Source organism: Lineus longissimus, unplaced genomic scaffold, assembly GCF_910592395.1.
Source record: "Lineus longissimus unplaced genomic scaffold, tnLinLong1.2, whole genome shotgun sequence".
Taxonomy (NCBI): domain Eukaryota; kingdom Metazoa; phylum Nemertea; class Pilidiophora; order Heteronemertea; family Lineidae; genus Lineus; species Lineus longissimus.
The window spans coordinates 74179-218357 of NW_027020281.1; the positions used below are offsets into that span (position 1 = coordinate 74179).

At 45.7% G+C, this 144179-nt stretch overlaps 3 protein-coding genes across 3 annotated transcripts; all 3 read left to right on the forward strand.

Moving 5' to 3' along the window:
* The first annotated feature begins 8959 nt into the window (after positions 1-8959).
* Positions 8960-90309, forward strand: LOC135503564 (uncharacterized). Its single transcript, XM_064797168.1, has 30 exons — positions 8960-9295; positions 41759-41882; positions 53533-53698; positions 55911-56112; positions 60472-60529; positions 61516-61686; positions 62782-62823; positions 66038-66154; positions 66528-66617; positions 67586-67843; positions 68286-68396; positions 69390-69647; positions 70090-70200; positions 72189-72404; positions 72943-73146; positions 73759-73974; positions 74570-74773; positions 77627-77830; positions 78248-78451; positions 80604-80762; positions 81166-81423; positions 84933-85043; positions 85385-85477; positions 86006-86073; positions 86627-86708; positions 87016-87086; positions 88112-88273; positions 88877-88928; positions 89122-90176; positions 90286-90309. The coding sequence occupies exons 2-30, from the start codon at positions 41762-41764 to the stop codon at positions 90307-90309; spliced, it is 5088 nt and encodes a 1695-aa protein (XP_064653238.1). The 5' UTR covers positions 8960-9295; positions 41759-41761.
* LOC135503563 (uncharacterized) lies at positions 33110-34743 on the forward strand. The gene is made up of 2 exons (XM_064797167.1): positions 33110-34175; positions 34406-34743. Exons 1-2 carry the CDS (start codon positions 33110-33112, stop codon positions 34741-34743), a joined length of 1404 nt encoding a protein of 467 aa, XP_064653237.1.
* LOC135503559 (uncharacterized) lies at positions 90286-96645 on the forward strand. The gene is made up of 6 exons (XM_064797162.1): positions 90286-91242; positions 91457-92780; positions 93343-93514; positions 94835-94927; positions 95143-95338; positions 95681-96645. Exons 1-6 carry the CDS (start codon positions 90309-90311, stop codon positions 96316-96318), a joined length of 3357 nt encoding a protein of 1118 aa, XP_064653232.1. The 5' UTR covers positions 90286-90308; the 3' UTR covers positions 96319-96645.
* The last annotated feature ends 47534 nt before the right edge of the window (positions 96646-144179 follow it).

Here is a 144179-nt window from a genome sequence, read left to right on the forward strand (position 1 = left end):
TGTTGAAAAACAAGTTTTTGTAATGCATTTCTTTTACCTTCCCCCTCTCTACATCCTGTGAAAATGCCAACCTCTTCAAAATTCAGTTTCCTCAGCATTCAGTGTTCAGATCCAACTTATAACCACCCTGTTCAGAAATGATGCTGTAAAGAACCCCAAAAAAAATGCAGTAGGCCTGGGGCAGCAATTGATATTCATGGCTTTTAACCACTGATTAGCCAAAGGCTTTTCTCTCCCAACAAAGCAGGAACTCAAATCAACCAATCACATATCAGATTAAGTACAATGTACTATTTCGGTGAAATTCACATTGAAAAGTCCTTTTCACTTTACAATAATTTGATATTTTCATAATTTCAGAGGCCATTTTGAGAAGACCACATGCCATCATTACACACGCCACACTCTTGGTGACCCCCTCCAGACCACACAGAGTAATGCAGATTTCCCATGACATTAGAGAGAGAGGTTAAGATTTTGATCTTAGAAAGAGAACGAGGTGGCATTTTGATGACCTATATCACGTCGCCTACTGTCAGAAATGCAACAGTGTGTCGTTGATCTGTGGTACGCCTAAAAACGACCATACAAAACAATCAACTTGACTCGATGACTTCAACCAGAAGAAAAACAAGAGGCCCAAGGGCCTGGCGCTCAGCTGAGTTAATATCATTAATATCTTCCCGGTGTTTAGTTCATTATGCATGAAAATGGCATGCTCCATGGTATTTGATATCCTTTTGCGTTCACTACGGTACCAATGTTTTTGGTTGACATAATTATGCCACTGTTCATTCCTCAATCCTGACCATAATTCGGGTGAAATCATCGTATGAAAATATTTACCGAAACATGAAGTTTATGCCATGAATGAGGATACTCATTGTCATAGCCTCGTTTACAAGTACGAAGTATTTTCCCGCGAATATTCAAAACTGCTTGGCTCCTTGCCAGTTAAATAACATGTGACTATACACAAAATAGAAAACTTTGATGGAAATTGTAAATCATTTTTTTATCTATCAGGGGAAACAAGCTGATGATGATCAAATAAATCATTCATGAGAAATCGTTTTGTTGCTGAAGCTTGCATGACGAAGTTAATGCTAAACCTTTTCTTGTGCTCTACTGCGCCACCGTAGTTTTCTATTTAGACCAGCGATGACGTCATTTCTGGTGATGCCCTACGTTGTCCAATGAGCGCTTTTTAAAATGTGCCATTTGGTATTGTACAGTATGCAATGTATTTTTTCAGCGCTGCCAGTTGCCGAAGAGAATGCCGTAGCTCCCTCAATTTCCAATCAATTTTTATGGGAGTGACATTATTGTATTGCTCAGAATGTCTACTTTTTACTCATGAAAGAATCGTAGAACTAAAACATAATAGGCGAACAGAATCATGCCGATTCACTGCACATACTGTGGGAATTCTCCACTTCAAAATACATCGGCGATGTCATCGCGAACAGAGCATGCACTTCCGATATCGTTTTCACAGAAATGTCGCCAAATATTCAAGAACTAATTTCTGAATTTAGTCCCTAAAGACCTTATGACTACCACTGAAACGAACTAGTGATAATATCGCCTACCAGACTACTTTTTAAGCAGAAAATTGGGTACTTGAGTGTCATTGAGCTCCAAGATTATTGCACATAGCGTAAACAACATGCCGCCATTTTGTCTCCGCTTCGGTATTTCGTACGCCGCTTATAATGCACCTTCTCAATTAAAACCAACATAATAAGGCCTTACATCGTTGATTGAATAGGAACACCACACAAAACACAATAAAGTGGGGGTACAATCGATTACGAAGCTGAAGTGAACAGTGATTTATTCCTGGAGCTACTGCTTTTGTTGTGTAGCTGCCATGTTTTGAGAACTGGCAAATAGGAGACTTCATTGATGGCTGACGTCATCGGGCGGCAATTTGAATCGGCAGAAATAATTAAAAGGCAGGTAGCGCCCTCTCCTGTTAAAATTTTGAACTTTTTCTCAATAAAATAGATTTTCAAGAATTTTATCTTAATATTAGAGCATATTTCGACTAATTCTGCTGCTCCTAGGCCGATATAGGCCAGTTTCCTTAATGCACTCTCGCTCGCAGGAAGTAGGTCGAATGGCGACAAATTTTGTTTTGAAAGTAGAGTTTGACCAGAAGTATCCAGAAATGCAAAATTGAAGTCTCTAGGTCTTACGGTTACAAAATGTGCACCATGGGTTTAACGGACGGATGGATGGATGGATGGATGGATGGATGGACAGACGGACGCCACTGAACAACTTATTTGACAAGCTCGGCTGACTTAGTCAGCTGAGCTAAAAATCACCTCGTTTTCGTATCAAACTCTTAACCTCTCTATTGACTTCAGTCTTCTTCCTGATTTGGATAAATGAAATGGCCAGGGCCATTGTGCTCACCTCATGTGGAGGAAAGATGGATAAAGAGCATGGTATTGTGTCATGTAGTGTTAGGTTTGATGTAGGTCCAAGCAATTACAATTTCCCCAAAATGGCCAATTTACAGTACATTCGACCTCTGTGACCTTGAAAAGTAGGTCAAATCAAAGAAGACCCGGGTGACACATTGAATGGTTGTTAGAATTAGATGTACCTATGATATAAAATTGGTGCCAATCGGGCAAGTCATTACTAGGAATAATGGCATTTTGAAGAATTTAGGATTTGGCCCCCTCCCTGGAGGCCAAACGGCAAATCAGATCGGACCAAACTTCGGTACCTGAGATCACCTGACCAAGGGGTCCATGTGTACTTAATTTGTGATCAATAGTCATTGCAGTTAAGAAACGTGCCATAGTTACGGCCTGACGGCGAATTTATGCCATTTGACCTCTGTGACCTTGACAAGAAGGTCAAATTAAAAACCTGTGTGACATATACTGTATGGTGGTTAGATGTACCCATGATATCAAATTGGTGGCAATCGGGCAAGAGGTTAAGGAATAATCACATTTTTAAGGTTTTTGGATTTTGCCCCCTGGTGGTCAAGTGGTGAATCATATTGGACCAAACTTTGGTCCCTGAGATCACCTGACTAAGGGGTAAATGTGTACCAAATTTGGTATCAATAGTCATTGCAGTTTAGAAACGTGCCATCGTTACATCCTAACGCCCAATTTACACCATTTGACCTCTGTGACCTTGAAAAGGAGGTCAAATCAAAAACCTGGAGGATATATGATGCACCTTTGCTAGAAGTACCTACCATATTTTTTTCAAAATTTCCCGACTACTATTAAGGGAGATATTGCATATGTTCACTTTTAACGTTTGGCCCCCTGGTGGCCAAACCATGAAACGAATCGGACCGAAACTTGGTCTCCAAGGTGTCATTACATAAGGGTACATAATAATAATAATATATAATAATAATAATATAATAATAATAATAATATAATAATAATAATAATAATAATAATAATAATCATAATTATCATCATCATCATCGTCATCGTCATCGTCATCATCATCGTCATCGTCATCGTTATCGTCATGATCATCGTCATCGTCATCGTCATCGTCATCGTTATCGTCATGATGATCATCATCATCGTCATGATCATCGTCATCATCATCATCATCGTCATCGTCAACGTTATCGTCATGATCATCATCATCGTCATAATCATCATCATCGTCATCGTCATCGTCATCGTCATCGTCATCGTCATCGTTATCGTCATGATCATCGTCATCGTCATCGTCATCGTCATCGTTATCGTCATGATGATCATCATCATCGTCATGATCATCGTCATCGTCATCGTCATCGTCATCGTTATCGTCATCGCCATCGCCATCGCCATCGCCATCGCCATCGTCAACGTCATCGTCATCGTCATCGTCATCGTTATCGTCATGATCATCATCATTGTCATGATCATCGTCATCGTCATCGTCATCGCCATCGTCATCGTCATCGTCATCGTCATTGTCATCGTCATGATCATGATCATCGACATCGTCATCGTCATCGTCATCGTCATCGTCATCAACATCGCCATCGTCATCGTCATCGTCATCGTCATCGTCATCATCATCGTCATCGTCATCGTCAACGTTATCGTCATGATCATCATCATCGTCATAATCATCATCATCGTCATAATCATCATCATCGTCATCGTCATCGTCATCGTTATCGTCATGATCATCGTCATCGTCATCGTCATCGTCATCGTTATCGTCATGATGATCATCATCATCGTCATGATCATCGTCATCGTCATCGTCATCGTCATCGTTATCGTCATCGTCATCGCCATCGCCATCGCCATCGCCATCATCATCATCATCGTCATGATCATCATCATCGACATCGTCATCGTCATCGTCATCGTCATCGTCATCGTCATCGTCATCGTCATCGCCATCGCCATCGTCATCATCATCGTCATCGTTGTCGTCATCGTCATCGTCATCATCATCATCATCGTCATCGTCATCGTCAACGTTATCGTCATGATCATCATCATCGTCATAATCATCATCATCGTCATCATCATCGTCATCATCGTCATAATCATCATCATCGTAATCATAATCATAATAATAATAATAATAATAATAATACTTCAAACCAACAAAATTAAAGGAGAACAACTGGGGTTGACTACCCAGAAGTTCCAGACAAGATCAGGGAGTATTCTGTCCCCTGAGTTGTGCCCCATTATCGGTTTTCAGCGACTCTGGATATCCATAACGGGTGAATATCGGTTCCAAGCACTCGATCATTTTTGCTGAGGTTATTGTCTTTACAATGTCTATTTCAAAGAACCGGCTGTAGTAATCCACTATTGCCACAATGTACTCCCCATCAGGCATTGGACCTAGTAAGTCTAAGGCGGTATCTTGCCAAGCTGAACTTGGCAGATCAAAGCGCTTTAGAGGTTCTGGTTTTTCAGCTCGTCCGACTAGCTGACACCCATGACACGTGCGACATTTTCTATCTGCGTCACGATCAATGCCGGGGCACCATACTTTGGACCTGAGTCTCTCCTTAGTTTTCACAATACCCTGATGGCCTTCGTGTCCTAAATCTACAGTTTGTTTCCTCAATGATTCAGGGATAACAAGTCTCCAGCCACGCAGAACGAGCTTACCAACGACACACAGTTCATTCCTAACCGGTTTAAACTCAGCTGGACAATTCTCCCAGTGACCTGATTCAACACAATCACGGACAACTGAAAGTTTTTCATCAGCGGCGGATTCGCGCTCAATATCACGAATTTTTGAGGGCTATAGGAGTTAGCCTCCTGCGCAATGAAACGCACAAATTGTTCTGCTTCATCAGTCTGTTCAAGCTTAGACTCAGCAATGAGTCTGGACAGCGCATCAGCCACCATCTGTTTTCCAGGGATGTGCTTTATGGTGAAATCATAAGACTGGAGTCTCAGAACCCATCTTTCTACTCTAGCACAAGGTTTGGATTTTGGCGCATAAATGTACAGGAGCGGTTTGTGATCGGTGGCGATTTCAAAGTGTATACCATACACATAAGCATGAAATCTTTCGCATGACCACACAATCCCTAAAGCTTCCTTCTCCGTTTGTGAATATCGGCGCTCCACTTGAGATAGGCTTCGACTGGCATAACTGATGACCCTTTTCACACCGTTCTGTTTTTGGACTAGCATCGCGCCTAATCCAACAGGGCTAGCATCAACGATTATCTCAGTCTCTGCATCTTTTTGGAAGTAAGCCAAACAGTCCGTGTTGCTTAACGCTTCCTTTAGCTGTTTGATCGATTTCTCCTGTTTAGGACCCCACACAAACTTTTCGTCCTGTCTCGTTAAACACCGTAAGGGCTCTGCAATCGTTGCCAAGTTCTTTATGAACCTACCACTGAAGTTGACCATACCCATGAAGCTGCGAACTTCTGACGCGGTCTGCGGTCTGCGGGCTTCTACAACAGCCTTAACGCGTTCGGCGGTTGGCGCAATCCCATGTTCACTGAAAATGAGTCCCATGAACTCTAATTCAGCCATTTTGAGTTTGATTTTCTCCTCGTTAAGCGTTAAACCCTTTTCAGCCAGTTTCTTTAACACTTTAAAACAGTCTCCGATCGTGTTCTTCCGTATCGCGACCATGTACAACTAGGTCATCATGGATGTTTTCGCACCCCTCACATTCTGCTACAACTTGTTGAATGATGTGCTGGAATTTTTCAGGAGCCCAACTAATCCCAAACATCAAACGCTTATATCGAAATAAACCAACGTGTGTACAAAATGTTGTGATTTCACGCGACTTTTCATCTAGCTCAATTTGGTGAAAAGCGGATTTCAAGTCTAGTTTACTAAACACACGACTACCGTTCATCCTGTCTAAAATCTCGACAGTTGGAATTGGGTGACGCTCACGAATAATACTTTGTTCGCCTGCCTCATATCAACACATAACCTGATGTCATCACCTTTTTTTGGAATAATCACCACCGGACTAACCCAAGGAGTTGGACCCTCAACTGACTCGACTATATCATCTTTGGCAAGTGACTTTAATTTCTTTTCAAGCTTTCCACGCGTACTGAACGGAAATCTACGTGTTGACTGAGCAACTGGTTTTACATTTGGGTCAATGTGGATGGTTGCCTGGTAATCTTTCAGTTTACCGATTCCATTAAAACACTCTGGAAATGCCTTCTTGATTTCGGCAATCCCCATTGACGTTGAACTGTTAGTGTTACCCTGATTACATTGCTCAGTTTGAATCATGTTGACATTTGGACCAACTTTCAAAACATGTAACTTTTCAGCAGTATCTTTACCTAAAAGTGGTCGACCCGCGCAATCGATCACAGTAAAGTCAGCATTCACTTCATGATCTGCTATTTTCACATCTGCTGAGAAAGTCCCTAATGTTGACAATGGATCTTTTGTACCATACGGATACAATCTTTTACTCGACTTATCAGAAATACACGTAACCCTTTGCTTTTTCATGTATCTCCAAGTATCACGATCCACGATGTTAGCAGTTGATCCCGAATCGATCAGCATTCTAACGTTGACTCCACCGATGTCTGCATCGACCATACCACTATTCAGGCTGCAACCTTTCCTCCCTATCAAGAATGCGTACTCGTCATCTTCATTTGAAGCGTTGACCTGGTTAACTTTTCCTTGTTTCGAATCTCTGCCCTTCTTCGTCGGATTAGCTTTTCCCTGTTTCGGATCTCTGCCCTTCTTCATCCATCCTTGTTTCGTCTTACAAACGCTGGAAAAGTGTCCAACTAGATTGCACTTGTTGCACGTGGCGCTCTTTGCCGGACATGACGGGTCCTTACTGAGGTGTCCATCACGTCGTCCACAACGGTAACAAGCTAATGTCTTTTTCTCTTTTACGTCACAGGCATTTTTCACACGATTGACTTCACCGGACACCGACTTGGCTTCAATTTCCTTCATTTGCAAATCGACAGCTTCCATTGCTCTAGCTAATTCTAAAACTCTGTCTAGTGTCAGTTCAGTCCCTTTTTGTAAGAGTTTCCTACGTAGACCTGATGATTTACATGCGTCGACAACTTGATCTCGGATTTGTTCGTTTTTCGCCCCCTCATCCCCGAATTCGCAATTTAGGGCTTGCTTTTTCAGTCGTGAGACAAACTGGGCAACCGTTTCATCCTCCTGTTTTAACTGTCGAAACACATGTCTCTCGTAAGCTACATTCAACCTCGGCAAGAAATACCTATCCAGTTTTCGAATGGCAGCTTTGTACACGTCATCCTCTTCACCTTCAAACCCAGCGACAAATGGCACAGTTGGCACCGTCTCGTACAGATCTTGTACCTCCATACCAGCAGAGTGTAACAGAAGTGCCTTCTTCTGAGCAGCCAGGGTGACACCTTTTCCCACAGCATAGTACTCAAATGCTTTCTTCCAACGTTTCCACCGGGGCCCTACATTGGCCAATTCACCAGTGCAGTCCAATTTAGGAAGTGGGGCCACTTCTAACGCTACCGCCATTTTCTGCTTTTAGGCTTAGGTTTGCAAAAATTAACACATCTATGGGTTCACTAGATACTCGTCGCCATATTTGTACTGTATTAGCTACCGGTGACGTTAGGATTAACTTGATATTAACGGATTAAAACAGAATTGAATCCAACAATCTATCAGTCTTTATTTTCATGTTCCGCTAACTACACAAGAACCACGGGTCTCAATACACAGGGTGTTACACAAAACACTACAGGCGGGGCCATATTCTGATTCAAGAATCCATGTTCAACTTTGCACAAATTTTTCAAATTATTTATATCGAATCATTATTAGCCTCATCGGTCTAGTCATTCGGCGGACTTGGGCTGAAAAATTGCTTGGCATACCTACCGAGGGCCTCCGTACCCCCATCGAAGTGGGGCCATGCTCTAATTCATCTTTGCACAAATGTTTCTAAATTATTCATACTGAATAACTATTATGCATCAGTCTAGTCATTCGGTCGACTTGGGGTGTAAAATTGCTTGGCGTACCTATCGGAGGCCTCCGTAATCCCATGGATGCGGGGCCATGCTCCGATTCAACAATGCATGTTCTACTTTGCACAAATTTTTAAAATCATTCATTCCGAATCATTATTAGCCTCAGCAGCCTAGTCATTCGGTGGACTCGGGGTGAAAAACTGCTTGGCGTACCTATCGAGGGCCTCTGTACCCCCATGGACGCGGGGCCATGCTCCGATTCAACAATGCATGTTCAACTTTGCACAAACTTTTCAAATTATTCATTCTGAATCATTATTAGCCTAATCTGTTCTATTATCAGCTTCCTAGCTACATTGCACACTACTGCCATCTACCAACAAGCAGATGACTTATTGTCCTTAAGATAATGTCACCTCTGATCTAGTTGTTTACAAGACCATATAAGGAATAGGCCTATATCTGCATCTTCTTAACCTACTTAGGGTTGCTTCAATTCCACCAGAGCCAAGCAATGTTGTAGCCGTCTCATCTCTACATTAAAACCACCTGAACCAGAATACCTATCGATCTTATTCTTATTCCAATGGACCACACGGATAAAACATGGTGTCAGAGTACTTTTGGTGCTATTTAAAGTGACTTTCACATAAGGATGTATGAGGATTTATAAACTTTTGTCATCACCCTCTGGAAAAAGACTTGACTCTTGCTGAGAACAATAGATTCCAACATGGCTGCCATGAAAAGGGGTGGATCCTGGAAAAAAAGTTAATTTTAATCCGAATTCAGCAAATGGAATAGGAAAACGATAGTACGAACGGAAATAACTATAACATTCCGGTAAGATTACTAAGTTTTACTCCTGAACTCTGAACTGCAAAGTGGCAAAAGTTCCCTTGGACTAACCACGTACATATGCACATTGTGGATAGGCTGTATCCGTCATGACGACCACAGAGCCAACTCCGACAACCACTATAACAACGTACGTTGTAGCTGGGAGCGAGCTATCAGGGATTAAACCACCATCCCGATTCAAAGACTTTATTACGCATTAGTGACAAGGAATATAAGATCATAAATATGAACTGCTAATAACCGAGAGACAACGAAACTTAAAGTTTAAAAAATCACATGCTTCATTTTAGTATATTTCTTTTTAGTAAAGCTTAAAAATTGAACACTCGCCAAGATCAGGAAATTATCCTTGTAAATGTCACATGCAACTGCATCGAAATTGGACTATGCAATTATAATAGACATGCAATATATATGACATGATAGAGTTAGTGGAATAGTTTAGAGTGCAACTATATAACTGGTTCTTTGACTTCTGGACTGTCAAACCTCTTTTTTTTCTGATAAGGGGGATGTTCTATTATCAGCTTCCTAGCTACATTGCACACTACAGTACTGCCATCTACCAACAAGCAGATGACTTATTGTCCTTAAGATAATGTCACCTCTGATCTAGTTGTTTACAAGACCATATAAGGAATAGGCCTATATCTGCATCTTCTTAACATACTTAGGGTTGCTTCAATTCCACCAGAGCCAAGCAATGTTGTAGCCGTCTCATCTCTACATTAAAACCACCTGAACCAGAATACCTATCGATCGTATTCTTATTCCAATGGACCACACGGATAAAACATAATAGGCCTAGACATTCGGTGGAATTGGGGTGAAAAATTGCTTGGCGTACCTATCGAAGGCCTCTGTACCTCATGGATGTGGGGCCATGCTCCGATTCAACAATGCATGCATGATGTTCAACTTTGCAGAAATATTTCAAATTGCATGTATTTTGACCGAATCATTATAAGCCACATGGCGTAGTCATTTGGTGAAGTCGAGGCGAAAAATTGCTTGGTGTACCTATTGGTGTACCTAGTGGGGCCATGCTCTAATTCAACTTTGCACAAATGTTTCTAAATTATTCATACCGAATAACTATTAGCCTTCCATCAGTCTAGTGATTCGGTCGACTTGGGGTGTAAAATTGCTTGGCGTACCTATCAGAGGCCTCTGTAACCCCATGGAAGCGGGGCCATGCTCCGATTCAACAATGCATGTTCTACTTTGCACAGATTTTTAAAATTATTCATTCCGAATCAATATTAGCCTCCTCGGCCTAGTTATTCGTTGGAATTGGGGTGAAAAATTGCTTGGCGTACCTATCGAAGACCTCTGTACCTCTTGGACGTGGGGCCATGCTCCGATTCAACAATGCATGTTCAACTTTGCAGAAATATTTCAAATTGCATGTATCTAGACGGTAACCGGAAAAACGCCGACCGACCGACCGACCGACCGACCGACCGACCGACTGACCGACTGACCTGCGAACCTACCGTCATATGCAGTATCCCTTTCGCTTTCTATAGCACATGTATCTGTGTAGTGCCCAGCGCAATGGACGTGATGGAGTCCGACGTGTCTGACAGCAGCATCTCCAGTCAATTATACCGGGAAAACGAGCCCACGCGGTAAGGAACTGATAACGATACTCTGAAGATATGCTTTGTCTACATGGTCGGTGGATATAAAAACATGATTTGGGCCTAATCTATGCACTGTAGTTTTTCTACTCGAGTGTCTCGACCGATGCAATGCATGAACTGCAACGCGCAATATGCATTTGTTGTCATTTGAACAGCGCACGTGCGCTTGTTTACAATTTCATTTCACATGACCTGCTGCTGTCAGACATGTCGGACTCCATCACGTCCATTGCGATGGGCACTACACAGATACATGTGCTATAGAAAGCGAAAGGGATACTGCATATGACGGTAGGTTCGCTGGTCAGTCGGTCAATCGGTCGGTCGGTCGGTCGGTCGGTCGGCGTTTTTCCGGTTACCTATCTAGACCGAATCATTATAAGCCCCATGGCGTAGTCATTTGGTGAAGTCGAGGCGAAAAATTGCTTGGTGTACCTATCAAAGGCCTCCGTACGCCATGGAGGCGGGGCCATATTCTGATTCAATAATCAATGTTCAACTTTGCACAAATTTTTCAAATTTATTTATTTATTTTTACCCCATCGCAGTCCTGAGACTGGACCCTTTCGTCTGAAGCCCCCCCCCCCCCCCCCCCCGTCTGAGCAAAACTGTCAAGATTGGTATCAAAAGTCTTGGTACCGGTACCCTTTTGACCCGTAAACAGGGCTTCGAGATTGTGCTTTCTGGAATTTAAGCCTTTTCTATTCTATTCTACAGTGCGTACACTATGGGTCCCAAGAGGGTTAAATAAAAGAGCACAGTGTCACTAGGCCTACACCATCAGCCTACATCCCTGGAACAGAGTTCCCTCCATGTACACTGCCCATTGCTTTTGGCTGTGCACGGGCAACGCATAGATGCATGACAATGGTGTCAGTAACAAATATGTGGCAGTGATTTAATGGCTTCGTGACCTGACGGCACTTGAAGTTTATTCCACCCAGATGGCACAAATAATCATCATGTTTATATTTAACTCATTCAAAAAGAGACAACTCAGACCTTGAATGAATCCCATTCCTGGAGGTCCGGGCTAAACAAACTTCTCTGCCAATTTTTAGCTCAGCTGACAAAGTCAGAGCGTGTAGAATGACAGGTGTATGGGCGGTTATTACCGCAAATAAAGACAAACCAAAGCAAAGACACTTGTGTAGCATATCAAGGACACGTAGATTGATACTCCTATGTGTGCCACATCAAAGACATCTGGACCATACACCACATCAAAGATAACGATGCGAAGTCAACAGGCGGCGCCACCGTCTTGGGAAAAGTAAAAACGATTTCGACAACTATAGGTTTTTGTTGATATAAGCGACTATTTTTATTTTTATAATCATTTTTTTCTCGCAGTGAATTTTTTATTAATTGATTCAACTTCAATAAGTTAATGAGAAGAAAAATAAATATCTCGACTTGAAAAAAAAATTTAATTTCAAATTTTTTTCTTGACTTGAAAAAAAATATCTTGACCAGAAAAAAATCATTTCGACTAGAAAAAAAATCATTTCGACTTTTTGAAGCAAACGGCTTGCCATAGGAGAGAGGTGGCAAATAACAACAACGTCAACAGGCATACGGCCGCCAGCAATCTACAGTGGCGCCGCCTGTTGACTTCGCATCGTTATCTTTGATGTGGTGTATGGTCCAGATGTCTTTGATGTTGTACACACAGGAGTATCAATCTACGTGTCCTTGATATGCTACACAAGTGTCTTTGCTTTGGTTTGTCTTTATTTGCGGTAATAACCGCCCATACAAGTGGTTCAGAGTGGCGTCTGTTCGTGTGTCAACACCCCTGGGCAAAATGTAACCACAAACCCTAGCACATGACCAAAGTGCTAGACTTAGTGCCCCAAATTTTCTGAACCTGGGAAAGTTGAATTTTCCGCCATTTGACCTCCGAGAAATCAGTAGGGTTCCAAATTAATATGCAGTCCCCAGACCTCAAATGATTCCAAACTGCCACTCAAAGGAAATGATTGTATTATAAGATTATACAAAAAATACCACATGATGGAGCCAGCTGCTTGTAAAAATATAAGCCCATTTGAATTTACTGCCTCCATACCATCACTTCCTGTACTTTTCGTGCAGATTAGACAATCTTCAAAAGTGAGCATCAGATAGCTTTTTTCCCCTTTTTTTTCATATGGTCCTACTGCCATGCCAAGGCCTAGGGACAGAAGTCCCCTGGGGGGGGGGGCACTGCTGAGGCTTCACTCTATAGGCCTTTCTACCATCGGGTAACAACCATCACTGAGATTGATCTGCCCATTGGTTATAACTAAAGCTAAGAATTATGTACTGGAACCCTCCCCTGACTTCCCTTCCCATCCCTCACCATTTCTCTCAATCTTTCACTCTGTGCTCCACCTCCACCCCCTCCATCACTCCTCAGATCTTAGGACTGCACATTTCTCCTCTTTCCTCCTTACTGAGCATCCCCCCCTTCTCCTTCATTCCTGCCCTCTCACTTTATTGACTTCACCTTCCCCTTCTGCTCCCCTCCACATCACATGCACTCCTGCCTACACTTCGAGGCCCAAGCAATCCTCTCAGCCATCCTACCCCTGCTTCATGTCCCTCTTCATCAATCCACAGGTCTCAGTGCAACAAGCCCTAACTCCCCCTTCCCCTTCAGCATCCCAATTACTCCTGAGATCTCCATCCCCTCAACTCTTGCCTCGAATCACTCTTATCCTCTAAGTACCCCCCCCCCCTCCGTCCTCAGAAGTCGTGTACCGCACAATGAAGGAGTCATCTCAGAAGCATAGGCCCTACCAGTTAGCCTTTGATTGCTGAAGATGGAACTGAGGGTTTATCACGGAAGTAGTCTAGAGAGACTAGAGAAATTGATGTGTTAGCTCCGCAGGGGAGGAAATGTAGGGGTCATGACATAAGTGCTCCTGATGGATCAAATTCTAAGCAGCAGAGTGTCAGCTGAGCGCCAGGCCCTTGGGCTTCTTGTTCTTTCGTAATCTCTATGAAAGCAGTGAAGCCAGTAATATTGTGTGTGTACATTATTAATTATGATTGATTGTATTTGTTTCATTAGCACCACCCATCTCTTTGCACGCTAGGGGCCCATGTACATTCCATTAGAAAGATCCTGGTTCCCCTGACTCTCATCTTTTCCTCTTCTGACTATATTTGCACCTGGTTTATTGTAATCACTCCCTAAAAAGTTTTGTACAACTTTATGGAACAATAAACTTTTTCTGAATCTGAATCTGAATCATTGAGTCATGTCAGTCACTCCGGCTGCTCCGGGGGGGGGGGGGGTCACTTCCTATAAGTTGTGTAGCACATCACCGTACCAAAAATCGCGGGTAAGCGGGGGGGGGGGGGGGGGGGCTGGGGGGTTCGAGCCGCATCAGCGGGACCCGCGCGGGTGCCAAGATAAGCCCTCTATTTCACACCAGACCCCGCAGAAAGCCCACGGGAATCCTTCCAAAAACCCTCACTAGCACTTTAGCCCTTTCTTTGCAACAGTTGTGGCCGAAATACCTTGCAAAAAGCACGAAGAAACGCCGTCTTTTGATGGTGCCCGACCTAGATTTCATCATGCACGGAGCATTTTCGCGCCACAGTTGGTCGGCATGCTGGCAATTTTGTCCTCCGTTCGGGAGGGGTGGGGATTTGCATTTTTATGAAAGTTGCACAGCTATAGGCCTACCCGAGAATTCCTCGGGAGAGTACCCATACGCATCCACTTGTCCATTTAAGAGAATGGCTACGACCAAATCAAAGCCACAGCTCTACCCGACCAATTATTTTAGCATCCTAAACAACCTGGGCACGTTATTGATCGACGAAGTGGACCCTCCAAGAATTTGCAGGTTCCCAGGATGGAGATGCAAACCTGAGAGCTATTCGCGTAGGCTACTCTCCTGCGGCATATTAGGGTAAGGGGTGGGGATTGAAAAGTAGCCTACCCCGCCAAAAGGGGTGGGGATCAAAAGTTGCTGTTACCCGCTGTAAGGGGCTTAATGATGTGGAGTACTGTCATGTGCTACACACCTTTCCGGGGGGGGGGGGGGGGGGGGGGCGCTCATGTCTCAGATATGAGCTCGCTGGTTTGGGGCTCGACTGCATGTAGCATACATAGGCCTAGTCTACGTCGCATAGAGCAACATGTTTTTTTTTCTCTGTAAACAGATAAGGTGACTAGAAATTTCACAGCTCTTAAAGGAGCACTGTATTCGATGCAGAAAACTCTCAATTGATTATTAAAACCCTTACGTTCCCAACCGCGCTTTTTGGCGCGGTGGCCCCCCCCCCCCCCCCTCCCGGAAAATGGTCCAAAAGGTCGAAATTTAGCATATAAATCGGTTTTTCGCGCCCAATTGTCTCTAAAAATCGCCGGCCGGCGATTTTTACCCACCCCTGCTTTTATTCTCACGGAAATGGGGCATTTTTTCGGGGCCTAAAAGCACTTCTTTTTTCATTGGCTCTCATTGACTTTTAGCCAAGAAAACACAGTTTCCAATGCTGTGTGATCACTGGATTTTATCTGGAATTTAGAATGCCTGCATTCCACTGCTAAACACCTAGGCCTAGACCTAATTTTGATATTTATCGCCCCAAATTTCATGAATAACCTTCAGGAATCTCGGTTGCTGTCATATCACCTTGACGGCAACCATTTGGACTACAACTGGACCAAACCTCACTCGATTTGATCGAAGCACGAATGAACGTGCCAAGGTTACGTCAACCTAGTATGATGCCCAACAAAAAGGAAGCAATGTCAGACCATTTTCAAAGTATTTTGGACCTTTAAGGACTGCCCTACCTTGGGCCCCCATTTATGCATTGAGACAGCGCTAGCTAAATATAGCACTGTTATGAACGCAGTGTATACATGCATCGATTGGGGTACTGTATGGGGCAGGCAGCGTGTGTGGAGAGCACATTAATATCGTAAAGGCCTACATTTCTCCTTTAATGACAGAGTGTGACCTAGGAGCGTTTTTGGCTCACCTGTGGTGAGCCTTTACCATGACGCAGTGTCCGTCGTCGTCCGTCGTCCGTCGTCCGTCGTCGTTAGACATGGGTGGCACGTTTTGTAACCGCTGAAGCTATTGAACTCAAACTTGGTACACAAGTACCCCTAGGTGACCGCTACTCAGAGACCAAATCCCTGCCTTATATGTTTCATGGTTTGGCCACCAGGGGGCCAAAGGTCAAAAATGAAAAAATGCGTTTTCTCCCTTATTACTGGTCCAAAAAATTTGAAAAAAATATGGTAGGTGCTTCTACTAATAGTACATCACATAGTCATCATCGTGACAGTCGGTTGTGACCCTGACCATTGATTGTGATTGTGACGAATCGTCTTCCTGATCAACGGTCATCATTGTGGACAGTCGGTTGTGACCCTGACCATTGATTGTGATCCGGGACCAATCGTCTTCCTGATCTGAATCTGCAGTAAAACCGAATAAAAGTGGTGTTTAGCGATGCTGATTATCGACCTGATCACCCTAATTATCGACCTGGGATGATCACTGTCAGTCGGGCCGTCATGTGTATTCGTCTGCTATAAATAGTTCTCATGTAATCAGACAAAATAAGGTACTTTAGGATTACTGTTTTTTGGGAGAAATCAGTTAGACTTGCTAAGATAGAAAAGTTGATTCAATACTGCACAGGGGCGTAGGAGCGAAGCCACGGGGGGGGGGGGCTGGGCTAGGCCCCTGTCCCAGCCTTCCCTCTCCCGGTGACTCAGGAACATTCCAGATACATGTACTGCCAACTGGGCACCTGTATGACCAAGATATCAAGTGCCGATCTTGGTACAACGACGTACTGCTGAGCGTGAATCTCCGTCCATAACTTACCAGCTTGGAATAAATATATATTTTTAGAGTGATAAATGTTACTGGCCTCATTATGACGGAGGGAGAGAAAAAAATAGAAAATACCAATTAAAGAGGTCTTCACCAAGGAGACAATAGCAAAGGAATAACGACTTTGGATCCTTACCAGTAGTGAAATATGTGTAAATCAAATCTTATGAATAGGCTTTTTTCATAACGTATTCTCCTCATTGTCCGCACAGCGTTTTTCTTTGTATTCGAGCGCACGGACAATAGCGAAGCACTCTCATGATAAAACCCTAATGAGTTAGTATGCCCACAGGAAAGGCCAGTGTAAGCGCTTACAGTCTAGACCAATCAGAGTACTTGGTGAATTTATCTAGGAGGGCAGTTTTCTCTATCGCTCCAGTGGCCATGACCTGGACCCTTTTGACTTCCGGGTCGTCTGACGTGATGAGCAGTGGACTGGTACTTTCAGCAGGGATCTCTTCTTTCCACAGAAATGGTGGTCCTTGGAACCAATTGGAGGTCGTCAGCTCATTGGCTTTTAAGCCTCTGGAAGCAAAATCTGCCGGATTCTCGTTTGTCGACACATACCTCCATTGGTCTGGGCTGGATGATTCATGGATCCGCTGGATTCTATTTGCCACAAAGATGTGAAATCTACGGGCTTCATTTTTTATATATCCGAGGACAACCTTGGAGTCTGTCCAAAAAATGTTCTTCAGCCCAGAGTTGGCCAGTTCATGGTTCAGAAGATCACATATCTTCACTGACACCACTGCAGCCTGCAGCTCTAACCTAGGTATTGTAACCGGTTTTAGTGGGGCTACACGAGCTTTCGCCATCACCAAGGAGCAGTAAACCTGGCCCTGCATGTCTACTTGCCTCAAATATGAGCACTGTCCGTATCCTGTGAGGGATGCGTCTGAAAAGTGATGTAGCTCAGCAGATTTGACCGTACCAAATTCAGAGGGCTTGTAGCATCTTTGGATCTTGAGGTTGCTGAGGTTGTGAAGGTCCTGCCTCCAGTCCTCCCACCGTGGTCTTAATTCATCGGGAAGTGGCTGGTCCCAGTCGGTGTTGTTTCTACAAAGTTGCTGGAGGATCATTTTTCCTCGCAGAATGAGTGGCGCCAGAAATCCCAGGGGGTCGAATACAGATGAAACCATTGACAAGATCCCACGACGTGTAAGGGGTTGATCTTGAATTGTGATTCTGAACTGGAAGGCATCGGATTCAGCACTCCACTGGATTCGTAGGGCTCGCTCAATGGGCAATGGATCTAATGTTAGGTCAAGATTCATCAGGTCTTTTGCTCGTTCCGAAACAGGGATGGAATCCAGCACTTCCCGGCTGTTAGACGTGAACTTGTGCAGCCTGAGCTTACCCTTGGCGCAGATCTCTCTTGCCTGATCAACTACTTTGATGGCAGCTGTTGTCTCTTCAAAGCTTGTCAGGCCATCGTCCATATAGAAATCTTGCGATATGAACTTTGAAGCCTCAAGTCCGATGTCTTGGTATATATTGGCGATGTACTTTAGGCCATATATGGCGCAGCCTGGTGATGATGCAGCACCAAATAGGTGTACATTCATCCTATACTCTGACGGTTCTGTGTTGAGGTTTCCTCCTTCCCACCATAAGAAATGGAGATAATTTCTATCCTCTTGGCGAACTCTGAAGGAATGAAACATCCGCTCAATATCGCACATGGCAGCGATGCGTCCTTTCCGGAAGCGGCACAAAACCCCAACGAGAGTGTTCATTTGGTCAGGGCCTTGGAGCAGATGATCGTTAAGACTCGTGCCACGGAATTTTGCTGCACAGTCAAAGACAACTCGTATCTTCTCTGGCTTCTTTGGGTGGTACACCCCATGGTGTGGGATATACCACTTAACGTCATTGTCTTGAATATTTGGAACTTTTTCGGCCTCCCCCTTCAAAATGATGTCTTCCATAAATGTTTGGTAATCCTTGAAATATTTGGAATCCTTCATAAACTTCCTGCGGAGGTGTTCAAGACGGATTTTTGCTACCGACTTGTTGTCAGGAAGATTTGGCTTGTCCTTCTTAAATGGCAGTGGCATCGTAACGTAACCATCCTCAGATTGGTGCGTCGTTGAGTTTAGGATGTCTAAGAATCGAATATCTTCTTGTGATACTTTCTTCCCATCATCCTTCCTCTCATGGAAGTCTGACTCCAAAATGTCTCTTATTTCTTGGGCCTTCAATTTTTCTTCTTTGACATTTGTCCTGAGAACAAAATGTGCTTCTGTGGGTAAGCCAATGGGTATTTGAAGGTTTGTTGGAACTTTTCTTGAAACAGTGAGGCAGGTCAGACCTATGGCATCTCCTGAATCCTCTCTCGGGGTGACACCACCCACAATGCTCCATCCCAAATCAGTCTGAATTGCGAAGGGTTCGGATCCCTTACCTGTGATGGCTCGTCTTGGTGCTAACGCCTGTGGGCAGTTGTAGCCGATCAATAGACCAACCTCGCAGTCGAACAGTGGCGGGATTCTGTCCAGAATCTCTCCCATGTGAGGCCACCGTCTGGCGGTTTCTCTGGTCGGAATGTGGGACCTTTCCATTGGGATGAAGTCCCGGGAATACGTAGGAGGTAGGTTTATCCTAATGCTGGATTCATATCCCCTTACAACAAGACCCCGAAACTTTCTGCAGGGAATTGTTTTGTCCTTTGACGTCATCGTGGTCAGCTTTAACTCCACTGGGGTAGAGTGTCGGCGAACCTCTTCTTGGCTTTTGTAAAGGGAGTCTGTTGTGTCACCAAGGACAAACGTCGTGTCAGATTGTGAATCCAAAAGAGCATAAACCAGATGCTCCTCATCTGGGGAAGACCGGTCGGCGATCCACACTGGCACTACCATGGATGACATGGAATCTATGTTGTTACTTGAAAGTCCACAAAAATTTCTTGCTGTCGCCTCAGTTGTAAATGGGTTAGGAGATTTCTTAGTTGTACCATCTTTGGTTGGAGTTGAACTCGGCCTTTTGAAGTTTCTTTCTTCATGGAGGCTGGTGGGGTGTTTGCCCTTGCATGATTTGCACACACTCCTCTGCTTGCAAAATTTTGCCTGGTGGCCGTGGCCTAGGCAACCAAAACAGAGTTCCTTGCTCTTGACAAATTCTTGCCTCTCCATGAGGGGTTTTCCTGCCAGTGTCTTGCATTCTTGAACCTGATGATTATCTCTTCTGCAAAAAGCACACTTTGCCTTACCAGTGCCTTCCTCTCGCCCACCCGTTGTGAAAGTTCTCGCCCCAGCGCTTCTGGTCGGCTTGTCTCGTTCTTTCTCGGAGTTGCCTCGTAGGGAAGTGAGGGAGGTGATAGGGTCACAAGCAATGGTTGCCTCATCCTTGACAAACTTCACAAATTCGCTAAAGCGTGGGAACGAGTCGGTCGGGCCCTTCAATCTTGCAACTACACGGCCCCATCTCCCAGCAAGCCAGTCGGGAAGTTTTTGCAGGAGTCTTCTGTTTTCTCGACAATCATTTAGAACCTCAAGTCCTCTTATGTCTGTCATAGCTGCTTGACATTGTTGAAGAAAATCAGCAAACTGTCTGAGACCTTTGCTGTCCTTAGGACCAATCTTTGGCCAGGCGTCTAATTTGTCTCGAAACGCTTCAGTGATCATAAACGGGTTGCCATATCGATCTTCAAGTGTCTCTTTGGCTTTCTCAAATGCATTTTCTGTATTTAGGAGAAAATACCCGTTTACAGCTTCCTTGGCAGGGCCGCCGACATACTTCTTCAAGTAATGTATTCTTTCCTGACCTGGAATACCTCTACTCTCTATCAAAGCTGAAAATGAAGCTCTCCAATCTGGGTATAATAAGGCATCCCCGTTGAAGACTGGTGGCTCTGGGACTGGTAAGCGACTTAACGTAACAGAGGCTGCAAGGGCTTCAGCAATCATCCTTATGTCATTCCCAGTTGCTGGCGGGTGCCATACAGGAGCGGTGGGGTTCATGGAAGGAGACGTCGTCAGCCTGTCGTCAACTCTTGGAATACTTTCTATCTTCATTTGTTGTGTTGGAATTTCGGGAACCTTTTGCTCCTGAAACTGAAATGCAGTCTCTATCTTGGACTGTGACACTGATGGTACGCCTACATACTTACCATTCTTCGACAAGCTTGTGTCTGCTCTTCTCTCACTCTGTTCTTTCCTAAAGTTGACTGTGTTATGTATCTTCAGACTCTGTCTGCTTCTGGCTTTACTCCCTCTACTTTCTCTCTCTTCCTCTTCAAAGACCCTAAGTTTGGCTTCTTCAATTCTTAGTTTCTTCGCTGTTTTCTGTTGCTCTATTTCACGACGTTTTCGTGCAATTTCAGCATCTATTTCCAGCCGCCTGGCCTTCTCAGCTGCTTCTCTTCGGGCAGTTTGGGCTGCTTGTTCAGCTTCTTCAAGGGCACGGCGCTTGGCTTCTTCGAGCTGGAGTTTGATTAGTTCATCTTCTTTCTCAGCTTCTTCTCGCTGTGCGTCTAATTCCGCTTGCAGGGCAGCTGCTTGTGCAGCAGATTCTCTTCGGAGTGAAGATTTGGTAGATGCGCGCGAGTGATGGCTAGAAAAGATTGACAACCCTGATTGGCTGATAGGCCTCTCTGGAATCTCACCCTTTACTGAGTCAATGGCACCAGCTGTCAATGCATTTAGAGCATCGACAGCTCTCCTGACTTCGGAGGGAGGGGAACCACTGCTCACTCTCCTAACCTTGTTATAGATTGTGTTGACCTCACTTATGCGCTCTTTTAGGTCCTCTTCTAACGACCGCTGGAAATCTGGTAACTTATGTAGGGCAGTTTTTGCTGCCAGGTCTTCAGCAGACCGTGAAGCCACCTTGCATTCCTTGGCCTTTTCCCAAAAATGATCAATGAGATCTTCTGTTTCCCTCTGCTTGGCCTTATCAGTCAGTCTCTCTGATCTCCTAGGCTGCTGCCTTGCTGTGTCCTCATTAACATCGACAGCTCTTTTTTCTTCCTCTTTCTCTTTCTTTTTCTCTTTCTCTGGGTTTTTCACTTCATTGCTTGCCCATTTTGGTTCGTCTTGGTCTGCTTCCTTGGCCTCATTCTCTTGCTCGGTCGGGACATTTTCACCAGTCTCACCAACAGGTGGAGTATGAACCTCTGCCTCGATTATGACCTCTGCTTGAGGAGGCTCTTCCTTCTCTGAACTCATGATTGTTTGCTTCGTCCGTCTGCAATTAGACTTAAGGGTAAAGAATTAGTGGCAAGTGATAAGACAATGAACCAATAGATACTCTAAACTCTAAATTCGCTAACGTTAAGGGAATTTCTCTGAACTCTTCTTTGGTCAAGTCAAATCAGCACACATGTACCACGATATTCAAAACCCCCCTCCAAAACAAAACATACGAAGTGCAGCAATCATTGGAGCTCAAAAATTGACTCTTTAAATGAGAGGATACTCCAATAATGAGAGGCTACCAAGTACCAAGAATGTAACCGTCTGGAATGCAAGGTTAAAACGACATAAGGATAGGCCTACTGTCACGACAAAGAAAACATGACCTGAAAACAAAGCATTTATGATACATGGGGCATATAAAGGTGAGTATGCTGTTCTGAATGTGCATACTGTAACCACGAAAGTTTATAATAAGTTCATAAAGTTCATTTCATTGAATAATGTCTCTCTGTATTAAAGTCAATTGGAATATTGCAGAATGTTCATTTGGCAGCCAGAGTTTTCAAACGGTCACAGTTGGTTTCAGTTAGTTGTTTCTTTACCAGTCTCTTGAATTAATCTATTGGCAATTCTCTCTCAGTTTCACAAAGTTTTCACTTAATGCGGTTCGTGATGAAGCACCTAGCTTCTTGGTTTCGTAAGAAATTCCGGCAAGCTGATAATCACTAATCGGACACACACAACATTTGGCGGATGTCGTTGATATCATGTATATCTCGCTGACTCTTGGGACTCTTTGAGGTACCGTATACTGCAAGCTCCTTGGCTTTGGTATCGTGGAGTCGTCTAGTAGGCTCCTTTACATCTGTGGGGAACCATCTGCTATACCAACAATGGACTATAGGGATGGCTTGTTCTCTTCATGCAGATGCCTTTTACTGTAAGCGCATCATGTAACTCGAGACGAAAATATTCTTTATGTGATAAACTGATGTTTATTAACACCGTAAAAGACTGAAAATATACAAGATGAAAGTATCCTCAGTACAATTACATATATGAACTATTGAAAACACAGTATTAGAAACATGATGACTCAGCCTGGTTGTGATTTTAGGAGTACCAAGCACACACATATAATGCATACATGAATGCATGCAACAGTAGCTACACAGGCATCACAAAGGCACAAATGTACCTCTAAATCCTCATCAAACATAAACATTGGAATACATACCATGCATGTATTATAACCTCACTAGTTGAGGAAACTGTTAATACAGAACAGCATATAGCTGCAGGAAATATATATGGATATGTATCTGTGTATCATATGATAAGTTCACAATCTAACAGAGACAAAGGAAACCCAGCATGGTTAAGAGAATTAGGAAAGGTGAGCTCTTTAAACCCTCAAAACTCTGATGTTAACCATCATCTATTGGAAATAAGATAATCTATAGAATCTATAAATATTGATAATTGTACATACCATGTTTTGCCTCTAGAATTTCACATGATGCCTTAGATTTTGAGAGATACAAATTGTAGGAAAATAGGTACAGTATTTCTCAGTGTGCTTGTCTCCAAGAAAAAGGCCTAGCTCTTGTTTACATTCTGTGGTACTTGAGGTCAGCTAGATAGCATGCACAAAAATGATGCCAGATATGCTCGAGCAGGGGTTGAGACTGTAGACAGGTTGTTGAGTCCAATGGTTGCTACAGCCAGCGTCTACTAATTGGCCAATTTACTTCTTTGTGTCCAAAATAGTTGGCTGAAGTGCTCGGATGAATGCATCTTAGTTGAGGTTTTATCAATGGATTTTTTCCCGCCTCTCCAGTATACAGGGACTGTTAAAATCTTCGAGAGGAACAACCTTTAACCAAACGTTACGGACGTAATCACACATAGATTTGTTACAGACGAATTTATTATTGACCTGGCTTCTCAGCTAGCTGTGTAATATGCTGGCAAAATATTTATGACAATAATTTTCACAATGTCTATAGGCCTACCCACTCTTGTCCTTGAACAAGAATGTGACCGCCTGCTACCGAGTAGTACAATTCAGTTGCTTATGAATTCCGTCCGTAACGATCTTTGACCCCCCTGCAGAAATTTGGAAAAAAACCTTTGCATGAAATTTAATGTTTAGCCAAAACTAAAATGACCTGCTGCAAACAAATCTTCTACTGCAGCAAATGGTTGCAGCGTTACGGACGGAATTGGCAGACAAAGGTTGACCCTTTTTGATTTCACCCGGTTGAAATCGTTCTCGTTCTCGGAATCATCTTAATCTCTTTATTGTTCGTGGGCAGCAACAAATGCGAATTTCGATACACGAAATCTCCTTTTGGTAACTGATTCATAAACTTCATTTAGCATAAGATGTAACAAGAGGCCCAAGGGCCTGGCGCTCAGCTGAGTTAATATCATTAATATCTTCCCGGTGTTTAGTTCATTATGCATGAAAATGGCATGCTCCATGGTATTTGATATCCTTTTGCGTTCACTACGGTACCAATGTTTTTGGTTGACATAATTATGCCACTGTTCATTCCTCAATCCTGACCATAATTCGGGTGAAATCATCGTATGACAATATTTACCGAAACATGAAGTTTATGCCATGAATGAGCATACTCATTGTCATAGCCTCGTTTACAAGTACAAAATATTTTCCCGCGAATATTCAAAACTGCTTGGCTCCTTGCCAGTTAAATAACGTGACTATACACAAAATAGAAAACTTTGATGGAAATTGTAAATCATTTTTTTATCTATCAGGGAAAAACAAGCTGATGATGATCAAGTAAATCATTCATGAGAAATCGTTTTGTTGCTGAAGCTAGCATGCTAAACCTTTTCTTGTGCTCTACTGCGCCACCGTAGTTTTCTATTTAGACCAGCGATGACGTCATTTCTGATGATTCCCTACGTTGTCCAATGAGCGCTTTTTATAAATGTGCCATTTGGTATTGTACAGTATGCAATGTATTTTTTCAGCGCTGTTAGTTGCGCTGAAAGGGTGGATGTCGTCCTGGGTGCCGACAAATGGTACCCAGGTTCGAGATCGACTGGACAATAAGCACCCTGGGTGCCTTTTCACTAGACAAACAGCACCCAGCTTCTTTTTGCCTGGCTTACGGATCTTAGGGACGAGGACGTTTCTTGCAATCTCGTTTTATCTCGCGCCGTGCTAATTGCGGCATTAGCAGTGCGCGAAATAAAAAGAACAGATGAACAGAAAAAAACGCGTTTAGGCCTATAGGTTCTTTATCTCTCTCCCCTTAGAGACGAATACCCCGTTTGAATAAGATGGAATTGATGAAAGAAAGGTTTTTAGAGCGCGGTATCGTGACACGTTACCTCCGTGAGCGTGGGGCCAACCTCGTTGTAGGTATAGAAAAGTGTAGAAGAAGAAGCTGGGTGCTGTTTGTCTAGTGTAATGGCACCCAGGGTGCTTATTGTCCAGTCGATCTCGAACCTGGGTACCATTTGTCGGCACCCAGGACGACATCCACCCTTTCAGCGTTAGTTGCCTAACATAATGCCGTAGCTCCCTCAATTTCCAATCAATTTTTATGGGAGTGACATTATTGTATTGCTTAGAATGTCTACTTTTTACTCATGAAAGAATCGTAGAAATAAAACTTAATAGGCGAACAGAATCATGCCGATTCACTGCACATACTCATGATACTGTGGGAATTCTCCACTTCAAAATACATCGGCGATGTCATCGCGAACAGAGCATACACTTCCGATATCGTTTTCACAGAAATATGGTAAAATTTTTAAGAACTAATTTCTGAGAGTAGTCCCTAAAGACCTAGTTATGACTACCACTGAAACGAATTAGTGATAGTAGTACTAGCCCGTAGCGGGCCATCGTCATCGAGCTGAGTGTCATTGAGCTCCAAGATTATTGCACATGGCGTAAACAACATGCCGCCATTTTGTCTCCGCTTCGGTATTTCGTAGGCCGCTCATAATGCACCTTCTCAATGAAAACCAACATAATAAGGCCTTACATCGTTGATTGGATAGGAACACCACACAAAACACAATAAAGTGGGGGTACAATCGATTACGAAGCTGACGTGAACAGTGATTTATTCCTGGAGCTACTGCTGCTTTGTTTTGTAGCTGCCATGTTTTGAGAACTGGCAAATAGGAGACTTCATTGATGGCTGACGTCATCGGGCGGGAATTTGAATCGGCAGAAATAATTAAAAGGCAGGTAGCGCCCTCTCCTGTTAAAATTTTGAACGTTTTCTCAATAAAATATATTTTCAAGAATTTTATCTTAATATTAAAGCATATTTCGACTAATTCTGCTGCTCCTAGGCCGATATAGGCCAGTTTCCTTCATGCGCTCTCGCTCGCAGGAAGTAGGTCGAATGGCGACAAATTTTGTTTTGAAAGTAGAGTTTGACCAGAAGTATCCAGAAATGCAAAATTGAAGTCTCTAGGTCTTACGGTTACAAAATGTGCACCATGGGTTTAACGGACGGACGGACGGACGGACGGACGGACGGCCCGACGGACGCCACTGAGCAGCTTATTTGACAAGCTCAGCTGACTTTGTCAGCTGAGCTAAAAACGAATAAGTGAAATTATGTACATGTACATAGGTTATATGCCTACTATAGTTAATTATACAGTAATTTCTAAATTATTTTGTAATGAAAACGAAAGAGACAATGTGCAAAACAGCGTAGAGTTTGCGTCCTTGCATAACATGGCCTGGCCAAAGAAGCCAACGAAGGATCGATGTTAATCATCTCCTGAAATAAATTGCACCCAGGGTGTAAGAGCAAATTTCGTGTATCGTACTTTGCACTTCGTCAAGTTCGACAAAGCACGTAGCACATAGCCTACCCATTGCAACTAAATATGAGGAGATAACTTACATCACAAAGATCGCCTACTTTATGCGCTTCTTTGACCATCTAATGTAAACACATCATTGAAAGAAAAAAAACCCTCTCTCGTGTCAATTGTGTCGCTACGAAATGGAATTATATAACTCAAGGAACAGGAGAGCTTGCTGCTCAAGTCCATGTCAATATTTTAGGATAAATCTCAAAATTATAAATTATATTGACCACTTTCGAATTGTAACATTTTTATTGTGCCAGTCTGTAGTAAGATTCTCCATCTAATACTGGTGCCGGTGTAGAAGTTTAAAATGTCCTAGGATAGAATGCCCGGTAAACAAAGGATTCTATTATGCGCTTCAATCTCTGAGCTATTGACGGTCATGGTCTCTATAGAACCATATTGCAGAATACAATAGGCCCGGATAATTTTTCCAGGGGGCACTTGTTACTGTTACACCGGTGGTTTCGAGCACAGCTGATGCAGGAAATATGCGGTTGCGTTTTATGGGCCACCCTATGTAGGCAGGGTAAATAGTATAGGCCTAAGACGGGGTACACATTCTAGAGATTTATGTGAACGAAATATTGGGTGTTGCTGCTCTACTTTTTAAGAAATTTGGTATTTTTAGCTCAGCTGACAAAGTCAGCGGAGCTAGTCAAATAGCTATTCGATTGGTGTCCGTCCTTCCACCCATCCTGCCATCCTTCCATCCATCCAGCCATCTGTAGGCAAAGTTGGGCATTTTGTAATCATACAACCGAGGCACTTCGAATCTAGTCTTGCTTATAAACACCGCAGAAAATGTTGCTTTCGGAAAAAAATTTGGGCGATTCGACTCAAATTCAGCTCCCCAGGGGGCAAAATGCGTAAATGAAAAAACAATTTTTTGACGCTCTATTCCAGCAGATAAAAGCTCGAAATAAAGTTGAAAAGGTATTCATGATACAGAAGTTTTGATATAAAATAGATTAGTGTGGATTTATATCACCAGTTGGCGGTAGTAAGCAAAACTGTTGTTTGACCCCGGATGACCCCGCTTTAAATTTCCCGCCGTTTACCTGGAGTACTATCATCAAGAAAATGGCGGTGACCTTTTTATTTCTACCGGAGCGATGATTTTGTAAGTGACAAATTTTCTTTTTAAGCCTTTACGGAAACGTATTTTGGTATGAAACTTTACACGTTTATAGAAAAGATCAACGAGAATGTGTTCAAATGCCCTCACAACGATGAGTTCAACAGAATTTGGTCAAAACAACCTTCGAATGGAGTCAACTTTCTTTGCGAAATTGAAGCGACCACTTCATTATTTATCGTAATTTATGCAGATCTGAGTCCAACTGATGGGCGATGTTTTGATTTGTGTTCAAACTATTGGAAACTTCGGAAATTAGTTCTATTAGTTCTACTATTCTGTAGGAGTATATTATAGCCATTGATGTTGACAGCTAAAAGTTTCTCGTCCAATCACGTGACCTCTCCAACACTCGATAATGCACTCTTTTCGTCCACGTTTTAGGCCAATCTTCGGCCTGAACCAAGGAGGATACCGCGGTGACGTCACATCACGTGATACCGACCCATATTAGTGATCGCTATGGCCAATCAGATTCAGTCTACTGACATCGCCAGCACTGAACACATCTCCACATCTCACTGTCTGGTGCGCTCCTGTACACAAAAACACCAATAGACATGAAATATTGCAATACCTAGTATGGATTCTTCCTGTGTAGAATAAAATTTACAGAGCAGATTAACTTCCACGAATAAAAAAGACGTTTGGCGTGGCCAAAGTGCGGAAATAATGGGAAATAATGTCTCCGCTAAAATACACTACGAAATACACTAGGCAATGCACTACGCGATACACGGTAGAGATGCAGTTGAGTTTGTTATTGTTTTGACTTAGAAGCCCGCCCATATCATAATATATTCATGTATTCATGAAGTATGAACTCATTTCTGTCCCATACAACTCTAAGAACAGTCAATTTCTCCTTAAATCATCACCGAAACCGCGATATCCGCAGGAAGATTTCGTTCTAGTGTCCGAAAATGCATGATCTTACAGGGGCGCTAACTCGACAAATAGAGGGGATCTATGGGGATCTATGCGAGTTTTAGGTATTACAGGTCTCGAACTTGTAAAATCTGTAAACATGCCTCCAAATCCCATTATGATAATGAAGAGATTGCCCCATATCTGGGAGACTGTTTTGAAACCATCGCTAATTTTGGAAGATCGGTGCCGGCTATTTGGTTTAAAAAACCCTATTTTTCCCCATCAAAACAGCACTTTTCATTATTCAAATGATAGCTTATTGTCTGAAGACTTATTTCATAGCAGAAAAGTACTAATAACTCTGATTTGATGCGAAAAATCTAACTTTTTTGATGACTTGATTTTCCCTTGGCCGTGGATCGAGTTTGTTTACAATATGCAACGCCATCTTGGAAAAGCCGTGACGTCACCGCGGTATCCTCCTTGGGCCTGAACATGAAATCTAATAAGCGCAGTACTTAAATCAGATGTTTCTCTCGCCTTGAAAACATTCCTGGGTAAAATCCATTGAAATTAGCCGAGTTAATCCACTTTTTCCGTGCCTAAAATCTCTGCCGCTGAATTCTATAAATAGAAACTATTAACATCGCGGCAGTGTGATTCCCATTGTGCGCCCTCCCACTTCACACCATGTCAGGAACTTTTACGGAGAGAGAGGGCGTGCGGTAAGAAGAATGGCCAAAATGACGTCACGTTTTCCTGGCAATGCCTCTTGCCAGACCAGTCAAGCATTGGGAAAGCATCTTTAATTCAGACAACGTTAGAACTAGAAAGACGAATATGTTAATTTGCAAAATTAAAAGCAGATTTCACCACTAACCAGCCAAATCGGAATACGACGGCGCAAAATGTTCTCGCTTTCCTCCTGCTAAAAAACCTTGTTCCCGCACTCCTATTTTAATTTATCCCAAGGAATATGATATGATCTGTTTTCACTTTTTGGCTCACCGTAGGGGAGTCTATGCAATACTGCAGTGTCCGTCGTCCGTCGTCGTCGTTGTCCGTCGTATCCTATCCTAGTTCAAAAACAGTGGCACGTTTTTTAACCGCTAGGCCTATGAACTTAAAACTTTGTACACATGACCCCCTAGGTCAGATGACCCGTGACACTAAATTTCTGTCCGATCTGATTCTCTACTTGGCCACCAGGGGGCCAAATGTGGATATCTAAAAAGTGTGATATCTCGCTTATTAGTGACTTGTTTTCGATAAAACTTTTGTGGTAGGTACTCATAGCAAGGATACATCATATATCTTACGGGTTTTTAATTTGATCTTCTTTTCAAGGTCGCAGAGGTCAAATGGCGTGAATTGGCCGTTTGAGTGTAACTATGGCACGTTTCTCAACCACCAAAGCTATGAGCTTGAAACTTGGTACATATAACTCCCTATATCAGATAACCTCTGGTGCTGAATTTCAGCCTGATCTGATTCTTGACTTTGCCACCAGGGGGCCAAAACAGAAAAAGTAAGAAGTGCAATAGCCTGCTTATTAGCAAATTGTTTTTGATGAAATTTTTATGGCAGGGACCCCTAGCAAGGTTACCTCAGATGTTGCACGATTTTTCGGATTTGACGTACTTTTTAAGGTCGCAGAGGTCAAATGGCGTAAATTTGCCGTTTGAGTGTAACTATGGCACGTTTCTCAACCGCAACAGTTATGAACTTGAAACTTTGAACAAATGACCCCCTAGGTCAGTTGACCTTTTACACTGAATTTTGGTTCGGTCTGATTATTGACTTGGTTACCAGGGGGCCCAAACTCAAAACTCAAAAAGTGTGATTTCTCGCTTATTACTGATTCGTTTTTGATAAAAGTTTCATGGTAGGTACTCCTAGCAAGGATACATCACATATCTTACGGGTTTTTGATTTGACCCACCGTTCAAGTTCACAGAGGTCAAAGTTGAAAACTTTACCGTTCTTGGTACGTTTTGTCGTTGTTCAATGTAAAGAGTTTTAATTTTGTGTAATGATGCATCTAAGAAGCCACTATTTGTATGCCAAGTTTCAGCCAGATCGGAATTCAAATATGGCCGAAATTGCATGTTTTGTGGGTTTTTCCTCGTATTGTGGCAATCCAAAGGTCGTCAGTTCAAACCCCGGTCAAGGACAGCCGAAAATATTTTTATTTTTCATCTTTTCCTTTTTTCTTTTCTGAGTTCTATCTTACATTTTCTTCATTTTTTGATTTATTTGGTGCCATAGATTTAATTAGGCGGCCATCTTGGAAATCGTTTTTTGCCGATTGCTGTAGTGTAACGAGTGATGGAATTGTTATGGTCGGGTGGTTGTGTCTACATCACATATCACCCTGGTTTGTTATTTGACCTACCTGTCAGGGTCACTGAGGTCAAAGTTAAAAATATATTCACCATTGTCATGGAGTGGCACATTTCTTCACTATCATTTTCACCTAGACTCTACAAGCTTGGAACCACAAGTCTCGGATTCACCACTTGGCCAGGGCCGGCTCTGAACTGGTCACAGATGCATGTATAAATTATGAGAGGCCTACATACTGTAGCACTTTCTGTAACTGTCTACTAAAAATACTTACGGTGAGCACAATGGCCCCTGGCCGTTTCATTTGTAATTAAATGGTATTCAGTCATATAATGAGATCAATAGTAGTGTCCGTGTCAGATCCCATCGTTCAACTAGTCTTCTCTCCCCAGGTACCTCACACGGACCTTCACGTCCCCATACTCAAGACCAACTCTTACAATATCGCCCTCAAAACAACCCTGGAGTCATGAATTCACAGGTGCTCCTGTGAAATCTCAGTTCTAGTTTATTTATCAAACTTTATCGAGGGTTACCCGGTTATCGAATCGAATGGATGTGTCGATCGTCGGGGCGGATTGATATGTGGTTAGGTTGTGCGTCCAAGGCGATTACTAATAGGTCATTCAGTTAGTTTGAGAAAGATCATGATCATGAAGATGCGTGTTGTGTTATCATAACTGGAAAATAAGTTGAAGTTATTATTAGTACTACGATTCTTACATGAGTAAAAAGTAGACGTTTTAAGCAACACAGTAATGTTACTCCCATTTTTTTCTGTAAAGCTATACTGAACTAGGGATATCTTCCGTTGCCTCCTGTAATATTTACATACCATGGCTGATTAGTTCAATCATATTTCATCCAGCTGGCAGCTCTGCATTGGAAATTTTAGTGGTATAACGTGTTCTCTTGACCTTCAAACAGTAGTATAAAGCCGATATTTACAACTTTATACCCTCAGTCCTATGTTATTAGGTCATCCAGCTGAGCGCCAGGCCCTTGGGCCTCTTGTTATGCTTGAACGCACCTCATCAATGCTCCTTCTAAACAGGCCCTTTCGTTGTGGTGTGCTTAAATAAGAAATTTCCATAAATCTTCCCCTTTCGCGGACTGAGATTATAACTCGAGACCTCAGTGCTGACCGGATACCACTTCCTTTTCCCGTTTACTTCAAGTCTTGCTTCTCTACATTAGGCCTTATTAATGAATGATCCTAACATTATAGGTGAGTGGCGCTGGTGACGGCTGGCCTTCTCCTGAGCTCCAGATAATCTTGGATTTTTTCAAGTTTTTTACTGCCTGTTTCTCTAAACGAAGGGACTATTCAGTTTATGAATGTGTCAGGATCGTGCAGAGACATTTCTTATGTGATTCATATCCGTGGTTTGGAAGTTACAGATGACCTTTTTGTTTCAACATTTCAAGGAGGTTCCCTTAGGGTTCCTGACTCTGTACATTGCACAGTGTTTGTACATGAATTCAGCCATGGAGAAAATCACATATATTATGCCAATCATGAGCTAATCTCTCTGAACAGGACTGACAAAACTCGAAATGTGACGTATCAGACTTTTGTCAAATCGCTTGATCATGGCATTAGTAGGATCATTTTTCCCCAATTTCATAAGCGTAGACCAAGAGGATGTAAGGCTGGTCGAAAAAGACGCATTCTGTCGGATCACCAACATGGTGGATTAACCCTGGGAGTTCTTAATGCTCAGTCAGTAAGAGAAAAAGGGGACATCATTAAACACAGGCCGGGGATTAACTTGAATAACCTTATTCAAGTACCTTTGCAAACATCCGTGTCTCAGGATTATCCTTCTCACTGCTTTAGATTTTCAACTGTAAACGCTCGTTCAACCAGGAATAAAGTTGCTGATATCATTGATCATGTGGTTAATGAGAGGATCGATATGTGTGCCATCACAGAGACCTGGCTTAAGTACAATGATTCAGTGACTGTCCGAGCCCTCTCTCCTGACGGGTACTGTTTCCTGAATGTGCCACGGCCCGGTGAACGCCAAGGGGGAGGAACTGGTCTAATGTTTCGCTCTTCTATAAACACCAAGCTCGTGGAAAGGGGCTCCAAGGACTCATTTGAATTTTCGGAATGGTCGATTGCGATGCCATCGACAACTCGAAAGATGATAAACATTGTTGTCTATCGCCCACCCTCATCCGTGCCCTCTAGTGTATTCTTCTGTGAGTTTGCTGAATATCTAGAAGCAATAGTGACATGCCCCGAGTGTTTGGTGATCTCTGATGACTTCAATATCCATGTCAATGATCCGCATGACAACGAGGCAAGACGCTTTCTTGAAGTGTTGGACACTTTTGGCCTTCAGCAGCATGTGTCAGGGCCGACGCACGTTTCCGGGAACACACTTGACTTGATTCTGACAAGGGAAAGTGATGATCTGGTTATCGGCGATGTTGCCCACTCACACTATCTCTCGGATCATATGTTTGTGGATTGTCATCTATCTCTTTCACGCCCTGAGGTGACCAAGAACACTGTATCCTTTCGTATGCTACGGCAAATTGACATCCAGTCATTTCAGAAGGACATTGACACTTCTGTGCTGTCTAACCCTACGTCTGCTGATATTGATGAGTTGGTCACTTGTTACAATGAAACACTCTCCAATCTTCTAGATAAACATGCACCTATTATCACCAAGGTGACCACAGTTAAGCCAGTGATCCCTTGGTATAATAACGAGTTAGAACTGAAGGCTAAGAGGAGAAAGCTGGAAAGAAACCGTCACTCACCTTCTGCGGCACAAGCTTACCGCAAAGTGCGTAATCTCTACTCCGTCCAACTGAATCTCCCCCGGCGTGCTTACTACTCAAATGAAATCGCACAGTGTCAAGGGGATTCGAGGAAGTTATTTCGGGTTGTTAACTCGTTATGTAGTGAAAAACAGCCGGTCACATTGCCGGATCATGCTGATCCTGCTGTACTCGCGAATGACTTCGGTGATTTTTTTTGGTCCGTAAAGTTGACATTATTAAAAGCAAAATCAGGGCAGTCACAGTTAACTGTCCCATTGTCTCTGCTTCTACAGCAGAGAAGTCAATTAATGCTTTTAGTACAGTGTCCGACGAGCTAATTCGAAAACTGACCATGAAGTCCTCAAGCGCGAGTTGTTCGCTCGATCCGATCCCAACCTGGATGCTAAAGCTATGTGTTGACTCTCTGTTACCAGTCATCGCTCGCATCGTGAATCTCTCGCTACAGGATGCTCGAGTTCCTACTGAATGGAAGTGTGCCCTGGTATCGCCTTTGTTAAAGAAAGCAGGACTTGATCGGACCTTTTCCAACTTTAGGCCGGTTAGCAACTTAGCATTTGTGTCTAAGCTTGTTGAGAGGGTAGTAGTTGACCAGCTAATGGTCCACAGTGATAATTCTGCCCCACTACCAGCAGTCCAGTCCGCATACCGCAAGAACCACTCGACAGAGACTGCTCTTCTGAAGGTTCAAAGTGACATTCTTATGAAAATGGACAATCAGGAAGTCTGCTTGCTAGTCTTGCTACGCGTTTGATACGGTTGATGTAGACATATAGCTTCAAACCATGGAGACAGATTTTGGCGTCACTGGCCTTTGCCTTCAGTGGCTGAAGTCTTATCTCTCTAATAGAGAGCAGTGTGTCGTCATCAATGGTAGCAAATCTAAGCATTTTTCACTCCATTGTGGTGTTCACAGGGCAGTTGCCTTGGACCCATCCTCTTTTTGTTCTATGTCAAGGCTTTATCACATCATTTCACGTCACTTGCCAGATGCACATGGCTATTCAGACGACAATCAGCTCTATATGTCTTTCTGTCCTTTGGCATCTACTAACCAGCAGAGAGCTGTGTGCGAAACGGAAGCATGTGTAGCTGATGTCCGTGCGTGGATGATCGAGAACGAGCTCCTCATCAATGATCTTAAGACAGAGTTCATTTTTATCGGTTCTAGACAAATGCTCCAGAAGGTAGATATGGGTTCAATCAGAGTGGGGGAGGCCTCAATTTCACCTGTCGAATCGGTACGAAACCTTGGTGTTTACTTTGACAAAAACATGTCTATGGAAACCCATGTTAGTAGGGTCTGCTCCAAGGCTTTCCTGGGTCTTTATAAGATCCGCCAAATTCGACGGTTCCTCAGTCCTGAGTCAACCACCACTCTTGTTCATGCCTTTGTCACTTCTCACATTGATTATTGTAATTCCCTTCTATATGGCATTTCTACACATCAACTCTCCAGACTGCAGCGTGCACTTAATGCTGCAGCTCGCGTTGTGTGTCTGGTGCCGCGGTTTGATCGTATCACACCGGGTCTCATGCGACTCCATTGGCTTCCTGTTAAATACAGGATTGTTTTCAAAGTGCTTTTATTTACATATAAGGCAATACATGGAGTCGCACCTGTGTACCTGTGTGATATGGTCAGACTGAGGCACCATTCCACCTACCATCTCCGCTCTGTTATTGCTCCAACTTTGGTGGTCCCTCGCACTAAGTGCAAAACCTTTGGTGACCGTTCTTTTTACAAGTCATCACCGGTTCTATGGAACCAGCTACCTTCCAACATCAAGCTTGCTGGTTCCATAGACATTTTCAAAACTCTCCTGAAACAACACCTTTTCAGGGAGTGTTTTGCTTTGTAAAGCGCCTGAGAATTTAAGTTTTTCTTTTAATTCAGGCGCTATAGAAATTCTTATATTCATACTCCTACGAGGGAGGCTTGATAGTCCTTGGTCACACATAGGGCCCGCTACATAAAGAACCCCGTATTAAAATTAGATACCTAGGATACCCCCCCCCCCCCCCCCCCGATAAAAGGCTTGCTCTGTGGCAATGTCATTGTCATGTTTGAAACACGCAGGTTGGTGATGGGTAACATTAATTCCACACTTGACCTTAATAAGTTTCATGTGCCTCGGCAACGTGAGACAAGTAGGCGGATATAAAGAAAGTCCCACATCCAAATTGCCATATCGTTCGAGATGAATCAAGAACCAAGAATCCTAGTCGCCAAGCTCAACGAGGCATGGAGAAAATTTCTCAAGGCGTATGACCAGATTACCCTTTTGAGAAGACACCTGCTCCACCTCCGCACCAAGTTAGCGCGTGTCAACGAAAGTGGTCGCAACCATAGCTTGAGATATGTAATCAAGCTGAGGTTAGTCACAGCGGAGGGAGTACATGCGATGTACGACCACTTCGCCCATTTACGAGCCAGGGAGATAGAAACCATCCAAGAACAGATCAATGACCTTGAGTACTCATCGACCTCTTCAGACTCCTCCACTTCAGAATCGGAGTCGTCCACGCATTCAGAAACGGAACCATAAGATAATTAGCTGCTGACATCGAAAGGGCCCTTCTAAGGGCCACAAAATTTTCAAAAGAGACATATCGTTACCTACAATATAGCTTTACCCAAGCCTATACATGTAGGCCTACATGTAAGCCTAGAGCAATACCTTTAGTAGATAGGCCTAAGCCTTCTTTGTCCAGAGGATCGACGCTGATATACTGTAGGCCTATAGGCCCAAAAACTGGCAAATGTTTTGGCAAACCAGGTCCTTTATATCATTCATTCCCAACCTGCCGACTCCCGCGACATTCCTGAAACATGCCTTTTTTCAAATATCAGAACTTCGCTCAAGCCCCCCCCCCGAAAGGCCCATTCTTAAGGGTCAAAGTTGCTCATTCCCATTTTCGACCCCTTCTCAAGGGCCACAGGGGTTCGCCATGTAAGAGGGACACATATTTTCTAAAAGTACATTATTGGTTGATTTTTGACAATATCGGTTAGAAAAAGTGTTTTACATTATGCGTTGACTTTTAGCATTATTGGTTGACTTTTACATTATGCGTCAATTTTTGTTACAATATCAGTTAAGACGTAATCTTTTTACATTAATCGCACTTTTTTACATTAATAGTTGTTACAAGTCACACGTCGGTGATGCCACGTGATTAGAAATAACATGTATATCGCCAGTACAGGAAGGTACAGCGTAAAGCGGGCCGCACACTTGTTTCAAGTTCGTGAAACGCCAAGAAACATTTGTTTCAACGTGAACAAGTGTGCGACACATCATTGCGTTTAGGAAACGCGATGAGACATTTGTTTCAACGCGTTTCAAGAGACCGCACACTTCAAATGTTTCATGTTGTTTCACGAAGTGTGCAACAAGGCCTGTTTCCACCTGGGCGGCAGCGGCAGCGTATCACGCGGTTCTCTTTGTTATTTCACGCGGCGTCGCATGCATGAATGCGAAGCTAATCATTTCACACGTCCTTGTGTGGCCGATATTTCCGGCCAGTGGCCTAATTATTTGGCATACAGGCACCTGCAAGCACATAGAATTAAGGAATAATGTTATACTTATAGTAGAGTGATAAACTCAAGGAATGGCACTGGGCCACACCAAACATTCACTTAAATAGGTATAAGTATATATTATGTAATGATTGAAGGTATTAAAGAGCATTAAAACTATTGTATTGAAAAAGGCAAGACCAGCTTGTGCTGCCATCTGGAATGGGCAGCACAACAGTTACTATTAAATACATTAACCCATTCTCCCACACTTGGGGGCAGGCCTTTTTTAAACATATGATATTTTATTAATCTATACAGATTAAAGGGAGGCAAGAAAAAAGCAAAATGCTTAACACTCATGCCCCCCCCCCCCCCCCCCCCTCCATACAATACAGACTACATAAATTGTATATAGAAAGAGAAAAAAGAAATCAAATGATAACCGAATAAGGATACGAATTAGGCTGCACAGAGACAATCAGCGAGTAAATCTTCGAGTTGATTTGATCTTGATGTAATTTTGAACAACAGTAAATATGGCTTTATTTTCTTCAAATGAGTAAATATCGCTCGGCAAGCCTTCAGAGACCAGGGCCACATTTGGTAAATCTCTTCGGTTAGCATAGCTTTATCATTCTCTTTCAGTTAAGCGGCCTTTCCTTCAGAGCTTGAGCGTATGCGTAGCGAGCGTTTCTCTTTTTTTATTTCTTACTTACTTTCCTTTAATGGAACTTTAGCCTTTCTAGGCTTTGCCATCCCGTTATAGTGCACTTGCGCAACATAAATGTTAAAGCATGTGGGTGGACGTAACTTCATACTACGTATTACAAGTTGTGAAAAGTCACTAAAATCGTTTAGTTGTCGTTATCGTTAACTCTTCCATGTCTGATGATGTCACATATCTAAACCATCTTATCGTTGTATGCCCATTGCTCTATACTTAGTTGCCCCTGTAGTTGTACAGGAGCTCGCGATTTTGCGATGATTTATCCAGGGGTGTCGTATTTTGTAGAGCAGCTACCTCACTGCGATACGGAAGGCAACGAGACTACCGACTCTACCGACTCTGGTAGTTTAACTACCAGAGTCGGTAGTCTCGTTGCCTTCCGTATACCGTATGCTCTGATGGCTGTATTGCATCGATTTTTAAAGGCTGCCAGTTGCGGACAATGAGTTGACACACCAAGGTGTATGCCATGCGTAAGGAAGGGAGGGGGGGGTCTAAAATTTTGTGTATACTTGAACGCTCCCCAAGGATAGCATAGCTTCAGTATCTCGGTATATAGCAAATGCATGCAGTGTTGACTTGAACGTTTCATCCCAAACACCTTATCCTTACTTCACTACAGACCAGTGTTTTTTTAAACCGAGCGTAGTACCATACTTGTAACGATCGCGAATACCCTCTCGGTGACCTCTACGCGCCTACTGCTACATGCGCTCGCTTATGGTAGGCATTGGACTGGACTCAAAAATACCTTGAAGCTTTTGTAGTGACTTTTTTTCACTATTGTCTTGACCCCCTCCCCCCTCCGTCAGAAGTGAAAAATCCGCATGTTTTGGCTTCACTCCTGGTTGGTGTCACACAAGCCCTTTTGAGAAGATGTGGGGAAAGGGACAAAATATATGATCATCTCATACTGAAGAGGATAGAGGTTTAAAGGCTCTTTTTACAGATGCCTGCTCAAATAGAAGGGTTTCTATGTTTTAGCCCTCGGAGAAGATAGGGACTAGAGGATCTTGGTGATTAAAACTGAATTTTATTAACTGAATTTAAAAAGAAATGTTACAACATGACAAGAGCTGTCTCGCGAGATTTCCATTATTCTAGTCTCTTTTCTAAGAGTCATGATTATATACTGTAGCGACTCGTCGGTTCATTATGTATTCCTTGGTCAGAGGGACAGCCCCTTTACCACGTGACTTTAGTAATCGTACTCACATGGCACTATAGAAGCCCTCCCAAAATGAATATTCATTCATTGATTCACGCTAACGCGGTATCGGTCTATTTCAGGCTTAGGCCTATGCTTTTCAAGGTGTCCCGAAATCAATGGGCCGCGAAGTTTATGGGCTTATAGCTCGACCTTTCGAAGTATACTACAGGTGGTACCGGGGGCGCTGGCAAAGCAAGGTTGGGTGTGCGCGTGGGTGAAGTAGGGGGGGGGGTCATGGTCCGGGGGTTGTGTGTGCGCGTGGATGAGGTGTGTGTGGGGGGGGGGGGGCGATGGTCCTGGGGCAGGCAAAGCAACATAGGCCTACAGGGACACACTTAGCTAACATTGCGAAACGTTCAGAAAGGTATGGTCAAAGGGCCTAGTAAGGGACTCCGATTCCATTTCAATCACTGCAAACACGGAATCGTCGCGCAAAATGAATATTAATTTGTGGTTCGGCTTACTGCATCACGTGATTATGACTAATCGAATCGGGTGTTGAAAAGGCGGTCCCTCTGGCCTTTGAGTTTATAATAAACTGACGCTTTAACTGAGTCGCTACAGTATATTAGTCCAGTGAGGCCCACTGGGTAGGAAACTGAAACTGTGATGGTATACGCCTGAACAATCTGCGTATGTATGAGATTGACGTGCAGAAACCTTTTTCACGCACAGTGGGGAGGAAATGGGGAGGGACTATGAATATTGCCCAGTGACCGTTTCAGATGAGATGTGATAGATGTTGGTGGTTCTGTTCCAACCTGGAAGGAATAGTTCCACCAGACCCCCACAGCAAATTGCCCTGTGAGTTTTTTTGTCGTTATTTCCCTATTTTGAAGAAAGGTGTATTGTATCTTTTTAAAAATCCATGAAGCCAATTGTTTATAAAAAAAGTGAAAAGTCGACCCTGAAGTTGGCGAACCCCTTCCCCTTAGTGAAAAAATTTCACTACAAAAGCTTCAAAGTATTTTTGAGACGGTCCCTAATAATGTGTGAAAGAGGACATTTAAGGGAAGGGGTAGGACAGGATTGGGTAAATCCCCTCACCATTTATAGGACTCATAGCGGCGACTGGGACCACAGTAAAAATCGCCATTGGCCTATTGGGCCTACTGAAAGCATAAAGGTGTGTATACTCTTTTGTGTGGCCGGTCGCGTCGGGTGACGACATTTTTAAATATACTGACAGAAAAAAAGATCCTCCTGGACCAAAAGAAATATATCATCTGATCATCAACACGTCGACTCACTGCCTGGGAATAACCACGTTTCCCATTCTCAGCAGCTCAAAAAAATGTTAATGTGTTTTAAATTGTTTCAACCCGCACAATTTCTGCTCTTACAAGTCCACGGAGGGCGGGAAAATATTTCCCAACGTAAGATAAAGCTTCTTATGCAAATTTTTGGCGCTGTTTTTGTACAAGGCCATCATAAAAGAAGCCTTGCCGCCCGTCGGCAGCATAAGGATAGAAGTTGTCGAGCTTTTCACACCGTTGTATTTAATGCAATGTCCACACAACTTTGATTCATATCACGGGTAAGTTTCTACTTGTCTATTTTCATTTGGGTAGCCTACTTTACTGTCAAGTTAGGCCTACCCTAGTCAAGGACTATTAACAAAAGTTTTGTTTCCGACCCGTATGTACCAATTTGTGGATCAGCGCCCAGGCATATAATGGAATCGACTATTAGGATAATTTAAGGCCTTTTCCTGTCGCGGGTAAATTACGAATAATGCATTGGGAATTCATATATCTCGAAAACTACTTGGCCAATTTTATCCATGTAGATAAGGACTCATTCTGGAGAGATTTCATATGTAAAAAAAGGAATTATACTTATAATATACTTTTTCTGAGAAAATTTTATGCGTTTTATGCCTGGGCGCACAGCAACAATACCCATCCCAAGATTAGTAGTATGCCTTTTCGTTGTGGTGTGACAATGCACAAAATAGTACATTAATTTCGTAAAAACTCGATCTCAGTAACACCCGCCGATTTTTAACAAATACTCCAGAATCAATACACAATCTACGTTGATGAAAGGTTGGGTGAAAATTGGCTGAGTAGTTTTCGAGATAAGATCCATAATACAGGGCAAGCCTACAATATCCAAAATTGTTGAGGCCTATAAGCAGCCAAGCAGACAACAGGAACCCCCGTTCCTAAAAAATATCCGAAAAGAAAATCGAATCAACTCGTCTTTATTTCTTTGTAATGTAAAATGTGAACACTAATTGAGAGAGCCCTCCGACTCCGTTATCACTGAGAGTTCACCATATGTCTGTATCATCATTGCAGAAAATGAGGAGATCCAGCCGGAGGGCGCAAAGTTCATCTTTCGATGTTCCATCTTATCAAGATTTTTTGGAGAAAGGAACTGATTCAGCAGGATTCAAAAGGCGATATATTGGCGAGTATATCGGTAAGTCCCATTTTCTACTGTTTTTGTGTAACCTTCGCCCAATATAATGTAGCAATCGTCCAAAGCCTGGCTGCACTATCACTTTTTCGTAATTTTTGATCTGTTTGCACTGTTGACCAGCAGTCCTGCCTTCAAACAAACCTAGTTCTTCTACCCCGTTGTGCAATAAAGGCCCAAACCCACTGACGTGAATTACTGCGCAACAACGGCCCAATTCCACAGACCAATACGACGCTGTATGAATAACGAATAGTGCAGATCGCATTTGTCGAAGTGAAAATCCGTCAGTCTAAAGGCCTGTTTCCACAAGGGCGTTTTGACGCCGCGTTTTACGCCCAGCCTTTGTTATTTTATACGCCATTGCTTCCAGACAAAGGGCTGAGCGTACAACGCGGCGTAAAACGCTATAATGGAAACGCAGTTTTAAGTGGACTATCCTTCAGAGCTTGAGCGTGAGCCTAGCGCGCGTTTCTCTTTGAGTTGACGCGCCAAGCTAACAGTTCTCTGCTCTGATGGAAACAATCTAATAAGCTTCGTTTCCACTATGACGTTTTTACCCCGCGTTTTATGCCCAGCCTTTGTTATTTTACACACCATTGCTTCCAGACAAAGGGCTGAGCGTACAACGCTGCGTAAAATGCCTTAGTGGAATCAGGCTTTTCGGCAATGTGAACAACCAGAATAAAAAAATTCAAGTTTTTGTACGGCATTTCAACCATTTGACCATTCGACTTCTGCCCAAAAAAGACTATCACCTTTGCGGCGGTAGGCTCTCCTGTGAATGTAAACAGTCTGCCTTATGTTGCCGTGTAAGGCGGGTAACCAGGTTACTTTATATTTTAACGTCGGATCATTTCCTCCAAAATCATATTTTTTCGAGTGCGGTTCTCTCTGCAATGCCAGTGAACACTACAAACCGATCAAATAAGACTTAGTCGCTCCGACAGGCCGCTAGAAAAAAGGTTTTCAGTGCAGAAAACCGTGCTCCAAATTTTGTTGGAGGGAATGTCTCACGCGTCGAAATATTAGGTGTATTTACCAGTGACAAAAATGCTTTTACAGTATACTCCATGTAATGCACGCTGGGTGGACCAATGCATCTCTCTTTTTATATACATTGACAATTAATGAGAAAGAAGTCGCTCAAATGCAATGATGTTTAAAAGGTTTTAACGGCTTTGAATGTGCGTCATCTAGGGGTTTCAAATTGATAGCTGTTACAAACTCTTCAATATGAATTTCAACCCAAATTATTATGCCTACCGGTACCTGAAGAATTCTCAAAACAACTTTAATTTTCATGCAAGTTAGGTGGACAATTATGGCATTTTGGTAGTTATGCTTACAGCGATCGTTCAGTAACTTTTATAATGTTAGATGTGCCCATAAAATAGGTCTGAAAACACAGAAAGTAGTTTGCGGTTATCTTGGAAGACGGCGACAATAGCTTAATCCATTTCTCGACGGAAATCCACTTTTGCTCAATGGCCATTCTGATAAAGGGAATACAATTACCGCTCAGCGGATTTCCGCTAATCAAATACATGTGCGCTCTTAATGGTAGTCTACTTAAGGCATGTCTCTACCATATATGATATTTGTCATTTAAGGGTTTAGAATACTGACATGTATGGTGGTAAAACAATGGTCACATTTTGTGCACGCGTACTGAGTTTTGAAGAATTATTTGTCCAAAAATACCTCATGTAGGCCTAATGTTTAAAAGAATGCTTTAGCAACATCAAGCTGCCCTGATATTTAAGAGAATTGAAAGCAGAAATAGAAATATTCTAACTTTTTTTCAATGAGGCTTGGAGTCCTCAGACAATAAAATTAGGGACCGTGAACATTCTTTCATTTGAACAGGTCAGGTGAATATGAGTCACCAACTTGTTCGTGTTTCCGTTTACTGCAAGTGACTTTTCAACTCTGTATTATTTCTTATCGAACCTGTTGTCGCAACACACGCGACCCACATATTGCGCCAACATATCAATATCGTCAGTCATAATGGATCAATGTGCGCTCACTATTGCCCCTTCTAAAGATTGTTCCAGGTATTTTTGAACAGATAATCCTATGAAATTGAGTTTGCGTGCACAAAGATGGTCCTCTTCTTGAAGCTGAATATGCTCATTTCTGGGACTGAATACTACCTAGTCCTAAACCTTTAAGCACTCTTCTAAACAACAATGTAGGCCTATTATGTACTGTCAGATCTAAATCCACAAAATGTGAAGTTTTTATTGTACCTTTGCCGTTTTATATCAGGTCATTCCAGATGCATTGTACTCGGTATCCAAAACCCTCAATTGGTTCTTTTTTTGGAAAAAGTGTTGAAATTTGTGAGATCAAAGTAAAAAAATGTAAAGAGTGAATTTTTTTCACTCGTTGTTTGTTTCATTGCTCATTATGAATGTGTTTAGTGTAGGCCTACTTATAATTAGTTGCAGTTCCCTTTATTGTGTGTTAAAAACTTATGTAGAAAACTTTTTTCATCTTATCTTATCTCATCTACATTGTGGGCCAGAAAAAAACCTTCCTATACCCCTCCCCTGGAGACCGGACTGTCAAACAATTGATCAGAGGATTGATGTGATCATATTTGTATATTACATGTTGCTGTCAAGTGAGATGACGAGTTGTTACATCATTCAATACTGAATGACAAAATGATGGGCTCGCCCCGTGTAAATTTAGGTTCAAATCTCTATTCTATCATCCATTTGTTGGACAATATCTATCACAATAGGATGATTGAGTTGCCTTCTTATTCAGTAGCTGTTTGATCAAAAGATAGTTTTTTTTCTGGGTCACCCTGTAGAGCGTTTGTGCTCGGCGGACGCATTTAGTGTTCGACGGAAATCCACTGGATATCTTTAATTGTAAGGACTTGTTTCCAGTAGAGCGTATTCCGCAGGCGGATAAAAGTTGCGTTCTGCTCGACGGGTTCTGATAAAGGGATTGTCATTACCATTCTGCGGATTTACGCCGAGCAAAACGCGTTCGTCGAACTACGCTCTATTGGAAACAAGGCGTTAGTAATCCATTTTCAATTTTTTTTCTTTCAATGCAATCGGGTGATGTGATCGTTCATTACCGGCATAGGGTACTCCTGGGCGCTACGGCAGGTGAAGTTTAGAACGTTTTTCTTATAAACCTAATCTACAGTGTGTCCCAGAATTGATTAATACATCAAACAGTTTAATCTGGACCTTTTAAAGGGATGTGGGGATGACCTAAACTACTTGGCTTTTTTAGCATATCGACCTTTTCTCCTGATAGTCTATTTCTTTTTTAAATTTGCCATTTCGTAGATGCCGGTGTAACGTTTTTGAGTGTTTCCCCTCATTGTTTGGGAACGCTCAAAAATAGATTGACAAGTTTTTCTGTGTATCCCCCCTATTGAAAAGTCGTGGTCTCTCTAGCTGCCTATTGTTTGGAAACACTGACACATGGGGAACAACCACAGATGTTACACCGGTAGTGAAGCTAATGACATGGTCAGTGATAGGTCGATCGATTCACTCGGTCATGGCGGTCATTGCCTGTAGTGGTCATTTCCAAGACCTCTTTTTCGTGAAATTTTGAACAGAGTGTGGTACCCCTGACTGACATTTGTCACTTTACCGCACGCCACTAACGGGACTGTCTATTCTAGTTGAGCGTTTTTGCGCTCCTTGTGACTTTAGCCACCTTAAGATAATTGGTAATCCTCGGTAAAACCTGCTATGCATAATTAGCATACCCGTCCTGCGGATGTGTCAATGAGTAGGGCACATAAGGTGTGGGGCAAATTTTGGCAAGGAGAGCCAAGGAGATGGAGCAGGTGTCATATAGAATCCACTGGAGATTAAACAAAGTCAAATTCGTGAAAATAAGGACAATCCTGTTTCCCGAAATCCCGGTAGGCCAGAATACACGGATAGTGATTTTGGTGTTCCAGCTTTTCCAAAAAAAGCTGCGCTCATCCCGTTTTCCCGGACAGTTCTTTGCTTATCCCAGTAGGTCGACCCGGGCCCAGAAGTTATTCTTGGGCTATCCTGGCTATCCTGGTGTCCTAAGAACGATTTTTCTTTTGTACATGACGTCAGGCCTATTGTGTACTAAATGGATTTCATCTCTTGATAACCTTCTGGCTTCACCGTTCTCAAAGTTGAAGCCAGACATCTTAAATTTTTCATCTCTTGAGGAGAGGGACGGCTGGGGGGGGGGGGGGGGGGGGTTACAGAGAGACGAAAAAATCATCTTTTTTGCTTCAAGCTTTATTATGAAAATGTTCCTTACCCGCTATGTAAATGAAGTAAGGGTCTATGATCAGAGAATGTTCAGCTCGGTCCAGGGTGTGAGCGAATATAAACAGGGCCCCTGGCACCCAACTTCCGGATTTACCTCTCTTATGCTCCAAATTCCTGATGGTCAATGTGAACATTACATTGGTATCAGCTTGGACATGTTGGAGGAATCCTCAAAGGTACATGTATCAGGAAGTCAGGAAGCCCATCACGCCACATCTATCTATATGCCTACACTATGAGCTACCGGATCGGACAGGGCACGGAGATGCACAGGCCAGAAGCGATCAATGAAAACTGGGACATTCACAGTTGATGCAGGATGGATTGTGTATAAGTGTAGGTCATGCCAGGTATGAGGCGCCATGTGGGAATTAAATTATTTGACGAAATTATTTGAAATAAGCAAATTATATCGAAATAAATGAGTGAACGAAGTCAAGATTATTTCCAAACCATAAATTTGCTTATTCAATTGTATTCAAACCATTTACTCTTCCTATCGATATTGTTTCAAACAATGAATTTGCTCTCTTTTGATTATATTCATCCAATAAAACAACGTAACTTTATTGTTTTCAAATAATACATTTTCTGAATATCCGTGGTTTCAAATAATCAAACTGTCTCGAAATGATGGTTTGTTAAATAATCAAAATTAAAAAAGTCATGGTTTCTCAAACCAGGAAATTGTCCATTGCATTGGATGATAAACAATCACGCACAAAATCATTATTTCCAAACCAGCACTTTAACAAACTGATCGTTTCAAATCATGAAAGTATGCACGAAATTATTTGTATACAATCTAATTGTACCCATCTAATGTTGATTATTTGCATCCCAGCAACGTTTTTTCAAACCATGAAAACGCGAACTCTGATTGTTTCCATCCAATCACTTTCAAAAGTCATTGTTTCCATCCAAGCAAAACTACGTTCATGGTATGCGCACATGGTTTGCGCAGTAGACGGGTTTTAGGTCTCGTTAGGGAGTTTTTCCCAAATGTACGCGATGATGACGTCGTACATTTGGGAGAGCAAATTCATTGTTTGAAACAATATCGATAGGAAGAGTAAATGGTTTGAATACAATTGAATAAGCAAATTTATAGTTTGGAAATAATCTTGACTTGGTTCACTCATTTATTTCGATATAATTTGCTTATTTCAAATAATTTCGTCAAATAATTTAATTCCCACATGGCGCCTCATAGCCAGGAGATGGGGATTCCCCATATAATTTAGATGCTGTAACACAGAGAAAGAAATGCATTCAAAAACAATATTCCCTCAACCCATTTTTTTGCTCTAACAACATGCACACATGGACGATTTTTGCATATAATACCAGCACTTCAGTGACGCACCTGGCCAATATCTAGACGGAGTGTCCCAAAGAAACGGCCTTCTCTCTTATAATAGAGACTTCTCTCTTAATAAATGTAATAATTAAAAATAAAAATTCGGATACATGCAGTACCCAATTATAAAAAGGGGTATACCGGTACCTAACCTAAATAAAACAAATATTGCACAATAAGAAACAAATTCACTTCCTGCTGCCATCACTTTTTGGTAAGTTATTTCATAAAAGTTTTGCTACTTTTTGGATTATGTCATTTTCGGCAATCATTAGAAAAATGAATAAATTTCTATTATCCAGTTCGTCGACATGTGGGTATTTTTGTTTAATTTCATTGAGTAAAATATTCCGTTGTGTCTCAGTGTTTGCACCATCCAGCAGGAAATGAATTTCATCACCGACTACCGACCCTTGGTTTGATTGACATTCTGGGCACATTCTTTCATTTCTTGATCTTTGGTTTACAATATCTGCCTTTCTCAATCGGTAGGTGGTGATTACTTAGTCTAAATTTTGACAAGCTTTAAAATCTTTGATAAGATTCTCAAAGTTAAAATCTGATTTAAAAAGCGAGTAGGCCTATGTCCCATATTTTCCGGAATCACTAAGACTATACTTCTTATAAAATACCTCTGTCCAAAATTTAGTATACCTATTCTGTAACTTCTGTCTAACTTCCTTAGATTCCTTACTGGGGTTTAACCCTGCCCTCTTACAAATTTGTTCAAAAATTTGGAACCATGAAAATTCACAATTTCCAGCTAAAACCCCGCCCCGGCCCCAGCAGAAATTTGCAAAAAGACGTGTCATAGTCCCAACATATTGTTCATAAGAATCAGAAGGAAATATACAGAAAGTATCATGCACATGTTGCGTGGGAGCTGCGCGAGGGAACCGGGCAATCGCAGTCTACATTAAGCGATGTATATTAATTGGGGAGACTAATGAAATCACTGGTCTGTCATTGTGGATTTGATGCACTAGCATCAGTATCACGTGCTTGCCGAAATCACCTAGTAGGTAGACGCCCAAGCGCGGCGCAAGAGACATGATCAAAAACATTCTTTAGAAAAACACGACCTTTCATTGTATTTGAATCAAGTCATAGGCTATATATATCGGGTAGGCCAAAAAACGTCTTCGTGTGGCAAAATAGGTCAAACGTGTACTACTCTCTGCGCTGCCAAAGGGTCAAGATAAATCATATGCAGCTATTATTTCTAATACTAGCTACTGACATGACATGCTAATGACACACTAATCGGCAACCCTTTTCACCGAGGGGTCAAGGAAATATGGCAGTCTGAAGTTCGGTGAATTCGATGGAGGTATTCAAACGAAAAACTCCCGGAATTGCATTTTTGGACCCATATCACTGTGTTTGCTGCCAAGGGGTCGATTTCTATGTTACAGAGCTAATTTTTGCACTGGAATCTGACAACATACGAATATTACGCACCAACATAAATTCAGATTTGTATGTGTACTGTAGTTGATACAAATTTCAGCCTTCCCTGTTGAGACATGTAATGTTCTCTGCACTACCCAGTGGTTGGTACAAATTATGTAGAGCTAATACAATACTGGTAGTTGACGACATTTAACACTACGCACCCTCAAAGGTTCAAATTCGTATGTTTATGGGTTATTGAATAATACGAGTGTGAAGTTCGGGACGTTTTTTTTACCCACCCGATATTTAGTTTTTATTCCGTAGACGCATGAAAAACCAAGCAAGCGCCGTGGCGCGAAACTGCGTAGCAGTACAAAGTATGAATTCGTTTCATCATCCGTTGATTCTGACCTTGTGGAATATGATCGATTTGCAACTTTGTCCACTTACTCAGATCTTACCAGCGCAGTTTGGCTTTTAAAAGTACCGTATAATCGCGCATTTAGGCGCATGTGCTTATAAACGGGGGTGCGCTTATATCCGTACATAAGCGCATGCGCCTATATGCGGTAAAAAATGTACATGCCGACGATGTCAAAAATGAACGATAGGGTAAACGTCTCCGTATGCGGCATGTAAATCCTTTGTCCCTCGAACCACAGTCTATTCTTCCTCCATGTTTGAACCATCTTACGGTGGATTCCATGTTGACGAGCAGCAGCCGAAACGTTCCCGCCATTGGTGACCAGCGTGGCCAATACCTCCTTCTTAAACGCGATACTGTAGGACTTTCGCTTAGCCTTATCCATCTTGTCCAGCTACTACAGAGCAAATGATAAATTGTACACTGATTCACCGATATACCCAGCCGAACTGCGTGTGTATTTTGGCCTAAAAACATGCCGTATTACATCAGGATACTAATACCAGATGCGGCCGCCGCTCTGTATCTCACCCTGCGTAAAGGCCGATACACACGCAGCAAACTTTTACAGGCGATCTCTAGCAACCTAGTTGAAAGACCCTGAATTTGATACTGGCAACCTGAGGTTGCTGCGTGTGAATAGGTCAAGCAAACTATAGCAACCTCCATCTGGCAACCTGTAGCAACCTGTAGCAAACAGCAATCTGGAACCGACGTGTTGGTTCTTGGCAACCAGGTCGAACAGAGTATCAGTTACATTTTTAGCATCTGACCAATCAGATGCCAGAATGCTTTGTATGCCATCACATGACTTGACTGTAAAAATGGCTGAAGGTGAAATAGCTTGAGAGGAAATGAACAAAGCAAAGGGCAAAGGGGTGGCATCTAGGACTACTGAATGTGAAGACATTTTAGTGGCAAATTTAGAAAATTATGCTTGTCTGTACAATGTCAAGGATTCTTCCTATAAAGATAGGAATAAACGATCAAAGGCCAGAAAGCGCAGAGTGACTGCCAGTCTTTCGCCAGCAGATATGGCATCCTGCATGATTGTGTCTTGCTTTGTGATGATCGGGGCTACCTTCTGCATCAGTTCTTCGAATGTGGTTGCATTCATACGTAAAAAGTTCTTGTACGCTGATATATCCTCCATTGCTAATTCTTTCAAGAAGGTATGGTATGCTCCAAGTTCATGCCTCCCAGTCCTTCCTCCACAACCTCTTCTTCTGTCTGGCCTGTCGTCGTCTTTTATTCACTAAAAAATAACTAGTGCTGCAGCAGCAGCACTCTCTGCTTCCATCTCCACCATTTTACTTAGCATTTCCCCCCAAAATTAGCTTTTCCCTCCAAAAATTATTGACAACCTTCTTCAACCTTTTACCTGAGAGGTTGCTGAAGTTTGCCACGTCTGAACGTCACAGGTAGGTTGCCACAGATTGCTGGTTGCTAGAGATCGCCTGTAAAAGTTTGCTGCGTGTGTATCGGCCTTAAGTGCGCTACTAACTGTGTCAAAACCAAATAGGAAAAAATATAGGCGCATGCGCTAAAAAACGGGAAAAAGGACAGGTAAGAAAGAGGCCAAAAACAAGCGATTTTCGTTTATAAGCACATGCGCCTAAATGCGCGATTATACGGTATATGGGAAAAATCGAGACCAGCCCCTAGATGAGAAATCGTATGCTATCCCCAATCAAAATGCTACCGATAGAGAGATTTTAGCCAAAAATGAAATTTAATTTATGAATGGTGACGTAATAAAATGTTCGCGTTATGTTTATACGCGAGGAAATTAATCTAGCTTCGTCCAGCAACCAAAACTAAACCAGGTCAGAGTGCTCAGACAAGGTCGTGGCATGTTCTTTTCTATATCAATAACCACAATGACATTAGTTGATGACTACAGCGTCAATTTTCTAAAAAAAATCTACATGCATCACATTTTATACCCTCCAGGGCCAATTATCTACTTTGGTAGTCCACATTGTGACTTATGACCAAGTATTGATTTTCGCCTTTCTCGGCACTCCATGAATAGACCCCTTTTTTAGTATGGAATTTCACCCGTCCTTTGTTGGAGTTCATACCCCTTTTGTCTGTTTTCTACGGACAAGGCCGTAGATGTGATGGCAAAAATTACCCTTTCCCGTAGGAAAGTGGAGCGCGGGTGTTAGCCCCCTCATGAATGGGAATTGGGGGGGGGGGGGGGCGCTAAATAACAAATACCATATTTACTCCCCCGAGGCTTCAAGAGGGTCTCTTGAAGGCACGGGTCACGCCACCACCATTCCAGCCTATCAAGTACTGAATTCCCAAATTATCCTAGCTGCTTTTCTTCTGGATCCTGACCGTTCAATTGTGGATCTAATTGTTTCCTTGTTCTCAAAATAGCTTGCTGGAGAAAAAAAACTCGAACGAGCTGAGAGGGCAGCGTGCATAGAAATGGAGCCTGGGACCTTCATGCACTGTTTAGGGCCAGGGTGCGCATTTCTCACTCACAGGGTTTGACTATAATAAGTTTTAGGCCCATGATTTAGTTGTGTTGATCTGATTGCAGATTAAATTGCTTTCATGGATGCGCTGACCGATGGACGATTCCTTATAGTCCTGCCTACACCAGCCCTCGTTGATGCCGTAGGATATTGTACAGTATTAAACGTCGACGTTGAGTGCCTTGAAGTCTTTGGATTGGGTTTCTTGCTAGTTTGCAGAAATGCCCGCGAATTCCTAGGCCTTGTGGCTTACCTGGCAGTGCAAAATATCCCTTTCGCCACGTCTGTCAGTGCTTATTGAAAGGTAATTTCGAAGTTTTAGTTCATATTGTTTTCTATAGAGCTAAAAGGAGAAAACTGTTAAATAGGGGCCCCCTGATTAAGGTCTCGGGTAAGACTACGCGAGGCACCTTTCCTGTCATTCATTGAGACTCCCACTCACTGACGTAAACCTGTCTGCGCCAATTGAGTGTCCTTATTACATGAAGACCCTATACGTAAGCCTAGTACAGGCCTATGAAGTGTCCGCTTTTCTTCCGCCGATCAATACTCTCTGACTAACAAAAGGAATGCGCTCGAAGTCCCCAATTTGTTTTGAAAGTTTGCCTCCTTATTCCCCTTTTTTGGATCATTTTTTTAAGCCGATTGTTACATCTTATTCGGACACTTATGATATCGTAACAGAAGTTTTTTTCTTCAATCATTTGACGGGAACAACGAATAAATTCGAAATTTCTCAATATAGCCTAATTTGACCATTAATTGGCCATTCAAACGGTGGCGGTGGCAAAAATCTGACAGGTCGCTCCGTCACATTTTGCGCATTATATTTCTGCGTCAATAGGTGCTGACCGCATCGGAAATGGACATTCGAGGCCAACCTAATTAGTCGCTACATGCTGAAAAGAGGGGTCTTTTGTGTTGCCTAATTAGGCTGATTTGATTGCAGAAATGTCTCATTTTTTTATTCGCAAAAGTATGCAAAACCCCTCAAACTAAATATATTCCATATATTGTTTGGTACCAAAGGCCTTTTTTCCCCCAAATTTTCAGACATCCAAATTTCGACCCGTAAGAACATACTGGAAAATGATCTGATCAAACATCTTTATACCAAGCTTTGGGGTATATATTTCCCCAGAGCTTTTAGAGCTTTTCAATTTGAATAAAGCCTTTCTGGCCCTGTCAGCTATATCTTCCTTGGCATAGGTGAAAGTACCACTAGCTACAATCACTATACCAAGGTATTTATATTTTGAAACATTTTCAATTACATTTGCCTGCATTCTAAATATTTGTTTACACTTTCTCCCAGTTCTTGAAAATTTTGCTGTATGAACAGTTTCCCTGCAATATCTGTTCAAATAAAAGCTTCAGAGGAGAAATGATGAGGAGAAAGATAGAAATTGTTACAATTTCTATCTTTGTCTGTACCTCCAGACTAGACCTCCATATTAGTAGTTCTGCCTGTGCTATGACTGCAGTAAATCATATATTTCCTGGATGCAGATGGTCTAAGGTTTATCTTAGTAGCAATTTCGTGTCATCTTGATCAACCACTTGTGTTGAACCATGGCTGGAATTGGGAAAATGTACACAACAATGGTTTTTCTGCCCCATTGACCTCAAGGTGACCTAGATAAGAAGCATTTGTTTCAAAATCATACATTCTTCATTCTTCCAGGATGGGGTGTCTTCGCTACTAAGAAACATCTGAAAGGCTCATTCCTTCTCATGTACCATGGAGTTTTGATAAAAGAAGATGAAGCAAGGCGCAGAGAGAAAAGCTACGACAAAACCAAGAAAGGATCTTTCATGTTTTACTTCAAACATAACACGAGCACGTTATGGTAAGTTACATTTTTTTTCTACCTCACTTACTAGAAGGCTACGTTCTCGTTCTCGTTTTCGAAAACCATCCGAAACCCTCACAATGTGAAAATAAAATCGAACCCAAGAGGTGATTACGTCTTGAAAACTTAAATTGAAGTCATCCCTTTGACAGTACTTGTATCTGCTTTTCCTTCGTGGGGCGTTCCCCTGGGATTTTATTTCGAGAGAAATATTGTGTGATCAAACATCTGTGCCAGTCGGTAGGCCTACTAATACAGTGTACAACTCGACATAGTAAGGCCTACTGTACAATCCACTCTGTCGCGACACTTCCTGACCTTGAACCTCGTTACTAAAAGGTTTAGCAGACCCCATTTATACATGTAGGAGGCTTCTAAAATTTATACTATGGAGTCCGAACGTTGTGAGCATAGGAAAGTATGTATACCCATCAAATAGTATCCACTAAGCTGCTCGAAACAGATGTCAATCACGCCTCAAGCAACAACCAAGTGTCGTGACCAAGTGTCAGTATTGGGATGAGCGGACCCAACATGGCGTCCTCATTGCTCGGTAAAAGAAAATGCACATGTATAAGTCTCGACAACGACAGAAAAGATTTATTCCCCTTGCTTATATAAGGGTAAGTGATAGGTAAAGACAGTGGTAAAACTAAAAATACAAATAGCGAAGTCTAAGTACCTGTAAAAATGTACATGGAATACACTACGATCAGATCTTGAATATCCCTCGGACCTTTTTTTGGGGAATAGAAAATATAGATGTCAGTGACAGTGCCGATGGTAAGATTTCACATTTCTCAGGCATTGTTGAAGCAAAAAGGCGTGGCCCCAACATGGCCACCACCAGGTCTGGGACCTGTTTCCGCCAGCAAGGAAGGGGTTAACGCAAACCTTTCCGATTGGTTATTTCTAAGGAACACCCGAAGTTTAAAAAGTGCCAACGTTTTATTGGGAAACCGTTTCTGCCCTGCTCAGGCTCTGTCAGTATGGTCTGCAATAGGCCTATTGATTTTTTTTCTTTTCTGCAAGAATCCTGTGGGAAAATGCTATCGTTCGACACTAACGGCGCCTATTTTGCCTTAGGGTACACGCTTTTGTGGGTACATTCCCCGGCACGAGCAGATAGAACATATGGGAAAATGTTGTATCCAAATAATCGCAGCCAAGCATCATAGCATATTTTAAATTTCTCGAAAAAAGTGGGCGGGGCATACTCGGACCAGGAAGGGTTAATCTGAACAATTGATGCTAATTTTTCTGTTCTACAAATAGGACCTTTAAATCCTGGATAGAATATGAATTACGGTAACCCCTTGGCTATAGCGTCATTGAGTACACTATGTATGAAGCCCGTCGGGCGTGAATGGGGTGGGCCTACTTTGCATACTTAATTTTTGTCGTTAAAGTAATCTTAACTTTAACGAATAAAAATAGGTATACTAAGTAGGCCCGCCCCGTTCACGCCCCACGGGCTTCATACATGGTGCACTCAATGACGCTATAGCCAAGGGATGACAGTATTTTATGCCGGATGAGTGAAACAGATTATTTTTTTAATTTATGACTGAATTTTGAAGAAAAAAAATCTGAACCCCTCATGAAACCATTCAACTATTATCCCATGCAGGATAGTCTCTCGATGTTGGATCAAGTTAGTTGCATCCAATTGCAGGAAATGGCAGCGCACCATAAAAACCCCAAATAAAACGTATGATACCTATACTGCACTACTGATAGGTATCATAATGTTAAGCTCTGTGGTGTCTATAGGGGGTCACTGGGGGAATTTATGAGGGGGGTCCCAAGGGGTGTCGCGGAGGGGTCGTCGCGGGGGTAAAAAAAGACCGATAGAATTTGTTTAGAGGAGTTCTTTTTTTCATCTACAATTTTACTACAATCCTTAATGTATTACATCTCTTAAACACTATGTTTTTAAATGAATTCTTTTAAAGATTTTTAAAGATTTTGCTGTGATTTTACCTATCGCATGTCGTTGTCGGGGCCTATAGGCCTTACAACAATTGTTATTGAGCGGGCCAAGCGGTCAATGTCATCTGGTGTTCACATGACAACGAGAGCAAATATTAATTTCCCTAGCTATGGCATTCCATATCTTTATGATGTATGACTCAACATGACATGGCGTCAAAATCATTCGAAACACTCCATTGCCCGCGCCACTCCTTAACAATAGCCATTCTTTTAGTGTGGATGCAACTAAAGACGACGGTACCTTAGGAAGGTTAGTTAATGATGCCTGGAGAGGAGCAGCCAACTGTTCAATGAAGAAGGTTTCAACAGAAAAAGGGAGTCCAGCTCTATGCCTATTCGCTAACCGCGATATAGAAATTGGCGAAGAGCTGCGATACGACTACGGGGTGGACGATCTGCCATGGAGACAACAAAAGGTAAGGATTCATAAAGATTGAGAAAAAACTCTGCTCTGAGTGATTTTTCCTGACCAGCGTCTCCACACATTGTCTGCATTACCTATACCAACTCCCCCGGACACCCCTGGTTGGAAAACAAACTGTAGTTTGCATCGGCTGGTTTGCACGAAACATTGTTCCTGCACTACGGGGGGGGGGGGGGGCGAAGCCGGGGGGTAAGGGGAGGGCTACATATGTACGTTTGGGACAAACCGATAGCATTGCCATATCAACATTCAAACTAAACAGCAATTCTGTAATCAAAAGATTTAACAAGAGGCCCAAGGGCCTGGCGCTCAGCTGGATGACCTAATAACATAGGACTGAGGGTGTAAAGTAGTAAATATCGGCTTTATACTACTGTTTGAAGGTCAAGAGAACACGTTATACCACTAAAATTTCCAATGCAGAGCTGCCAGCTGAAGGAAATATGACTGAACTAATCATCCATGGTACGTAAATATTACAGGAGGCAACGGAAGATATCCCTAGTTCAGTATGTTGTATCGGTAGCTTTACAGAAAAGAAGTGTCAGAGAGGATGAGACTTCTCCATGGCCAACTGTGGTATGTCCAGGCTGGGTTGTACAGCACAAGGATACAAAATGCTGTCTGTAATTGAGAGGTATCCTGATTTAACAGAGGTCAAAATAAATAGAAATGACCAGTTTGGGACTAACACCACTGTCTTTTTTTTTTAATAAGGTAGAGATTACAGGAGTCAACAAAATTAATTTTATTGAGAGAAATTGACCTGTCCTGCAGGTGATTGGAATTTACAATACAAAGGGTCGTTTTTCATGACATTGTGCTCTACTGCGTATCCCTAGTGAGTCGATCGGGAACCAATCTATCCTTGGCGCAGACAGGTTCAAATTGGCTATATCTTGAATAGATTGAATTGCGATGAAAATCTAATGCAATAAAGGAGTAATATCGAAGAGACAAATTAATCAAACCAATTGTCCACAAACTCGGACCCTGCAATGGCGTGATGTATGCGTGCATATAAAAGTATATCAATTGGTCCGATAGAGATGATGAGGCAATGTCAATATGCCTCGTTCCTTAGTCAGCAGTATGCCCCTTTTTAAATTTTATACGGAGAAGAAGGAGAACCCAGATAGGCCTTCACATGTCGGCTTTCAAATTGCACGAACAAACTGTACTATCATCACTACTATAACTTTAAAATGCGTGCTCCTCCTACATGTAGCAATGTCTTGGCCAAAAAGGCACTTAGTCGACAGGCAAGCTAGAAGTTCAGCACCGTGAGCAGCTCCTTGGTAAGGCCATGTCAGGTTCTGCGCGCCTCTTAAGATACATCAAGTATTGAAAGCTGTGGTGAGCACATAAAAAGACCATGTTCACCTTGATTTGAAAATCCCTTCATAATCAAGGGCTACCTCTGACTAATTTATAAACCACCACCCATAAACAATAGACCACCAATTTGACCCCAGCTCCTAACTGCGGGAAAACCCAAGTCCAGCAACCAAAAGTACCAAAAATACATTTTTGTTTACATTTGAACTGCACACTATGCGTTTGTTTACAATTTCATTTCCCGCGAAATCACGAAAATCAGGTGACCAGCAATCGTGGATTGAAAATAACATTAACCTGGGTTCAGCAGGTCAGCAGGTATACCGGCTGATCCAATCATCCCCTTACAGCCAGCTGTTCAAAAGGTAACGTTATTCACCCCACAGGGAGTGCAGGTAATTGATTAAGCCCCTGCATAACTTAACAGCAATGGCTTGGCTTCTGTGAGTGGTAAGGAGAATTGACAGTGTCCGATTAAGAATCCCTCATTACTGCTCCGCTGAAGTAAATTTTTGAATAAAACCAAGACGTTGCATCAGGGTAAGGTGTCACCACCATTCATGCAAAATTTCAAGGCGATCCAAAGCCGCTAAGTGTGACTTTATTCGTCCCCCGGCCCTTCTAATATTATTATATAGAAGATGACGTCATTTCTGGTGATTCCCTACGTTGTCCAATGAGCGCTTTTTAAAGTGTGCCATTTGGCATGCATTGGCATGCAATGTATTTTATCAGCGCTGCCAATTGCCGAACAGAATGCTGTAGCTCCGTCAATTTTGAGTCAATTTTTATGGGAGTAACATTATTGTGTTGCTTAAAACGTCTACTTTTTACTCATGTAAGAATCGTAGTACTAAAAACTAATATGCAAACAGAATCATGCCGATTCACTGCACATACTGTGGGAATTCTCCACTTCAAAATACATCGCGAACAGAGCGTGCACTTCCGATATCATTTTCACAGAATTGTGGCCAAATTTTCAAGAACTAATTTCTGAAAGTATTCCTTTAAGACCTTATGACTACCCACTGAAAGGAACTAGTGATAATATCGCCTACTTGACTACTTTTTAGCAGAAAATTGGTTACTTGCTGCAAAATCAATCTTCCATCTTTTGACTGGTCCGGGCACAGTGGGTATGCTGAAATATGGCCTGGTTCCTTGGTCAATTCAATGCGCAGAATACAACTGCGCAACTATACGTCATAACCCGGGCTTTTAAATCGTCAAAAAATCTGTCAAATGTGCCTGTAGCGCCAACTGGCGGTGAAAACTAAACTAATTCAATTACAAGTCAAAACGAAAAATTATTAAAAAATATTCGGCCAGATTTGAAAACAATATTTCCTCTGTGGACCAAGGTATAAAGGAAAGAATTTTAAACTTCCCGATGACCTCATTCGCCGAATGTAGGTCTGATCGCGCTAATTTTTGGTTTCTGAGTTCCCCTTGGGCTATTCCTAATTTAGGCCGTCAAGAAAGTGCCTAGGTCTCACGGTTACAAAATGCCCAAAATTGACATGGAAGGATGGCAGGAAGGACGGACACCATTCCCTTAGTAATATGATCAGCTTCGCTGACTTTGTCAGCTGAGCTTAAAATTTGTCTGAAATTGGCGGTGCTCGCATCGAAGCTTGAAAGTTTCTGTGGAGGTCGGTTTACAGGTAAACAACAAGAAGGCTGATTTTTTGCTGAGTCATATTGCCGTGGTCACACTGGGGTTTTAACACGAATTGAATTCGAATTAAAACGTTTATACGTATTGGGGGGTCACACTCAATTCGGTTCATACCGATCTCAATCCGCTTCAACCAACACGGTTCTTAAACCGAATTGAATGCGAATCAGCTAATCCGAATCAACGAAACCGTATTGAGATTTCAAGTGTGACGCGCTTGATACGAATTAAGGTTTTCGATCGCACTGCCCATGCGCCCGGCGCATGGAAAGTGACCTTTGACCGCGGGAACTAGTGCTCCGAACTAGTTAACTGATGTATTTAAATGATGTCATTAACTCAAACTCCCCTGCACGTGACTTGCATTTCCATTTCCTGGCAAGGTATGTTGCCGCCGGTTCGTTGGTCAAAGGTACGCTGGTCAGCAACATCGTCACGGCGGGGTTTTCCCCGGTTTTGGCCTCGTTTTCAAGGGCGAGGCCGGGATTCTCCGCATTTAGCGACGGTGTTGTAGGCATGGCAGGGAGATGGAAATGGTCAAGCACCTTACGCGATTTTAACTTGTTAATAATGACTGTGTGATACTTTGATATTATATACTTATATGTTTTGTACTTGTAAATTTTATTCTCCCGTATGGGAGGTTAATAAATGATAATAATAATAATAGATGGCGCGTCGTTAGTACGCATTGAGTGTGGCGCGTTTTAAACCGATTTGAATGCGTATTCGGGCCAGTGTGACGCGACCGTTCTGAAACTGGATTAACCAATTCGTATTCCGGAGAGCGCTCTACGGAATTCGGTTTCAATTCGCATCAACACCCTAAACGTAGCGGTGGCCCTTGCTCTCCGTGTTCCAAATGTACTATAGCTCCTTCCAAACTAAGTGAATAAGCACAGGCTGGGTGTCAGTTGGTGGTTATCTAGAAATTCGTCAAACCATGTGCTCAAATCCTAAAGCAGTTAGAACATCCTCAAAACGAAGTGAATGGACACAGGCTGGGTATCAGTACATTTGGAACACAGATGGCAATGACCACCGCTCGGTTTCGATTGGATTTCACTTATTTTTTAAGGTTGTGTGGGCCTAATCAAAGTCTATACCTCATCAAAAAATCAGCCTTCTTTTTGTTTACCTGCGGCTAACCCTTAAAGGCTATTCGAAGCGCACTTGGACAAGGTGCAGCCACTGTGATCATCCAGTGCAGGTGTAGCCATGTAAAGTGCGCTAAGGAGTCCAATTACATTTACATTTTCAATTACATAGAAATCATGGACTAAACCGGAATGCGATCTATGTGTGATACTGTTTGTTTTGCTGATATTTCAGAATGCTGCAACTCGTTCATTCCCTGAACTGGATGTGAAACAAATTGATAAATCAGACGGTAAGAAAATTATTTCCTTCCTAGGAATAAATAGAGATGAGAATGGCTAAGCACCCCCCCCCCCCCCCCAAGCATTAGGTGGGTGTACCTATGCTCTGGTATCCCCTTGATACGCCAGATTTGGCCCGTTCGGATCAATTTGTCTCATAATTTACCCTTAAATACGGGGCATGGTGCTGTTAGCAGAAGCTCATTCTCATAGAATACCTTTGATTGCCAAAAGTACCCCCTTTTTCACGATTTGTGCGGAAAAGTCTTCGTAATTGAGGTAGGAAAAAGGACCAATTTTTCGTACTTTTTACGTACGCGCATGCGGTCACCCAAGGTATACGAGTGTGTGTTTTGGGGGGGGGCGCATCCGGCGCACGCCACCTCTATTTTGACAATTCTTTTATTTTGACCATGTACAGAGCGCAAAAAAACATAGTTTTAATGAACAACCTCATCCATAGGATAATCCGAGGGCCTTTGACATGGGGGGTGGGGGGGCGGTCGGTATTACCCTAGCGTCAATGATGTTTGGGAAGAATTTGATCTGGGTACTTCTACGGTACTGCCACTAGCGGACACGGGGTATATCGTAAAGGCTTATGCCATTTATCGATATTTTCAAAAGCTCCTTTTTTTGTAATTTATAATCTTTTTTCTATTAGACAGTTACATGTATATATCATTAATAAGAGTCACCTTACATGGATGATGATTCATGATTCATGATTAGGCGGTGTAAACGTTAGAGGCATGTCTTAGTTAATTAATTGTATTTGCATACGATCAATTATGGGCCTCGAATGCCATAGATCCAGGGTGTTGTGATTACCCACAGGTTGGATTTGGATAATGGGTGGGATTGCCTCACTAAAATTGGCAGCTCAGTCAGCCAGTTCAGCAAGATTGAGTGGCGGGTGTTTTATCATCTGCTGTTGGTATGTGTATTGGGCGCATTGGTGTCTGAACTTGAATTTAATTTCTTTCTATGGGTATAGCAGTTCAAAGGCCTGTTGGTGAAATAAGGACAACACCACCTGATGAGATGGATAATGAAATTAACCCTGGCACATCTGTTGCAATCACAACCTCGGAAGTTTTACACCTTGAAAAACATGAACATGGAACCAAGGAGTCAGATGAAGGTGAAACCAAGGAGTCCAGGAAAAGTGAGTAGGGTAATCATAGTCTATAATTGATCATTGATAGCTGATGATGAGATATTAAGCGGACTTGAACTCGTCCTGTAGGTGGGTAGCATTGCTTGATCGATTGAGCCATTCCAAAAAAGGAAGTGCCGTGTTGATCACTGTATGAATATACTCTCCATTCGTATTTCTACTTCTTGGGGCCGATGACCAGGTTTAGGCCCAGCCCCTAATACAAAGGATTCATCAATTGCATTCACCCTGTATTACAGCCCTTCTCACCAACAAAAATAGGCCTGGGTAATCTCTTTTAAAGGGACCCTAACATGCATATTCAATGAGGTAGGCGTTCTCTAGAAGGGACCATAGAAAGAAGAATCGAGAGTATTACAATTATTGTTGTACACCGTTTTTTTTGCTGGCCACGTGACCAAGTTTAACGCAGCAGACCAGAGATTACAATACTATATTCCTTTGATCAGTTATTTGTTTGACAATCGCTTTTCTAGGCAACCTTGTATTAGTGATAACCGTCAGAACAGGCTGAGAAGCATTGGTAGGCGTCCCGGGGTAGGCGTACGCCATCAGGGATTCGAAATCTCGGTAGCGAGCGACTTTTGTGGACACTCGTACACCGTAGCGTTCATCGGGTCCTGTATTTCATTCCACCGGCTGGTACTATTCGTTTTGTTCACGGGCGTATGAAAGGCGAACGCCTATGCTGACCAACCATTTATTGCCCTGCGAACAAAAGATTAGATGAAATTGTACAAGCTGGACAGAATGCACTCGTGGTAAAAGCAGCCCATTTACGGTGTACGAGCGTCCAGTGTATTCGATTTGCAGACCCACTGCATGATCAGATTAATCTCTACCTGGATGAAATAGAAAGAAACGGAGAGTTGGGCACCTTCATTAGTGATGCGAAGCAGTCTTCGAAGGATGGTCATAAACTGTTAATCTATTGGGATGAGGAAATGCAGCAGAGGTCGAAGAACCACATGACCTACGCTGATTTGTACTATGGGGATTATTTCACTGACCAACTGCTTCACAAGGCTAGGAATGATCTCAGAGGAATCGACGAAAGTGGTCATGTTCTTATTGTACTTGCAGACCTTGTTATGGACGATTTCCACCACCAGATGTGTGCAGAGAGTAAGTATAAACATTGCCAATAAATGAACAAAGTTGTAAAAATCCTGAATATACATGTACTAGGAAAATCAAGGAAGAGAATTTGATGTTTTTAGCTCACCTCTTAGCAGAGGCGAGCTTATCCCATACCGTGGCGTCCGTCGTCCGTCGTCGTCGTCGTCGTCGTCGTCGTCGTCGTCGTCGTCGTCGTCGTCGTCGTCGTCGTCGTCCGTCGTCCGTTAGCAGGGCACGTTTCGTAACTGTTAGAGCTATTGAGTTGAAACTTGGTACACATGTACCCTTATGTAATGACACCTTGGAGACCAAGTTTCGGTCCGATTCGTTTCATGGTTTGGCCACCAGGGGGCCAAACGTTAAAAGTGAAAATATGCAATATCTCCCTTAATAGTAGTCGGGAAATTTTGAAAAAAATATGGTAGGTACTTCTAGCAAAGGTGCATCATATATCCTCCGGGTTTTTGATTTGACCTCCTTTTCAAGGTCACAGAGGTCAAATGGTGTAAATTGGCCGTTAGGATGTAACGATGGCACGTTTCTAAACTGCAATGACTATTGATACCAAATTTGGTACACATTTACCCCTTAGTCAGGTGATCTCAGGGACCAAAGTTTGGTCCAATATGATTCACCACTTGAACACCAGGGGGCAAAATCTAAAAACCTTAAAAATGTGATTATTCCTTAACTTCTTGCCCGATTGCCACCAATTTGATATCATGGGTACATCTAACCACCATACAGTATATGTCACACAGGTTTTTAATTTGACCTTCTTGTCAAGGTCACAGAGGTCAAATGGCATAAATTCGCCGTCAGGCCGTAACTATGGCACGTTTCTTAACTGCAATGACTATTGATCACAAATTAAGTACACATGTACCCCTTAGTCAGGTGATCTCAGGTACCGAAGTTTGGTGCGATCTGATTTGCCGTTTGGCCTCCAGGGAGGGGGCCAAATCCTAAATTCTTCAAAATGCCATTATTCCTAGTAATGACTTGCCCGATTGGCACCAATTTTATATCATAGGTACATCTAATTCTAACAACCATTCAATGTGTCACCCGGGTCTTCTTTGATTTGACCTACTTTTCAAGGTCACAGAGGTCGAATGTACTGTAAATTGGCCATTTTGGGGAAATTGTAATTGCTTGGACCTACATCAAACCTAACACTACATGACACAATACCATGCTCTTTATCCATCTTTCCTCCACATGAGGTGAGCACAATGGCCCTGGCCGTTTCATTAAATGGATTGAGAGGCGGTGCGTTAGGCCTGTCATTCGCATAACTATGAAATAATTGCGTAGATATCCCTGGACCTATTTGCTATCGAAAAAGATTTTTCCTACAGTTGCTGATTTTGCTGACAATTCTAATTAGGGATATCACCGAAATATTTAGTAGGTGAATACGTATGTGCAGTAATGACACTTTCCCGGTGTAGTATGCGAGTGTTTCGGTGTGACAGTTTTGCCCTACAACAGCATCAGAACAAGACTGGTTGGGTCTCTCTAGCCATGGCATTGTTCGTGGGAAACACTGACACATGGAGCTTACTGAAAAATATTAGGCTTTTTTCACAACTATACTGTGCTTGTGCTTATGCCCGCTAAGCCCGCCTCTCTTCGAGTGAGGCTTGGGATTGGCTGGTCAGGGGTCTTGGGGTGTTGACACATCAAAATAGCTAACCGGCTGACAAACCGACACGCAAAACTATTGAGCTACGGTCGGTATAGCCGTTCAAAGGGGATTTCATAACTCCAAAGTAAAGTCTTGGGCCACCGCTAGTGGTGTCTTTTATCAATCATTCCTTATTCAGATGATCCACCAATAAGCCTTTTAGCACAGCGCTATCCTGTTCTTTAGATGACGACATCCTTACTATTTATGCGTTTATACAATAGAGCCGAGCGTCAAGGAAGAATGCCTGAGGTAGGCTATTTGCCGCGCGATGTTGTCACCTTTTATGAGATGTCAGCATTTACAAACACCCAAAGGTCCCATGAGAAAGGGATTGACGACATACCTTCGTAGAACTGCATTGTCTTTCGCTATGTCCTGTGGAAGGGGGAGTCATAGTGATGTACCCGCTTATCGGTGGTATATGATATGATATTTATTTGTGGGGGGGGAGAGGTAAGCGCTAAAGGTGCTATTCCATGATGATACAGATTTTTTCAGAGGTTGTTCTTACATGACCTGAAGGATCACTCCAATGATGGACAGCTTAACGAGATCTTTCAATTCAATTGATGATTAGGAGGGCCCCTCCGAGAAGTACAACGGCATGCCGATTTCCTATCCAAAGAAGTAGAAATCCTAGAAACATGGTATCAATGCTCTATAGCCTTGTCCCTCGTGGGATTTTAGGGTAATACGTAGCGTTATTCAAAAAGGGTCTACGCCAATTAACAGCATAAGATTAGCACTTGGTGTGCGCTTTAACCCAGAAAGCGCATAAGATTTGAAAAGGACAAGTGCGGACCGGCAGAGGGCTGTATTGTGATGTTAGTGCGCCATTGGCAAAGAAATGCTCTTTTACGACAAATCAGCATAACCTTTGTGTGGAGGGATTCAAAGAAATGCTCTTTTACGATGGATCAGCATAGCATGATAGCATGTTTTTGATAGGCTTTTTTCATAACGCATTCCCCTCATTGTCCGCACAGCGCTGTTCTTTGTATTCGAGCGCTTGGACAATAGCGAAGCATTCTTATGAAAAAAAAATTAAAATCAAATTAAAAGAGATTAAAATTTACGGACGAACATTTTATACACCAGCTGGGGAGAACCCCCCCCCCCCCCCGGCCTCCCTCCCTGTGACCCTGTCCCGCACGCGCGTGCCCAAGGTGGCTCGGTGTGTGGATTCGATCGTCTGTAACTGCACATTGGTTACACTTGTAATACTATGTAATACTGTCCGGCCATCAAAAGGATTGGGGCCAATGAGATGAATAAAATCCCTGAACGTGACTGCGTGCCAACGCATGTAGGCCTGTTACAAATCATGCCGTCGGTCAATGATTTTGGTGGACACATCCACCTGTCTTTAACAGAATCTTATTATTGTATGAATAGAAAGAGGAGGGCTTTCTGGCGCATAAGCACAGGCACAGCATAGTCATGAAAAAAGCCTATTACACCGACGTATATGCCTACCTACGATTAAAGGCACTTGTGATTAATCTATACTACCTGTATCAATTTCAGATGCTAAAGTGAGGAATACAAGCTTATGCATGAAGAAATGTGCCAAGGAGAGCAGTGCGGACATGTCAGGACCCTCTGAATCGAGCAATTGCAAGCATATGAAAAGGAAGGGAAAATGTGAGTACCAATGGCCTGACATGACATATAATGTCAGTTGCCACAATGAACTGGGTTCCGCCGAGGAGAGGGTACAGTGTCTCAACGCGCGTGCGATATAGGCAACTATCAATGCCGACGATCTTGTTGAACTATGCGTTCACAGAGCAAGGAAAAGTACTGAATGTCTTTATTTGCTGTGTTGCCCCGCTAACTGATGCTGCACTAGAGTTTATGGACCGCCAATGACTGTAATTCAGGATATAGCCCAATCTCTGGTGCATTTATCTTGAGGAAGGAATCACTGACAAAAAAACAAACCCTAGGGAAAAAGGTTGCAATCTAGGTTGAATCGGAGATCCATTAACTTTAAAACAACTTTCTAATTATGCAGACGCCGGAGAGGACGTTGCAAACAAAAAGAAAAGAGGTACCAATGCTGACATTAGACATGCTAATGGAACAAAAACGATGGAAAAACAATGTGAGTTTTCGGAGAACAGTTTGAAAAGCATCTTTACCTTTAATGGCCCGACACATGACAAGTCCTCACGACTGTGATATATCATTCATTATCGGACTCTCCTTGTCAATGACAGAGACTAGCGTGGGAGTCATCAGGGCCCCCGCACTTACGTACAGGGTGTTAAAAAAAGTCCGCAAACTTTAATCTCTTATAAAATTTGATACAGGTATCACTTGAAAATGACACTGGTACCAATGAAAACTAGGAGCTCAAGCATTTTAGCTGGTGAAAGTCACACATCTCTAGCATCAATGGTTATTGCGTAACAGGCGCTCAGAAAAAGGGAGCGTTTGTCGGACCGTGCAATTACTGGCCAATTTTAGCACCTCAGATGAAGCAATTACCCACTAAACGGTCATCGTTCTTTTAAAGCTTAGAAAAGCATCGAAAAAGTCTTGTGTTACAGCGAAGACCTTATTCGGATGTAAGGAACAACTTTCCTGCCTGGAATGAGATGCTGCATAGCGATCGGACTCAGCCAAGTGGAGCCATCTCGCTCCTCAATTGATGATTACTGACGCGGTCATAAAAACGCATTCCTTTTTTGAGCGCCTGTTACGCAATAACCGTTGATGCTAGAGAGGTGGGACTTTCACCAACAAAAATGCTTGAGCTTCTAGTTTATATTAGTACCAGTTGCTTCCTTTTATGCTGCCTGTTGCGAATTCTATAAGAGATAAAGGTTTGTGGACTTTTTTTAACACCCTGTATCACCGGCCCACTTATTACCCTGCTTGCATTTCCAAAGTCATCTGGCTTCATACGTCTCGTGTCTACATAAGCAATGGCGGCTTGGGCAAGAAATAATGTAATCTTCACGTTTCAACAGGGCTAGGGATTATGACAAGGTAATCGAAATGTGCGCAGAATCATCCGTTCCCATCTTTTAATCAACATCTGGTGCTCATGGATACATTTTCCTTTAGGTAAGAAAGTGAAGCCGCCACCATCCCAGATAACCTCCACGAAGCACGAGGGATCCTATTCAGTCATCAAGAATTTGAACAGAGACCATGCAGCAACTCTAGAGAAGCAAGAAATTCATTCACCCAGGACCCCCGATTTATCTGTCCAGCCACAGAAAAACATTTGCCCATTCATCGAGAAAAAGGAACATTATTCAGGAACTACGGCAGCTACGGTCCATATCATATCAGGGAGCAGAGAACTTCTACCAATAAAAGGTAAAGAGGCATTTCGTTCTGATCATTTGTCCTATCTGACCTTCATACCATGACCCCCTCCCCAAGGAAAAAAAGAACAAAATTATCTGTCACGTCGTACATTATGATATATTTGACCTGTAAAGCGTGCGATTCATTAGTGGCTTTCAATGGGTACTGCAATTGGACTACAATCTTGCACCGCACGTTCCGGCCAGACAGGTTTTTTATACTGTACCGACTTATGTGGCGTATAATAGAAGGGCACAACCAGTCCCTAATCCCAGTCAAAAGAACGAATCAGGCCATGGCAAGGGGTTCTGGGGCGGTAACTAATACTTTATGAGGTGACGCTTTAACTAAGTTTTTACAGTATATTGGCAGCAACAAGAATACCTCATCAACATTCTCAGATAATATGATAATAGTATCGTCAAACTAAAATGGTGTTTACCTCCTTTAGATGCTGGAGAGCAAGTTGCAAGCAAGGGGCAATACTCCAAAAGGATCTGTTTAGACTCCTCAAAACTGGCTGAAGCAGGGAATTGCAAGCTGACTAAAAGGACGGGGAAACGTGAGTAGCCCTACATGGGTGACTTTTCATGGCTTGATCAAGTTGAACAGGAAACTGTTCCTCTCTGGCTCGTATCACTGAAGAATAAGAGTTAATCATGTGGACGCAAGATTACATTGACGGCTGAGTGCGCTCAATAACCATGTCAAGTTGTATTAATCCCAACTACGACAGAAAGGATTTAAGGTATTTGTAAAATGACACATGATTGAAATTCAGCAAAACCAAGAATGCCCCTAAACATCCCAAATATATCGAGTAATCATTCATGCCCTATACCACCTTGTTCAGCAATACACATAGACCCCCAAATGATTCACAAAGATGACCTGTCTTGCAGCATTATGTAACAATCTACTTCAAACAAAAGGATTCTTGCTGCAAATGCCCAGGGTTTAGACGGGACCGAAATGAAATTTGAACATAATTGACCTAAGGATCCCCTTCAGATGCAGCTAGCAATTAGATTAGGAGAAATTCATTCTCAACGCTGCAAACGGCAACACTATCACCCTCATGAGATGCTGCATAGCGATCGGACTCAGCCAAGTGGAGCCATCTCGCTCCTCAATTGATGATTACTGACGCGGTCATAAAAACGCATTCCTTTTTTGAGCGCCTGTTACGCAATAACCGTTGATGCTAGAGAGGTGGGACTTTCACCAACAAAAATGCTTGAGCTTCTAGTTTATATTAGTACCAGTTGCTTCCTTTTATGCTGCCTGTTGCGAATTCTATAAGAGATAAAAGTTTGTGGACTTTTTTTAACACCCTGTATCACCGGCCCACTTATTACCCTGCTTGCATTTCCAAAGTCATCTGGCTTCATACGTCTCGTGTCTACATAAGCAATGGCGGCTTGGGCAAGAAATAATGTAATCTTCACGTTTCAACAGGGCTAGGGATTATGACAAGGTAATCGAAATGTGCGCAGAATCATCCGTTCCCATCTTTTAATCAACATCTGGTGCTCATGGATACATTTTCCTTTAGGTAAGAAAGTGAAGCCGCCACCATCCCAGATAACCTCCACGAAGCACGAGGGATCCTATTCAGTCATCAAGAATTTGAACAGAGACCATGCAGCAACTCTAGAGAAGCAAGAAATTCATTCACCCAGGACCCCCGATTTATCTGTCCAGCCACAGAAAAACATTTGCCCATTCATCGAGAAAAAGGAACATTATTCAGGAACTACGGCAGCTACGGTCCATATCATATCAGGGAGCAGAGAACTTCTACCAATAAAAGGTAAAGAGGCATTTCGTTCTGATCATTTGTCCTATCTGACCTTCATACCATGACCCCCTCCCCAAGGAAAAAAAGAACAAAATTATCTGTCACGTCGTACATTATGATATATTTGACCTGTAAAGCGTGCGATTCATTAGTGGCTTTCAATGGGTACTGCAATTGGACTACAATCTTGCACCGCACGTTCCGGCCAGACAGGTTTTTTATACTGTACCGACTTATGTGGCGTATAATAGAAGGGCACAACCAGTCCCTAATCCCAGTCAAAAGAACGAATCAGGCCATGGCAAGGGGTTCTGGGGCGGTAACTAATACTTTAGGAGGTGACGCTTTAACTAAGTTTTTACAGTATATTGGCAGCAACAAGAATACCTCATCAACATTCTCAGATAATATGATAATAGTATCGTCAAACTAAAATGGTGTTTACCTCCTTTAGATGCTGGAGAGCAAGTTGCAAGCAAGGGGCAATACTCCAAAAGGATCTGTTTAGACTCCTCAAAACTGGCTGAAGCAGGGAATTGCAAGCTGACTAAAAGGACGGGGAAACGTGAGTAGCCCTACATGGGTGACTTTTCATGGCTTGATCAAGTTGAACAGGAAACTGTTCCTCTCGGGCTCGTATCACTGAAGAATAAGAGTTAATCATGTGGACGCAAGATTACATTGACGGCTGAGTGCGCTCAATAACCATGTCAAGTTGTATTAATCCCAACTACGACAGAAAGGATTTAAGGTATTTGTAAAATGACACATGATTGAAATTCAGCAAAACCAAGAATGCCCCTAAACATCCCAAATATATCGAGTAATCATTCATGCCCTATACCACCTTGTTCAGCAATACACTAATGCCGTGGTCACACTGGGGTTTTAACACGAATTGAATTCGAATTAAAACGTTGATACGTATTGGGGCGTCACACTCAATTCGGTTCATACCGATCTCAATCCGCTTTAACCAACACGGTTCTTAAACCGAATTGAATGCGAATCAGCTAATCCGAATCAACGAAACCGTATTGAGATTTCAAGTGTGACGCGCTTGATACGAATTAATAATTTCGATCGCACTGTGCATGCGCCCGGCACACTTCCTCTTCCGTTAATTCTCCGCGCCAAACTTCTATCAATTCAATTGATTGTGCTGGTCTTGTGGGATGTGCTGAAGTGAATGCCTGGTAAATGGTAGAGTTATGATCTGCTAAACACAATATGAAGATGTTTTTGGAATAATTTTTTCATGCAATTTTGAATAGATTTATTTTTGTACGGAGTAAAGTTGATCTTATCAGAGGTTTGATTGTTTGTTACGCCACAGAGACCAAAGATTGAATGGTGAATGGCCTAGGAATGTATGCTGAATGAAACTGTTCTTGTATTTTTTTATGTATGTATGTACATGTACTAGAATTTGCTTCTTGCAGGATCTGCAGATTGAAATTGAATGCTTGATGTTAGTATACGCATTGAGTGTAGCGCGTTTTAAACCGATTTGAATGCGTATTCGGGTCAGTGTGACGCGACCGTTCTGAAACTGGATTAACCAATTCGTATTCCGGAGAGCGCTCTACGGAATTCGGTTTCAATTCGCATCCAGTGTGAACACACCAATAGACCCCCAAATGATTCACAAAGATGACCTGTCTTGCAGCATTATGTAACAATCTACTTCAAACAAAAGGATTCTTGCTGCAAATGCCCAGGGTTTAGACGGGACCGAAATGAAATTTGAACATAATTGACCTAAGGATCCCCTTCAGATGCAGCTAGCAATTAGATTAGGAGAAATTCATTCTCAACGCTGCAAACGGCAACACTATCACCCTCATGCAAGTCCTCAATTAGATGCCTCTCTTAGAAAGGTCCACAAAAATATATCCAAGGCCTACATGTACGTGTTTTGCATTGGCCTGTGTATGTGCATACCCAAAACATGCAGCAGACTTGAATGGTTTGCAGGACGCGTTGCATTACTAGGCCCCTTTAAATTCCGTGGCATTGGACTCCAAGCATGTACATAGGCCCTATACGGCCTGTAATGTACATAGAAAGATCCACGCCTATGGATATGTAAGAACCCTTCCATGAGAGACATCTAATTGAGGACTTGCATGAGGGTGATAGTGTTGCCGTTTGCAGCATTGAGGATGAATTTCTCCAAATCTAATTGCTAGCTGCATCTGAAGGGGATCCTTAGGTCAATTATAGACACGTTCAAATTTCATTTCGGTCCCGTCTAAACCCTGGGCATTTGCAGCAAGAATCCTTTTGTTTGAAGTAGATTGTTACATAATGCTGCAAGACAGGTCATCTTTGTGAATCATTTGGGGGTCTATGTGTATTGCTGAACAAGGTGGTATAGGGCATGAATGATTACTCGATATATTTGGGATGTTTGGTGCATTCTAGGTTTTGCTGAATTTCAATCATGTGTCATTTTACAAATACCTTAATGAACCATCAGGTGGTACGCTCTGATTGAAATGGTCTTGGGGTGAAAAGTCATACCTAATGTATTTGCGCATTTCATTTTAGGTAGTAAATTGGAGCAGAATACTGCTGTCGGACCAAGCTCAGTCCATGAAAGGGCTCTATTGCCAAAGCACTCCAGTCGCCCTGATCAGGCGCAGATACCCCTTACCCCAGTCCTGAAGAAAAAGGAGGATGCATCTGGAACTACGAAGGCTTATGTTAGAACTACAGAGGTCTCCATCGCGTCTGAAAGAACGATAGTCGTGCAGCCAAAAAAATGTAAGTAGCAGTGGTCCATTCATACTGGTACCCATCTGACTCTCTTGGGAAGAAACTTAAGTGGTCTAAGAAATGTCTCAATTAGATAGATAATAGAGTGGTCTAAAAAGGCTCAATTATGTAGATTTACCATTTTCACCTCACCTCTATTTGATCATTTTGTTTCGTCATCAGTTGCATTTGATCAATCTCGTTCCTTCGAGTTGCGTTCACCAATCAACTTAAAGCTGAGATCACAGCAAGATGTATTCCTCAGCAATTGACCATAGGAAGGAGACAAAACATTCATATTTCCCCAGTCTTTAATAAGGCAGGTAATTTATAACACCACTCATTATCAGACCTCGAGCTACCACTTCATGTCGTCATCATTATCTCACCAACAGGGCAATCTCTTTGATCTATAGGCCTAGATATCACAGCATGGGAGTCAGAATTTGAGCGGTGTAGAAATATCGGTTCGATTCATTTTGAATGCTATACGGACAACACTCCTTGGCATTTGTCTGTTGGTACAGGATGATCCATTTATATTTAGGTAAGAAAGTAAAGCCGCCACCATTCCAGACGACGTCCACAAAGGAGGATGGGTCCTGTTCAGCCCTGATAGAAACAAAAAGGAAGGGTGGAGCACGGCTAGAGAAGGAGGAAATCATTCAACCACCAAGGACCCCTGAAAAAGGGAAACTTATGACTACGGGAGCTCGGATGATATCAGCGACAAGCGATTCCCCTAAGAAAAGTAAGAAACCTTTTGCTGCGATATTTGTCCTATCTGACCTCGCCCCATGTTCATGTAAAAAATGCGCTGTCAAGCCAGTGGGTCATTGGGAGCTGTTCATGCTATTTCCCGATTGCTGAGGGCGCATCACATCAGCTTGCTTTCAATGACAAATGAGGCATAGGCGAATGTCAGGCAGCCTGTATAGGTTCCGGTAGAGAAATTTCGGCGGACTTTGAGTTGACTCTTAAACATTTTGCTTTACCGAGCAATGTGGATGCTGTCAGCATGACATCCTGGAAACATCTACGCCTGTCACCGCTGAGCTCAGGGTGCGATCCCTTGTCGTTCCCGGTTCTTTCATGTGATAGAGTGGGCGAGCCTCTCTGGCAGCGCAGGTCTCCTCCGGGGGCTCTGGTTTCCTCCTGCATCTCCCTATATTACCTGTTAAACTATTATAATCATGTGGACGCAAGATGACATTGACGGCTAGGTCCGCTCAATAACCATGTCAAGTTGTATACATCCCAAATACGACAGAAAGGATTTAATGGACCATCAGGTGGTACGCTCTGATTGAAATGGTCTTGGGGTGAAAAGTCATACCTAATGTATTTGCGCATTTCATTTTAGGTAGTAAATTGGAGCAGAATACTGCTGTCGGACCAAGCTCAGTCCATGAAAGGGCTCTATTGCCGAAGCACCCCAGTCGCCCTGATCAGGCGCAGATGCCCCTTACCCCAGTCCTGAAGAAAAAGGAGGATGCATCTGGAACTACGAAGGCTCATGTTAGAACTACAGAGGTCTCCATCGCGTCTGAGAGAACGATAGTCGTGCAGCCAAAGAAATGTAAGTAGCAGTGGTCCATTCATACCGGTAACCCATCTGACTCTAAGAAACTTAAGTGGTCTAAGAAAAATGGCTCAATTATGTAGATAATAGATTTGTCTAAAAAGGCTCAATTAGGTAGGTTTACCATTTTCACCTCATACTAGCGTCATCTTTCTTTGAATATTTTGTTTCGTCATCAGTTGCATTTGATCGATCTCGTTCCTTCGAGTTGCGTTCACCAATCAACTTAAAGCTGAGATCACAGCAAGATGTATTCCTCAGCAATTGACCATACGAAGAAGTCAAAACATTCATATTTTCCCAGTCTTTCATCAGGCAGGTCATTTATTACAACACTCATTATCATACTCTCTATTTTAAAGATCTCGAGCTCAACCACTCCATGTCGTCATCATTTTATCTCGCCAACAGGGCAATCTCTCTGTTCTAATGTATAGGCCTAGATATCACAGCAGGGGAGTCTACTGTATAGGCCTAGATATCACAGCCCTAGATATCAGAGTGCAGAAATATTGGTTAGATTTCTAAATTCTATACGGACAACACTCCCTGGCATTTGTCGGTTGGTACAGGATGATCCATTTACATTTAGGTAAGAAAGTGAAGCCGCTAGCATTTCAGAAAACGTCCACAAAAGAGGATGGACCCCGTTCCACCGTGATAAAAACGAAAATAAAGGATAATGTACGGCTAGAGAAGGAAGAAATCATTCAATCACCGAGGACCCCTGAAAAAAGGAAACTTATGACTACGGGAGCTCGGGTGATATCCGTGACAAGCGATTTCCCTAAGAAGAGTAAGAAACCTTTTGCTCCGATATTTGTCCTATCTGACCTCACCCCGCTAATACAATATACTAGCAATAACCCGTGCTACGCACGGAATTGAGATTGGAATGGTATGTTGCAGTGGGTGAATTTCGGGGGGGGGGGGGGGTTCTAAGACCTCTGAAGATGTTCGAGGTCTGAATAATTTGGACACATGTAGGTATGTGTCTCTGAATGATAGAGCCCTGGAGAAAGCAATATGCAGCTGGCCACCGAGAAAACACTGGTTGCTGGAGGTAGATCTCTTGAATCATTGAGTAGTTTTGCTTTCTGTGTGGTGCCTTCGGGGTATCACATTACGACGTTTTCGCCGCAATTAGCCTACCCGTGCTGGGATGTGCAGCAAATTCACACGGCAGCTGATTCAGGCCTAGAATGCTTACAGAGGGGCTTTAATCAGATTAGACACAGCAAAACCCGTTCAAACGGGTCATCCACTACGTCAAAAGCAAGAATGACGTCAGATATACGGAATTGAGGTTCCAGTGTCATCGGGAAGGTACATGTATGTTGCAGTGGGTGAATTCTGGCGGGTTGGCGCTAAGATCTCCCCCTAAAGATGTTTGAGTTGGAACAATTTGGACATGTGTCTATGTGTTTACTAAGAATGATCACGCCCCTGGAGAAGGCAATTCATGCAACTGGCCACTGAATAACACCGGTTACTGGAGGTAGATTCTAATGAATCATTGAGTAGTTTTGCCTTCTGAAACCGCTATTACCCGTGCTGCGCTGCGAATTCACACGGCATACGCGGCCGCAGCCGCAGCTTATTCAGACCTAGAATGCATACATGGGGGCTTTAATCAGAGTAGACACAGCCAAACCCGTTCAGACGGGCGGCCCACTACGTCATAGGCAAGAATGACGTCATATATACGTGTCGTCATGTGCGGCGCTATGGCGATGACGTATTTAAACGGTGGAGACGTCGATTGTTGACATCATTATTTACCGCGGTCCTGTTTTCACCAGTTACGTCATGGCCTAGCGACGCGCGTCGTTAGCAACAAATTTGCGAGAATTGGGGCTGGATCTGCTTCAATAAACGCGATTTGTGTGTCTAATATGACCACTAAGGCATTCAGACCGTCCTCGAACACATCTTGGAGGTAGACTGCTGTATGCTGCGAAATATGTAACGAATCTGTTCGGCGGTTTGGGAGGAGTATTTGCGCGTTACAGAATTGGGCTTAGAGTAAGATAATATAGATGAAAAATGCGCTGGCAGGTTTCGGTAGAGAAATTTCGGCGGCCTTTGAGTGGATGCTGTCAGCATGGCATCCTGGAAACATCTATGCCTGTCACCGCTGAGCTCCGGGTGCGATCCCTTGTCGTTCCTGGTTCTTTCATGTGATAGAGTGGGCGGGCCTCTCTGACAGCGCAGGTCTCCTCTGGGGGCTTTGGTTTTTCCTCTGCATCTCCCTATATTGTCTGTGAGAGCTACTATAGGCATGTGGACGCAAGATGACATTGATGGCTGGGTCCGCTCAATAACCATGTCAAGTTGTATAAATCCCAACTACGACAGAAAGGATTTTAATGGACTAGGTGGTACGCACTAATTGAAAGGGTCATGGGGTCAAAAATTGGAGCAGAATACTGCTGTCGGACCAAGCTCAGTCCATGAAAAGGCTCTATTGCCGAAGCACCCCAGTCGCCCTGATCAGGCGCAGATGCCCCTTACCCCAGTCCTAAAGAAAAAAGAGGATGCATCTGGAACTACGAAGGCTCATGTTAGAACTACAGACGCCTCCATCGCGTCTGAGAGGCCGATAGTCGTGCAGCCAAAGAAATGTAAGTAGCAGTGGTCCATTCATACCGGTAACCCATCTGACTCTAAGAATTGTTTCGTCATCAGTTGCATTTGATCGATATCGTTCCTTCGAGTTGCGCTCACCAATCAACTTAAAGCTGAGATCACAGCAAGATGTATTCCTCAGCAATTGACCATACGAAGAAGTCAAAACATTCATATTTTCCCAGTCTTTCATCAGGCAGGTCATTTAATACACCACTCAGTATCAGACTCTCTATTTTATGTCGTCATTACTTTATCCCAGTCCCAGGAACAGTGACTAGACCAAGAGAGCAATCTCTCTGTCCTACAGTGTGTATCAAAAAAGTATACCCAACTTTAGCCCCTATTTTCCCCGAAACTATATTTCCTCGAAACTATAAAACAATCAGAAAATAAAGTATATATCCTGCATGTGAACGCCAAGGCCGATGTCCTCTTTCCAATGTGACCTTGGTGAATGAGTTGCTGCCACGCGTGACTGAGTAACAAAGCCAGGTTTTGAGTGGTACTAAGTTTTGAACCGTGCCAAATTTACCCATGGGTAAGAAACCACCACCAAATGCAGTTGTTATTCAATTGTCTTCAATTATGGAGAGACATGATAGGTTACGTAACTTTGGAAACACAACCCAAGAGCATTTGAAGTCACTGTGCCACATGACACAGGTCAGAATGGTCCAGCTGTGACACTTTTATTCCCTCCAAAATGACTTGGCATGGCACTGATTTAGACGACGTTCAAATACAACATTGTTGCTCAGTAATGCGTGATGATAAATCAAAGTGTCATTGCCAAGCGGACATCATAGGCTTCCTTAGACATCAACAAGTTGTTTCTGATTATTCTTATTTTTTTGGGGGATTTTAATTTGGGTATACTTTATTTTGATACACACTGTATAGGCCAAGATAAGACGGCAGGGGAGTGAGAATATGAGACGGTTCGATTCATTTCAAATGCTGTACGGACAACACTCCCTGGCATTTATCGGTTGGTACAGGATGATCCATTTATATTTAGGTAAGAAAGTAAAGCCGCCACCATTCCAGACGACGTCCACAAAGGAGGATGGACCCCGTTCCACTGTGATTAAAATGAAACTGAAGGATGGAGCACGGCCAGAGAAGGAAGATATCTTTCAATCATCAAGGACCCCTGAAAAAAGGAACCCAATGACTACGGGAGCTCGGGTGATATCAGCGACAAGCGATTCCCCTAAGAAAAGTAAGAAACCTTTTGCTCCGATATTTGTCCTGTGTGACCTCACCGCGTTCATATGAAAAATGCGCTGTCAAGGCAGTGGGTCATTGGGAGTCGTTCATGTTATTTCCCGATTGCTGAGAGCGCATCAGCCTGCTTTCAATGCAAAATGAGACATAGGCGTAGTTAGGTGCACTTGATTATGTCCCCGCACTAGGTGCCTTTTGCGCTTATGTGAGCAATGTCAGACGGCCCGTATAGGTCCCGATCGGTTGAGAAATTTCGGCCGCCTTTGAGTGGACTCGTTTTTTTACCAAGCAATGTGGATGCTGTCAGAGTGGCATCGGTCCGATTTATTTCAAATGCTATACGGACTACACTCCCCCTGCATTGGACGGTTGGTACAGAGTGTCTTGTGCTAATGGATCCATTTATATTTAGGTAAGAAAGTAAAGCCGCCACCATTCCAGACGACGTCCACAAAGGAGGATGGATCGTGTTCAGCCCTGATAAAAACGAAAAGGAAGGGTGGAGCACGGCTAGAGAAGGAGGAAATCATTCAATCACCAAGGACCCCTGAAAAAAGGAAACTTATGACAACGGGAGCTCGGATGATATCAGCGACCGGCGATTCCCCTACGAAAAGTAAGAACCTTTTTGCTCCGATATTTGTTCTATCTAGTCTCACCGCGTTGATATGAAGCTGAGAGCACAGCTAGGTGTACCTCCAGCAGTAAAGCAGAAATATCAACCTGTGGTAGCCAAAATGCACTTCGGTACGCGGCACCCTAAATAAATAAATGAATAAATAAAGCAGAAGTAGTACACACCATTACTATGCGAGTCTTTCATCAGACGGGAGGCATATCAGTTTCCATCGTTGCACCTGTCTTATTTGTAAACACTTTGTTACGGCAAAAAGAACATTACCATTGCATTTTAGGTATGTTTCTTTATCAAATAGGCGCCGCACACCGCCATCACAAATGTTGTAGTTGTGCAACTCTTTTGCGTTATAATGAGCTCTATTATTTTGCCTATACCACCTTTTATTGTGGGGCCGTAACATATTCTGGGATCGTTCAGGTGATTTCCCCTGATCATTAGGATTGACAAGCGCTAACACACTGTCACTGATATCCCGGGGGCGGGGGGCGGGGGGGGGGTCACAGGATACACACCCCCGAGTCGTAACTTCAAAATGGTTCAGATCCCATCCCAAACCACTACGTTTTCCCACTCGACCTTGGTTGACAATTGCTACACCACTGCTACTGATTTCCCATGGGCCATCGGGGGGGGGGGGGTTGCTGCTGGGATCCCATTCATTTTATTACGACTCTCGTGCCATCTCACTGGCATCATGTGTCATGCCTGCAAGGAAGTGAAGCTAGCACATCACTAGACAAGCATTTCATATTTGCATATGACCGTCCCCATAACAATAAACCAAACAAATGGCTATGCGATAGCACAAAGTGTCATGTAATGAAGTATGAGAAAGTGTATGACAGCGTGGACATCCCTGTTTCACCTCGAACAATACGACTTAAGCCAAAATAATGGTGAAGCGACAACACGAATGACTCAGCTGTCCACCTAACTTGTGAACCTGTGTGAACAATTGTAACACTTGTTCGATGAACAAAATTGGCAAAACCTATCCAGATAAGGGGATAAATGCCTTATCAATGATCAGCACTGGCAGTCTGACGTGTTGGCTGGAGATGAGGACCGATTATTGTTGGAGGCATTCCGAATAAGTGAACCAAGTCCAATCATTAAATAGACGTGTAATGCTTAATCAGTTTCAGGGACTAAAGGAATTCAGTTCTAGCCCTAAAACATACAACTCCTAATCACCCTTTGTCATGGAGAGAGATGTCCAACTAACTCGCAACAATAAGAGAATGTCTACCTAATAACTCATGAACCTGTGAACAATGATAACCCTCGTTCAAATCAACACTCGTTCTGTGAACATGATGGTATTTACAATGTAATGACAACAAATCACATGATTGACGGATTTCCACCACAACAGTATGAATTTCTTTGGCAAAATCAACCCATGCTTGACCCCCTTGTCTCCATGACTGAGATGTCCACCGAAATCGCAACAATGGTAACCCTCGTTCAATGAACAAGATATCAAAAGTGCATGTCGGACGGATTATTTCCTTCCACCTCACCGTTACGACTTTCTTTTGCGAAATCAATCCAGATAAGGATCTAAATGCCCCCCCCCCCTCGTATCTCCATCTCCATGACAAAGATGTCCACCTCGCAACAGTTGGATTTCCAACTCAACCGTACGACTTTCTTTGACAAGATCAACCCACTACATTTTTAGCTATAACCATTCATGAATTGAAAGCAAAAAAGCACATACCGGTGTGACAGCGGATATAGTCCCCCTGGAGTCATAGTCCGGTAGCATTGTATTTGATCAATTAAGCAGCATGATCTATTGTACCGCTAACCCTAACCAAAACATTTAGCAATGCGGGCTATTGTTACACGTACTATCAGCCCTAGGACTACTATCCCTTGCACACCGGTATCAAAGCCAAAATAATGGTAATACGACGACACAAGGTACATGTTTATATCCAATCAATTACTCATTCGATGAAAATATTGGTCAAAATCAACCAAGATATCAATGCAAAAATCAACCAAGAAATAAATGCAAAAAGGTAACCAAGCCGCATCATTAAAATATAAAGTCTCCATGACAGAGAGTGTTACCGACTTTCTTTGGCGAAGTTCATGGACACATGCCATTGCATTTCAGGTATGAATGCCAAACTACCAAAACGCCTGGACGGAGCTACCAAGGGCAATGCTTCAGGAATGAGGAATGCTACCACCGTCCACATGACTAAGGTCCACACTTCTCACTATTACATGGCGCCGGAGATATCAGCAGTTGTGCAACCAACGCTTATGAAATGTAAGTGGCATTGTTATAGTTAAAGTTACAGTTTTCGGGTATAGTCAGATATTAACTGCAGCAGAGGTTGTTATCATTAACCCCGGTCTATTCCTGAAACCTTTCACAGCAATTCCCAGACCAGCAGCTCATGGTGCCTGCTGTTCCTGACCAGCCCAACATTAATTTGTGTTTCAATGACACCTTTGGATTGGAAGACGCATTGGTAACCTTCGTGTTTTACCGATAGCAAAACTACTGTCCTATCAAAAACCCAAAGGGAAAATTAAACCCAAAGGGAAAATTAATGACCACCTGCTTGTTAAGACGAGTATTCAATTACATAGTCTTTTCGTCAAAATGTAATTTCGAGATGTGGAATTTGATTGTCTGTTTTTCAAATATGCTTGCCGTTTAATTCCAGGTACAGATATCAAACCATCACTTACCACACAGGGTAATACCGATTTCAAAAATCAAAACAACAATGTCAAATCCTGTTCAGCACAGGACATTGCTCTGTTACAAAAGAAAAGAAAAGCATCTGCCCAAGCACAGAGACCCAATGCCCCAAAGAAAAGGAAAGAGGTACCGGAATCAACAGAGAATTCGGCTAATATCCGCACTCATCAAGTCCCCATTTCACCCGAAATGTCAGCTGATGTGCAACATAAAAAGAAATGTAAGGGCAACTTTTGTTCACCATTCCTCATCATATTCACGTTGTTTCGATGCTAGTTTCCATTTCATAGTGACAGGTATCGGATCAGGATAGAAGGGAGATCTTTCCAGCATTATAGAAATTAACCCCATCCAAACCAACACCATCTTTTGAGGAACCCCCCCGAATGAAAATTTGAGTTTATAGCGTTTTCAGGACTCACCTCACATTTCTGTATAACTAGTAGTGGTGCCAGGGCCCCAAGTTGAGAAAAAGTGGGTCACGTCATGACGTACTTTTGCATTTGAGCTTATAGCGTTTTCAGGACTCACCTCACATTTCTGTAAACCCAAACCATTGAATTAATCGCATAACAATCAATGCAAACAGTTGGCTACTTTGGACCAAGATTATCGATACATATTAAGACGATTGCTCCAAACGAACGGCAAAGAACGCTAACGACGTAGATCATAATATATCTATAATCTCTCAAATGGATAACATCTTTACGTTTCGGTGACAATGCGAATACTCACTAAAATCATGAGAAAGAGTCCAAGCATCCCTTAACCTGATACTATGAGATAACAATAGCAGAATACGATTGACGTCGATTTCGTGGAAGCGTGATACCATTTCGGATGATAGTGACTCATCAGGCCTATGAGCAACAGTCAGCTGATAGTGATGACACGAATCTGCATCCGTGTCGGGTGGTACAAAGATGCTGGGCTAATTAGAGTAAATGAAACTGTAAACCCATTAAACTATCTATAACATTTAAAACCCTTCTGAACATTCTCCCCCTCCTGATATGACAATATCAGCATGATGAATGATAGAAACAATGCCAGTCCAAAAGCAAATTTTGACTCTCCATAAGACGTTCATGCTGGCAATTGGTAACGAAGAGTTCACGATTTCTTCATTTATAATGATAGTTGAAATGTTCGATAATCCAAACAGTCGGCATTCATAGAAAGGAAAGTCTCTCAGATAACCTAAGCGTGGCTTGACATCTTTCTCGGTCGACAGGCGTCGTAACCCCGACGAAGGGAGGCGAAACGGGTGCTACACTGTGCCCAACAGTGCCCCGTAGGCTGACTAGGGGAAGGAGAAGCCTTAATTTCATCCTTAATAGACGGGTCATAGACCAAGTCTACCTGTTACCCCATAAGTTCATGACGAAGTTTACGTATCCTCGAAGTGATCTTATACACGGCGAACGGGTATATCCAGTTTCCAAAACAAAGTTAATGGTGAAAGGCACGATATCCATATCCTCGGAGTAGGCCACACTAATTTTAGCAGTCGATGGTGGTTGGATTTGCATTCTCCTATTCCACACGGTCTACTTCTTTTACAGTCGGCTCCTCTGTGGTTTCCAAGGCACCTAAAGCAAAGATTTAGCCCTTTGGCTTTATCCCATCGTAGGTTAACATCCATGGCTTTGAACGTGTCACATACCCATACCCCGTGCTGACCGCTACAAACCTTGCACTGTTTCTCGTTTATCTGGGTCGTGGTAACGAACGTTTTTGACGACGCAGCTTTATCTGTTCGGGGATGACTTTCCTTGATTCCCTGGATGGTCTCAGCGGCAGTGGTTAGGAATTCGGACTCATCATTGATGAACTTTCTCAATGTTTCTACTTTCTGTTCTAATCTGTACTCCGAAATCCACCGGTGATACTTAGCCAGTAAGCCTTCACTCAGCTTGCGTTGTAGTGATATGTAGAGGGACCCACTACCTAATTCTGCTGCTTGTCCTCCATCGATTAGATTTACTACCAGAACATCTAGCAATTCTGAAAATCGCTCTAGGTCCTGGCAATTACCGTCTCGGATCTGCCGAAATCTCTCTAACTGTTCAAGTCTTAAAGTGATTTGTCGTCTCTTACCGCCATATTTCCTTTCGAGCCTGTCCTTGGCCACGTCGTAGGCAGCAGCCGAATGTCCCAAGCCTTCAATTACTTTAAGAGCTTCCCCTTGCAAGCTGTCCCTTAATCGAAGCAGCTTGTATTCTTTTGTAGTTACTGCATTGTCGACACAGGCCTTGAAGGCTGCGTTCCAGCTTTCACTCCTCTTGTTACCGGCAAACTTTGGGACTGGGACTCTCGTTAATAGTCTAGATGGATCAAATCTGACCGGTGGTTCAGTCGCTGCATCTGGGGGCGTTCCTTCTAGCAGATTGTACAAAGATGCTCCTGGGTGCGGAGTAGGAGTCGAATAGTAATGAAGCGGAAACCTCTGCTGCTGTGTTGGCAGTCCAACTGGCGAAAGAAAAGGCTGCTTTGATGCCAATACGGGCGGCTGTGGCATCATAGCGGGCGACTGTATCGTCAAGTGTCAGGACTGGCGGCTGTGGCGACATAACGGGCGGATGCGGCGTCAGGATTGGCGGCTGTGACGATTCGAACACTCGAGCTTCTACATTATCGTGATGTGGTGGATTTTCCTGACGTGGCGTCGGCTTTTTGTCCGCTTCTTCCTTGAGAGACATTCCAGGGGCCCCAGTAGCTTCATCACCCTTAGCTTCGTCACTCGTGGCCTTTTCTACCTTGGCTTCGTCACCTGTACTATCGTTATATTCCGAAGGTTCCGCAAAGCTGACATTTCGTCTGGCATGCCGGGGTGGAGGCAATGTGGTGAGGCTGGCCTCCATCCTCCTAATTTCTTCTCGCGTCTTCTCAAGTTCATCCTCCAATGACTTATAATTGAAGTGACGATCAGTTTCTAGGCCTACACTTTCAAACTGAGGGCTATGCATATGTGACGAGAGTTGGGACTTACTTAATTCACGCCGCTGTTTCATGTAGTCGTGTGCTACTTGTTCGGCTAAGTCATATTTGTTGGCGATCTCGTCCATCTCGTCATCAAAAACGGCTGCCTTTTTCTCCAGGCTGGATCCGGAGCCTCGGCAACGGTCGGTATATTCCGAATATGTCATGTACACATCTTGGTATATTCCGTATAAAGTATCCAATCGTAATCGAATATCCGCATTTGTACGTTTATGTCGAATTCCGAAAACAAACGATCCATGCCTTTCTCAAAGGCTTTTCGAATACGGGAACGCTCACTGACAAAATCCATCTGTACAACTGCGCTCTGCTACCAAATGTTAAGACGATTGCTCCAAACAAACGGCAAAGAACGATAACGACGTAGATCATAATATATCTATAATCTCTCAAATGGATAACATCTTTACGTTTCGGTGACAATACGAATACTCACTAAAATCATGAGAAAGAGTCCAAGCATCCCTTAACCTGATACTATGAGATAACATTAGCAGAATACGATTGACGTCAATTTCGTGGAAGCGTGATACCATTTCGGATGATAGTGACTCATCAGGCCTATGAGCAACAGTCAGCTGATAGTGATGACACGAATCTGCATCCGTGTCGGGTGGTACAAAGATGCTGGGCTAATTAGAGTAAATGAAACTGTAAATCCATTAAACTATCTATAACATTTAAAACCCTTCTGAACAATACATGCTCCTAATTCGTTTTCAGATGCTAAAGTGAAGGTTGCGAGCAAAGGACAATGTTCCAAAGGGATCAGTGCAGACGCTTCAAGGCCCGCTGAAACGGGAAAGTCCATGCGCACCAAAAGGTCGAAGAAATGTGAGTACCGGAGTGACATGACCTGTTAATAATAAGTATTTCTTCAATGCTGAATGGCGAGGTTACATCTCGTAGCACAGCCCAATATTCAATTAATTACTGAAGACTGCAATGAAACGATCTTACGCCTGCAGCAAAGCAACAATCAAGGCTTCCATCCGTCAGTGGATGGGACAAGCCTTAAAGGAGCATTGTATTCGATGCAGTAAACTGTCAAATAGGGGCCCCGTACCCCTACCGTGGGCCCCCACTCATGCATTGAGACATGGTTTGGTAACATGGTTTGCTTTTGTGCATTTTGCATTTGTTTTTATAAAACACACTTTCTCACTATATTGCAGATGCCGAACAGGATGTTGAAAGCAAAAAGGGGAGAATCAACGAGTCTCGTAATACCCATCAGTCTAAACGAACTGATAAGACAGAAAAACAATGTGGGTATTAAATTTGTCTGTGGTGATTCCACCTATCCCGAAATGGTGGGTTTGTGAGAGTCGTGTCCGACCCCGGTCTTTCCCGGGCTTGAGAAAACCTGCTCGCGTTCACACGTTGGGATTTTCAGTACATGTTCCTTTCACATCAATCAATGATCGAGGGCTCTGATGGATACAGTAAGCCACAACTTGAGAAGCAACACACTATTTAATCAACCAGAACCACAGTATCTTACCAGCCACAGAATAAACACCTGCCTTGTTTCGAGCCGTCTGGATGCATGGGCCTCCTTCATGTTGATTGACCGGGTCTCCTGTTCATTGACGTAAGGTGATAAGACACCTGATTCATCAGCCAGCAATCGACTCCGATTATGATGTTGTTTTTTTCAGTTCTTTGCGTGCTTGTCCCCTTCACCAAGAAAATCCAGCTGCGTTACACAGAATATGATTACTACATGTATAGTCTGTTTTTTTTTACTTTCTCGAGTCTGACCGAGTCCTAACACTTCATTTTGATCGTTGCAGTTGATGCTCTTATGCAGCCAAGGGTTGTGAATCTACTAGGAAGCGTCACTGATGGTTCTACTATTGATGTAAGTTGACAAGGAAAGTTCACCAACTGATCGGGAGATGTCATGGTTGTTCCATTCAAACTCTTTACCAGAAAAAAGCCCTCTCCCCTTTCCTCATATTCTATCTCCTCCTCTTCCTATCCTCCCCTACCACTCCAACCTCTCCGGGCCAATTCCCATGCCTCATATTTTTTCCCCTTTCCCGACATTGTCTCTCGCTCTCCAACGGCCCCAGGCGAATTAAACCTTCCCAGCCTTCTCGATGTGGGCGGAGGGGGGGGATAAATGACCCTTATGACAAGCAGCTCCTCATGGTAATCGTTTAGTGCAACCCCCGAGGTGCAACCGTAAAAAAGCAAGACGCGCCTAAATATTCGGAAAGGGAAAGACAAGGCGAGAGAATTGAGAGGGTGGAGGGCCTGGGTGGGGGAGGGAGAGTTGGCACTAGAGACATCTCGTCATAGTGCCAAAGTCTCGTAATGAAAGTATTTCTTGAGAATCATCTTATCATGCTTATTGCTCTGATGGTTCAAACATGAAAGACATTACAGAATCAGCGATTCACTTTTTTTAGGATGTGGGCAGCCAGCAACAAATGAAGGAGATGGACAGCAGGCAACAAATGACTTATCATTTCGAAGAAACTGCCGAGAAAGGTGAGGTCACTTCTACCTAATTCACAAAAAAACGCCAGCAGGAGGGGGGGGCAGGGAGCAAATCATATGTCGACCCAAACAGGTCCAGGATCTTTCGATGATAATGCCTTTGATGAGAAACGCACGGGGAGAAAGACAGGCTACTGCATGGTGACATGCAAGATATTCTTTCCTGTAGCTAATTTAGCTCTCGATAAGTTGTTTCTGATATCCGCTAGTCAAAGATAGATAAAAACGAGAGGGCGAACAAAATTACTGATTGCGGGAAATTTCATGTCTCTCAAAATTGTGGTGTGTTTTTTTTCAGTTTATGCTGTAATGCAGCCAGTTGTTGTGGATTTGTGTAGGAGCTCTGACGGTTCTTCTTTAGAGACTGATGTAAGTATGTTACTTTGCTCTGCCCCACCGCAATTCTACAAATTGAGGGGTCAAAAGAGCATGCGTTCCCCTTTGAATCATAAAGTGCCCAAAAAAGTATTTTGCATTTACTAGGTCGTAGTAGGTAACAAAGTAATCTTCACTTCTACTCTGCTGAACACATCAACGCTATTTAGAATCCACAAACCTTAACCCTTTCTCGAAATATGTATCAATAATGTGACAAATGTTACAATCGGATGACATTAAAACTACTAACTGGCTCCACTATTTTAGACATACATAGCACTCTTCCTTAATATATTGACTTCAGGAGCATTCCATTTTATAAACATGTGGTAGGCCTATTCATCTCCAATCTCTCCTGAATTACAATGGGCACAAAATCGTGCAGTTCGATCTCTCTTTCTCAATATCAAAACAAAACGCGTGTAATAGCCATACAATATCATCCCTTATTTTGGTGACCAGATGGAATTAGAGAGGTTGATCTGAGAACGAAAACGAATTCAGCTACGAGCACCAAAATCAAAATGGCTCATAACCAAATTATGAAGTCGCATTCCACATTAATATAAGTACCGGTACACCTACAGCGCGAGGGCTTATCAATATGGTGAAACGTCAAATCGCTTCCTTCCTAGATTGTCTGGAACCGGTGCTAATCGACCTCGTACTGTAAAATCCACTTTGTCTCGCACTTCCAAATCCTCACCCTGGGTTACTGAGTACTCAAAGGCCTAGCAGACCCCTATTATAAGATCTGGGTAGATTTTATTTTGCAGAATACAAACCTTGTGAATACAAGAAGGTATACCCATCAAATAACATCCACCCAGTTGCTCGAAACTGATGCCAATCACACCTCAAGCAACCAGGTTCAAAACTTGGAAGTGTCGAGACAGAGTGATTTCTACAGTACGTCGTTCTCGTTCTCGGAAAACATCTTAATGCCTCCATTTCTGGATATTCTTGCATGAATGAACCTTGATTGTGTAAAACCGAAACCTTGTTCACTTCTTCAGGTTATATATCCAATTGTCACCTCTACCCATGCCAAAAGACAATGCGGAAGTGAAGACTGTACCATCGATTGTCCGATCATCACCTCTACCCCTGCCAAAGGACAATGCGGAAGTAATGAATTTACCATCGATACAACAGCTAACAAGGCCTTTTGCAATCAGGTAACTGTTTAGATTACAAGCAACGAGCTGTGCGAGATAGAGACCTTCGCGCACAAACGGAATAGGTTATTTGTGACAAATAATCCCTTGGCCAGATCCACACTCTATTCCCTTTACAAGAATGCTCTTTATAGGATTTAACCGTTTAGGCCATAGGACGAATCTGAAAAAGCTGCTAGAAATTGTTTAGGCCAACACACTCAGGGACCACCTGAAAATTGGTGTGTAGGATAATTGAGGGGTGCCCTTTCTGAATATAAGTTTTTCTAGTTCGTAAATGTTCACATTTACGGTAAATTAACCCCTTTCTTGACGGGGCGCTCAAAAACCGATACTAAGTTCTTTAGACTATTCCTTAGCCCTTTTCTGCACCAAAACACAATACATGATGGTCAGTAAGTTGTACAGCTAATTGCAGATGAACATTTATGTTATTTTAGACTAGTTGCTTAGTGTGCATTCTTGTAAAGGGAATGATGTTTCTTTTTACACGGAGTACGCAGGCGGGACTGAAATGTGTAAAACTCAAATCCATCTCCTGCATGTCTACTTTCCACGGGTTCACCTTAACCTTTCCCAATTAAGTATGTTAATTTATTTCAGGACGAGAGTAGCCGACTGATGGCATGTATCTTGGAGGAAACCACGGAGAAAGGTATGTTTTCAGTTGTTACCAGCTTGATATATTTTATGTTCACGGGGTAACATATTGTATCCCCAGGTCTCAAGCAACACTAGCCTACATCTGAAATAGGGACTACACTACGATTGGTCCATGGAAAAGACAAGCATCTTTCCACACGTCACTTAGTCAGCATGATCCTAACATAAAAACATTACCATTTCAGATACTTACACGTGCGGGGGATGCAAGAGAACCTTTAACGACTTAGATAGATTCATAGCACACAAGCATACGCTGTGTAGGGGTGATAGCAAAAACGTTCCAAGTATTGTCTTGAAAGAAGAGAAGAGCGCTGACGAGGGTACAAGGCAACCAACTCAAGAAAACACGCATCTGCTGTCATGGGTGGAGAGGAGTCAGCCTGATGGTCAGGAAGGAATGACAAATCTGCAATTATTTGTGGGAAGAGGCCAGCCAGATGGCCAGGAACGAACTGAGAAAAAAGGTCACACCACTGCAAGTGGGGGAGATTGTCATGACGACGGAGATTTTGTTTGCATGCGATCCTTCCAGTTGCAAGTGTCATTTGAAGATGAAGATGATTCAATTATTGGGCAAACCGAGCACGAATCTAATGAGGGGCGTATATTGCAGGAATTAACAGATGAAAATGCAGATCGACACTCAACAAAGGGGGCTGGGGGTCTAGTGCAGGAGCCAACAGAGGAAGATGCTGATAAAAAATCAACTGTGGGGAGTCTAGTACAGGAGCCAACAAAGGAAGATTCTGATCGACAATCAATTGAGGCGAGTCTAGTGCACGAGTCAACAGACGGAGATGCCGAACAACAATCAACAGATGGGTCAAAAGATGGGAGTCTAGTGCAGGAGTCAACAGACGGAGATGACGATCGACAATCAACAGAGGGGTCAAAAGATGGGAGTCTAGTGCAGGAGTCAACAGACGGAGATGACGATCAACAATCAACAGATGGGTCAAAAGATGGGAGTCTAGTGCAGGAGTCAACAGACGGAGATGCCGAACAACAATCAACAGAGGGGTCAACAGATGGGAGTCTAGTGCAGGAGTCAACAGACGGAGATGACGATCAACAATCAACAGATGGGTCAAAAGATGGGAGTCTAGTGCAGGAGTCAACAGACGGAGATGCCGAACAACAATCAACAGAGGGGTCAACAGATGGGAGTCTAGTGCAGGAGTCAACAGACGGAGATGACGATCAACAATCAACAGAGGGGTCAACAGATGGGAGTCTAGTGCAGGAGTCAACAGACGGAGATGACGATCAACAATCAACAGAGGGGTCAAAAGATGGGAGTCTAGTGCAGGAGTCTACAGACGGAGATGACGATCGACAATCAACAGAGGGGTCAAAAGATGGGATTCTGATGCAGGAGTCAACAGACGGAGATGACGAAGATGCTGATCAACAATCAACAGAGGGCTCAAAAGATGGGAGTCACGTGCAGGAATCAACAAACGGAGATGACGATCGACAATCAACAGATGGGAGTCTAGTGCAGGAGCCAACAGAGGAAGATGCTGATCAACAATCAACAGATGGGAGTCTAGTGGAGGAGCCAACGGAGGAAGATGACGATCAACAATCAACAGATGGGAGTCTAGTGCAGGAGCCAACAGAGGAAGATGCTGATCAACAATCAACAGATGGGAGTCTAGTGGAGGAGCCAACAGAGGAAGATGCTGATCAACAATCAACAGATGGGAGTCTAGTGGAGGAGCTAACGGAGGAAGATGACGATCAACAATCAACAGATGGGAGTCTAGTGGAGGAGCTAACGGAGGAAGATGACGATCATCAATCAACAGATGGGAGTCTAGTGCAGGAGCCAACAGAGGAAGATGCTGATCAACAATCAACAGATGGGAGTCTAGTGGAGGAGCTAACGGAGGAAGATGACGATCAACAATCAACAGATGGGAGTCTAGTAGAGGAGCAAACGGAGGAAGATGACGATCAACAATCAGCAGATGGGAGTCTAGTGCAAGAGTCGATAGATGGAGATGACGATACTCAGGAATCAACAAATGGAGATGCTGATCGACAATCAACAGAAGGAAGTCTAGTGCAGGTGTCGATTGATGAGGAATCAACAGAGGGAAGCCTATGGCAGGAGCCAGATGATGGGGAACTTGACCGCCAATCGACAGATGGGAGCGAACTGCAGGAATCAAATTCTGTTGAAGCAGATCATCAATCAACAGAAGGGAGTGATTCAGAAAATTTAATTGACGAGGATGCCGAGAAGAAAAAAGAGTGTGTATCAGGACCAGGCGATGTAAAATCCAAGTATCCATCAGGTTCGTATTAATGTCCACTTACAGAAATTGAACTTTACGCTCTTGGAAGTTTTTGGAACTATCTGATCTTCCTTTACCAGAATCTCAGCAACTGATTTTAAAGATGCAGGAAGACATAGGGAATGGTGTTTGGAAATATCGAAACCACGATAAATTAGAATGACTGCTGCATACTACCTCTCAAAATCTCGAAAGTGAATAATTCTCTTTGCAGTGACGGTTCCTGGGTTTCGTAGAAAAGAAGATGGTTCCAGAAACTACGATAGACGTCATGCATGTTATTACTGTGGACGGTTGGTGGCAAAGATACGAAGGCATTTAGAACAGTGTCATGGAGATGAGGTGGAGGTTATTCGCATCCTTGCATTAAATGACAAGCAAAGAGCGTCTAAAGAGATTGAAAGGATTCGTTTGAAAGGAAATTTTAATCATAATATCAATGTGCTGCACTTAGGGGAAGGTGAACTCATAGTCTCGAGGCGTCCAAGTGGTAGGCGCAATGCTGATGAATATCTGCCATGTGTCCACTGCTTGGTATTCCTCCATCAGGATGAAGTGTGCAGGCATGCAAAGATATGCCAGTTCAATCCGGGCTCAGCTGCCGCGGCTGCCGATGATGACATAGATGATGACGATGCCAATGACAACGACACTCACCAAGACCGTGTGCAGTCATCAAAGGTGCAAAGTCGTATTTTCCTGGATGCTGCAACAATTGGAAATGACGGTAGTGCGGCCGAATGGTGTCAGCTTAAGGAAGCGGTTATCTATCAGATGCGACATGACACTGTGGTATCGATAATTGAAAAAGATTCCCTCATAATGAAGTTTGGGGTGATCTTGCTGAACAAACTTGGTCACAAAAAGCGAAACATCATATCTCAGCGTCTGCGTCAGCTAGGGAGATTCCTTATTGCCTTCCGTACATTACACAATGACAACTTCATCTCCCTATCTGAAATATTATGTGGGAAACATTTTGATGTCGCAGTGAAAGCAACTAGGGAGCTTTGTTGCGTGAGTAAGGAGACAACAATGACTGGTGTAAATCTATTGGACAGTCCGAGCATTGGTCTCCACATCGGACATACGCTGAGGAAGTGTGCGCTGGTGAAACACGGTATTGGGTTAAGGAGAATGGACAATGCCATGGTTGACGAAGCTCAAGTATTCCTCCAGTTGTTTAATGCCGAGTGGACTGAATTAGTATCATCTCATGCACTACAGAGTCTCAAGGAACGTAAATACAACAGCGTTGAACTGATTCCTATTACTGCCGATTTAATTAAGCTGCGTGGGCATCTTCAAAAGATTTTGCCTGAACTTGAGACAGATCTCCAGCAGAACACATCACCAGCTTCATGGCGAAAACTCGCGGAGGTCGTATTTTCAATCGTGACATTGTTTAACAAGCGGAGAGGCGGTGAGGTCGCAAGGATGCACCTATCATGCTTTGTTGAGAGGCCAAAGTGGAAGGAACATCGAAACGAAGACATCCTATTATCACTCTCTGCACTTGAACTGAGGCTGATGGACAGGTAAGCGTTTTTCGTCACAAGCACATAGACCCTCTAAAAGAATAGACATGCAACTAGGCTGTATCGGCCACGTGACCAACCCAAGCACACTTGCTGATGTTTCCGAGGGGTGTTTTGCACCGTGAGTTTCCACGCATGATGTTTGTGTTTTTTTAACAATGTTTGTCTCGCTCGCTAGTATTCGTCTGATCATTTTCTTTTGCAAGTTCATTATGACTTTGCTCAATTTTTCGCGGTTTTGACAAAAATGATACCTTTTTTGTTCCCTAAAGAGAACGCAGAAAAACATCAAATCGTCCTGGAAAAGTCCCAAACGCTGTCACCAAATTTCACCTACAAAATCTCTTATTTTTCTGCACAAATGATTAGCATAACCAATCACAGTCTAATTTATTTACCCTACAACTGGGTCATTATCGAATTACTATGGCAATTTTAAATAACACAATCGCAAAAATTATCTACCCTACTATTGGTAGAGCGATTATCGAATTGCGATGGCAACATTATTCCTCCGATACCGTAGATAATATGTAATTCATGTTGTACTCTTTTCTTACAGCTTAGACATGGTCCAATTACCCGGAAAGCGTAACAGAAAAGTGCCGTTACTCCTCAAGCCGGACTGGATAAGAGCGATGCAGCTTCTTGTTGAAAAGCGAACCGAATGCGGTGTTGACAGTGAATATTTCTTTGCGATTCCTGGAGCAAAGTCGTATCTATCACCTTGGAAGGTAAGAAGCAGTTTTCATTATATTCAAAACCAACAAATGGTTTTCGAATCAATAGAGGGTCCACCTAATGCTTGGTCTTGTGGATCCCCCTTGTATGAGGCGCCATGTGGGAATTAAATTATTTGACGTAATTATTTGAAATAAGCAAATTATATCGAAATAAATGAGTGAACCAAGTCAAGATTATTTCCAAACCATAAATTTGCTTATTCAATTGTATTCAAACCATTTACTGTTCCTATCGATATTGTTTCAAACAATGAATTTGCTCTCTTTTGATTATATTCATCCAATAAAACAACGTAACTTTATTGTTTTCAAATAATACATTTTCTGAATATCCGTGGTTTCAAATAATCAAACTGTCTCGAAATGATGGTTTGTTAAATAATCAAAATTAAAAAAGTCATGGTTTCTCAAACCAGGAAATTGTCCATTGCATTGGATGATAAACAATCACGCACAAAATCATTATTTCCAAACCATCACTTTAACAAACTGATCGTTTCAAATCATGAAAGTATGCACGAAATTATTTGTATACAATCTAATTGTACTCATCTAATGTTGATTATTTGCATCCCAGCAACGTTTTTTCAAACCATGAAAACGCGAACTCTGATTGTTTCCATCCAATCACTTTCAAAAGTCATTGTTTCCATCCAAGCAAAACTACGTTCATGGTATGCGCACATGGTTTGCGCAGTAGACGGGTTTTAGGTCTCGTTAGGGAGTTTTTCCCAAATGTACGCGATGATGACGTCGTACATTTGGGAAAAACTCCTGTTTGTCACCAGTGGTGATGGTGATATCGCCCCATGATACGAGTGACGTGATTGGTCCCTCGAGTCGGGATAAGTTGTGTTTGTCACGTCATCTTACATCATGTTATGTGTCCATCAACGTCACCCTCCCTCAGTAGAAAGGACTGACCTGGAAAACCTCAGGTACCACAAACATTTGCCATATGAAAAGTACACGCTTTGTTTAGTTTGTCCCTTTTAAAGTACACTTTGACTTCGGTCGTCATAACATAACCATAACAACTGAAAACGATTTCGCAACAACGTTTGGTCACCAACACCTACTCATTATTCTTACAGGGTTGCATTACATAGCACCTAACTAAAGAGCCCTGTAGATACACGTGACAAGGGTGTCATTTGAATATTCTAGGATCCTAGGTAACTCCTTAATCTAGGCCTACCTACACATAATTTTCCCTCCATCAACTCTAGATTTAGTAAGTACTAGTATGTTTGCGCGGACTAGTGATTGTTTATGGATTAAGAAGACAAACCTTATCATTGTCTCTTGCAGGTACTGAATAATCATGCGAAATTGGCAGAATGCTCAAGACCTGATCTCATATCAACAACGAAGCTGAGAAAATACACCGCAACTGTCACGCAGGTAAGCAAAAAGAAACGATTTCTAAAGAACATGGGGATATGAATTATGATTAAGTCATGTTCCCCGTTTCATTACGTTATGACGACTTTACCGTTATTATAGTTTGCCAATGATACAGTCAATTGTCTACTGGGTGAAATTGACCGTTGTAGATGATCCAGTAAATTTTCTACTCGTATACTCGGTGAAATTGACAATTGGATATCTTCTTACAGATACTAGGATTACAACCTGGAGAGTTGGAGTGGCTGGGAAACCATCTAGGCCATACCGTGGAGGTTCACAAGGATTCGTATCGCTTGCACGAATCGACGATTGAAATGGCGAAGGTATCCAAGGTTCTTTTGGCCATTGAAAACGGTACAGCGGGAAATTTCCAGGGAAAATCATTGAATGAGATTCAGCTAGACGGTACGTTTATACAAGATAATTCAGCCATTTCGTTCGAATGGGAAGAATATCCTATAGGGCACTGCGTTTTTAACCCATTAATAATGCATGACACCCTTAGATATGGTCATATCAAAGTCACAGCTCTACCTGGCCCATGTTTTATGCTAAAGACACTTTGTAGGATATTACAGATGTAATCCCTCAGAGCATCAGCTGCAACCAACAAACAATGATGATCGTCATTTACTGAATTAACTGTAATGTTTTTGGATGCTCAGCAAGAAGCTGTAAATAATGTGTCATGTGCCTGCATGCATTGAATAGTGTGTTGTTCGCTTTAAATTTGACAATTCCTTGCAGATGTTGTGTTGCCTGATGGCAGTTTAGACGATGGAAGCATCAACGAAGATCCATCCATGACAGAAGGTCTCAATGATTCAAAGGGCAATGGAAAGGTTTCGAAGTGTAGCCGTGCGACTGTGCCAAATGGAAGAAAGACATTAAAGGGGTGCGAAAAGAACAAGTTGGTGGAAAAGAATAAGAAAGGTCAGCAAAGTTCCGAACACTCTCGTCGTCCAAAACGGAGTACAAAAGAAGTCAAATACGATGTAGGTGAAACTGAAGTTTTAGATGATTCCTTCATCGATGCTGATTACAGAGAGGAATCCACCAGTGACTCCAGCAGTGATTCCGGAAATGACAGCTTACAATCGGAAAATATGCCACCTAAGGTAACCAAAGCTAAAGATTCAAAGTCTGGTAAGAAAACATGGGTTAAATGGTCAAACGGAGAAATTGCTATTCTCCAGACTCATTTTCAATGTAATATTAGAAATGACAGAGTTCCCAGAAAGGCTGACGTTGATAAGGTTATGAATAAGTTCCCGGTCTTACAAACACGGAATTGGGTGCAAATCAAGAGTAAAGTTCAAAATCTGATTAAACGTAAATCAAGTCTTCGTAGTGATATACTGAAAAAGGGATCAGAGAGGCTGTGATAGGCCTACTGGGGCACAACTGAAAATTCAAAGGTGACGCCGTAGCATGCCTGCATTATTTGATTACAGTGAAACCTGTCTAATGGAAACAGTCACGGTGCCCGAAAAAAAGTTGACATTAGACAGGTGTTTCCATTATGCAGGTTGAAAAGATTGACACAAGTCACGTGTGTTCATCAATGACAATGACATTGTTAAACAGTAATTAAGAACTGATTGCCACAAGCATGCTTTACAAAGGGTCTCAATGACAATGATTGCATCAAATTAGTTGTTTCGAACATCATCAATGGATGCTAATCACAGTGCTTTTCACTAATTACTTCACCTAGCAAACAATTACTGTACTAAATCAATACCAGCATGTTGATTTTGCCAAAAGGAGCCGCACTGTTGAGATGGAAATCCGTCCAACATATGTTTTTGATGGCACTACTTCATATAACAAGGCCATCTAGCCACACGTCTTTCAACCTCCTGCTTCTTCTGGCGTCTTGCCCATTTGTCATAGGTGGACCTATTAAAGGGCTTGTAACCCGACTTCAACCCCGATTTCAACAAGAATGCGCGCCCCTCGTGATTACTCATTCAATCATAGAACGCTCCACGCATACAATGCACATAGGACTGGCTTTATACAAGGTAGCCTGCCAACGCATGGACTGTGAGTGCGACAGGTTTTAACTCAGTGATTCGACGTTCGTGTTACCTTCATGTTACCATTGCTGCGAGTTAGGTTGACAGTACCGGCACCAACAAGGGCTTTTCCAGCTGTTCCTTGAAGTAATCCTTCAATGGGGTAGTTGTAAAACAAGAAACACAGAAACGAAACAGAAACACAGAAACACAGAAACGAAACGCAGAAACCAGTCTTGTGGCGAATTCTGGTCTGCAGACTCCATCTTGTTGCCATGGTTGTGGCCGCGAACGCGGGTGTAACTAAAACTGGTATTCAGTCGGAATGGAAGGAGGAATGCTCATTTCCCAATACCCCTTTTAGCCTCATCAACGTGTGCGCAGATTGGCAGCATCCGGCCTTGATCGTGCCCCTGACCAAAAACGGCCCCAAGTCGAAACGGCCCCACTTTATTTATTATGTACAATAGAACATGACTCTCTATTCGAACTCGCTATTCTTTTGTACATTCCATGGCCTGTGCACGACACTAGGCTGAACTTCCCTACTGCAACCTCATTAACATAAACAGATATTTAAAGGGACTATTTAAAGGCAGCAGCTGGGCAGGCAAGATTGAGTTACTCCAAGTCCAAGTCTAGTGCCCGCCCGCCCTCCCCCCCACACTTTACTCTATTCTAGTCGCCAAAATTGGTCTCTCACGTCTCACATAACGTCGAAATGATTCACACATGTACTGGAACCGTACCTTGCATTTAGTGCTGCATCAGACGGGATTTGTAGGATGATCCTGGTACTTCATGTAAATTGAACACTACAAGGCAAGATGTTGCACTGCACCTTCATTTAAAATAACATGCTGTAGGAATCGAATCGAACCTACCAAAGTACTACACCACCACCTCAAAAGACTTCACCCATATCGTGCCACCCCCCCCCCCCCCCCCCAAGTTGCTCCATGTATCCCCTCAACAACTCTATTGCATTCTGGCTGGCCGCAACCCACCAACCTCAGATTTTACTTTTAAACGACAATAACAACGGATTGGGCAAGGAAAGTATCGGCGTTCCGCTTGATTCCAACTTTTATGAAAACCCGTTTGATTTTCGTTTCTGCGTTTCGTTTCTGCGTTTCTGTGTTTCTGTTTCGTTTCTGTGTTTCTTGTTTTACAACTACCCCCTTCAATGACGATGCTGTAAAGTTAAGTGCAACACATAACTAATGCTGTTGGACGGCCGGATTGCCATCTCTAGAGTAGGACTTTCTTTGGCAAAACCAACCCCTAGGTGCAGATTACTAGATGAATATTGATCTAATGTACACACCACCTTTGAGACGGCAATCCGTCCAAGGTGCAAATCACTTAGATGAATATTGATTTTGTGGTTTCTCTTATGTCGACTGGTTTCTCTTATGTCAATCCGTCCGAGGTGTACATCACTTAGTTAGATATGGTGTCAACTGTGCGAGGTGCAGATCATTAGATGAATGTTGATTTGTACATACCGTCTGTTTATGCCCACTCCCAGGCCCTTAGTCATGGGGATGTATCAGACTTGAGAGCGACTTCTTCGTCCACTATTTCACAGACGCCATGAAGATGTATCAGCACCCCCGTTCGGCACATGTCCTGGATCACACCCCCCTTGCGAAAATTCCTGGCAGAAAACCTGACAATTGGGCAGTAACTGCAAGTTTTACAGTATGGTGTCATTTGCACAGGCCTACACATCTGCAAGTGTCATTTGAAGATGAAGATAATTCAATTATTGGGCAAGCCGAGCACGAATTTAATGAGGGGCGTATATTGCAGGAATTAACAGATGAAGTTGCAGATCGACACTCAGCAAAGGGGGTTGGGGATCTTGTGCAGGAGCCAACAGAGGAAGATGCTGATAAAAAATCAACTGAGGGAATTCTAATACAGGAGTCAACAAAGGAAGATTTTGATCGACAATCAATTGAGGAGCTGGCTTTACATCTGGGGGTACCTTCTTTTTACGTGGACCTCTCGGAGCACCTCTCCAGGAGTCAACAGACGGGAAAGATGGGAGTCTAGTGCAGGAGTCAACAGACGGAAATGACGATCAACCATCAACAGAGGGGTCAAAAGATGGGAGTCTAGTGCAGGAGTCAACAGACGGAGATGACGATCGACAATCAACAGATGGGTCAAAAGATGGTGACGATCTACAATCAACAGAGGGGTCAACAGATGGGAGTCTAGTGCAGGAGCAGGAGTCAACATACGGAGATGACGATCTACAATCAACAGATGGGTCAACAGATGGGAGTCTAGTGCAGGAGCAGGAGTCAACATACGGAGATGACGATCTACAATCAACAGAGGGGTCAACAGATGGGAGTCTAGTGCAGGAGTTAACAGACGGGGATGACGATCGACAATGAACAGAGGGGTCAATAGGTGGGAGTCTAGTGCAGGAGTCAACAGACGGAGATGACGATCGCCAATCAACAGATGGGTGTCTAGTGCAGGAGCCAACAGACGGAGATGACGATCGACAATCAACAGATGGGTGTCTAGTGCAGGAGCCAACAAACGGAGATGACGATCGACAATCAACAGAGGGGTCAACAGATGGCAGTCTAGTGCAGGATTCAACATACGAAGATGACGATCGACAATCAACAGAGGTGTCAATAGATGGGAGTCTAGTGCAGGAGTCGCCATATTTCCCCGGCTAGTAGATGAGCGGTGTGATCGTGCATAGCCCTGCTCACCTTCGCCCCCTACTGGCAAGAGCCCTCTGTATAACACTCTCCATACATTTATCTTTGAATGAACATGGTGTGCTCGATGGGTATCTGCCCATTCCGCCTTAACCTTATTCGCCTTATCCAATTTTGCCTTCTCCCATTTAGCCTTGTCCTAACTTGCCTTTTCTCAATTCGGCCTTCTTCCTAACTCGCCTTCCTCTCATCTTGCCTCATCCTAGTTTGCCTTTTCTTATTTCGCCTTTGTCCTATTCTGCCTTGGTTCCATCCTGCCTTATCTCATCTTGCCTTTTCTTGATTCAAGACCTTTATGTCAATTCGCCTTCTTCCCATTTTGCCTTCTCCCGTTTCGCCATATCTCACCTCGCCTTTTATCAATCCAAAAGTTGGTTTTGGAGATACATGTAAGCTTACATGTAGATGGTTCAGAAGTTATGAAGATTTGAAAATATTGGTAATTAAGCAACAGCCTCGGGTAGGGTGCCAAAACATAATTCGTGGAAACACTCTTATATGAAAGATTGGCCCCACAAACATGGGTAAAACATGGGTAAAAGAGACAAAAGTCTTTTGTAATATGGTATGTAATGTAATATGACTATAATGGCTGAGAAGTTATCTACACTTGTAATTTTGGCAATTTCCACCGGGTTTTGATTGCGGGTACCCCCGAATGGACCCTAGAAGCCCTTCAACACTGTTGAAGACACTTTCATATGAAATATTGACTCAACAAACATGGGTAAAGACACCAAGTTTGTTGCAAAGTAGGAAGAAGGCGAAATGGGAAGAAGGCGAAACAATACAAAGGCGGGGCGGGTAAAGGCGAGATAGGATGAAGGCGAATTAGGACAAAGGTAAATTAGGACAAGGTGAAATAGGAGAAGGCAGATTAAGACAATGGCAAACTGAGACGAAGGCAAGAATGGATAAGGCAACTTGTGATAAGGCAAGATAAAACAGAGGCAAAATAGCATAAGGCGAAAAATGAAAAGGCGAAAAAAGACAAAGGCGAGATAGAATAAGGCGGATTGGGAAGAGGCAAAATTGGAAAAGGCGAAATAGGAGAAGGCGAAATGTATATTTTTTAAAGGCAAAATGGGAAAAGGCGAAAAAAGACAAGGCGAAATGGGCATGAACCGCTCGATGAGCTGTGGATGAATTCCCCTCGGATTTACTCCCATTCGTCACTTCCTGCATCTGTCGCTGCCCATTAATCCAAGTGAAAAGGCCCCTTTCGTTGTATCCTAGCAGCTATGCATTTCCTCTGCCGTGGCTAACCTCGGCTTGGTTATAGCGCACGTCAATGCAAGCGGTCACAACCATAGCTTGAGATGCAAGCGGTCACAACCATTGCTTGAGATATGGTGCAGAGGTTGAGCGGGTGCCTTTTAAAAATGATAACCTGGTCATGGGCCTACTGGAACTTTCTCCATGCCTGGTTGAGCTTGGCGACTCTACCGATAGGTTCTTTATTCATCTCGATCGAGATGGCAATTTGGATGTGCGGCAAGACAAGATTGGCTTCCAATAAAGTATGTCCACCCAGCTCTTGAAAACTAGTTTATATAGATTAGCTTCCAATGCGGCTCGAATTATGGTAATTGGGTGTACGTCAGTTGGGCAGTATAACTGCAAGTTTTACAGTATGGTGTCATTTGCACAGGCCTACACATCTTTCTCCCTGGCTCCTGCACACATCTTTCTCACTGGCTCGTGCATACACTCCCTATGCCGTGCCGCACACTTCTCGTGACAAGGATATATCAAATTAGGTGACGTGGCAGAATATTGTGCAGGGTAATGATGACCAAGCTTCTGAAACTTGTCCCCAAGGCGTCTTTGGCCCAACAAGAGACGTTGCTCATTGATTGTTAGGTTATTCAGTGAAACGTTAACTCCACCATTGGCATGCTGGGAGAACCACCCTTCACGTGGACTGACCTGGATACTGTCATCATTTCCCTCTACCATATCTTCGAATGACCCCCACTTGATTCGACATCTTGCGACATGGCTCGGCTCATTTGGTCATTGATGGAACCAGAACTCTCGGTTAGTGATGCATCCAATCGTATTCTACGACGCTATTAGTTCGCACAATGACTCCACTGGAGAGTTAGAACTGTTTGCTTCCTGATGATTGCCATGATCAACTCCAGTCATTTTGACTCATTTGCTGAAGACAAATCAAATAATCTATCTGGGCTTAGAGGAAGAATCAGACCGTCTGGAGTGAAGGGAAGCAAAAAAATGTCGCAAAGGCATATTCAGTGGAGTTCCCCATGACATTCACAATGGATTTTTTTAGATCTGTGACTCCTTTTTTCTGCGTACTATCATGTAGTCATCATGCATTAGAATGTTCTTTTGGGGTACCAATCGAATCTGAAAATAATGTCAATGTTTCATGTAACCTATTTCGAGTGTAGGCCTATCATGTATAACAGCTATTAATGAATGGTGCCATGTTGTTCTTGGTGTTCTTTTTCGATTTAGAAATTATAAGTTGTTTCTGATCAAAGTTTGATGTTTATTGATGAAGAGTCTGGGCGTTATGCTCAGGAATACGTTTGCTTTCTGATGACGTGACACCTATGATGTTTCAACAGGAAAACCTTTGTTTGAGGGTTAATCATCGTCATCACGACTATCATCCTTGTCACCACTTGATTTAATGTCTTTGAACTGGAACACCCGTGCATGTCTCCATGCTTCGTCTTCAAACGTCGTATCATTAATGGAATCTCGAGAGCTTTCTTCTTGGGAGTATGGCTCACTGTCTACCACTTCCAGAAGGGCTGTACTGCTACCATCATGTACCGGGGATTCCATTATTTTGTCATTGCCTTGTTATGTTTTATGACAGTTGGCATGACGTGACACTCATCCTGTAGAACGTAAAAATTAACTAGATTGAGTGTTGATTTGATACCAAATGGCCGCTTATCTATCAGTTAACATAATAATGACTTCAACCAAACTTACATGTATAGTGTTATGTTCTCCCTCTGCCAGGAATGAGTTGATGTATCTTCAATCATCCCCTCACTCGATTCGAAATCTTGCGATGTGGATTGGCTCATCATCTCGTCACTGGTTAACATTATCGCCGACGGCTGGACCGGTACCATTTTCTCTCGACTCATAATTATAGCCGCCTCCATTTAGTGGTTGGTACAATTCTCAAAATATTGAAAAAAAATAATCGCTAGTTAGCATGTTACGATACCGGTAAGCATAGACACGTGGTGATTTGCTTGATCAAATGGTCACATCTCTGTTTTGTTAAACATTACACTGATAGAATTAATACTTACATGTACTTCAAAATCAAATAATCTGTCTGGGCTAAGAGGAACTGGGCTAAGAGGAACAACCAGACCGTCGGTGAAGGGTAGCAGTAATTCAGTGGTACATTACACAATAACCCTACCTTTGATATCTTTTCCTTCGCTGTCCACGTCTCCACTGTCCATTTCATTGATACATGTACCTTCCTCAGACGTGTTTCCTGGTAGTCCCAATTAATATTGTTGATCAGCGTTAGCTACTGTGTCCTGTATCTTTTGTTTTTGATTCGGTCTTAGTTTTTATTTCACAACATCCTATAAGTCCAGAGCTGGTTTTGGCTTGAAGCTTGGGAATCGTATGCCGACCTGTTGTACTTATTAGCTAGTAACCAGGGGATGCGGCATCGGAAAATGATTTGGTGGCATCCAGAAAAAAAGGATTCCACTTGCGGCATCCAGGCTCATATTGAAAATCATAGTGCAATAGCCACATTTTGCGGCACCAGGAATACCGGCACTCGATGATTAAGTTATTCAGTTCAATCCTAAGCACACGAGGATCTTATCAAAACCAGACCATACAGTCCTTGTCAATTACATCTGTACCCGTGAAGCCCCTTTTCTAGCAAATGCTTTGTATTTCATGCGGTAGAAATCGTGGGATATGCAAGTCGTCAGATGCCAGGAAAACACATTTAGGGGGGGGGGTCTACATTTCAAATTGTTTAGGACCCCGTGAAAGTCAACCAGGAGGCACCCATAATTTATCTTAGTAAAAATGCGGCAACGGACACATTTCATTCGAAATCACTGATGTTGTGGTTTCTCTTACCAGTACTTTAATGTCAACTTTACAAGGTGCAAATCACTTGATGAATATTGATATAATGTACACACCACCTTTGAGACGGCAATCCGTCCAAGGTGCAGATATAGATGAATATTGATTTTGTGGTTTCTCTTAACGTGCAGGTTACTAGATGAATATAAAATATAGCAATTCGTCCAAGGTGAATGTAAAGTTAGTGGATCGCACATCGACCGGTGATCGAAAACAACATTACTCAGAATTTCTGAACCGAAAAAAGTAGCATCTATTGGATAACACCCCCAAAATGACGTTTCATAACAATCTACTGCCGGAGCTTATGATACTTCTAGCTGAAATTTGGACACTGTGGTTGACAGTGATTGACATTGCAACCACTTCTAGTCTCCAAAGTAAAACATAACCTACAATGTATAAACACCAATTTGCTTTCCTAGCTCTTGGGGCGGGAAAGAGGGTCTATTTAGAAAAATCGATTATTCTAAATACATTTAATTGAGAAGAGGATCAAGACGATGGAATTTAAAGTGAAATGGTATTCACATTTGGTGACAGTGGCATCGCCACTGTAATGCCCCACACCAAAGTCTATAAGATGTTTACCGAGAAGTCAAAAGTGGTAGCGATGTTTATCACGAGAGATTGTAGAAAATTTAATTTTTGTCAATTTGATATATGTAATTTTGATATAATTGTAAGATGCATGGACGCGGGGTTAGCCATACCCTTAGAGCAATTGTATAAATGTGTCGAAATTATTTGTTATAGGATATTTGACAATAGCCTGGTTAAACAATTATTACCAGCTATTCCAATAGGTGGAATGAAGGGTTATCTAAAACCAATGCACACTCTGTTGATAAATGATTACGTAGATTTAGTGAAAGATATATTTGTAGCAAGTAGACTTCCAACGTTCCTCTGCGATAATGTTAGCACATACTATCGAACATTTAAACAGCAGTACCGAAACGCAGAGCGATTGAATCAATGGTTTGTCACTAAGTGCCAGGTTAGCTGCACATGTCAACGATGTTCAGAATATCAGTCACTAAGAATGAGGCAATGAAGAAGGTCCTGGAAGCTATGCTAATCCACATTTTGGATTATTCAGGAATACGTTTGCTTTCTGGTGGCTGATATTACGAATAACGATGACAGATGCAGCTAACCTGTGTGGCGATTTATCTGACATGTTCGAAATTTGTTGTTTCTCAACTAAAGACCTCATCAAACCTACTGTAGCTATTAAAATACCACTTTGAGGAAATCATGCCCATGGTGTTTGGAGTGTCTGCTCCAAATTGCAGAGTCGTGTGACCATACACGCATGAGCAATTACAAAAAGATTGCAAAAAAACACTGTTTTCAAAATTCACAAAATAACCTCTTTGAATGTTGCTCCATTCTGGGCGCTATCCCTCCCGTACAGTGCAGATCACCATAAAACTCCACTCACTTACTGGCCATTCACCACTCAGTGCTGCCATCTTTACCCACATATGTTATATATCAGAATTCTTGTTTTTGAATTCCAAACAAATCATCACATTGCAGCTTACAAAAGCATCATGGCCACCATTGAAGGAAATGATTGCTGAGTATAGTTCAAAGGCTTGGAGGTTCTATTTCATCCAAAATATGGGTGAACAGAATTCAAAAACTGAATATCTATGTAGGTGAATGAATTCAGGTGTAGTTTGGAGACTTTTAACCCTGAAATAAGTCTAGAAAATGACTCAGTTGATCAGGGTCGTAGGTTGTGTTTTGATTACAGAACATTGTTGATAAATTGGGCATGAACAATGGTTCAGGGAGTTTAAATCATGCAGAAAGGTCCTAGATAACATATTAATTTGTTTTAGCATGTTATTTGACAGTAAGTAATTCTTGGAATAGGACCTACATGGACTAGAATGGTGAAAAGTTGGGGCTTGGCATTTTAGCGAAAGTCTCACTACTTCTAATGCCAATAAAAACTGTTTGGGACACTTTATCAAAAATCCGTCTTACAAAAAGTTGCATTTGAAGGCATTCTTTCAGGGTAAAAAATCGGCATTCCCAAAATTCCAAAATTGTTGAAGCAAATTTGAAAAGAACATTGGATTGAATTTGGGCCATCAATACCGGATTTTGTCTATAAAATACATTCTATCAAAAATAACAAAAATTCCTCTCACAAAAAGTTGGAGACTATTGTCATGAATAATCCCTGAAAAAATTATGTGAATGCGTAATGCTGTTTTTGAGAAAATTTGAAAACACTGAAATTGTCTTATTTGGAATCATCGGATGCTAATTAGCATAAATTATGCAAATTTTCCATAACGATGTATTTTTTCAGAAAGTATTGACTGTGGTGATCAAGGTGATACCTAGTTTTGTCTTCTCTGAACTGCTTTTTGGGGTGAATTTCGACTTTCAAAAAACAGGCAAAAATGGGCCGTTATGGTGATCTGCACTGTAGGCAGCTGCAAATAGGTGGACCGCATCAACAAATCCACGAGCTTCTGGCACTTGGTGACAAACCATTGAGTGCGATAGTTTTGGTCTACATTATCACAGAGGAATGTTAGAAATCTACATGCAATGGATTTGCTTTTCATCACATTTTGTGTAACCATTTATCAAAAGCGTGTGTTTGGAAATCTACATGCAATTGAATTTAATTTCCATCCGATTTCAGAGAGGTTATATTCACTTGAAACCTCTTACATGTACAAAGAGAGTGCTCTCTCTATCACATGAAAGACAGAGTAGGCTTCCCGGGAGCCAAGTTGTAGTTGGTAAAAAAAGTTAATCTGGTCACACGCCTTATTTCAGGGTCTTGGCCCCCCCCCGACTATTGAGGAATTTTCTCCATGCCTGGTTGAGCTTGGCGACTAGGATTCCAGGTTCTTCTTGATGTCGTTTATGCATTCTAACTTGGTGCGCAGTGTAGCAGGTGTCAAAGCTCAGCTGACAAAGTCAGCTGAGCTTGTCAAATAAGCTGCTCAGTGGCGTCCGTCTGTCAGTCCGGACGGCCCGCCGTCCGTCCGTCCGTTAAACCCATGGTGCACATTTTGTAACCGTAAGACCTGGAGACTTCAATTTTGCATTTCTGGATACTTCTGGTCAAACTTTACTTTCAAAACAAAATTTGTCGCCATTCGACCTACCTCCTGCGAGCGAGAGTGCTTGAAGGAAACTGGCCTATTTCGGCCTAGGAGCAGCAGAATTAGTCGAAATATGCTCTAGTATTAAGATAAAATTCTTGAAAATCTATTTTATTGAGAAAAAGTTCAAAATTTTAACAGGAGAGGGCGCTACCTGCCTTTTAATTATTTCTGCCGATTCAAATTCCCGCCCGATGACGTCAGCCATCAATGAAGTCACCTATTTGCCAGTTCTCAAAACATGGCAGCTACACAACAAAAGCAGTAGCTCCAGGAATAAATCACTGTTCACTTCAGCTTCGTAATCGATTGTACCCCCACTTTATTGTGGTTTGTGTGGTGTTCCTATTTAATCAACGATGTAAGGCCTTATTATGTTGGTTTTAATTGAGAAGGTGCATTATAAGCGGCGTACGAAATACCGAAGCGGATACAAAATGGCGGCATGTTGTTTACGCCATGTGCAATAATCTTGGAGCTCAATGACACTCAAGTACCCAATTTTCTGCTTAAAAAGTAGTCTGGTAGGCGATATCATCACTAGTTCGTTTCAGTGGTAGTCATAAGGTCTTTAGGGACTACTTTCAGAAATTAGTTCTTGAAAATTTGGCCACATTTCTGTGAAAACGATATCGGAAGTGCATGCTCTGTTCGCGATGACATCGCCGATGTATTTTGAAGTGGAGAATTCCCACAGTATGTGCAGTGAATCGGCATGATTCTGTTCACCTATTAAGTTTTATTTCTACGATTCTTTCATGAGTAAAAAGTAGACATTCTAAGCAATACAATAATGTCACTCCCATAAAAATTGATTGGAAATTGAGGGAGCTACGGCATTCTGTTCGGCAACTGGCAGCGCTGAAAAAATACATTGCATACTGTACAATACCAAATGGCACATTTTAAAAAGCGCTCATTGGACAACGTAGGGAATCACCAGAAATGACGTCATCGCTGGTCTAAATAGAAAACTACGGTGGCGCAGTAGAGCACAAGAAAAGGTTTAGCATTAACTTCGTCATGCAAGCTTCAGCAACAAAACGATTTCTCATGAATGATTTATTTGATCATCATCAGCTTGTTTTCCCCTGATAGATAAAACAAGAGGCCCAAGGGCCTGGCGCTCAGCTGAGTTAATATCATTAATATCTTCCCGGTGTTTAGTTCATTATGCATGAAAATGGCATGCTCCATGGTATTTGATATCCTTTTGCGTTCACTACGGTACCAATGTTTTTGGTTGACATAATTATGCCACTGTTCATTCCTCAATCCTGACCATAATTCGGGTGAAATCATCGTATGAAAATATTTACCGAAACATGAAGTTTATGCCATGAATGAGGATACTCTTTGTCATAGCCTCGTTTACAAGTACGAAGTATTTTCCCGCGAATATTCAAAACTGCTTGGCTCCTTGCCAGTTAAATAACATGTGACTATACACAAAATAGAAAACTTTGATGGAAATTGTAAATCATTTTTTTATCTATCGGGGGAAACAAGCTGATGATGATCAAATAAATCATTCATGAGAAATCGTTTTGTTGCTGAAGCCTGCATGACGAAGTTAATGCTAAACCTTTTCTTGTGCTCTACTGCGCCACCGTAGTTTTCTATTTAGACCAGCGATGACGTCATTTCTGGTGATTCCCTACGTTGTCCAATGAGCGCTTTTTAAAATGTGCCATTTGGTATTGTACAGTATGCAATGTATTTTTTCAGCGCTGCCAGTTGCCGAAGAGAATGCCGTAGCTCCCTCAATTTCCAATAAGTTTTTATGGGAGTGACATTATTGTATTGCTTAGAATGTCTACTTTTTACTCATGAAAGAATCGTAGAACTAAAACATAATAGGCGAACAGAATCATGCCGATTCACTGCACATACTGTGGGAATTCTCCACTTCAAAATACATCGGCGATGTCATCGCGAACAGAGCATGCACTTCCGGTATCGTTTTCACAGAAATGTGGCCAAATATTCAAGAACTAATTTCTGAATTTAGTCCCTAAAGACCTTATGACTACCACTGAAACGAACTAGAGATAATATCGCCTACCAGACTACTTTTTAAGCAGAAAATTGGGTACTTGATTTTCATTGAGCTCCAAGATTATTGCACATGGCGTAAACAACATGCCACCATTTTGTCTCCGCTTCGGTATTTCGTACGCCGCTTATAATGCACCTACTCAATTAAAACCAACATAATAAAATAGATTTTCAAGAATTTTATCTTAATATTAGAGCATATTTCGACTAATTCTGCTGCTCCTAGGCCGATATAGGCCAGTTTCCTTCATGCACTCTCGCTCGCAGGAAGTAGGTCGAATGGCGACAAATTTTGTTTTGAAAGTAGAGTTTGACCAGAAGTATCCAGAAATGCAAAGTTGAAGTCTCTAGGTCTTACGGTTACAAAATGTGCACCATGGGTTTAACGGACGGATGGATGGATGGATGGATGGACAGACGGACGCCACTGAAAAACTTATTTGACAAGCTCGGATGACTGAGCTAAAATGATTTACAATTTCCATCAAAGTTTTCTATTTTGTGTATAGTCACATGTTATTTAACTGTAGTGAACGCAAAAGGATATCTAATACCATTTAGCATGCCATTTTCATGCATAATGAACTAAACACCGGGAAGATATTAATGATATTAACTCAGCTGAGCGCCAGGCCCTTGGGCCTCTTGTTAAAAGGGTAATCTGGTGATTGTTGGCCTGAGAAAGACCCTTTCGATGTATCCCTGAAGTGGAAGATTCTGAAGAGGTGGACTGGCTCATAAATGGAAAGTGTTTGAGCTAAAAATGTCTGCGTAATGTTGTGTCTTCATCATGTGGACAGTCGAGTCTGGTGAACTTTTAAATGATTCGGCGCACTGCATGCAGCGCAGAATCTGTTTGGTTTGTTCAGAACCACTGTTCAGCCACATGTCCTGACCTCGCATCAACTTTGGGTAACCTTGTCTATCTTCGTGAGCAGGTAACCTGGTGAGGAGATAGAGCAGGTGTCTTCTCAAAAGGGTCATCTCACTGTGGCCACTCGTACACCGACTGCGTTCACCGTGTGTATATCTAATCCGGTTTGTTCAATTCTTTTGTCCACGAGCATAAAAGTGGGTGAAGGCCTATCCCTATAATCCCTTCAATGGCGATCGAACAAAGAAATTGTCATAATGGTACACGCCGGAACTAATATACACGCGGTGAACGCAGCCTTGTAGGTGTACGAGTGACCACAGTGAATCTGGTCGTGACCCAGAATAGGGCTGGCTCTTAAATGGGCGTTTGATCATACATCACATACACTCGTTCCGTTTCTGAATGCGTGGATGAAGAGATCGATGAGTAGGCCTACTCAAGGTCATTGATCTGTTCTTGGAGGGTCTCTATCTCCCTGGCTCGTAAATGGGCGTAGTGGTCGTACATTGCATGCACTCTCGGTTGGAGATGCAAACCTGTGAGCCATTCGCGTACTCTCCCGCGGGATATTAGGGCATCTGGAAATTGCATGACTCCGAGAGTCCAACTCGGGATTCGTCTGCACATCGCACCTTTTACATATTATGTATATTCAGGGGAACTGGTTCTACCGAGCTTTTTAGAAGCCTCTCCGAGAAATAGTCTGGTGGAGGCGTACAGATATTTCGCAATTCAGTGCGCTGTCATTGATCATGATTGGTAAAGTTGTATACAGGTCTCGAAAAGCTGATAGTACTGAATTTCAGCAAGGCTACATTATTTACCATCGCTAGCCTTGTGGACAGTCCACTTAACTTTCTAACAATCTGACACTATGCCACATGATGAATGTAAGTAATTGTTAATTTGTCAACTATAATCAATGAAATGAATGTAACAGGGATTCGTAGATTAATAAATGCGAATGGTTATAAAAAAAAGTATCGCGCCATTATTTCATTTCTAGTTGTATACCATGTATACTGGGGTACCGGTATCGGGTAGGAGCCGCTCATAAAGAATCAAGTATTTTTGGTGCTACTGTTAGCCCAACTCCCTTATCGGAGGTGGGTCTAGCCTGTGACGGACACAACTGCTGGATGTAAGGCCGAAATCTGTCTGCGCAAGAATGAGCGATTCCTGGCCGATTTTCAAGTATGTACAGTTCCGGTGACAGCTGTTCACCTATCCAGCATTGTGCTATGGTGCGAGAGCTTCTTCGACAAGGACGTAATTTTCTATGAGGACACATGGACTTGGCACGTAGATAGATACCCAACAGAGTACATCAAAATCGGAATCAAGACCCCCGACAGCCCCCCCCCCGCATAGGCTGAATATCACTGGCTCATCACAAATACGTCCAACGGAATAGAGACTGGCAAAGACTTTACTATGTGCATGGGGAATCTCCCCTACTACGTGCATCGGGAATAATGATGCACTATCCATGCCCCCCCCCCAGAGTAACTGAGGACCCCCTCCTTGATCATCAATGTCCCCCCAGATTAACTGCTAGCTGGACTCCTCTTTGATCATCCATGCCCCCTCCCCAGAGTAACTGCTAGGTGGACCCCTCTTTGATCACCCATACCCCCCGCAGGAGTAACTGCTAGCTGGACCCCTCTTTGATCATCAATGCCCCCCCCTCCCGAGAGTAACTGCTAGGTGGACCCCTCTTTGCTCATCCATATCCCCCGCCAGAGTAACTGCTAGGTGGAATCCTATTTGATCACCCATGTCCCCCCCCAGAGTAGCTGCTAGCTGGACCCCTCTTTGATCATCCATGTCCCCCGCCAGAGTAACTGCTAGCTGGACCCCTCCTTGATCATCCATGTCCCCCCAGAGTAACTGCTAGCTGGACCCCTCTTTGATCATCCATTCCCCCCCCTCCGAGTAACTGTGCTAGCTGGACCCCTCTTTGATCATCCATGTCCCCCGCCAGAGTAACTGCTAGCTGGACCCCCCTTGATCATCCATGTCCCCCCAGAGTAACTGCTAGCTGGACCCCTCCTTGATCATCCATGTCCCCCCCAGAGTAACTGCTAGCTGGACCCCTCTTTGATCATCCATGTCCCCCGCCAGAGTGACCCCTCCTTGATCATCCATGTCCCCCCCCAGAGTAACTGCTAGCTGGACCACTCTTTGATCAGCCATGTCCCCCGCCAGAGTAACTGCTAGGTGGACCCCTCTTTGATCATCCATGTCCCCCGCAAGAGTAACTGCTAGCTGGAACCCTCTTTGATCATCCATGTCCCCCCAGAGTAACTGCTAGCTGGACCCCTCTTTGATCATTCATGTCCCCTGCCAGAGTAACTGCTAGCTGAACCCCTCCCTGATCATCCATGTCCCCCCCCCCAGAGTATCTGCTAGCTGGACCCCTCCTTGATCATCCATGTCCCCCCCAGAGAAACTGCTAGCTGGACCACTCTTTGATCATCCATGTCCCCCGCCAGAGTAACTGCTAAGTGGACCCCTCTTTGATCATCCATATCCCCCGCCAGAGTAACTGCTAGGTGGAATCCTATTTGATCACCCATGTCCCCCGCAGAGAAACTGCTAGCTGGACCCCTCCTTGATCATCCATGTCCCCCAGAGTAACTGCTAGCTAGCTGGACCCCTCTTTGAGCATCCATGTCCCCCAGAGTAACTGCTAGCTGGACCCCTCCTTGATCATCCATGTCCCCCCCAGAGTAACTGCTAGCTGGACCCCTCTTTGATCATCCATGTCCCCCGCCAGAGTAACTGCTAGCAGGACCCCTCCGTGATCATCCATGTTCCCCCCGAAGAGTAACTGCTAGCTGGACCCCTCTTTGATCATCCATATCCCCCGCCAGAGTAACTGCTAGGTGGACCCCTCCTAAATCATCCATGTCCCCGCCAGAGTAACTGCTAGCTGGACCCCTCTTTGATCATCCATGCCCCCTCCCCAGAGTAACTGCTAGGTGGACCCCTCCTTGATCATCCATGTCCCCCGCCAGAGTAACTGTTAGGTGGACCCCTCTTTGATCATCCATCCCCCCCCCCCCCGAGTAACTGCTAGGTGGACCCCTCTTTGATCATCCATGCCCCCTCCCCAGAGTAACTGCTAGCTGGACCCCTCTTTGATCATCCATGCCCCCTCCCCAGAGTAACTGCTAGCTGGCCCCCTCTTTGATCATCCATGTCCCCCTCCAGAGTACCTGCTAGGTTGACCCCTCTTTGATCATCCATGTCCCCCGCCAGAGTAACTGCTAGCTGGACCCCTTTTTGATCATCCATGCCCCCTCCCCAGAGTAACTGCTAGCTGGACCCCTCTTTGATCATCCATGTCCCCCGCCAGAGTAACTGCTAGCTGGACCCCTCCTTGATCATCCATGTCCCCCCCAGAGTAACTGCTAGCTGGACCCTTCCTTGATCATCCATGTCCCCCCCCAGAGTAACTGCTAGCTGGACCACTCTTTGATCATCCATGTCCCCCGCCAGAATAACTGCTAGGTGGACCCCTCTTTGATCATCCATGTCCCCCCCCCGCCAGAGTAACTGCTAGCTGGACCCCTCTTTGATCATCCATGCCCCATCCCCAGAGTAACTGCTAGGTGGACCCCTCCTTGATCATCCATATTCCCCGCCAGAGTAACTGCTAGGTGGACCCCTCTTTGATCATCAATGCCCCCTCCCCAGAGTAACTGCTAGGTGGACCCCTCTTTGATCATCCATGCCCCCTCCGAGAGTAACTGCCAGGTGGACCCCTCTGTGATCATCCATGCCCCCTCCCCAGAGTAACTGCTAGGTGGACCCCTCTTTGATCATCCATGCCCCCTCCGCAGAGTAACTGCCAGGTGGACCCCTCTGTGATCATCCATGCCCCCCTCCCCAGAGTAACTGCTAGGTGGACCCCTCCTTGATCATCCATGTCCCCCGCCAGAGTAACTGCTCGGTGGACCCCTCTTTGATCATCCATGCCCCCTCCCCAGAGTAACTGCTAGGTGGACCCCTCTTTGATCATCCATGCCCCCTCCCCAGAGTAACTGCTAGCTGGCCCCCTCTTTGATCATCGATGTCGCCCGCCAGAGTACCTGCTAGGTTGACCCCTCCTTGATCATCCATGTCCCCCGCCAGAGTAACTGCTAGCTGAAACCCTCTTTGATCATCCATGTCCCCCCAAAGTAACTGCTAGCTGGACCCCTCTTTGATCATCCATGTCCCCCGCCAGAGTAACTGCTAGCTGGACCCCTCCTTGATAATCCATGTCCCCCCAGAGTAACTGCTAGCTGGACCCCTCCTTGATCATCCATGCCCCCCCCCCCCCCACCAGAGTAACTGCTAGCAGGACCACTCCTTGATCATCCATGTCCCCCGCCAGAATAACTGCTAGGTGGACCCCTCTTTGATCATCCATGTCCCCCGCCAGAGTAACTGCTAGCTGGAACCCTCTTTGATCATCCATGCCCCCTCCGCAGAGTAACTGCTAGGTGGACCCCTCTTTGATCATCCATGTCCCCCCCAGAGTAACTGCTAGCTGGACCCCTCCTTGATCATCCATGTCCCCCCCCCCCCCCCACCAGAGTAACTGCTAGCTGGACCACTCCTTGATCATCCATGTCCCCCCAGAGTAACTGCTAGTTGGACCCCTCCTTGATCATCCATGTCCCCGCCCCAGAGTAACTCCTAGCTGGACCACTCTTTGATCATCCATGTCCCCCGCCAGAGTAACTGCTAGGTGGACCCCTCCTTCAATCATCCATGTCCCAGAGTAACTGCTAGCTGGAACCCTCTTTGATCATCCATGTCCTCCCAGAGTAACTGCTAGCTGGACCCCTCTTTGATCATCCATGTCCCCCGCCAGAGTAACTGCTAGCTGGAACCCTCTTTGATCATCCATGTCCCCCGCCAGAGTAACTGCTAGCTGAACCCCTCCCTGATCATCCATGTCCCCCCCCCCCCCAGAGTAACTGCTAGCTGGACCCTTCCTTGATCATCCATGTCCCCCCCAGAGTAACTGCTAGCTGGACCCCTCCTTGATCATCCATGTCCCCCGCCAGAGTAACTGTTAGGTGGACCCCTCTTTGATCATCCATGCCCCCCCCCCGAGTAACTGCTAGGTGGACCCCTCTTTGATCATCCATGCCCCCTCACCAGAGTAACTGCTAGGTGGACTCCTCCTTGATCATCCATGTCCCCCGCCAGAGTAACTGCTAGTTGGACCCCTCTTTGATCATCAATGCCCCCTCCCCAGAGTAACTGCTAGGTGTACCCCTCCTTGAACATCGATGCCCCCTCCGCAGAGTACCTGCTAGGTTGACCCTTCTTAGATCATCCATGTCCCCCGCCAGAGTAACTGCTAGCTGGAACCCTCTTTGATCATCCATGTCCCCCCCCCCCAGAGTAACTGCTAGCTGGACCCCTCTTTGATCATCCATGTCCCCCGCCAGAGTAACAGCTAGCTGGACCCCTCCTTGATCATCCATGTCCCCCCAGAGTAACTGCTAGCTGGACCCTTCCTTGATCATCCATGTCCCCCCCCCAGAGTAACTGCTAGCTGGACCACTCTTTGATCATCCATGTCCCCCGCCAGAATAACTGCTAGGTGGACCCCTCTTTGATCATCCATGTCCCCCCCCGCCAGAGTAACTGCTAGGTGGAACCCTCTTTGATCATCCATGTCCCCTCCGCAGAGTAACTGCTAGGTGGACCCCTCCTTGATCATCCATGTCCCCCGCCAGAGTAACTGCTAGGTGGACCCCTCTTTGATCATCAATGCCCCCTCCCCAGAGTAACTGCTAGCTGGACCCCTCTTTGATCATCCATTCCCCCTCCGAGTAACTGTGCTAGCTGGACCCCTCTTTGATCATCCATGTCCCCCCCAGAGTAACTGCTAGCTGGACCCCTCTTTGATCATCCATGTCCCCCGCCAGAATAACTGCTAGCTGGACCCCTCCTTGATTATCATCCCCCCAGAGTAACTGCTAGCTGGACCACTCTTTGATCATCCATGTCCCCCGCCAGAGTTACTGCTAGCTGAACCCCTCCCTGATCGTCCATGTCCCCCCCAGAGTAACTACTAGCTGGACCCTTCCTTGATCATCCATGTCCCCCCCCAGAGTAACTGCTAGCTGGACCCCTCCTTGATCATCCATGCCCCCTCCGCAGAGTAACTGCTAGCTGGACCCCTCTTTGATCATCCATGTCCCCCGCCAGAGTAACTGCTAGCTGAACCCCTCCCTGATCATCCATGTCCCCCCCCAGAGTAACTGCTAGCTGGACCCTTCCTTGATCATCCATGCCCCCCCCCCCCCAGAGTAACTTCTAGCTGGACCCCTCCTTGATCATCCATGTCCCCCGCCAGAGTAACTGTTAGGTGGACCCCTCTTTGATCATCCATGCCCACCCCGAGTAACTGCTAGGTGGACCCCTCTTTGATCATCCATGCCCCCTCCCCAGATTAACTGCTAGCTGGCATCCATATCCCCCGCCAGAGTACCTGCTAGGTTGACCCCTCTTTGATCATCCATGTCCCCCGCCAGAGTAACTGCTAGCTGGAACCCTCTTTGATCATCCATGTCCCCCCCCCCAGAGTAACTGCTAGCTGGACCCCTCTTTGATCATCCATGTCCCCCCCAGAGTAACTGCTAGCTGGATCCTTCCTTGATCATCCATGCCCCCCCCCAGAGTAACTGCTAGCTGGACCACTCTTTGATCATCCATGTCCCCCGCCAGAATAACTGCTAGGTGGACCCCTCTATGATCATCCATGTCCCCCCCCCCCCCGCCAGAGTAACTGCTAGCTGGAACCCTCTTTGATCATCCATGTCCCCTCTGCAGAGTAACTGCTAGGTGGACCCCTCCTTGATCATCCATGTCCCCCGCCAAAATAACTGCTAGCTGGACCCCTCTTTGATCATCCATGCCCCCTCCCCAGAGTAACTGCTAGGTGGATCCCTCCTTGATCATCCATGTCCCCCGCCAGAGTAACTGCTAGGTGGACCCCTCTTTGATCATCAATGCCCCCTCCCCAGAGTAACTGCTAGCTGGACCCCTCTTTGAGCATCCATGTCCCCCAGAGTAACTGCTAGCTGGACCCCTCCTTGATCATCATCCCGCCAGAGTAACTGCCAGCTGGACCCCCCCTTGTTCATCCATTTCCCCCCCCCAGAGTAGCTGCTAGCTGGACCCCTCTTTGATCATCCATGTCCCCCAAGAGTAACTGCTAGCTGGACCCCTCTTTGATCATCAATCCCCCCACCCTCCGAGTAACTGTGCTAGCTGGACCCCTCTTTACTCATCCATGTCCCCCGCCAGAGTAACTGCTAACTGGACCCCTCTTTGATCATCCATGTCCCCCAAGAGTAACTGCTAGCTGGACCCCTCTTTGATCATCCATGTCCCCCAAGAGTAACTGCTAGCTGGACCCCTCTTTGATCATCAATCCCCCCACCCTCCGAGTAACTGTGCTAGCTGGACCCCTCTTTACTCATCCATGTCCCCCGCCAGAGTAACTGCTAACTGGACCCCCTTGATCATCCATGTCCCCCCAGAGTAACTGCTAGCTGGACCCCTCCTTGATCATCCATGTCCCCCCCAGAGTAACTGCTAGCTGGACCCCTCTTTGATCATCCATGTCCCCTGCCAGAGTGACCCCTCCTTGATCATCCATGTCCCGCCTCCCCAGAGTAACTGCTAGCTGGACCACTCTTTGATCAGCCATGTCCCCCGCCAGAGTAACTGCTAGGTGGACCCCTCTTTGATCATCCATGTCCCCCGCCAGAGTAACTGCTAGCTGGAACCCTCTTTGATCATCCATTTCCCCCCAGAGTAACTGCTAGCTGGACCCCTCTTTGATCATTCATGTCCCCTGCCAGAGTAACTGCTAGCTGAACTCCTCCCTGATCATCCATGTCCCCCCCAGAGTAACTGCTAGCTTGACCCCTCCTTGATCATCCATGTCCCCTCCCCCCAGAGTAACTGCTAGCTGGACCACTCTTTGACCATCCATGTCCCCCGCTAGAGTAACTGCTAGGTGGACCCCTCCTTGATCATCCATGTCCCCCGCCAAAATAACTGCTAGCTGGACCCCTCTTTGATCATCCATGCCCCCTCCCCAGAGTAACTGCTAGGTGGATCCCTCCTTGATCATCCATGTCCCCCGCCAGAGTACCTGCTAGGTGGACCCCTCTTTGATCATCCATGTCCCCCGCCAGAGTAACTGCTAGTTGGACCCCTCTTTGATCATCCATGTCCCCCGCCAGAGTAACTGCTAGCTGGACCCCTCTTTGATCATCCATGTCCCCCGCCAGAGTACCTGCTAGTTGGACCCCTCTTCGATCATCCATGCCCCCTCCCAAGAGAAACTGCTAGGTGGACCCCTCCTTAATCATCCATGTCCCCCCAGAGTAACTGCTAGCTGGACCCCTCTTTGATCATCCATATCCCCCGCCAGAGTAACTGCTAGGTGGAATCCAATTTGATCACCCATGTCCCCCGCCAGAGTAACTGCTAGCTGGACCCCTCTGATCATCCATGTCCCCCGCCAGAGTAACTGCTAGCTGGACCCCTCCTTGATCATCCATGTCCCCCCAGAGTAACTGCTAGCCGGACCCCTCCTTGATCATCCATGTCCCTGCCCCAGAGTAACTGCTAGCTGGACCCCCCTTGTTCATCCATGTCCCCCCCAGATTAACTGCTAGCTGGACCCCTCTTTGATCATCCATGTCCCCCGCCAGAGTAACTGCTAGCTGGACCCCTCCTTGATCATCCATGTCCCCCAGAGTAACTGCTAGTTGGACCCCTCCTTGATCATCCATGTCCCCGCCCCAGAGTAACTGCTAGCTGGACCACTCTTTGATCATCCATGTCCCCCGCCAGAGTATTGCTAGGTGGACCCCTCCTTCAATCATCCATGTCCCAGAGTAACTGCTAGCTGGAACCCTCTTTGATCATCCATGTCCTCCCAGAGTAACTGCTAGCTGGACCCCTCTTTGATCATCCATGTCCCCTGCCAGAGTAACTGCTAGCTGGACCCCTCCTTGATCATCCATGTCCCCCCAGAGTAACTGCTAGCTGGACCCCTCCTTGATCATCCATGTCCCCCTCCCCAGAGTAACTGCTAGCTGGACCACTCTTTGATCATCCATGTCCCCCGCCACAGTAACTGCTAGGTGGACCCCTCTTTGATCATCCATGTCCCCCGCCAGAGTAACTGCTAGCAACTGCTAGGTGGACCCCTCTTTGATCATCCATGCCCCCTCCCCAGAGTAACTGCTAGGTGGACCCCTCCTTGATCATCCATGTCCCCCGCCAGAGTAACTGCTAGGTGGACCCCTCTTTGATCATCCATGCCCCCTCCCCGGAGTAACTGCTAGGTGGACCCCTCTCTGATCATCCATGCCCCCTCACCAGAGTAACTGCTAACTGGACCCCTCTTTGATCATCCATATCTCACGCCAGAGTACTTGCTAAGTGGACCCCTCTTTGATCATCCATGTCCCCCGCCAGAGTAACTGCTAGTTGGACCCCTCTTTGATCATCCATGCCCCCTCCCCGTAGTAACTGCTAGGTGGACCCCTCTTTGATCATCCATGCCCCCTCCCCAGAGTAACTGCTAGCTGGACCCCTCTTTGATCATCCATGTCCCCCGCCAGAGTAACTGTTAGGTGGACCCCTCTTTGATCATCCATGCCCCCCCCCCCGAGTAACTGCTAGGTGGACCCCTCTTTGATCATCCATGCCCCCTCCCGAGAGTAACTGCTAGCTGGACCCCTCTTTGATCATCCATGCCCCCTCCCTAGAGTAACTGCTAGCATGCCCCCTCTTTGATCATCCATGTCCCCCGTCATAGTACCTGCTAGGTTGACCCCTCTTTGATCATCCATGTCCCCTGCCAAAGTAACTGCTAGCTGGAACCCTCTTTGATCATCCATGTCCCCCCTAGAGTAACTGCTAGCTGGACCCCTCTTTGATCATCCATGGCCCCCGCCAGAGTAACTGCTAGCTGGACCCCTCCTTGATCATCCATGTCACACCCAGAGTAACTGCTAGCTGGACCCCTCCTTGATCATCCATGTCCCCCCCCCCCCCAAGACTAACTGCTAGCTGGACCACTCTTTGATCATCCATGTCCCCCGCCAGAATAACTGCTAGGTGGACACCTCTTTGATCATCCATGTCTCCCGCCAGAGTAACTGCTAGCTGGAACCCTCTTTGATCATCCATGTCCCCCGCCAGAGTAACTGCTAGGTGGACCCCTCTTTGATCATCCATGCCCCCTCCCCAGAGTAACTGCTAGGTGGACCCCTCTTTGATCATCCATGCCCCTCCCCACAGTAACTGCAAGGTGGACCCCTCTTTGATCATCCATTTCCCCTCCCCAGAGTAACTTCTAGGTGGACTCCTCTTTGATCATCTATGCCCCCTCCCCAGATCAGAGTAACTGCTAGGTGGACCCCTCTTTGATCATCAATGCCCCCTCCCCAGAGTAACTGCTAGGTGGACCGCTCTTTGATCATCCATGCCCCCTCCCCAGAGTAACTGCTAGGTGGACCCCTCCTTGATCATCCATGTCCCCCGCCAGAGTAACTGCTAGGTGGACCCCTCTTTGATCATCCATGCCCCCTCCCCAGAGTAACTGCTAGGTGGACCCCTCTTTGATCATCCATGCCCCCTCCCCAGAGTAACTGCTAGCTGGACCCCTCTTTGATCATTCATGTCCCCCGCCAGAGTACCTGCTAGGTGGACCCCTCTTTGATCATCCATGTCCCCCGCCAGAGTAACTGCTAGTTGGACCCCTCTTTGATCATCCATATCCCCCGCCAGAGTAACTGCTAGGTGGAATCCAATTTGATCACCCATGTCCCCCGCCAGAGTAACTGCTAGCTGGACCCCTCCTTGATCATCCATGTCCCCCCAGAGTAACTGCTAGCCGGACCCCTCCTTGATCATCCATGTCCCTGCCCCAGAGTAACTGCTAGCTGGACCCCCCTTGTTCATCCATGTCCCCCCCAGATTAACTGCTAGCTGGACCCCTCTTTGATCATCCATGTCCCCCGCCAGAGTAACTGCTAGCTGGACCCCTCCTTGATCATCCATGTCCCCCCAGAGTAACTGCTAGTTGGACCCCTCCTTGATCATCCATGTCCCCGCCCCAGAGTAACTGCTAGCTGGACCACTCTTTGATCATCCATGTCCCCCGCCAGAGTAACTGCTAGGTGGACCCCTCCTTGATCATCCATGTCCCAGAGTAACTGCTAGCTGGAACCCTCTTTGATCATCCATGTCCTCCCAGAGTAACTGCTAGCTGGACCCCTCTTTGATCATCCATGTCCCCTGCCAGAGTAACTGCTAGCTAGACCCCTCCTTGATCATCCATGTCCCCCCCAGAGTAACTGCTAGCTGGACCCCTCCTTGATCATCCATGTCCCCCTCCCCAGAGTAACTGCTAGCTGGACCACTCTTTGATCATCCATGTCCCCCGCCACAGTAACTGCTAGGTGGACCCCTCTTTGATCATCCATGTCCCCCGCCAGAGTAACTGCTAGCAACTGCTAGGTGGACCCCTCTTTGATCATCCATGCCCCCTCCCCAGAGTAACTGCTAGGTGGACCCCTCCTTGATCATCCATGTCCCCCGCCAGAGTAACTGCTAGGTGGACCCCTCTTTGATCATCCATGCCCCCTCCCCGGAGTAACTGCTAGGTGGACCCCTCTTTGATCATCCATGCCCCCTCCCCAGAGTAACTGCTAACTGGACCCCTCTTTGATCATCCATATCCCACGCCAGAGTACCTGCTAGGTGGACCCCTCTTTGATCATCCATGTCCCCCGCCAGAGTAACTGCTAGTTGGACCCCTCTTTGATCATCCATGCCCCCTCCCCGGAGTAACTGCTAGGTGGACCCCTCTTTGATCATCCATGCCCCCTCCCCAGAGTAACTGCTAGCTGGACCCCTCTTTGATCATCCATGTCCCCCGCCAGAGTAACTGTTAGGTGGACCCCTCTTTGATCATCCATCCCCCCCCCCCCCGAGTTACTGCTAGGTGGACCCCTCTTTGATCATCCATGCCCCCTCCCGAGAGTAACTGCTAGCTGGACCCCTCTTTGATCATCCATGCCCCCTCCCTAGAGTAACTGCTAGCATGCCCCCTCTTTGATCATCCATGTCCCCCGTCATAGTACCTGCTAAGTTGACCCCTCTTTGATCATCCATGTCCCCCGCCAAAGTAACTGCCAGCTGGAACCCTCTTTGATCATCCATGTCCCCCCTAGAGTAACTGCTAGCTGGACCCCTCTTTGATCATCCATGGCCCCCGCCAGAGTAACTGCTAGCTGGACCCCTCCTTGATCATCAATGTCACACCCAGAGTAACTGCTAGCTGGACCCCTCCTTGATCATCCATGTCCCCCCCCCCCCAGACTAACTGCTAGCTGGACCACTCTTTGATCATCCATGTCGCCCGCCAGAATAACTGCTAGGTGGACACCTCTTTGATCATCCATGTCCCCCGCTAGAGCAACTGCTAGCTGGAACCCTCTTTGATCATCCATGTCCCCCGCCAGAGTAACTGCTAGGTGGACCCCTCTTTGATCATCCATGCCCCCTCCCCAGAGTAACTGCTAGGTGGACCCCTCTTTGATCATCCATGCCCCTCCCCAGAGTAACTGCAAGGTGGACCCCTCTTTGATCATCTATTTCCCCTCCCCAGAGTAACTTCTAGGTGGACTCCTCTTTGATCATCCATGCCCCCTCCCTAGATCAGAGTAACTGCTAGGTGGACCCCTCTTTGATCATCAATGCCCCCTCCCCAGAGTAACTGCTAGGTGGACCGTTCTTTGATCATCCATGCCCCCTCCCCAGAGTAACTGCTAGGTGGACCCCTCCTTGATCATCCATGTCCCCCGCCAGAGTAACTGCTAGGTGGACCCCTCTTTGATCATCCATGCCCCCTCCCCAGAGTAACTGCAGGTGGACCCCTCTTTGATCATCCATGCCCCCTCCCCAGAGTAACTGCTAGCTGGACCCCTCTTTGATCATTCATGTCCCCCGCCAGAGTACCTGCTAGGTGGACCCCTCTTTGATCATCCATGTCCCCCGCCAGAGTAACTGCTAGTTGGACCCCTCTTTGATCATCCATGCCCCCCCCGCCAGAGTAACTGCTAGCATGCCCCCTCTTTGATCATCCATGTCCCCCGCCAGAGTACCTGCTAGGTCGACCCCTCTTTGATCATCCATGTCCCCCGCCAGAGTAACTGCTAGCTGGACCCCTCTTTGATCATCCATGTCCCCCCCAGAGTAACTGCTAGCTGGACCCCTCTTTGATCATCCATGTCCCCCGCCAGAGTAACTGCAAGCTGGACCCCTTCTTGATCATCCATGTCCCCCCAGAGTAAATGCTAGCTGGACCCCTCCTTGATCATCCATGACCCCCCCCCAGAGTAAATGCTAGCTGGAACCCTCTTTGATCATCCATGTCCCCCCTAGAGTAACTGCTACCTGGACCCCTCTTTGATCATCCATTGCCCCCGCCAGAGTAACTGCTAGCTGGACCCCTCCTTGATCATCCATGTCACACCCAGAGTAACTGCTAGCTGGACCCCTCCTTGATCATCCATGTCCCCCCCCCAGACTAACTGCTATCTGGACCACTCTTTGATCATCCATGTCCCCCGCCAGAATAGCTGCTAGGTGGACACCTCTTTGATCATCCATGTCCCCCGCCAGAGTAACTGCTAGCTGGAACCCTCTTTGATCATCCATGTCCCCCGCCAGAGTAACTGCTAGGTGGATCCCTCTTTGATCATCCATGCCCCCTCCCCAGAGTAACTGCTAGGTGGACCCCTCTTTGATCATCCATGCCCCTCCCCAGAGTAACTGCAAGGTGGAACTCTCTTTGATCATCCATTTCCCCTCCCCAGAGTAACTTCTAGGTGGACTCCTCTTTGATCATCCATGCCCCCTCCCCAGATCAGAGTAACTGCTAGGTGGACCCCTCTTTGATCATCAATGCCCCCTCCCCAGAGTAACTGCTAGGTGGACCGCTCTTTGATCATCCATGCCCCCTCCCCAGAATAACTGCTAGGTGGACCCCTCCTTGATCATCCATGTCCCCCGCCAGAGTAACTGCTAGGTGGACCCCTCTTTGATCATCCATGCCCCCTCCCCAGAGTAACTGCTAGGTGGACCCCTCTTTGATCATCCATGCCCCCTCCCCAGAGTAACTGCTAGCTGGACCCCTCTTTGATCATTCATGTCCCCCGCCAGAGTACCTGCTAGGTGGACCCCTCTTTGATCATCCATGTCCCCCGCCAGAGTAACTGCTAGTTGGACCCCTCTTTGATCATCCATGCCCCCCCGCCAGAGTAACTGCTAGCATGCCCCCTCTTTGATCATCCATGTCCCCCGCCAGAGTACCTGCTAGGTTGACCCCTCTTTGATCATCCATGTCCCCCGCCAGAATAACTGCTAGCTGGAACCCTCTTTGATCATTCATGTCCCCCCCAGAGTAACTGCTAGCTGGACCCCTCTTTAAATCATCCATGTCCCCCGCCAGAGTAACTGCAAGCTGGACCCCTCCTTGATCATCCATGTCCCCCCAGAGTAACTGCTAGCTGGACCCCTCCTTGATCATCCATGCCCCCCCCCCAGAGTAAATGCTAGCTGGACCACTCTTTGATCATCCATGTCCCCCGTCAGAATAACTGCTACGTGGACCCCTCTTTGATCATCCATGTCCCCCTCCAGAGTAGCTGCTAACTGGAACCCTCATTGATCATCCATGTCCCCTGCCAGAGTAACTGCTAGGTGGACCCCTCTTTGATCATCCATGCCCCCTCCCTAGAGTAACTGCTAGGTGGACCCCTCTTTGATCATCCATGCCCCCTCCCCAGAGTAACTGCTAGCTGGACCCCTCTTTGATCATCCATGTCCCCCGCCCGAGTACCTGCTTGGTGGACCCCTCCTTGATCATCCATGTCCCCCGCCAGAGTAACTGCTAGTTGGACCCCTCTTTGATCATCCATGTCCCCCGCCAGAGTAACTGCTAGGTGGACCCCTCTTTGATCATCCATGCCCCCACCCCAGAGTAACTGCTAGCTTGACACTTCTTTGAGCATCCATGCCCCCTCACAAGAGTAACTGCCAGGTGGACCCCTCTTTGATCATCCATGCCCCCTCACCAGAGTAACTGCTAGCTGGACCCCTCCTTGATCATCCATGTCCCCGCCCCAGAGTAACTGCTAGCTGGACCACTCTTTGATCATCCATGTCCCCCGCCAGAGTAACTGCTAGGTGGACCCCTCCTTGATCATCCATGTCCCAAAGTAACTGCTAGCTGGAACCCTCTTTGATCATCCATGTCCCCCCAGAGTAACTGCTAGCTGGACCCCTCTTTGATCATCCATGTCCCCCCCCCAGACTAACTGCTATCTGGACCACTCTTTGATCATCCATGTCCCCCGCCAGAATAGCTGCTAGGTGGACACCTCTTTGATCATCCATGTCCCCCGCCAGAGTAACTGCTAGCTGGAACCCTCTTTGATCATCCATGTCCCCCGCCAGAGTAACTGCTAGGTGGACCCCTCTTTGATCATCCATGCCCCCTCCCCAGAGTAACTGCTAGGTGGACCCCTCTTTGATCATCCATGCCCCTCCCCAGAGTAACTGCAAGGTGGACCCCTCTTTGATCATCCATTTCCCCTCCCCAGAGTAACTTCTAGGTGGACTCCTCTTTGATCATCCATGCCCCCTCCCCAGATCAGAGGTACTGCTAGGTGGACCCCTCTTTGATCATCAATGCCCCCTCCCCAGAGTAACTGCTAGGTGGACCGCTCTTTGATCATCCATGCCCCCTCCCCAGAGTAACTGCTAGGTGGACCCCTCCTTGATCATCCATGTCCCCCGCCAGAGTAACTGCTAGGTGGACCCCTCTTTGATCATCCATGCCCCCTCCCCAGAGTAACTGCTAGGTGGACCCCTCTTTGATCATCCATGCCCCCTCCCCAGAGTAACTGCTAGCTGGACCCCTCTTTGATCATTCATGTCCCCCGCCAGAGTACCTGCTAGGTGGACCCCTCTTTGATCATCCATGTCCCCTGCCAGAGTAACTGCTAGTTGGACCCCTCTTTGATCATCCATGCCCCCCCGCCAGAGTAACTGCTAGCATGCCCCCTCTTTGATCATCCATGTCCCCCGCCAGAGTACCTGCTAGGTTGACCCCTCTTTGATCATCCATGTCCCCCGCCAGAGTAACTGCTAGCTGGAACCCTCTTTGATCATTCATGTCCCCCCCAGAGTAACTGCTAGCTGGACCCCTCTTTAAATCATCCATGTCCCCCGCCAGAGTAACTGCAAGCTGGACCCCTCCTTGATCATCCATGTCCCCCCAGAGTAACTGCTAGCTGGACCCCTCCTTGATCATCCATGACCCCCCCCCAGAGTAAATGCTAGCTGGACCACTCTTTGATCATCCATGTCCCCCGTCAGAATAACTGCTACGTGGACCCCTCTTTGATCATCCATGTCCCCCTCCAGAGTAGCTGCTAGCTGGAACCCTCATTGATCATCCATGTCCTCCGCCAGAGTAACTGCTAGGTGGACCCCTCTTTGATCATCCATGCCCCCTCCCTAGAGTAACTGCTAGGTGGACCCCTCTTTGATCATCCATGCCCCCTCCCCAGAGTAACTGCTAGCTGGACCCCTCTTTGATCATCCATGTCCCCCGCCCGAGTACCTGCTTGGTGGACCCCTCCTTGATCATCCATGTCCCCCGCCAGAGTAACTGCTAGTTGGACCCCTCTTTGATCATCCATGTCCCCCGCCAGAGTAACTGCTAGGTGGACCCCTCTTTGATCATCCATGCCCCCACCCCAGAGTAACTGCTAGCTTGACACTTCTTTGAGCATCCATGCCCCCTCACAAGAGTAACTGCCAGGTGGACCCCTCTTTGATCATCCATGCCCCCTCACCAGAGTAACTGCTAGCTGGACCCCTCCTTGATCATCCATGTCCCCGCCCCAGAGTAACTGCTAGCTGGACCACTCTTTGATCATCCATGTCCCCCGCCAGAGTAACTGCTAGGTGGACCCCTCCTTGATCATCCATGTCCCAGAGTAACTGCTAGCTGGAACCCTCTTTGATCATCCATGTCCCCCCAGAGTAACTGCTAGCTGGACCCCTCTTTGATCATCCATGTCCCCTGCCAGAGTAACTGCTAGCTGGACCCCTCCTTGATCATCCATGTCCCCCCCCCAGAGTAACTGCTAGCTGGACCCCTCCTTGATCATCCATGTCCCCCCCCAGAGTAACTGCTAGCTGGACCACTCTTTGATCATCCATGTCCCCCGCCACAGTAACTGCTAGGTGGACCCCTCTTTGATCATCCATGTCCCCCGCCAGAGTAACTGCTAGCAACTGCTAGGTGGACCCCTCTTTGATCATCCATGCCCCCTCCCCAGATTAACTGCTAGGTGGACCCCTCCTTGATCATCCATGTCCCTCGCCAGAGTAACTGCTAGGTGGACCCCTCTTTGATCATCCATGCCCCCTCCCCGGAGTAACTGCTAGGTGGACCCCTCTTTGATCATCCATGCCCCCTCCCCAGAGTAACTGCTAGCTGGACCCCTCTTTGATCATCCATGTCCCACGCCAGAGTACCCGCTAGGTGGACCCCTCTTTGATCATCCATGTCCCCCGCCAGAGTAACTGCTAGTTGGACCCCTCTTTGATCATCCATGCCCCCTCCCCGGAGTAACTGCTAGGTGGACCCCTCTTTGATCATCCATGCCCCCTCCCCAGAGTAACTGCTAGCTGGACCCCTCTTTGATCATCCATGTCCCCCGCCAGAGTAACTGTTAGGTGGACCCCTCTTTGATCATCCATGCCCCCCCCCCCGAGTAACTGCTAGGTGGACCCCTCCTTGATCATCCATGTTCCCCCCCCAAGACTAACTGCTAGCTGGACCACTCTTTGATCATCCATGTCCCCCGCCAGAATAACTGCTAGTTGGACCCCTCTTTGATCATCCATGCCCCCCGCCCGAGTTACTGTTAGCTGGACCCCTCTTTGATCATCCATGCCCCCTCCCCAGAGTAACTGCTAGCTGGCCCCCTCTTTGATCATTCATGTCCCCCGCCAGAGTACCTGCTAGGTTGACCCCTCTTTGATCATCCATGTCCCCCGCCAGAGTAACTGCTAGGTGGACCCCTCTTTGATCATCCATGCCCCCACCCCAGAGTAACTGCTAGCTGGACCCCTATTTGATCATCCATGTGCCCCGCCAGAGTAACTGCTAGTTGGACCCCTCTTTGATCATCCATGCCCCCCGCCCGAGTAACTGTTAGCTGGACCCCTCTTTGATCATCCATGCCCCCTCCCCAGAGTAGCTGCTAGCTGGCCCCCTCTTTGATCATTCATGTCCCCCGCCAGAGTACCTGCTAGGTTGACCCCTCTTTGATCATCCATGTCCCCCGCCAGAGTAACTGCTAGGTGGACCCCTCTTTGATCATCCATGCCCCCACCCCAGAGTAACTGCTAGCTGGACGCTTCTTTGATCATCCATGCCCCCTCACCAGAGTAACTGCTAGGTGGACCCCTCTTTGATCATCCATGCCCCCTCCCCAGAGTAACTGCTAGCTGGACCCCTCTTTGATCATCCATGTCCCCCGCCAGAGTACCTGCTAGGTGGACTCCTCTTTGATCATCCATGTCCCCCGCCAGAGTAACTGCTAGGTGACCCCTCTTTGATCATCCATGCCCCTCCCCAGAGTAACCGCTAGGTGGACACCTATTTGATCATCCATGTCCCCCGCCAGAGTAATTGCTAGCTAGACCCCTCTTTGATCATCAATGCCTCCTCCCCAGAGTAACTGCTAGGTGGACCCCTCTTTGATCATCCATGTCCCCCGCCAGAGTAACTGCTAGTTGGACCCCTCTTTGATCATCCATGCCCCCCGCCAGAATAACTTCTAGCATGCCCCCTCTTTGATCATCCATGTCCCCCGCCAGAGTACCTGCTAGGTTGACCCCTCTTTGATCATCCATGCCCCCTCCTCAGAGTAACTGCTAGCTGGACCCCTCTTTGATCATCCATGTCCCCCGCCCGAGTACCTGCTAGGTGGACCCCTCTTTGATCATCCATGTCCCCCGCTAGAGTAACTGCTAGTTGGACCCCTCTTTGATCATCCATGCCCCCCGCCCGAGTAACTGTTAGCTGGACCCCTCTTTGATCATCCATGCCCCCTCCCCAGAGAAACTGCTAGCTGGACCCCTCTTTGATCATCCATGTCCCCCGCCAGAGTAACTGCTAGGTGGACCCCTCTTTGATCATCCATGTCCCCCGCCAGAGTAACTGCTAGGTGACCCCTCTTTGATCATCCGTGGCCCTCCCCAGAGTAACCGCTAGGTGGACCCCTATTTGATCATCAATGTCCCCCGCCAGAGTAACCGCTAGTTGGACCCCTCTTTGATCATCCATGCCCCCCGCCCGAGTAACTGTTAGCTGGACCCCTCTTTGATCATCCATGTCCCCCGCCAGAGTAACTGCTAGGTGGACCCCTCTTTGATCATCCATGTCCCCCGCCAGAGTAACTGCTAGGTGGACCCCTCTTTGATCATCCATGCCCCCACCCCAGAGTAACTGCTAGCTGGACGCTTCTTTGATCATCCATGCCCCCTCACCAGAGTAACTGCTAGGTGGACCCCTCTTTGATCATCCATGCCCCCTCCCCAGAGTAACTGCTAGCTGGACCACTCTTTGATCATCCATGTCCCCCGCCAGAGTACCTGCTAGGTGGACCCCTCTTTGATCATCCATGTCCCCCGCCAGAGTAACTGCTAGGTGACCCCTCTTTGATCATCCATGCCCCTCCCCAGAGTAACCGCTAGGTGGACCCCTATTTGATCATCCATGTCCCCCGCCAGAGTAACTGCTAGCTAGACCCCTCTTTGATCATCAATGCCTCCTCCCCAGAGTAACTGCTAGGTGGACCCCTCTTTGATCATCCATGTTCCCCGCCAGAGTAACTGCTAGTTGGACCCCTCTTTGATCATCCATGCCCCCCCCCCCCCGCCAGAGTAACTGCTAGCATGCCCCCTCTTTGATCATCCATGTCCCCCGCCAGAGTACCTGCTAGGTTGACCCCTCTTTGATCATCCATGCCCCCTCCTCAGAGTAACTGCTAGCTGGACCCCTCTTTGATCATCCATGTCCCCCGCCCGAGTACCTGCTAGGTGGACCCCTCTTTGATCATCCATGTCCCCCGCCAGAGTAACTGCTAGTTGGACCCCTCTTTGATCATCCATGCCCCCCGCCAGAGTAACTGTTAGCTGGACCCCTCTTTGATCATCCATGCCCCCTCCCCAGCGTAACTGCTAGCTGGCCCCCTCTTTGATCATTCATGTCCCCCGCCAGAGTACCTGCTAGGTTGACCCCTCTTTGATCATCCATGTCCCCCGCCAGAGTAACTGCTAGGTGGACCCCTCTTTGATCATCCATGCCCCCACCCCAGAGTAACTGCTAGCTGGACCCCTCTTTGATCATTCATGTCCCCCGCCAGAGTACCTGCTAGGTTGACCCCTCTTTGATCATCCATGTCCCCCGCAAGAGTAACTGCTAGGTGGACCCCTCCTTGATCATCCATGTCCCCCGCCAGAGTACCTGCTAGGTGGACCCCTCTTTGATCATCCATGTCCCCCGCCAGAGTACCTGCTAGGTGGACCCCTCTTTGATCATCCATGCCCCCTCCCCAGAGTAACTGCTAGCTGGACCCCTCTTTGATCATTCATGTCCCCCGCGAGAGTACCTGCTAGGTGGACCCCTCTTTGATCATCCATGTCCCCCGCCAGAGTACCTGCTAGGTTGACCCCTCTTTGATCATCCATGTCCCCCGCCAGAGTAACTGCTAGCTGGAACCCTCTTTGATCATCCATGTCCCCCGCCAGAGTAACTGCAAGCTGGACCCCTCCTTGATCATCCATGCCCCCCCCAGAGTAACTGCTAGCTGGACCCCTCCTTGATCATCCATGACCCCCCCAGAGTAACTGCTAGCTGGACCATTCTTTGATCATCCATATCCCCCGCCAGAATAACTGCTACGTGGACCCCTCTTTGATCATCCATGTCCCCCTCCAGAGTAACTGCTAGCTGGACCCCTCTTTAATCATCCATGCCCCCTCCCCAGAGTAACTGCTAGGTGGACCCCTCTTTGATCATCCATGCCCCCTCCCCAGAGTAACTGCTAGCTGGACCCCTCTATGATCATCCATGTCCCCCGCCCGAGTACCTGCTAGGTGGACCCCTCTTTGATCATCCATGTCCCCCGCCAGAGTAACTGCTAGTTGGACCCCTCTTTGATCATCCATGTCCCCCGCCAGAGTAACTGCTAGGTGGACCCCTCTTTGATCATCCATGCGCCCACCCCAGAGTAACTGCTAGCTGGACGCTTCTTTGATCACCATGCCCCCTCACCAGAGTAACTGCTAGGTGTACCCCTCTTTGATCATCCATGCCCCCTCCCCAGAGTAACTGCTAGCTGGACCCCTCTTTGATCATTTATGTCCCCCGCCAGAGTAACTGCTAGGTGACCCCTCTTTGATCATCCGTGCCCCTCCCCAGAGTAACCGCTAGGTGGACCCCTATTTGATCATCCATGTCCCCCGCCAGAGTAACTGCTAGTTGGACCCCTCTTTGATCATCCATGCCCCCCGCCAGAGTAACTGTTAGCTGGACCCCTCTTTGATCATCCATGCCCCCTCCCCAGAGTAACTGCTAGCTGGCCCCCTCTTTGATCATTCATGTCCCCCGCCAGAGTACCTGCTAGGTTGACCCCTCTTTGATCATCCATGTCCCCCGCCAGAGTAACTGCTAGGTGGACCCCTCTTTGATTATCCATGCCCCCACCCCAGAGTAACTGCTAGCTGGACGCTTCTTTGATCACCATGCCCACCAGAGTAACTGCTAGGTGGACCCCTCTTTGATCATCCATGCCCCCTCCCCAGAGTAACTGCTAGCTGGACCCCTCTTTGATCATCCCTGTCCCCCGCCAGAGTACCTGCTAGGTGGACCCCTCTTTGATCATCCATGTCCCCCGCCAGAGTAACTGCTAGGTGACCCCTCTTTGATCATCCGTGCCCCTCCCCAGAGTAACCGCTAGGTGGACCCCTATTTGATCATCCATGTGCCCCGCCAGAGTAACTGCTAGTTGGACCCCTCTTTGATCATCCATGCCCCCCGCCCGAGTAACTGTTAGCTGGACCCCTCTTTGATCATCCATGCCCCCTCCCCAGAGTAACTGCTAGCTGGCCCCCTCTTTGATCATTCATGTCCCCCGCCAGAGTACCTGCTAGGTTGACCCCTCTTTGATCATCCATGTCCCCCGCCAGAGTAACTGCTAGGTGGACCCCTCTTTGATCATCCATGCCCCCACCCCAGAGTAACTGCTAGCTGGACCCCTATTTGATCATCCATGTGCCCCGCCAGAGTAACTGCTAGTTGGACCCCTCTTTGATCATCCATGCCCCCCGCCCGAGTAACTGTTAGCTGGACCCCTCTTTGATCATCCATGCCCCCTCCCCAGAGTAACTGCTAGCTGGCCCCCTCTTTGATCATTTATGTCCCCCGCCAGAGTACCTGCTAGGTTGACCCCTCTTTGATCATCCATGTCCCCCGCCAGAGTAACTGCTAGGTGGACCCCTCTTTGATCATCCATGCCCCCACCCCAGAGTAACTGCTAGCTGAACGCTTCTTTGATCATCCATGCCCCCTCACCAGAGTAACTGCTAGGTGGACCCCTCTTTGATCATCCATGCCCCCTCCCCAGAGTAACTGCTAGCTGGACCCCTCTTTGATCATCCATGTCCCCCGCCAGAGTACCTGCTAGGTGGACCCCTCTTTGATCATCCATGTCCCCCGCCAGAGTAACTGCTAGGTGACCCCTCTTTGATCATCCATGCCCCTCCCCAGAGTAACCGCTAGGTGGACACCTATTTGATCATCCATGTCCCCCGCCAGAGTAATTGCTAGCTAGACCCCTCTTTGATCATCAATGCCTCCTCCCCAGAGTAACTGCTAGGTGGACCCCTCTTTGATCATCCATGTCCCCCGCCAGAGTAACTGCTAGTTGGACCCCTCTTTGATCATCCATGCCCCCCGCCAGAATAACTTCTAGCATGCCCCCTCTTTGATCATCCATGTCCCCCGCCAGAGTACCTGCTTGGTTGACCCCTCTTTGATCATCCATGCCCCCTCCTCAGAGTAACTGCTAGCTGGACCCCTCTTTGATCATCCATGTCCCCCGCCCGAGTACCTGCTAGGTCGACCCCTCTTTGATCATCCATGTCCCCCGCTAGAGTAACTGCTAGTTGGACCCCTTTTTGATCATCCATGCCCCCTCCCCAGAGTAACTGCTAGCTGGACCCCTCTTTGATCATCCATGTCCCCCGCCAGAGTAACTGCTAGGTGGACCCCTCTTTGATCATCCATGTCCCCCGCCAGAGTAACTGCTAGGTGACCCCTCTTTGATCATCCGTGGCCCTCCCCAGAGTAACCGCTAGGTGGACCCCTATTTGATCATCCATGTCCCCCGCCAGAGTAACCGCTAGTTGGACCCCTCTTTGATCATCCATGCCCCCCGCCCGAGTAACTGTTAGCTGGACCCCTCTTTGATCATCCATGCCCCCTCCCCAGAGTAACTGCTAGCTGGCCCCTTCTTTGATCATTCATGTCCCCCGCCGGAGTACCTGCTAGGTTGACCCCTCTTTGATCATCCATGTCCCCCGCCAGAGTAACTGCTAGGTGGACCCCTCTTTGATCATCCATGCCCCCACCCCAGAGTAACTGCTAGCTGGACGCTTCTTTGATCATCCATGCCCCCTCACCAGAGTAACTGCTAGGTGGACCCCTCTTTGATCATCCATGCCCCCTCCCCAGAGTAACTGCTAGCTGGACCCCTCTTTGATCATCCATGTCCCCCGCCAGAGTACCTGCTAGGTGGACCCCTCTTTGATCATCCATGTCCCCCGCCAGAGTAACTGCTAGGTGACCCCTCTTTGATCATCCATGCCCCTCCCCAGAGTAACCGCTAGGTGGACCCCTATTTGATCATCCATGTCCCCCGCCAGAGTAACTGCTAGCTAGACCCCTCTTTGATCATCAATGCCTCCTCCCCAGAGTAACTGCTAGGTGGACCCCTCTTTGATCATCCATGTTCCCCGCCAGAGTAACTGCTAGTTGGACCCCTCTTTGATCATCCATGCCCCCCCCCGCCAGAGTAACTGCCAGCATGCCCCCTCTTTGATCATCCATGTCCCCCGCCAGAGTACCTGCTAGGTTGACCCCTCTTTGATCATCCATGCCCCCTCCTCAGAGTAACTGCTAGCTGGACCCCTCTTTGATCATCCATGTCCCCCGCCCGAGTACCTGCTAGGTGGACCCCTCTTTGATCATCCATGTCCCCCGCCAGAGTAACTGCTAGTTGGACCCCTCTTTGATCATCCATGCCCCCCGCCAGAGTAACTGTTAGCTGGACCCCTCTTTGATCATCCATGCCCCCTCCCCAGCGTAACTGCTAGCTGGCCCCCTCTTTGATCATTCATGTCCCCCGCCAGAGTACCTGCTAGGTTGACCCCTCTTTGATCATCCATGTCCCCCGCCAGAGTAACTGCTAGGTGGACCCCTCTTTTATCATCCATGCCCCCACCCCAGAGTAACTGCTAGCTGGACCCCTCTTTGATCATTCATGTCCCCCGCCAGAGTACCTGCTAGGTTGACCCCTCTTTGATCATCCATGTCCCCCGCAAGAGTAACTGCTAGGTGGACCCCTCCTTGATCATCCATGTCCCCCGCCAGAGTACCTGCTAGGTGGACCCCTCTTTGATCATCCATGTCCCCCGCCAGAGTACCTGCTAGGTGGACCCCTCTTTGATCATCCATGCCCCCTCCCCAGAGTAACTGCTAGCTGGACCCCTCTTTGATCATTCATGTCCCCCGCGAGAGTACCTGCTAGGTGGACCCCTATTTGATCATCCATGTCCCCCGCCAGAGTACCTGCTAGGTTGACCCCTCTTTGATCATCCATGTCCCCCGCCAGAGTAACTGCTAGCTGGAACCCTCTTTGATCATCCATGTCCCCCGCCAGAGTAACTGCAAGCTGGACCCCTCCTTGATCATCCATGTCCCCCCCAGAGTAACTGCTAGCTGGACCCCTCCTTGATCATCCATGACCCCCCCAGAGTAACTGCTAGCTGGACCATTCTTTGATCATCCATATCCCCCGCCAGAATAACTGCTACGTGGACCCCTCTTTGATCATCCATGTCCCCCTCCAGAGTAACTGCTAGCTGGACCCCTCTTTAATCATCCATGCCCCCTCCCCAGAGTAACTGCTAGGTGGACCCCTCTTTGATCATCCATGCCCCCTCCCCAGAGTAACTGCTAGCTGGACCCCTCTATGATCATCCATGTCCCCCTCCCGAGTACCTGCTAGGTGGACCCCTCTTTGATCATCCATGTCCCCCGCCAGAGTAACTGCTAGTTGGACCCCTCTTTGATCATCCATGTCCCCCGCCAGAGTAACTGCTAGGTGGACCCCTCTTTGATCATCCATGCGCCCACCCCAGAGTAACTGCTAGCTGGACGCTTCTTTGATCATTCATGTCCCCCGCCAGAGTAACTGCTAGGTGGACCCCTATTTGATCATCCATGTCCCCCGCCAGAGTAACTGCTAGGTGGACCCCTCTTTGATCATCCATGCCCCCTCCCCAGAGTAACTGCTAGCTGGACCCCTCTTTGATCATTCATGTCCCCCGCCAGAGTAACTGCTAGGTGACCCCTCTTTGATCATCCGTGCCCCTCCCCAGAGTAACCGCTAGGTGGACCCCTATTTGATCATCCATGTCCCCCGCCAGAGTAACTGCTAGTTGGACCCCTCTTTGATCATCCATGCCCCCCGCCAGAGTAACTGTTAGCTGGACCCCTCTTTGATCATCCATGCCCCCTCCCCAGAGTAACTGCTAGCTGGCCCCCTCTTTGATCATTCATGTCCCCCGCCAGAGTACCTGCTAGGTTGACCCCTCTTTGATCATCCATGTCCCCCGCCAGAGTAACTGCTAGGTGGACCCCTCTTTGATCATCCATGCCCCCACCCCAGAGTAACTGCTAGCTGGACGCTTCTTTGATCATCCATGCCCCTCACCAGAGTAACTGCTAGGTGGACCCCTCTTTGATCATCCATGCCCCCTCCCCAGAGTAACTGCTAGCTGGACCCCTCTTTGATCATCCATGTCCCCCGCCAGAGTACCTGCTAGGTGGACCCCTCTTTGATCATCCATGTCCCCCGCCAGAGTAACTGCTAGGTGACCCCTCTTTGATCATCCATGCCCCTCCCCAGAGTAACCGCTAGGTGGACCCCTATTTGATCATCCATGTCCCCCGCCAGAGTAACTGCTAGCTAGACCCCTCTTTGATCATCAATGCCTCCTCCCCAGAGTAACTGCTAGGTGGACCCCTCTTTGATCATCCATGTTCCCCGCCAGAGTAACTGCTAGTTGGACCCCTCTTTGATCATCCATGCCCCCCCTGCCAGAGTAACTGCTAGCATGCCCCCTCTTTGATCATCCATGTCCCCCGCCAGAGTACCTGCTAGGTTGACCCCTCTTTGATCATCCATGCCCCCTCCTCAGAGTAACTGCTAGGTGGACCCCTCTTTGATCATCCATGTCCCCCGCCCGAGTACCTGCTAGGTGGACCCCTCTTTGATCATCCATGTCCCCCGCCAGAGTAACTGCTAGTTGGACCCCTCTTTGATCATCCATGCCCCCCGCCAGAGTAACTGTTAGCTGGACCCCACTTTGATCATCCATGCCCCTCCCCAGCGTAACTGCTAGCTGGACCCATCTTTGATCATCCATGTCCCCCGCCAGAGTACCTGCTAGGTGGACCCCTCTTTGATCATCCATGTCCCCCGCCAGAGTAACTGCTAGGTGACCCCTCTTTGATCATCCATGCCCCTCCCCAGAGTAACCGCTAGGTGGACCCCTATTTGATCATCCATGTCCCCCGCCAGAGTAACTGCTAGCTAGACCCCTCTTTGATCATCAATGCCTCCTCCCCAGAGTAACTGCTAGGTGGACCCCTCTTTGATCATCCATGTCCCCCGCCAGAGTAACTGCTAGTTGGACCCCTCTTTGATCATCCATGCCCCCCCGCCAGAGTAACTGCTAGCATGCTCCCTCTTTGATCATCCATGTCCCCCGCCAGAGTACCTGCTAGGTTGACCCCTCTTTGATCATCCATGCCCCCTCCTCAGAGTAACTGCTAGCATGCCCCCTCTTTGATCATCCATGTCCCCCGCCAGAGTAACTGCTAGTTGGACTCCTCTTTGATCATCCATGCCCCCGCCAGAGTAACTGTTAGCTGGACCCCTCTTTGATCATCCATGCCCCCTCCCCAGAGTAACTGCTAGCTGGCCCCCTCTTTGATCGTCCATGTCCCCCGCCAGAGTACCTCTTAGGTTGACCCCTCTTTGATCATCCATGTCCCCCGCCAGAGTAACTGCTAGGTGGACCCCTCTTTGATCATCCATGTCCCCCGCCCGAGTACCTGCTAGGTGGACCCCTCTTTGATCATCCATGTCCCCCGCCAGAGTAACTGCTAGTTGGACCCCTCTTTGATCATCCATGCCCCCGCCAGAGTAACTGCTAGGTGGACCCCTCTTTGATCATCCATGCCCCCTCCCCAGAGTAACTGCTAGGTGGACCCCTCTTTGATCATCCATGCCCCCACCCCAGAGTAACTGGTAGCTGGACGCTTCTTTGATCATCCATGTCCCCCGCCAAAGTAACTGCTAGGTGACCCCTCTTTGATCATCCATGCCCCTCCCCAGAGTAACCGCTAGGTGGACCCCTATTTGATCATCCATGTCCCCTGCCAGAGTAACTGCTAGCTAGACCCCTCTTTGATCATCAATGCCTCCTCCCCAGAGTAACTGCTAGGTTGACCCCTCGTTGATCATCCATGCCCTCTCCGCAGAGTAACTGTTAGGTGTACCCCTCTTTGATCATCCATGCCCCCTCCCCAGAGTAACTGCTAGGTGGACCCCTCTTTGATCATCCATGTCCCCCGCCAGAGTAACTGCAAGGTGGACCCCTCTTTGATCATCCATGCCCCCTCCCCAGAGTAACTGCTAGGTGGACCCCTCTTTGATCATCCATGCCCCCTCCCCAGAGTAACTGCTAGCTGGACCACTCTTTGATCATCCATGTCCCCCGCCAGAATAACTGCTAGGTGGACCCCTCTTTGATCATCCATGTCCCCCGCCAGAGTAGCTGCTAGCTGGAACCCTCTTTGATCATCCATGTCCCCCGCCAGAGTAACTGCTAGGTGGACCCCTCTTTGATCATCCATGCCCCCTCCCCAGAGTAACTGCTAGGTGGACCTCTCTTTGATCATCCATGCCCCCTCCCCAGAGTAACTGCTAGCTGGCCCCCTCTTTGATCATCCATGTCCCCCGCCAGAGTACCTGCTAGGTTGACCACTCTTTGATCATCCATGTCCCCCGCCAGAGTAACTGCTAGGTGGACCCCTCTTTGATCATCCATGCCCCCTCACCAGTGTAACTGCTAGGTGGACCCCTCTTTGATCATCCATGCACCCTCCCCAGAGAAACTGCTAGCTGGACCCCTCTTTGATCATCCATGTCCCCCGCCCGAGTACCTGCTAGGTGGACCCCTCTTTGATCATCCATGTCCCCCGCCAGAGTAACTGCTAGTTGGACCCCTCTTTCATCATCCATGCCCCCGCCAGAGTAACTGTTAGCTGGACCCCTCTTTCATCATCCATGCCCCCTCCCCAGAGTAACTGCTAGCTGGCCCCCTCTTTGATCGTCCATGTCCCCCGCCAGAGTACCTCTTAGGTTGACCCCTCTTTGATCATCCATGTCCCCCGCCAGAGTAACTGCTAGGTGGACCCCTCTTTGATCATCCATGTCCCCCGCCCGAGTACCTGCTAGGTGGACCTCTCTTTGATCATCCATGTCCCCCGCCAGAGTAACTGCTAGTTGGACCCCTCTTTGATCATCCATGCCCCTGCCAGAGTAACTGTTAGCTGGACCCCTCTTTGATCATCCATGCCCCCTCCCCAGAGTAACTGCTAGCTGGCCCCCTCTTTGATCATTCATGTCCCCCGCCAGAGTACCTGCTAGGTTGACCCCTCTTTGATCATCCATGTCCCCCGCCAGAGTAACTGCTAGGTGGACCCCTCTTTGATCATCCATGCCCCAACCCGAGAGTAACTGCTAGCTGGACGCTTCTTTGATCACCATGCCCCCTCACCAGAGTAACTGCTAGGTGGACCCCTCTTTGATCATCCATGCCCCCTCCCCAGAGTAACTGCTAGCTGGACCCCTCTTTGATCATCCATGTCCCCCGCCAGAGTAACTGCTAGGTGGACCCTTCTTTGATCATCCATGTCCCCCGCCAGAGTAACTGCTAGGTGACCCCTCTTTGATCATCCATGCCCCTCCCCAGAGTAACCGCTAGGTGGACCCCTATTTGATCATCCATGTCCCCCGCCAGAGTAACTGCTAGTTGGACCCCTCTTTGATCATCCATGCCCCCCGCCCGAGTAACTGTTAGCTTGACCCCTCTTTGATCATCCATACCCCCCGCCAGAGTAACTGTTAGCTGGACCCCTCTTTGATCATCCATGCCCCTCCCCAGAGTAACTGCTAGCTGGCCCCCTCTTTGATCATCCATGTCCCCCGCCAAAGTACCTGCTAGGTTGACCCCTCTTTCATCATCCATGTCCCCCGCCAGAGTAACTGCTAGGTGGACCCCTCTTTGATCATCCATGCCCCCACCCCAGAGTAACTGCTAGCTGGACACTTCTTTGATCATCTATCCCCCTCACCAGAGTAACTGCTAGGTGGACCCCTCTTTGATCATCCATGCCCCCTCCCCAGAGTAACTGCTAGCTGGACCCCTCTTTGATCATCCATGTCCCCCGCCCAAGTACCTGCTAGGTGGCCCCTCTTTGATCATCCATGTCCCCCGCCAGAGTAACTGCTAGTTGGACCCCTCTTTGATCATCCATGCCCCCCGCCCGAGTAACTGTTAGCTGGACCCCTCTTTGATCATCCATGCCCCCTCCCCAGAGTAACTGCTAGGTGGACCCCTCTTTGATCATCCATGCCCCCTCCCCAGAGTAACTGCTAGCTGGACCCCTCTTTGATCATCCATGCCCCCTCACCAGAGTAACTGCTAGGTGGACCCCTCTTTGATCATCCATGCCCCCTCCCCAGAGTAACTGCTAGCTGGACCCCTCTTTGATCATCCATGCCTCCTCAACAGAGTAACTGCTAGGTGGACCCCTCTTTGATCATCCATGCCCCCTCCCAGAGTAACTGCTAGCTGGACACCTCTTTGATCATCCATTCCCCTCACCAGAGTAACTGCTAGGTGGACCCCTCTTTGATCATTCATGCCCCCTCCCCAGAGTAACTGCTAACTGGACCCCTCTTTGATCATCCATGTCCCCCGCCAGAGTACCTGCTAGGTGGACCCCTCTTTGATCATCCATGTCCTCCGTCAGAGTAACTGCTAGGTGACCCCTCTTTGATCATCCATGCCCCTCCCCAGAGTAACCGCTAGGTGGACCCCTATTTGATCATCCATGTCCCCCGCCAGAGTAACTGCTAGCTAGACCCCTCTTTCATCATCAATGCCTCCTCCCCAGAGTAACTGCTAGGTGGACCCCTCTTTGATCATCCATGCCCCCTCCGCAGAGTAACTGTTAGGTGTACTCCTCTTTGATCATCCATGCCCCCTCCCCAGTGTAACTGCTAGCTGGACCCCTCTTTGATCATCCATGCCCCCTCCCCAGAGTAACTGCTAGCTGGACCCCTCTTTGATCATCCATGTCCCCGCCAGAGTACCTGCTAGGTGGACCCCTCTTTGATCATCCATGTCCCCCGCCAGAGTAACTGCTAGGTGACCCCTCTTTGATCATCCATGCCCCTCCCCAGAGTAACTGCTAGCTGGACCCCTCTTTGATCATCCATGCCCCCTCCCCAGAGTAACTGCTAGGTGGACCCCTCTTTGATCATCCATGCCCCCTCCCCAGAGTAACTGCTAGCTGGACCCCTCTTTGATCATTCATGTCCCCGCCAGAGTACCTGCTAGGTGGACCCCTCTTTGATCATCCATGTCCCCCGCCAGAGTAACTGCTAGGTGACCCCTCTTTGATCATCCATGCCCCTCACCAGAGTAACCGCTAGGTGGACACCTATTTGATCATCCATGTCCCCCGCCAGAGTAACTGCTAGCTAGACCCCTCTTTGATCATCAATGCCTCCTCCCCAGAGTAACTGCTAGGTGGACCCCTCTTTGATCATCCATGTCCCCCGCCAGAGTAACTGCTAGTTGGACCCCTCTTTGATCATCCATGCCCCCCGCCAGAGTAACTGCTAGCATGCCCCCTCTTTGATCATCCATGTCCCCCGCCAGAGTACCTGCTAGGTTGACCCCTCTTTGATCATCCATGCCCCCTCCTCAGAGTAACTGCTAGCATGCCCCCTCTTTGATCATCCATGTCCCCCGCCAGAGTAACTGCTAGTTGGACTCCTCTTTGATCATCCATGCCCCCCGCCAGAGTAACTGTTAGCTGGACCCCTCTTCGATCATCCATGCCCCCTCCCCAGAGTAACTGCTAGCTGGCCCCCTCTTCGATCATTCATGTCCCCCGCCAGAGTACCTGCTAGGTTGACCCCTCTTTGATCATCCATGTCCCCCGCCAGAGTAACTGCTAGGTGGACCCCTCTTTGATCATCCATGCCCCCACCCCAGAGTAACTGCTACCTAGACGCTTCTTTGATCACCATGCCCCCTCACCAGAGTAACTGCTAGGTGGACCCCTCTTTGGTCATCCATGCCCCCTCCCCAGAGTAACTGCTAGCTGGACCCCTCTTTGATCATCCATGCCCCCTCCCCAGAGTAACTGCTAGCTGGCCCCCTCTTTGATCATTCATGTCCCCCGCCAGAGTACCTGCTAGGTTGACCCCTCTTTGATCATTCATGTCCCCCGCCAGAGTAACTGCTAGGTGGACCCCTCTTTGATCATCCATGTCCCCCGCCAGAGTAACTGCTAGCTGGACCTCTCTTTGATCATCCATGCCCCCTCCTCAGAGTAACTGCTAGCTGGACGTTTCTTTGATCATCCATGCCCCCTCCCCAGAGTAACTGCTAGGTGGACCCCTCTTTGATCATCCATGCCCCCACCCCAGAGTAACTGGTAGCTGGACGCTTCTTTGATCATCCATGTCCCCCGCCAGAGTAACTGCTAGGTGACCCCTCTTTGATCATCCATGCCCCTCCCCAGAGTAACCGCTAGGTGGACCCCTATTTGATCATCCATGTCCCCCGCCAGAGTAACTGCTAGCTAGACCCCTCTTTGATCATCAATGCCTCCTCCCCAGAGTAACTGCTAGGTGGACCCCTCGTTGATCATCCATGCCCCCTCCGCAGAGTAACTGTTAGGTGTACCCCTCTTTGATCATCCATGCCCCCTCCCCAGAGTAACTGCTAGGTGGACCCCTCTTTGATCATCCATGTCCCCCGCCAGAGTAACTGCAAGGTTGACCCCTCTTTGATCATCCATGCCCCCTCCCCAGAGTAACTGCTAGCTGGACCCCTCTTTGGTCATCCATGCCCCCTCCCCAGAGTAACTGCTAGCTGGACCCCTCTTTGATCATCCATGCCCCCTCCCCAGAGTAACTGCTAGCTGGCCTCCTCTTTGATCATTCATGTCCCCCGCCAGAGTACCTGCTAGGTTGACCCCTCTTTGATCATTCATGTCCCCCGCCAGAGTAACTGCTAGGTGGACCCCTCTTTGATCATCCATGTCCCCCGCCAGAGTAACTGCTAGCTGGACCTCTCTTTGATCATCCATGCCCCCTCCTCAGAGTAACTGCTAGCTGGACGTTTCTTTGATCATCCATGCCCCCTCCCCAGAGTAACTGCTAGGTGGACCCCTCTTTGATCATCCATGCCCCCACCCCAGAGTAACTGGTAGCTGGACGCTTCTTTGATCATCCATGTCCCCCGCCAGAGTAACTGCTAGGTGACCCCTCTTTGATCATCCATGCCCCTCCCCAGAGTAACCGCTAGGTGGACCCCTATTTGATCATCCATGTCCCCCGCCAGAGTAACTGTTAGCTAGACCCCTCTTTGATCATCAATGCCTCCTCCCCAGAGTAACTGCTAGGTGGACCCCTCGTTGATCATCCATGCCCCCTCCGCAGAGTAACTGTTAGGTGTACCCCTCTTTGATCATCCATGCCCCCTCCCCAGAGTAACTGCTAGGTGGACCCCTCTTTGATCATCCATGTCCCCCGCCAGAGTAACTGCAAGGTTGACCCCTCTTTGATCATCCATGCCCCCTCCCCAGAGTAACTGCTAGCTGGACCCCTCTTTGATCATCCATGCCCCCTCCCCAGAGTAACTGCTAGCTGGACCACTCTTTGATCATCCATGTCCCCCGCCTGAATAACTGCTAGGTGGACCCCTCTTTGATCATCCATGTCCCCCGCCAGAGTAGCTGCTAGCTGGAACCCTCTTTGATCATCCATGTCCCCCGCCAGAGTAACTGCTAGGTGGACCCCTCTTTGATCATCCATGCCCCCTCCCCAGACTAACTGCTAGGTGGACCCCTCTTTGATCATCCATGCCCCCTCCCCAGAGTAACTGCTAGCTGGCCCCCTCTTTGATCATCCATGTCCCCCGCCAGAGTACCTGCTAGGTTGACCACTCTTTGATCATCCATGTCCCCCGCCAGAGTAACTGCTAGGTGGACCCCTCTTTGATCATCCATGCCCCCTCACCAGAGTAACTGCTAGGTGGACCCCTCTTTGATCATCCATGCACCCTCCCCAGAGAAACTGCTAGCTGGACCCCTCTTTGATCATCCATGTCCCCCGCCCGAGTACCTGCTAGGTGGACCCCTCTTTGATCATCCATGTCCCCCGCCAGAGTAACTGCTAGTTGGACCCCTCTTTCATCATCCATGCCCCCGCCAGAGTAACTGTTAGCTGGACCCCTCTTTGATCATCCATGCCCCCTCCCCAGAGTAACAGCTAGCTGGCCCACTCTTTGATCGTCCATGTCCCCCGCCAGAGTACCTCCTAGGTTGACCCCTCTTTGATCATCCATGTCCCCCGCCAGAGTAACTGCTAGGTGGACCCCTCTTTGATCATCCATGTCCCCTGCCCGAGTACCTGCTAG

Coding starts and splice junctions, on each gene's coding strand:
- LOC135503563 (XM_064797167.1), top strand. CDS start 33,110: ATGTGTGCCATCACAGAGACCTGGCTTAAGTACAATGATTCAGTGACT. Junction 34,176..34,405: donor TGTACTCGCGAATGACTTCG/GTGATTTTTTTT, acceptor CTCTGTTACCAG/TCATCGCTCGCATCGTGAAT.
- LOC135503559 (XM_064797162.1), top strand. CDS start 90,309: ATGCAGGAGTCAACAGACGGAGATGACGAAGATGCTGATCAACAATCA. Junction 93,515..94,834: donor CGTATCTATCACCTTGGAAG/GTAAGAAGCAGT, acceptor TGTCTCTTGCAG/GTACTGAATAATCATGCGAA. Junction 95,339..95,680: donor GAATGAGATTCAGCTAGACG/GTACGTTTATAC, acceptor AATTCCTTGCAG/ATGTTGTGTTGCCTGATGGC.
- LOC135503564 (XM_064797168.1), top strand. CDS start 41,762: ATGAGGAGATCCAGCCGGAGGGCGCAAAGTTCATCTTTCGATGTTCCA. Junction 41,883..53,532: donor ATATATTGGCGAGTATATCG/GTAAGTCCCATT, acceptor TCATTCTTCCAG/GATGGGGTGTCTTCGCTACT. Junction 87,087..88,111: donor GTTCTTCTTTAGAGACTGAT/GTAAGTATGTTA, acceptor TCACTTCTTCAG/GTTATATATCCAATTGTCAC.